This window comes from Arachis hypogaea, chromosome 13 (assembly GCF_003086295.3).
Source record: "Arachis hypogaea cultivar Tifrunner chromosome 13, arahy.Tifrunner.gnm2.J5K5, whole genome shotgun sequence".
Lineage (NCBI taxonomy): Eukaryota > Viridiplantae > Streptophyta > Magnoliopsida > Fabales > Fabaceae > Arachis > Arachis hypogaea.
Window position 1 is genome coordinate 20,714,659 of NC_092048.1, and position 112,045 is coordinate 20,826,703.

General features: G+C 33.7%; 4 protein-coding genes and 1 non-coding gene across 5 annotated transcripts; 2 read left to right on the forward strand and 3 right to left on the reverse strand.

The window, feature by feature from the left end:
* Positions 1 to 20,794: 20,794 nt before the first annotated feature.
* LOC112737610 (uncharacterized) lies at positions 20,795 to 21,508 on the forward strand. The gene has a single exon (XM_025787576.3). The coding sequence runs from the start codon at positions 21,073 to 21,075 to the stop codon at positions 21,352 to 21,354; it is 282 nt and encodes a 93-aa protein (XP_025643361.1). The 5' UTR covers positions 20,795 to 21,072; the 3' UTR covers positions 21,355 to 21,508.
* A 30,740-nt stretch (positions 21,509 to 52,248) lies between these two features.
* LOC112732925 (external alternative NAD(P)H-ubiquinone oxidoreductase B3, mitochondrial-like) lies at positions 52,249 to 58,681 on the reverse strand. The gene is made up of 10 exons (XM_025781752.3): positions 58,590 to 58,681; positions 57,534 to 57,789; positions 56,153 to 56,359; positions 55,700 to 55,950; positions 55,391 to 55,610; positions 55,015 to 55,119; positions 54,676 to 54,936; positions 53,464 to 53,585; positions 53,263 to 53,382; positions 52,249 to 52,583 (listed from the first exon to the last, which is right to left on the reverse strand). Exons 1-10 carry the CDS (start codon positions 58,679 to 58,681, stop codon positions 52,496 to 52,498), a joined length of 1,722 nt encoding a protein of 573 aa, XP_025637537.2. The 3' UTR covers positions 52,249 to 52,495.
* A 4,099-nt stretch (positions 58,682 to 62,780) lies between these two features.
* LOC112737612 (external alternative NAD(P)H-ubiquinone oxidoreductase B1, mitochondrial) lies at positions 62,781 to 67,627 on the reverse strand. Its single transcript, XM_025787578.3, has 10 exons — positions 67,318 to 67,627; positions 66,505 to 66,775; positions 66,130 to 66,333; positions 65,701 to 65,951; positions 64,911 to 65,130; positions 64,610 to 64,714; positions 64,130 to 64,393; positions 63,927 to 64,048; positions 63,212 to 63,331; positions 62,781 to 63,114 (listed from the first exon to the last, which is right to left on the reverse strand). The coding sequence occupies exons 1-10, from the start codon at positions 67,410 to 67,412 to the stop codon at positions 63,027 to 63,029; spliced, it is 1,740 nt and encodes a 579-aa protein (XP_025643363.1). The 5' UTR covers positions 67,413 to 67,627; the 3' UTR covers positions 62,781 to 63,026.
* Positions 67,628 to 82,706: 15,079 nt separating this feature from the next.
* Positions 82,707 to 84,640, forward strand: LOC140177479 (protein FAR1-RELATED SEQUENCE 2-like). The gene is made up of 5 exons (XM_072210591.1): positions 82,707 to 82,739; positions 82,842 to 83,077; positions 83,248 to 83,339; positions 83,787 to 83,906; positions 83,958 to 84,640. Exons 1-5 carry the CDS (start codon positions 82,707 to 82,709, stop codon positions 84,638 to 84,640), a joined length of 1,164 nt encoding a protein of 387 aa, XP_072066692.1.
* A 13,808-nt stretch (positions 84,641 to 98,448) lies between these two features.
* LOC112739438 (small nucleolar RNA R71) lies at positions 98,449 to 98,556 on the reverse strand. Its single transcript, XR_003170374.1, has one exon. It is a non-coding gene; the product is annotated as a small nucleolar RNA R71 (small nucleolar RNA).
* Positions 98,557 to 112,045: the final 13,489 nt, after the last annotated feature.

A 112,045-nucleotide genomic window follows, 5' to 3' on the forward strand; every position in this document is an offset into this window, starting at 1 on the left:
TAAAAAGTAGTAAAAAGAGAAAGAGAAGAGAAGGGGTTACTAGCAACATCTTGGCCATCATAGACACCACGGTGGATAGTACCAAAAGTTTCAGGGGCTATGACACCTTTAATGATGAGGTTAGAAGGGTCAATTTTCCACTATTGCCTCTGCTTCTTGAAAAAGTAATAAAATCAAGATAGAAAACTATACTCATGCCATATTGAACAATCTCCATATGCTGTTATATGTTAATTAGAAAATGGTGATTTCTTCGATACCCAACTAATTTGAGGGTATTACATGCCCTTCTTATATGTTCCAAATAATTGGTGACAAGTGTATTTATTAATTCCAATTAGCAAATTATTTTTTAATTTTAAAAATAAAAAATAATGAATTTAATACATGTATTAAATACTTTATATATACATATCTTAATACAGTGTATATACATTTAACTCTGGTTAAATCAAACCACCATATGTGGTAAACTTTAAATAAATTATTTAAAGAAAAAAAAAAGAAAAAGAATTAGAATTGGGTCGTTGTATATGCTGCTGGAGAAAGAGGGAAGAACATAGAACCCTAATCATTTTCATCTAATTTCGTCTTCTTCTTTTTTCTATATTCACAGAAAAAATTCGTTTTCGTCTTCTTTCCTCTCCTTCGCTCTCAGGATATATCTTCTTTTTCCTCCTTCTAATCTTCGAAAGTCGTCGATCTTGTTGCTGTAACCCAGAACAATCCATCGTTCTTTTTACTGTTCTTCAATTCAAAGTCGCCGATTTTGTTGTTGGAACCCAAAATAATTGATCGTCCTTTTTACCGTTCTTCCATTCAAAGTCATCAACATAACAAATCTCTCTGTCTCTAAACTAGGTACTGCCACACTCTCGGCATTTGCAAATCTCACTCTTTGTTCTCTTTTTTTTTTTCTCTTGTTTCATTCTTTCCATTGATTAAAATGAGTACTATTTGTCTGCGACTAATAATTGGTACAAGTGTGTTTATTCTTTGTTACTGTTTATCATTTACATAATCTATTTTGAAGCCTATTATCTTTGATTTTTTCTCCTTTTTTCCTCCTTAAGTAGCCATAGTATTTCATTAATTTAGAATCACCAAAACAAAGAGTACTTCAGAGAGTACTAGAAAAAAAATTAATAGTAGCAATTCTTAATAATTCTACAACATAGATAAATGTTATACCTCATATAAAATTTCGGGAATTGATGATTATAAGCCCCTGTTTATGAATTCTTAGTTTATACTTGATTATATAGATGTGATGTTCATTTTGAGCGGCTGAACAAATCAATAAAAATGGGTATACAAATTTACTAGAAATAGAGCAGTTAATTTGAAGTATTTTATAATATTTACTTGTATAAAATTTACTTTGAACATACGGGTTTAAATTAGTTATGTAATTGTGATCATTATTGAGTTAAAATTATTGTATATGTGATCTTTTGTAATTACTTGTGATACAAAATTATATCTTTGAGGTTTTTTAGATTTTTATTTAATGATAGTTTCATGATATGCAGGTAATGAAGAAGTTATAAATTTGATTAGTTAAAAATCAGTCACTCCTTCAATTAGTTGTATAAGAAAAGGATGTATTGTTTTGCAATGTTTGAAAAACCAATTGCTATTGAAATTCTCTTTGTAAATAATGTAATTAGGGACTACTTTTTTGTATGTATTTAAAGTGATATATACCTTAAAAACTTGTAAACATACCCTTCTTTGTTGTTGATTTTTATATAGTCTTTAATCAATAGAAATTTCTTTGAATGATAAAAATTGTTGACACATTCTATAAAAAAATCTGTCATAACAAAATCCATTCTTACAAAAGAAAGAAAATTCAATATTTCAAAATATAAATATATAGGATATATTTCAATAGATAGCTACCACAAAAAAGTCGCATTATAAAGTACTAGCACCAAAATGACTTATTTATATTATATATAGTTAACATAATTTATTTAGAACTTTTCTAACTGATGCATTAAGAAGTAACATATACTCTTATTTTTTAACTAAATTCTTGTTCTTTTCCTCAAATTTTTTGTAGTTCTTCTTAGCAGCCTTGATAATGGTATTTTTTTCAGATTGTATGACTTCATGATCAAATCTATAGCAATGCGCATCCTAGTTGCGTCATCAACCTTCAAATGATAAAACCAGTAGTAAGTCACACTTATGTAATTAGAAATTAAACAATTAGAAATTTATCATGTAATGTAACTTACATAAATGTTATAATCATCAATTTAAATGCAGTTCTTCATCCAAGTTGCTACCCAAATACCGCAATCAAAGCTATGTTAAATTTTATATAAAAAAAAAGTACTAGTTAGACAATGTGACAAAATAAAAAAGATTGCTTGACAAACCAAATAAAGAGTTAGAAAATTACGAGTCATTTCTTTGTCTTTCTATTCCGAGAGCTTTCAAAATAGAAAACTCAGACACCTTAGGCCTAATTGTACTCTCAAAAGTCATGTTGAAGCATTCCTTCAAGGTACAAGGCCTAATAAGTGGTTAAGATTGAATTAGTGTTTTTATAAATGGTAAAGATAGTATAAATGAAGATGTAAAATTGATGCTATAAATGTTTGAATACAGAAATGATATACCAATTGCTTAATGCTGAATATTTTACATGCTTTCTTCTTAGGATCTGGGTTGGAATCTAACAAAATTACTTGACACTGATTCATGTTGAAGATAACAAGATACCAATGAAGATTATCTTCATTAACGGCACATAAATCTGTACATATATACAAAAATTAATTGTTTTTTATTTGTGATAGTTAAAAAATATAATTCTATTTATGAAGAGTATTAAAACTTCTATCATGGGAGTGACTTTAATATGAAGTCTCATATAATCATAAGACTTAGTATCCAAAATAAACTTATTATAACAAGATTCAACACTTTACATCTTGATGAAAAAAGTTGTCAAACCAAAGATAATTATTTTATTTATTAAGCATGCATAACAAATAAAGGAACACATTTATTTGGTAGAGATGAAATTGTATCATATGATTTTACCTTTCTAAGGACTTTAACTTTGCCCATGAATGCCTCTTTATAATCCTCTCGAGCTTGACTACCTGGAATAGTTCCCGACAATGCCTTTTGCTATACATTGTGAAGAATATAATTTTGTCAATATTAAATTGCCAAACTAATGTTACATATAAATATTGCACTCAATGGGGATAAAAATTATATATTTCTTTTGGTGCAAAAGATTTCAATTCATTTATATAATATAAGCATTTGGAGCACTTATATTACCTTATACAAGCAAGTGTGACAAATATTGATAATTATTGAAATATTGATTAAAAAAATTTATTATAAGTTACACGTGGCTTACCAAAAAGATCGTGGGCATATACCAATGTCTTGTAGTCTTTTTCTCATCGTTTAGCATATGAGCATATACGTCCAATATCTAAATGCATATTAGACATGGTCACATGGTTAGATAATGATAATAATCATGAGATTGGATTAGTATCCAAAATTAAATCAACTAAAATAACTTATATTTTGGTCAATTCAACCCTTTGGAATTAAGTTTAAAAAAAAATCTTTGGTCATCAAATTTGCATCCTTTTGCTAATATCTCTTGCCTACAATTGATTAAATATAAAAATAATAATCTATCATTGTTCTTCTCATACGATTGTAAGATGACAAAGTATAAAGATAATATTTTTTCAAAATAAATTACCTCTCAAACTCATTATCTTTATTTGTTCCAAATATGTAGGTTACAATCATGATTTCAGTGTCATCTAATTCCATGATAGTTGGCGGTGCAAACAATACTGGTAGCCACTGTTAAGAAAAATAAAAGATAACAAAAATTAAGTCTCCAAATTTAAAATAACTCAAGAATTAGAAAATCTTCAAAAGTGTTTGGACGAATAAAACTTAAGCAATTGACACAAATGGAGCTTCAACCCCAAGATTTCTCGATTGGAGTTTTGTAAACCTGGAATCTTCTGGTTGATATGATAACCACTAGGAGATGCATTACTCAGCAATGATTTGACAATATCAGTTGTTGGAGTATCTGCTACACAAAATTGTTTATCATGTATTTTTTTTTTGGATGACTGGGCTCTAGAAATTTTAGCTCTTCTATTTTTAATTAATTTGTATAATATTAAAAATGAACTAATTCTACTTTATACCTATAAAATCAAGTATAAACTAAGAATTCATAGACAAGGGATTATAATCATCAATTCCCGAAATTTTATATGAGTTATAATATGTATCTATGTTGTAGGATTATTAAGAATTGCTACTATTAATTTTTTTTCTAGTACTCTTTGAAGTACTCTTTGTTTTGGTGATTCTAAATTAATGAAATAGTATTGCTACTGAAGGAGGAAAACAGGAGAAAAAAATCAAAGATAATAGGCTTCAAAATAGATTATGTAAATGATAAACAGTAACAAAGAATAAACACACTTGTACCAATTATTAGTCGCAGATAAATAGTACTAATTTTAATCAATGGAAAGAATGAAACAAGAGAACAAAGAGTGACTTACTTGTAACAATTTACAAATGCCGAGAGTGTGGCAGTATCTAGTTTAGAGACAGAGAGATTTGTTATGTTGGCGACTTTGAATGGAAGAACGGTAAAAAGAACGATCGATTGTTCTGGGTTTCAACAACAAAATCGACGACTTTGAACTGAAGAACAGTAAAAAGAAGATTGTTCTGGGTTACAGCAACAAGACCGACGACTTTCGAAAATTAGGAGGAAAAAGAAGGTATATCCTGAGAGCAAAGGAGAGGGAAGAAGACAAAAACAAATTTTTTCTGTGAATATAGAAAAGGGAAGACGAAATTAGATGAAAATGATTAGGGTTCTATGTTCTTCCCTCTTTCTCCAGCAGCATATACAACGGCCCAATTCTAATTCTTTCTTTTTTTTTCTTTTAAATAATTTATTTAAAGTTTACCACATATGGTGGTTTAATTTAACCAGAGTTAAATGTATGTACAGTGTATTAAGATATGTATATATAAAGTATTTAATATATGTATTAAATTCATTATTTTTTATTTTAAAAATTAAAATTCATTTGCTGATTGGAATTAATGAATACACTTGTCACCAATTAATTAGAACATGTAAAAAGGGTATGTAATACCCTCAAATTAGTTGGGTATCGAAGAAATCACCTTAAAAAATTATGCTCATGCCATGTTCAACTATACCCGTTTATTGTTATATCTTAGTAAGCAATTAGATTCAAGGTTCCTTAATAGTTTGACCAATGGCATTATTCATCATAGCTAGGTTTTAGTAATGGCTATGTGTCGGCACTACATGCTAAACTGCAATGATACTTAGGCCACTACAGTTAGTAATAGACATATTTATTCATCAAATGAGGTAAAATACAACACCAGCAAGTAACTACCAGAAGTAGAATGGAACAGAGCATAACGCAGCAACGAGCTTCAATAAGCACAACGACCATTGATAAAGTTGAACTTCGAAGGGCAAAGAGCTAAAAAGTGAAAGGCCTAGGCGGCTAGGGTTTGGCTTATACAAATCCAGAATAAACCTTAAAATCTAAATAAGAACAAACTCAAAAATAGAACAAAATTAGAATAAACCAGGAACTTAAAGCCATAAACCAAAATCATAAACTAAGAACCCAAAATAAATGTTATTACCTGAGACATCTCCATCTGAAACTAAGACTTGTTGATCAGAGACGAAGACCAACGAGGAGGAGAAGATGAGAACGCAACGAACCAACAATGAAGAGATTAGAGGACATGACATACCAGTAAGGAGGAGACGACGAGACTGGAGTTGGGGACGTTGAGGCTAGAGGTTAGAGAAATTAACTAAGAGTTGTGACAAGGCAGTTAATGAGCGTGAGGTTTGGGATCAAGGATGGTGAGTGGAGAAGAAGAAAGGGAGAGTAGGGCTGCGAAAAGTGATGAACTGAATGAGAAAGGTTTTGCGGGAATGAGAATTCAATTTGGTAGGATGTGGAAAATAAGAAAAGGAGTGAAATAGGAGAAGAGTTTTGGAGTAATAAGATTTTAATTGGGGAGAGTTTTGTAACTCCTGTTATTTGAGATTAAAATTGTCATAAAATAAGAAGTAAAAACACTAGAAAGAAAATATGTCTTTCTTAACTAATTTGCGAGAGTTTTTTAAAACCTCTATTATAAAATTCCTACAAATTTGTATTTTTTTAATGAATATACTGGAGTTAATATTCAAAATGGTACCTGAAATTTGACTTCCGACTCAATTTAGCCCTCAAGATTTTAATTGACTCTAATTGTACCCTGAAATTTTGACTCGTGCCTCAATTTGGCCTTTCCATCACCGGAAAGCTGACCTGGCAATTTTAAATGACACCTAGCATTGTAGCGGTTAGATGACGTGGCCAAATTTTTCAAGGCATCAAATTAACCCCTCACAATGTATGAAAATAAAACCTAGCGCAGCCCCAATTCACCCAAATCGTAGTAGTCGTTCCAAGAGTTGGAAAGGATGTTGGGGAGCAGCAACCAAGGCTCAAGTAGTTCTAGCAGAGCTCGTTCGTATGGTGGCTAGGTGAAGAACGCACACCGTGACAGAGGTGGGAAGGTTCCGTATTAATATAGTTGTGGGTCGGGTCCTATTCTTCGGTGGTCTAGGATGGATTCCAATCCAAAGAGACCGTTTTATGGATAACCTAACTATAATGTGAGTTAGTTGAATTGTTACAAGTTGATTGTGTGTCTTATTTCTTAAATTCTTGTTGGTTTTGTAGTTGTTCTTTGACAAAATGATTTTTGCCAGTATAGAAATTATCAAATGATCAATCGTAGTATAGTCTAAACCGACGCAAAATCCTTCATCAAACAAATCTACAATCTATATCCGAGAGTACTAGTCTCCCGAGTCGTTCTCCCTTGGAATTGCCAAAGTGTGCATCTCATTGATTTAGTAAGCCTTGTTGGAATTCTTTGAAGGGTTTAGCAAAGCTATGAAAAACAAACAATTAATTATCAAAAGACTTGGCTTAGGGTTGGCATTAGAAATCCTATCCTTATAGTCCATTCAATGTTGACAACAATTAGGCCTTGCTTCATTTAGTTATCCCCTAGGTATAGAGGAAGGTCAAATGAAAGTAATCAACTTGAGTCACAAGTCCTAGCTTCACCTTATGGGAGTCTAGCTTTAGTGCACTCCAAGCCAACTAGCAATCCCTAATTCCAAATCAACTATTGATACACTATTCAACTTCTTCCAAAGACCAAACCCTATGCCAAGTGTGAGAATTCTACTCCATAGCTAGTGTTGTCATTTTATCAAACATGTGATGAGCAAGAAGGAAAGGCATAGTAAAATGAGAAGAAAAGTCAAATTGAAAGTATTGCAACACAAAGATCTAACAACAAGTCTCAAAGAGTAGCAATGAAAATCCAAAATAGAGATGAAATCCAAAATTACAAAGTTGAATTCTAGATCTATGAGAATTGATCAATTGCATCTACTACTTGAAATTGGAGAAGAAAATCTATGACATGAACAAAGTGGAATGAGAATTGTAGTAGATCTCACCAAAAAGTCATTGAAAATTCAGAAATTAGAAGAGGATGAACCCTAGTGAAGCTTGGAATCTCCCTCTTCTTCTCCCAAAAAGTGTAACTAACTCTCTCTCCTCTCCAAAAAAGGAAAAATATCTAGATCTAGAAGAAATGAACTAAAAGTGTCCTTAACCCTTGTTCCTTTTGTCTTCTTAAGCTTTTCCCGCCAAGGTGCTTCTCTAAGAGTGGAATCCTCAACTGCCTCCACGCCTAAGTCACGTGACTTCTTTAAAAAATCATATTCGCAAATCGGCGCGCACGCGCAAGGTACGCGCACGCGCCGTTGAGACGTCTTGCAATGTGCGCGGGGGCGTGATGTACGCGTGCGCGCCCATGAAGATCCTGGCTTAGCCGCTTCTCAAGCCGGCTCTTGGCTTCGGCTCCACGTAGCCGTATCCGCGCGGGCACGCCAGGTGCGCGCACGCGCCTATGCGGAAATTCCCAAGGCTTAATCCTCATGCTTCCTTTCTTCGTACCCGTCTTCTTTCTCTCTTTCGGTCCATTCCTACTCTATATCCTGGAACCACTTAACACACAAGTCACGGCATCGAATGGCATCAAGAGAAGATTAGAAATGTATCTATTTTAGTGCAAAACAAGCATGTTTTCATTCATGAGGCAAAACTAGGAAAGGAATGCAAAATCTTGTATTTTCATGTAGAAAGTGTGTGGAATCATTGATAAAACCCCTGAAATCAGCACGAGATCGACCCTCGAATTGGGGTTTGTCATTCTTCCTCTCAATTTTTTTTAGATTTTTGGTATTGTAGACTACTGGTAAGAGATGGTGCAGCTTTTTTAAATGGGCAGATGTTGAAGAAGAAGAAGCCATGGTTAGCAGAAATGAAATTTCAGTTAGTGAAGACTATTGGAAACTTTCTTTGGGATGGAAAATTAGTGCAGTTGAAGCTGAAATTAGAATCTTAAAAATGTGGAAAATTATGTTGTCTATGTTTGTTATTATTTTTGGATTTGTGATTATAGCTTATGGATTAGGTGGGATGAAATATATGTAACTGTGATATCAGTTATGTGAATGAAACATTGTTATGTATGTAATGACAAAATAGAAATGGGGTTTTATGTTCTCTTGAGTAATGATGTATCCTGTGAAAGTTCTTCAAAACTGAGATTATATGAAAGAGGAGGTATAAAATTTGACCAAATAAGTTATTAAAAAACAAAAGATAGTCATTCATTTAGTAATTCATAGTCATTAATCATTGTCAATATCACAGCATTAGCAATAGCAGTCTCTGTAACATACTTTAAATATCCTAGATAACACAGTTTCAAAAAACCCTAAGCCAAAACATATTATCCTTCATAACAGAGTATCAAAATAGAAAAAGAGCATAGTTTGATCAAATACTTTCTACAAAATATGTCCTACACAACTGATAGGCAACATTGCAAATCATTTTGTATTTTGTTGTTGGTGGTTTGAATCCAGGGGTCGGGACGAATTTCATGAACTCTGCCAAGCGTGCAGCTGTCCTAGAACTTGCTCCTTGAATTTGGTCCATCTTGGAAGTTGTTTTCCTCTTAGTTTGCAGCTTGTCAGGCCTTGTCACCTGTTGTGGAGGTGGAGGTGGGTCTGATAGAGGGACCTACTGAAATTATTAACAGAATTAGTGACCAACACAACTCAATAAAAATCAATCAATATATAATCAAATAGTATCAATCAATTGGATCTAACCAACATTTAATCGTGTATGATTAACCAATACAAATCAGTCAACAGTTAATCAAATATTAGAAACCAACCACTACCTATTCTTGATTTTCTGGCTGTGAATAAGTGGATTGGGTGAGTACAATCTCTAAAGCGTGTGCATCATCAATAGCTTGAAGTGGTGCTAATGGAGATCTAACCATATCCTCATCTTCTCTAGTTGTCCACTTGCAAATAGCTCTGACTCTGTAGCTCTCATTCCTTCTAAATTTAATCTCCCTACCCTTCTGAATGGTGAATTCCCTGACAGCATCCATAAAGTCATTCTTGTTATTGAACTTCATTCCAACTTGGAGCGTTAGTTCACCGAATTGGCCACCCTCAAAGAAGATTGGGTGAACATCATCAGCATCATCATCAGTCCACTCCTCATCTGAGTTTGGGGGGTGTTTTTAATTCTTCAGACTTCCAAGAGTCGTTTCCATCAGAGTCATCGTGAATTGGATCATATGCATCATAAGATTCTTGGTTGTTTCCTCTGTTGTCCAACACTTGCAGCCAATCCACTTCTTCATCTGAATTCTCCACAACAAGACTGTCATCTTCCTTCACTATTTTCTCCTTTCTCTTCTTCCAGGCAGCACCTAGAGCATGCTCCAGCTTAAATTCCCTCAACTTTGCTGCAGAAAGACCACCTTCAATATCTGATTCAGTAGAACTATCTTGTGGTCCAGGCTTATATAAGCTGTCTTCTGCAGATTCGTAGGAGTCATGTGAGTCACTATCACTTAGGGGTGTTCATGGTTTGGTTAATCTAAAAACCAAATCAGTTTTTTGGTTAACCAAAAATATAGTCTTGGTTAATTAACCAAATTGGTTTTACATGATAAAACCAGTTATTAACCGGTTAGTAAAATTTAAAATCGATTTTTAACCGATTATTAAAACAAAAATCGATTTTAAAAAAATAATCGGTTTTTATACTAAAAAATTGATTTTTACACTAAAAAAATGGTCTTTACACCAAAAAATTGGTTTTTACACCTAAAAACCATTTTTTACACAAAAATTAATTATTTTACATAAAAAACCCAAATTTTTACCTTTTTTAAATTGATTTTTTAATCTAAAAATTATTTTTTTTTCTTTTTAAATAATACAAGTAACATTTGTAAATAATGAAATCCCTTCCATTGTAAATAATAATTACTTTTCTAAACTTTTGTTGGCAACACTTATCACATACACCAAAAGCAAAGAAGGTATAAGGCACGTTAGGATCAAAACCTTCATTCCCAATGACACTTCAAAAGGCCTCTTCAATGATGGCAATTTTCTCCTAAACCAAAGAAATGATACAAATTCCAACATCATCCCCAAACTATACAAGAAATTCACTATTGATATAATCTCATTGAAGCTAAAAAATGACATTGCAACTGCTATAATTGTTGATACCAATATCCCCATCCAAGGAGCATTGAATTTCTTTGATCTATCACCAAATATTTTTGGTATGAATCCAAATCAGTCCATACCAAGAAGTTAGTATGCAGCACTACTAAGTTGTGCCTCAAACAAACCAACATAAACATAAGCAAGTCTAATCATATATGGAAAAGCAAGTCTAATATCTTTACCACCTAAGTGTTTAGAACATAACTAAAGAAAATATAAACAATCAAGACTTTCTAGTCATCCTCAAGTGCAATTGAACCTAGACCCACTGAACAAGTAATGTCCTCTGATAAAATCGAATCTACAAAAAAAAATTATAATTATAAATTTAAAAAAAATTATAAAGACTAATGGAATAATTTAATAAAACATATAGAAAAATCTTAACATGTATCTAAATATACTAATTCCTGTCAGTCACCCTCATTAGGCATGTTGTAAATTAAATTGACATGTTATATTTCCTCACGAGTCACTCCACTCCAGAAGCAAACGTCAAATTGAACAGTAGAGTTACAACAACAATGAAATAATTATAAAACGTAGAAAGATGACTTTGGCTTGAAAACTATGAAAAGTAATTTAGTTTCATGCAAATCCAACACATTGAAATAATGAAATGCAGAAGCTCGGGCTGAGATCCATGCATAAATCATATAATTCACAAAATCGTATATATTCCTGAGAGATCATACTATATCACAACAAAGAAGAGACAAATCAAATACAGTTTGTTGTTGTTTTTGTTGTTCTAGAAGACAATTAAGGCTATATTCAGCATATAAAAGCACATAAGAACACTAATTACCAGTAAAGGGTAACTCAGGACTAAGAACAGAGAGCTGCTAGTGCAGAAATTAGTTGAGTATCTCTTTTAGATCATATCATGATTTCTGAGGCACAAAAGCAAGTTGAAAAAAAAAGCAAGTAACTAAATGCAAACCACTCTGTGACATTGAATGTATTCCTCAAACAATTGTCCAATTCAATAATTCCAATAAAAAATTCATGTGCAGTAAGACAAAAACTTGCTTCAATCCATCATCACAACAAAATTCAGTTCAGGAATCAGCACACAAGTAACACAAAAGGGCCAAAAAAAAGTAAAAATCTCTATATATTGAAAAATAGGTCATTTATAATAAAATTATTTTTTTTAAAATCCATCACCAAAGATAAACAAGGGAGTAACAAAGTTCTTGCACAAATCCCAGTTTACTCTCACATAAACAGCAATCATGATTCAATAACAACATCAAATTCAGTCACAGTAGAGAGAAAGCATCACACACATATAGAGACATAAAATCCAAAACTAAAAATTGAAGAGTAAGCAGAAAATCTCAGCTCAAATCAAACTGTTGTTATAATCAAAGCACTAATTTTTAAATTAATTAGGTTTCCAAGTAATCAATACACTTCAATTCCACGGAACCAAATTACTGACTGATAAAGAAACTTACAACAGGATCCATTGAAATGAAGAAGTCATAAGTATACTAATGAAGGAAAAAAATAGAGCAAATCCTTGACCCTCTTTCCAGCAATTCTTGCAACGGCAATGATGTTTTCCAAGTCATTCGCTATCAATGTTGATAAACACACCTTCCTATGCAGCCAATGTCAAATCCTCCAAAATCTTCCCATTCCCATTAAAGATACACCTAAGTTATCAACAAATACAAAAAACAATCACATTCAACAAAAAAAGCTCAAACCACAGAAAAACCAATGCAACAAGTCCGAATCGAATCCAAACCTTGTGGGGTCAAATCCAACATGAAGAGCAAGCCTAAGCTCGTTACCACTAACAAGCACAGCACCACAACCCAAGTGCCTCAAATGCTCAAGAATCTTCAAGTTATTGTTTGCCTTAATGGCATAACCAATAACATAGTTCAAACCTTGCAACTCATCCTTATAAGCCTCAACGTTTCTTATAATCTGGGGCTTGCTATACAAGAATGGGAGGTCGAGGTAGAGAGACAAAGTTGCGACTCAAAGTGAAGACTCGAAGAGGTAGAGGTCCGACGAACCACCGGCGAGCTCCGGCGAGAAGCAGAGGAGAAGAATTGTTGACGGCGGCCGGCAGCGTACAGAGGAGAAGCGGCGAAGAGTGAGGTTCCAAGAGATGAAGAGTGATTTTTGAAATTAGGTTTTTCTTTTAATTTGGTTTTGGTTTTGGTTAATTGGTTAAAAATCTTTTTTTTTTTAATTTGGTTTTGGTTAACCAATTTTAAAAAATATGAATATGATTTTTAAAAAATATGAATATGATTTTTAAAATTATTTTATTAAATTGGTTAACAAAAATGTGGTTATAGTTTTTTAACCGGTTAACCACATTTTGGTTAATTTTTGTACATCCTTACTGTCACTGCCATTGTTGTCATCGAGGCTTACATAGACTATCTTACTGCAAGTATCCTGTTTTTGTCCCACTACTTTTTCTTTTAGCCTAGCAGAGGATTTGGTTGCAGTATGAATTGAATTTGATAAAGTGGCTTTAGATTTGGGTACTGAGTTAGATGTTGGATTGGGATTGGGTGCTGATGTGGGTGTTGAATTGGGTTTGGGTCCAGACTTTGGTGTGGACTTAGTTGTATTCGATGTGGACTTGGGCTGAGTTGCTGGTTTGGATGTGGACTTGGGCTTAGGTGCTGGTTTGGGTGTGGGCTTAGGTGTCTCCTTAGGTGCGGGTTTGGGCTTAGGTGTAGGCTTATGTTTCTCTTTAGGTGCTGGCCTAGGCTTAGGTGTGGGTTTAGGTGCTGGTTTTGGTTGGGGTATCTCCTTCAACCCGAGGGGGAGGGGGGAAGCATATTCAGGTGGGGGGCTTGGATGCTGCATTAGAAGGGCCTTCAGTTGTGCTGCTGATGGGTGATTTGATATGGGAAGGAATGGTTGGTGTATCATTCTTTGGGCTAGGTGTGGTCCCTTTGACATCATTCTCTACACCAGTGGCATTGGGTGTTAGCTCTATCAATTCAGGTGCTTCTTCCTCTACCATGGCTTGGGAAACTCCATGCTCATAGTATATGTGCACTCTTCTCCCATTGTTTTTTGCATAGAAGCACATCTCTACCAGCTCTTTGTCATGACTTAGTGCTCGCATTCCACTCTTCATAGGTCTACCAGGAACAAGCCACCAACACTCAACCATGTTATCATAACCTAGGACCTTGTAGTAGTCACTCAATGAAAATACATCTAATACATCCTCATCCAGCCCAGTCAACTCATCAGTGTGATCATTGTCATAAACCAAACTGCCATTTGGTTTGGTGATAAAACTACATCCATGATGATACACAATCGTTATACCTTCATCCATCTACAAATAAGATTCAAAAAGACACAATGGTTAAAAACAACACTAACTTTAATAAATTAAAAATAGTAATTCAGATTTCAGACAATTCAATTGGGGCTTCGTTCCAATATATTGAATAAGTTAATCAATTTTAAGTGTTTTGGCAACCATTAAAAACAAGAGGTGTTAAAACTTGAATTTTAGAGTAGACTATTTTATTAAAGGTGTCTAATTTAAATTCAATATGTCTCATGCAATCCTTAATCATTCCAACACAAATTAATTCTACCAACACAATTTACAACTTGCTGCCAATGGAACTTAAAATGCAGAGTTGAACATTGATACAAATTTATCTTATACAAGTTCCAACTCATCAATTGGCAAGAACAGATCCATATACCAAGGTAAGTATATTGAAATGAATAAAGTAAGAGGGGGTAAGTTATGAAAGCAAACTCAATTTCAGCATAACAAAATAATACGATTCTCATCAAAGAAACATTAATGGAAAGCATATTGCAAAACATGAAATTTTAATTATTTTAACAAAAGAAAAAGAAACAAGTTGTAAGAAAGTAGCACCCTATAAGCTAAAGCCTAGTAATTAACCTTTCATTTTTCTTTTTGGTATATATTAACCTTTCATATTTAGTAGCAAATTAAACAATAAAATCATAAAGGAGAAATATATCAACACAAGGAGAAACTAAATCAACGAATCTAAATATCCAAAAGAAAAAAAAATCAATGAATCTAATATAATTATGTGCAATCAACACACAGTAAAGAAAACAGTGTAAAATCAACAGCAAAATCATTCTGATCCCACTACACCAAATTAGAATATTAAAATAGAAATTAAAATCATGCTTTGACATAAACACAAGCAAAATCAAGATCTTAGCTAAATCATGAGTTCCTTCTAAAATGAACCCATAACAACCAAAAAAACCAAAATCAATCATAATCATCAAAAATAAGAAAAAGAAGAACATCAATTACATAGAAAGAATACCAAACTTCAGAAAATTATTCTCCATTTTTTTCCAGTCACCTTACCAATAATATTTTCATGAATACTAAATGCATCAATTAGAAATCTATAACGAACAATCCACATATTTTTCCACCTTGAATTATCAGAAAATTTAACAATGTCACTGTATATCGAGTAGCATAAAAAAGCAGCTTTAAAGAATAGCAGGCTTTCTTGTTTTGTTATTACCAAGTATTAGAAAACTCATAAGTACTAAACTAAACAGGGAGATAAAATTACCTCAACAAGCGCAACTATGATTACACCACAGGCAACCCAACAAAAGATGGTTGATCCCATAAGCACCTCCAAGTACTGCATAAAACATATTCAAAATCAAAGAAACCATTGAGCATTCATGACCTTTCTTAATCCTAAATGCATAACGATACAATTTATAATCAGACCTTAAATTGTCCAGTTATACTATTAGAGAAACATGAAAGAATAAGATTGTCCTTTTAAATTGGTCAAGGAGTAATACAATTGTTCTAACAATGGTTGCTCTAGTAAATAAATATATGTAATTTCAACCAAAAAATACTGGACAGATAATTAAATTAAAATGGAATATGAATGAGTAAGATTGTCATTTTAAAATAGAATATGAAGAATCAATGACTGCTCAAATAGACAAAGAATTAAAAGATTCAGTTGATCACAGCCATATACATGCAAAAAAATTAAACCCTAGCATACAAGAACTCTACCATCATCAACAACCATAATCAACCACAGTCCCCAAAAGATTCACTGATGAAGTAAAGCAAAAAATAAAAAATAAAAAACAAACCACAACCAACATTTTGCAAAAAACAGAGTATCGTATGTTGAGAGCAACGATTTTGTTACTAACTTGTTTTTGAAGAGATGGTGATTCCCACGTAATTAGTCTTCACAATGGGGGGCGAAACAAGTAAGAAAAGCTTCAAACCTCAGTTATAGCGACAACCATGGTTCTTCTCTGAAGGTACGTATACGAGGGGAGGAGGAGGAAGAAGAATGGTCAATTGGGGTTTCACTTTTCAAGTGGTTAACGTTTGGTTTTTGGTTTAACCCCTTTCTCATGTCATACGACGTCGTTTCTAAATATTTTCGGCACCAAGAGTTAAACGACATCGTTTTGACAGTGCCAGGTGCCATTTAAAATTGTCAGGTCAGCTTTCCAGTGACGAAAAATGATGGAAGGGCCAAATTGAGGCACCAGTCAAAATTTCAGGGTACAATTAGAGTCAATTGAAACCTTGAGAGTTAAATTGAGTCGGGGGTTAAATTTTAGGAGCCATTTTGAGTATTAACTCAGATATACTGTCCTACCAGAAAGGCTTCCTACTTTATATAATGATAATAATTAAAATGGTAGTAGATAAGAAATAGTAATATTAATACTAGAAATTGACATAGATATACTTTAACAAAAGCTTGCAAGGAGTAATAAGAGTTAAAAAAGAAAAAAAAAAGAAAAAATGTAGCTTGCAAGGAGCGAGAAAAGAGAAAAAAAGAGTAACCTGCATCCTGCGAGAAGTTTTACACCACCATATCTACGTATTTCATTCACACTCTGCATATGAGTGCAGTTTACTATTTTAGTTTTCATAACTAAATTTTTTTGTCACATCTTACACCTACTTGATTTCTTTCCCTTTTTTTTTATAAGGCAAAATGTAAAAACCTTAATAGTGGTCTAGATAAAATTAGTAAGCAACACTTTTCTTTTCACTTCTATTGTTTCGACACAAGCACGCAACACTTAGTAAGAAACTCTCACAATTAGCAACCGAAATATTTTATTGTTTTTGCTAATATATATCATGACATATTGTAATTTATAAACCTATTTTTATCTTTTTTTATGTATGTATGATTTTCAATCTATTTATTTTATTTACATATTTTCTCCCAATTATTTTTTATATGCTTTGATGATTTGCATTTGAAACTTATAATGAATAGCATAGTTGCTAGTTATTTTTTGTTATAGTATTTTGTTGTTATTGTGTTTGTCATGAGCTGATAGCCTATTTATGCAATTTCTTTGTAGGTAGAAACCTAAAAGTAGTTGTTCATTTCTTGAATGATGGGGATTTTGAGTAAATTGTAAATTTTTTAACTTTGAGTTGTGCTTTGAGTCCTAGAGGTAACTTTAGATTATTTAACATTAAGCAAATACACAAGTTTACAAAGAAATATTATCCTCGTGATTTTTTTTAGGTATAGAAAAACTATTTTAAAATTTCAATTGTAACATTATGGGGTTGATTTACCAAATCAATTTAAAGGGATTGAAAAACTTTTAAAGTTACTCAGAGATTGACTAGTGAAACTGAAAAGTCAAAATTTTATCATTTGATTGCTAGATTAATATATATTATTTTAACTTTTCCTATATTTATGGAACAACTAAAAAAAATAGCTATAAAAATTGTTAAAATAAGATTTTAAAATTAAAATGGATGATAACACGAATTTTTTTTAAATAAATAAAAATACTCATATATAATCCTTAAATGTTTTTGGAGTTTTTACCATTTTAACACTCTCTCATAAAGACTGCAAAATAGACTAATAATGTTATTGCTACACACTACCTGGGTGAACGTTAACAATTGCACAGCTGCTGACAGTAAAATCGTGAGAGAAAACTATAGCGCACGTGCTGCATGTGAAATTGTCACGAATAATTTGATATATATCAAATCCTTCCAATAACTTTCACCTCCTAATAACTTTCACCTTTTATATATTCTTTCTTCTTTTCCACAAAGACAAATTCACCAAATATCTAGTGAGAATATAGTTGTTGTTAATTATCCGAATGCGATAATAGCACGTAAAGATGATGGTGCATATTTTGAATGTAGTGATTCTATTGTTATATATACTTAGCATTTACATTCATTGGCAGAGTTTAAAATTTTGATTTTGATCAACATGGAAATTCTTAGAATTAAGCACGTTCAAAAAATTGGGCATTGATGCATTTCATTGGACACCATGTGTAATTTTTAGTATAAGGTACTCTGGATAAAGGATGATGATCACGTGCGAGCTATGTTCGATTGCCATGGAAAGATTGTGATTGAACAAGTGATGGATCTTTGCATTGAATTGGTGGACATTGGCGTTAGTTCTTCTTCCTCACGTTTGGTCCTAATAGGTTGTGTGACAAGACCTAGTTAGGCGGGAAGAACTAAATCCCCCATAAGAATTCAGTCTTCTCTCTCAATGGCTGAACTCGCTATTGATTTGTTTTCAAAGAGTCCAAGTCAAACGAGGAGTAGGTCCACTCTGGTTTTGATAGTGATAGCGATGACGATACAGAGTTTGTCCCATAAACTCAACTATCGTCTTTTACTTCCTCATGGCATATATTGCCACCACAGTTATCACTTCCTACTTGAGCCCAAGTTCCAAGCTATTGTTCGACATTGGACCTAGATGATATGCAAGTGGAGATGATGCCTCTTGGTCTAGGAGTATTGGAGACTATAACACAAATGGGAGCGTGGAGCTAAGAGTTTGCCATAGATTCTATAGTAGAGAGTTTGTTCACCTTGCCATAAAAAACTACAACATTCATCGAAGTGTAGAGTAGCAGATGGTCGAATCTGATAATCTAAAGTATCATTATCGATGCAGATATTATGTTGTAGGTTATTAGAACATTAGGTTGCATATCGACAGAATCTTGGTTATTGGAAGGTTCATAAATAATATGGGTTATGCACAAATGCTTGACACCAACAATGTCCCAAGATCAGTTAAATCTCGATAGCAATTTAATCTACAAAGTTATTTTTTTCCATAATAGAAGGTAAATAAACTTTTGCATATATTTTTAGAAAAATTGGTTACAAGTTTATCATGTTATTGTTGTAAAATTCTAAAAATGGTTGACATATTAATCAATTTAAGTAATTCTTTCATTCCGATTAGAGTATTACAAGGGACAACGGAGCAGAGCTACAGGTTTAAGCCGTCGTACAGGAATGTTTGATAGGAAGGTTCGATATTAAAGGAAAAAGCAATTACTCAAATTTATGTTGGGAAGAGCCGTACAACTAGCTTCTGAGGTTGCTAAATGTGATTGAGCAATGTTTGTCTTTTACGGTTTATGATCAAGTTTATGCCACGTTATGAAGGCATTCTTCGAGACTTTGGTCCTATGCAGATTTAATAAGATATTTTGGACATTTTCTCCTTATATTAAAGCCTTCAAGTATTGCAAATCTCTAGTATCTATTGATGGCACATATTTGTATGAGCAATACAGAGTGATTCTATTAATGGTCACTACACAAGACGAAAACTCAAACATTCTTCTCATTATTTTTGCATTGGTTGAGTTAGAGTCAACAAAATCTTGGTCATTCTTTATAAAGAATTTGCAAGAATTAGATCCACATACACACCGCAATAAAAAAAGGAGGATAGTGAATGATATCTTTTAGGGACGTACCATTCTTATTGTATCCGTTATATGGCAGCTAATTTTATGAGTCCATTCAAGTATGAAGAAGGAAAACGAACCCTAATATATTCCTCAAACTAGGGGGTGCATGGCCCGGCCCATCCCGAAGACCCAGCTCGACCCCGAACACTTTAAGGACTAATTTAGTGTGATTTCACCGGGTCTAGGGGCGGGTAAGGATCTCAAAAATAGACTCGGTCATTATTTCGGGTCGGGTCGGGGTTATGGCTCGGGTCACCCGAACTCGACCCGGTCATCATACACAATTAATATTTTGTATTATTAGTGATGAATGATGGCTATTCTTATGTGGAATTTAAGTATTGTAAACCTTAATATTTTGTGTTATTCGTTATTATAAGACTATAAGTTAATGTTTTATGTTTAAAATGCATAAGATTTTAGACTAATGCATAATATTGTGTTATTTGTATTGATTTAAATATTTGGTATTATTAGACAATATTAGTATTGATTATGGTTATGCTTTAATTTTAGAAAATAGTTGGTTCTTGTTATATTTTTCTAAATGAATTTTACCATGTCAAATAATGGCTGGATTCTTGGAAATTTGGATATTTTCACATACTAGCTTATAAGAAGGTATCAAGATAATGTAATGTTAACGGCCCGGTTTTCACCCGATTTTTATCCAGTATAATCGTGCCCGAAAGTGTATATGTTTTATCGGGTCTAAGACCAAGTTCAGGTCTAATAAATAGGCCCAGTATATATTTCGAATTGGATCTGGATCACATCAAACCCGATTTGACCCGGCCCATGCACACCCCTACCGCAAACCAGGAGCAATACTTGGCTTACATGAGAGCGCTAAGGTAGCGTTTGGTGGAGAGACAGAGACCGAAAGTCTGAGACTGAGAGACAGAAATTGAAACAAGAATGAAATTCTAATTTAATTTGCACAAAGGGTAAAATTGGAATTAATTAATTGAAATGAGGATATTTTAGGTATAAAATGTTATTAAAGTTTCAGTCTCCATTTCTAAAAATTTAAGTCTCCTGTGTCCCTACTTTTTGAAGGTACTGAAATACTGAAATTTTAGGGACAGAGACAGAAATTTTAGTACCAGTCTCTGAACCAACAAACATAATACTGAATCTCAATCTCTCAGTTTCTGTCTCAATACCTCAAAACAAACGCTATCTTAAAAATCTCAAATCAGAATTTGCAATGTGGGTAAATTGTAATTCTGCGTTAAATTTAAAAGTCTTCCTAATTTATATATTAAAAAAAAAAAAATCAAACTTCAACGGTGTAAAATACAACTATGTCTCCAATAGCCCACAGCCTTCTCCAAAACCAGCAGCTTTGTGCCTCGGGTTTTCCCGAATCTCCGGCTATTTCCATAACATATAAGGAACCATCCCATTACTCTAATTCTCACTACATCTCACCGTTCTTGAACAATAACAATCTTCACTATACAAACCACAACAATTAATCTCAAAACATGAGTACTTCGATCAGAGCAAGAGCATGGAGCGTGGCAGCTAGTGTTGGAGTTGTGGAGGCCATGAAGGATCAATTAGGTATATGCAGGTGGAACTACGCATTCAGATCTGCACAACAGCACGTCAAGAATCGTGTTGGTTCTTTCTCTCAGACAAAGAAACTCTCTTCTTCTTCTTCCTCGGCTATGGTGGCCACCGCAAAGTTGAGAAAAGAAAAGGCGAAACAATCAGAGGAGTCTCTCAGGACAGTCATGTACTTAAGTTCTTGGGGTCCTAACTAAAGAACCTTCTAGATCTTCTTTCAATTTCATTGTTAGGGTTTACAATTTTGGAGCCATATAATATTCTATAGTATTGAACCGTTTTGGTTTGTCACAGATAGATATATTGATGTAAATTTTGATAAATGAAAAAAGGATTAAGCATTTTCCACAATATTGTGTGTTAATGTGATGTGAACTCTGAAGGGTCAGTATTAGTGTTGCACACAAGGTGTTCGACTAAATGGCTCTATCTATTATTAGCAGTTAGATCAGTTTATTTCTCTTTTATACCACATCTGGATTCAATTCTGTTTGTTCATTCCATGACTTCTATTCCAAATAAAGCAGTCACACAAAATACACAACAAAAGATAAAGACTCTTAGATCTTGTATGTCTTGTTCAATCTTTTAATCTCAAACCCCCAAGTCGTCATTAACACCCAGAGTAGCAACTAGCAAGCCTTCCGGCTCCAATTAGTGTGAAGGTAAAATTTTTACTCAACTTCTAGTTGACAGACTTGGAACTTTAAAGAAAAAGAAGACCCAAAATTTCCAATCCCATTTTGTTTGTAATTCTTAATTACGGATACAGGTAACAAGGTGATAGAGTGCCATCAAGGAATGGGTCGTATAAAGGACAGTTCACTGCCGGGAAGATGCATAGCGTTGGAATTTTCACCGATGCCAACGACAACAGCTGAAAAGATTATGGAGAAATTTATAAGAGATTTAATGGAAGAGATGATAGAAAAAAGTAAACAAAAATATCTTACAAAATTATTTTATATTTTTTAAATTTTTTCTATAAAAACCATTAAGATCTAATATTTTTTTTTGTTTTCCACGGTATCCCCCAACCCGACAGGTCAATGACTAATCTGTCGCGGTACTGAGCTCCATTTAAGGGTTTGCCGCTGGCCAGGTCAAGGACTAATCTGTCGCGGTACTGAGCTCCATTTAAGGGTTTGCCGCTGGCCAATGAGTTGCTGCATGCACAGGGCAGGATTTGAATCCTTGACACTTGCTTAAGCGGACTAGTGAGCTAACCACTAGACCAATCCAACTTGGTTTAAGATCTAATATTTTAATTGGTCTATTGAAGTCATTTCCTTCGCCCAAAGTTGGATCTAGTTAACTGATGGGTTTTTTGGGCTCCCTTCCTATGTGGAGAAAAAGTCCAAATGTTAATATCCAAACTCATGAATAGTTGAAGTGACTGAGGTGAGTTAGGGTTGAGTGAGAGATGTTATTTTGAAAGGAGAACATCAAACATCAGAGAAAAAAAAAGAGAGAAAGTTATTTTCGCACATACACAAAGCTGTCTCTGTAAATTGGTCGCTGCGGATTTGTTAACCGTTTGATCGAGCTCAAATTTGGACAGTGTGTTCTACACATCTGGTTCTTTGATTTCACCATTCGAATCTTCGATTTAATGTCTGTAGCTAGAGATATTGGCCACACACTATAGCTCTGGCTTTGTGATATTTTTATCTTCTTGTTCTTGTTTTGTAAGTTTTGAAGCTTGGATTGTTTGGCTTGTTGTATGCACGTTTTGTGCAATAATTTGTGACTCTCTTGTACTCTATTTTCATCATAGTGAAGCTATATCCTGGTTTTGGTGACTCGTAGTTTTTACTTCTCTCATTGAAAATGTTTTTCACGTTAAAAAATTTTGGTGTATTAGTTTGTTTCTAATTTTTTATTTATGTGATTTTTCTACTGTTATTGAGTATTATTGTGCTGATGTTAATACTTATTATGAATGGATATTATTACTCCTCTAATTCTTGTAAATAGAGAATTATGCGTTTTATTCCTATCGTTAACTTGAATTTAGCATCTGGCCATCAGCTGGGGTGGGGCCTTTGGTGTCTCATTAAAAAAAAGGAAAATGAGGGTTAGAAATCAAATTTTACTTTAGCATTTTTTATACATTTTTTAAATAGTTAGCAAAAATTATTAGGAATTAATTTTTAATTAGTTAATATTATTTAAATTTTAGTATTTAAGTTTTTAATTTAGAATTTAATATTAAAGATATATTTTTAGAGTTTAAAATTTAAAATAAGTAAAATAATTTTTAAAAAGTTAGTTAATGATGATTGAAAACAATTAATCATCTATTTACCTATTATTACTCAAATAGTTATTCAACTCTTTTTTAAAAAACTTATATCAAATGTATAAGGTTTTTCTCTCTATAAGTTTTTTCAAAATATAATATTTGATTATTTTTGTTATTTTTTAAATTATCTAGAGATTTCTTTGTTATTTGTATTTTTTGAATTATTTTTGTGAACAGTACGAACTTTTTCGTATTATTTTAGTCATTTAAAAAAAAACAATTACTAAGCACTTTAAAGTCTCAACTCTTCAATGCAACTTAAGTGGAAAAATAAAGCATAAAATATCAAAATATTCTTAAGAGTTTATGTCACTCACAAAAATAATTTGAAAGATACAATAATTAATAAATAAATTTTTAGAAAATTTAAAAATATAATAAAAATAATAAAAAAGATATATCTTTTATAAGTGACAAACATTTTTATATTTAGAAAATGATTTATACATTTGATTTGATTTTTTCCAAAAATATTTAGATAATTATTAAGAAGGTAAATACAAAAATTAAATTTCATATTTTACAAAAGAATTAAAAAAGAATAGTTGACATAAAATTACCAAATTTTAAATTCCTATTTTTTTTTTTTGGTGACTATTTTAAATTCCTATTTAAATATATTCGTATGCGTATGCCACATTTTTAAATCTTCTGTAATTTATTTTTTGTTCAATTTTTTAAATTATTTGTTAGCAATATGATCTTTTACATAGTATTTTTAATAGTTTACCCAAAAAAAAAAAGTATATTTATTGCCGAAATTAAACAACTTTAAACTTTAGTTTTTCATCTAGATAAGATTGAGTTATTAGGAAGATTTTCAAAATCGAATCAGTTGTCAAACCACTCTAACTTCTTATTTATTGGTTTATAAATTTATTTATGGTTTAATTGAATTATTATAAACTAATCTATAAAATTATAAATAAACACAAAAAGACATAATTATGTTATACTCTAATGTAAATCTTAAAAATACATAGTTAAGAGTATAACATCAACCAAAATTTTATAAAATCATGTAAGTACAACACAAGAGTCAAATAAAAAAAAACAAATAAGATATTTAATTATACATATTAGATTATAACAAAGATAATTAATTATATATATATTAAATTATAACACAATAGTCAAATAATAAAAAAATCAAAATAAGATATTTAATTATATAACAAAAGACATTGACCGATATTAATCAAATTCAATTATATTAACTGACAGATTATAATAAAATAAAATATTTATATATTTAATTTTATAGATTAGATTATAAAGATAAAAAATTTAAGATAACAAGTTATAAAATAATTAAAATCCTTTATGTAATTCTAATAAACTACTTATTGATTTTATGGCTTGTTAGAACTCAAATACTATTATGTATATAGTTTAAATTACGTCTAGTATATATTTTGGTACATATGTCTAAATAGAGACGTCATGTATATATATTTAAAAAAATAGTTCCAAATAAAAGAATTGAAACAAACCAAAAAATATAGTTTTCTATTGATTTTGCTTGGTAGTTCCTAACATTAGGGTTATTTTTTTTAGTCGGTTCGAACCCGTTTTTAGCACCATCATTATTACACAATACTTAGGGTGACAATGAGTATGATAAGATTTGGATCCAACCCTAATTCTATTCGCGAGTTGAAATTTTTATATAAACTCAATTCTATTTTATCTGTTCTCAACCCTAATTCTATCTATTCTTAACTCGCGGGTACCTGACTATACCTGCAGATTACAAAAAAGATGCAATATTATTATATAGTTTGATAATAAATTAAATTAAAACTGATTTTTATGTAAAAAAAATTTAATTATCAATTAATGATCTTTTCTTAGTGGTTAAGGATCTTTTGCATTTAGTAAGAGGTCTTTGGTTCAACATCTACTTGAAACATATTTTTATATAAGTATATAACATATACATATATAGGGTGTAAGTTGGTCGGGTAAAATTGAGACTCAATCTGCATCCTATCATATTCTCTGCGGATCGGGTTGACAACCCTACCCGATAGGATTGGGTCGAGTTGAGTATTCGCAGGTAGGGTATATCACTACAAGAAAAAGCGTATTTATCGACGTAAAAAATCGACGGCTATCTCTCCCGTCGATATTTTTCGACGGCTTGCTGTCGATATTTTTTAAAAAAAAAAATAAAAATAAAATAATAAAATCGACGGCCTATTCGTCGATTTTTTTATGATGCATTAAATTCCTATTAACTATCATCATATTGTCGACGTATCGGAGGGCGAAAATACTTTTATTTTAAAATCGACGAACGTGACGTCTATTTTTATATTTAAAATATCGACAACCTTTCCGTCGATAAATTTAAACAGTTCAAATTGCTTTTTTAAGTAAAATAAATGGTGTAGATTGCTTTTTTCAAATTAAAAGAAAGAAATTATTAAAAATAAAATATTAAAATCGACGATAATGTTGTCTATTATTTTGGCAACTTTTAACCCCTTCCTCCAATCGTCACGTTGCCAACAAGGTAATGGGTGATAATTGTTTTTCTTTAAAATCGACGGATTTGTTGTCTATTTTAATAATTATAATATCGACATATTTTGTCGTCGATAAATTTAAATGATGAAGATCTATCTTTTAAAAAATAAAATAAAAAATATAAATTTATTATATAAAATAGACCAACAAGATAGTGAGTGATAATTGTTTTTCTTTAAAATCGACGGATTTGTTGTCTATTTTAATAATTATAATATCGACATATTTTGCCGTCGATAAATTTAAACGATAAAGATCTGCCTTTTAAAAAATAAAATAAAAAATATAAATTTATTATATAAAATAGACGGTGAATATGTTGATTTTTATTTTAACTAAAATCGACGAACTTACCGTCGATTTTTATCAACAAAAAATTATGCCCACGTTATTACCCGCGTCCTTCGTTTCGATCAATTTCCCAAACATTAACCCCAAACCTCCGGAGACTCAGAGTTCAGAGTGAAGCTGCTGCTGCTTCTTCTTCTCCAACGCTTGAGAGTAGGGACCAGAGACGGAGTCACCGTCACAGAGAGAGGCAGAGAGCAGATCAGTAGAGCTTCTTCTTCTCCGACGATTGAGAAAATCCGCCGTCCTCCGTCGGAGAGCAGAGCAGCTTCTTCTTCTTCTCCTCCTCCGCCGAACCCGCCGCCGCGCCATCCTGTTCATGTAAGTTCCTCTCAGTCTCTCTGATTATTATACTTATTTTTGCGGTTGTTGTATCTACTATCTACTATTTTCATAATGAAATTCTGAATTTGCTTTTGTTAATAACAATCGCATCACTGAAACCTAATTAGCATAATCAATTCATCACATTTCATCAATCGCTTCATCTCTCTGTGCCGTTGTTGCTGCTGCCTTCAATTGACCGTGCTCAATCAAAATCAGTTACTCTCATTCTTTCGTTCTTCAATTGATTTTTTTTTCATCAATAAAAAATTTGCTCAGCATTTGTAGATGATTCACTACTTTTCTCAATGATATATGTGATCAATCCTTTTCATATATTTATTTCTGAAACTTCTCAGCTATTGAAGACATTTCCAAATGCATCGAAGTTTCTCAAGAGTAAGTTTTCACTGATTCTCTACACAGGTTTCCTAAAATGTCTCTGTATTATAAAGAAGCAATCACATTTATTTCTTTTTTGTAGCACTTGTGGCTGGTTTTGAGGTATGCAATTCTCAATTTGGAAGTTATTCAAGCAGCAATCTCTTTGGCCAAACAGGAAGGTCTTCTTGTTTCTTTGGATTTGGCCAGTTTTGAGGTACTAACCACCACAATTTGTTTTTCTTCTTCTTTTATTATTCTCTTCCATGAAAAAATTAATGAAGCTAATTGTTTTCTAATACTTCTTTTCTTTGACAAGATGGTGAGGAAATTTAAGCCACCACTTATGAAGTTATTGGAGTCTGGCAATATAGACCTCTGTTTTGCCAATCAGGATGAAGCAACGGAACTTCAATTGTAATTTTTTCTGCTGGCTTCTTTCCCAATCTCGTTCTCTTTTGCTTTGGTTGGAAAATGTGTAGTTGACTCTGCTGTGAATTGTTTGCTGTTGTGCATTGATTACTTGGAGAACATGACTAACTATACAATCATGGTAGTTTGGTTCACACTGCAAGAATTTGTTCTCAAGCCATTGCCTCCCAATATAGTGCATATCAGGATCTGATTCATGAAGCTTTCTAAAGAAAGCTAGTGTTCTCATTGCTCTTGCAATGGCTGCTGGCACTGGAGGGGTACGATGTTTGCTATATTCAGAGTGCTATGTTTTGCTCATATTATTGTAGATTCTAGATTGGCATGTTGACATGTTGATGACTTTTCTCCTTGCTCACAGGTTGTGGCTGGAGAGCTTGAACTGAATCATGAATGCAGTTTGATGCACTGGTTGCCAGAGGATTTCGAATCTAAATTGCAGGTATTTTAAATGTTTTCCTTTGCTGAGAATATATTACCTATACAAATCATTCTGATTTCTACATTTCCTATGGATTGCACTTGGAATCAAAGAACAAGATTAAAACTGCTAATCGGATATTGGAACTTGGCATATCTAGGTAGTGAGCCTCATCTTATGAAAACTAATTGTTCACTGTTTCATAGTCACGCCGGTTGAATGGTTCACTACCATACTACCATCCTAAAAATCATTCATGATTATTTGACTAAATAGTTGCTGCTATAAGTAATTTGTAACATGTGTGCTGATTTTTTGTGAGAGGATTATTACTTATATTTATATTGGTTTGATTGTGCATACTGTCTGTCCTTATGATTTAATATTACACGTACAAAATTTGAAAGGTGGAAAGTGAGATTGTGGCAGCATTCTTGAGAGGAAAAGAATGCCATTTGTTAGATTTGGACCTTAATGCCGTACTTGGATTCATTGATGATTTCTGCATATGGTAAAGTTGCAAATATCATTTCTCATTAAATTAGCCTTATTGATTCATCTTACAACTAATGATGAAGGTTATAAAATAAGAGAAATTTAAAAATTAAAGCAGAAATAATATATAGTTACAAATCTTGAAATTTGATTGTTTCCTTGTGTACTAAAATTATTATTATTGCAGGGTGATACTTTATTTGAAAGACAGAGTTCTCAATTTGCTCTAGCGGTCTCAGATATAGTTCTTATAAACATGTAAGTTTCCTTTTCAAAAGTTTTCCTGTATAGAAAGAAATTAAGCTTCTTTCCTTTTCGTATTTCTTTCACTTTATTAGAACTGTCAATAGAACTGAATGTTATGTTAAGGTGATTTCATTCTATTTGGATTCAATTCATACACGTTGAATCTTACTTTGCTATTGGATTGTATAAAGAGCTAAAACATGTAGCATAAAGGATTTGCAAATGAAATAACAACTTATTCCTTATTGTTTTCCTACACAGGTGGAAGAAGAAGACAAAGAAATAGATAGCTTTCTCAAAATACATTGTATCTTTCTCAAAATATGTCTTAACAACAACTTATTCTTTATTGTTATCCTACAACTGTATGTTTTAACAACATGTATCTTTCTCAAAATATGTTGTTAATACCAAATGTGTCTTGCACTCTTGTTTCAGGGTGAGAAAAAGAAGACAAAATACAAAAATTGAAAAGTATTGGGACTGGGAATTGGCCAATGAAACAAACCCAATATAGGTGAGCTGGATATCTGCTTTGCATGGTGTTAGGGAGTCAATGGCATGCATTTAACATATTCTTGATGGTGCCTTTTATATTGACTTCATAGCCACTTTTTGTAGATGAGGCAGCCCCAAGGAAGTCGAAAAGGAAGAGTACAATAAATTCTACAGGAAGACTTTTAACAAGTTCTTAGAACCGCTTGCTCATACTCAGTTCACCACCGAGATATTTTGATTTGATGATATTTTAGTAACTTTTGTTAGAACATTTTCTTTAGAGAGCTAATATTATAAACTCTTTACATTCTAGTAACATGAATGAATGACATATTGTATGTTAGGAATGATTTTTATTTATTTATAAATGTGCTTCCCAAAGTGTGTTGTCTTGACAATATTTTAATTGCAGGTAAGAATAATGAAGAAGAAACTTGTCAGACCCAGTAAGTCTATAAATTCTTCAATTCATTCCATACTCTCTCATCATCTCCAAATTAATAATTGAATTTGTAATTTCTTTATTTATTATTTATTATTATATTACAGAAGCTCACATGTTCTGGTAGCTTTACAAGAGTCCTTATAGAGTGAAAGATCCATCAAAATCATGGCCAATTATTCTGTGGTTACAACTTACAAGGAGGACCTGCAATAACTACTTATATGTATGGTTTTAGATTGAAATATTGTGAATAGTAATATATAATTGTTGAAACATTTTAATGAATAGGGTGCTTCACGAGTTGGAATTGGAAACTTTGTATAGGAATTATTTTTTTTATTTCAATATTAAAAAATTATATATTATGTTTAATACTTTATTTATGAGTTATATAATATTTTGTTTATGGATATTAATTTTTTGTTATTGTGAAATTTTAATCAAGAAATTATTTGCTTAACGCGATAAAAACGACGGTAAAAATTACTTTTTTAAACGATAAAAAATGTCATTTTTACTCGGTAAAAATGGCGGTTTAATTAAAAAAATATTTAAAAAACATATAGCTATTAAAATCGACGGTAGCGTTGTCGCTTTTTAAATTTAAAATAGACAAAAAAAACAAAAATATAGACAAAGAATTTGTCGGTATCTAAATAATTAAATCGACGGCAGTTATGTCGATTTTATTGAATCAAATATCGACGAAAACGGCGTCGATTTTATATAATAATATCGACGGCAATATTGTCGATTTTATTGAATCAAATATCGACAAAAAAGGTGTCGATTTTATATAATAATATCGACAGCAACGTTGTCGATTTTAGTAAGAAGGTAAAGTTCTCAACCTCATATTATAGACGGAAATGATGTCGATTTTATTAAATTATTATCGACGGCCAAGAAAGCCGTCGATTTTATTCGAATTTTGAAAAATCGACAAACTTAATAGCGACCATCTCTGCCGTCCATTTTGCCGTCGATTTTTAATATTATCGACGGCTTAGCCGTCGATTTTGCCGTCGATTTTAACAATGTTTCTTGTAGTGCATGTTGCCACCCCTAATAACATTCACACATATATATTATGAGTTTAATTTTCATATTGACGATGATTAATTCATATGTTTATATATTTTTTAAGTTGTGAATTCTAAAATTAATTATTCTTGTTGATGTGGATAAATTGTAGCCTGTCATGCAATAATTTTTTCACATCGACATGTTCATTATAAGAGACATGCCGAATAGCGGCATTTTTTTTGGAAAAAATTACCACAAAATGGTATACCAGCGGTTCGATAAATGTTACAGTTTAGGCATGAATATTTGATTTTGCGGCAGTTTTGAATTACTGTTATATGGCAAACCTTGAATTCGGCAATATTTACCGACGATCATGAACCGCCACTATTTGAGGACCGTTATTTTTTTTTCAAATTGATTTGGGGCCGGTTAGAAACTGCCGCTATCTGATACCGCAGAATTTTTAAATTTATTTCGACTATTATTGCATTTTGCATCACAAATCGCCACTATTTTTAATTTTAATGTACTAGGTATATTTTTTATTTGTCACTTTTTGGAATTTTTTTTAATATTACAAATCTTATTATTTTGTCTCTAAAAATCTAAATTGATGGCGAAATGGCATTAAAAAAATACGAAGCAAATTCATATATTTATATAAATATCAATAAAGTGTATCCCTTACTAAGAGTTGCATAGTCAACTTTAAAAAATTGTATATTTTTTTAAAAAAAAATAGTTAATTCTAAGATCTATTTTTCACTCTGTCTTTCCAAGGAATTCATCTATGCAGCGATATCTGGTGGCAGCTCTCCACCTTGCTTTTGAATTAGACATCTCAGAGTACTCTCCATTACCTGCATCTTTATCTTCGCGATTGCTATTTCTTCCTCAAATGCCTGCATTTTTGTCTTCTCGGCTGCTCCTTCATCCTCTACTGCCTTCTGGTGCGAAATTTAATCTGCAACTTACCGACAAGTGCACCGGGTCATATCAAGCAATAAACTCAGGTGAGTAAGTATTCGATCCCATGAGGATTAATGGACTGAGCAACAATAGTTGAGTGATTAGACTAGTCAGACAAACTAAATTGATTGGTTTCAAATTTAAGTAGCATAAAATAGTAATTCAAAGAGTGCAAGAAAGCAAATAGTGAATGGTTGGTGAAGTTAATATGAGAAAATAGTTAAGGCTTTGGAGATGTTTAAATTTTTGGATTAACAATTCTTATCAACTACTTTAGTCAAGCAAAGATTCAATTCATGCTGTACCCTTCGCCGCCGCCTCCCTTCGGCTTCGCCTGCTGTTCCTGCGTCTTCGGCTTCCCTTCCTCTTCTCGGCTTCAACAACACTTCACCCTGCTCCATTTGCTCCACGACACTTCGTCACCCATCTCCTACACTCTGCTTCCACCAAGAGAGAGGGAGCTTCTGCGGTGCTACGATGATGGCACTTCAGATTTTGTGATGGCGGTTTTGGGCGGAGAAAAGTGGATGATTTGTGGTTCTCTGGTAATTTTAGTAGATTTGAGTTTCATTATAAAATTAAATTTACTACCGAAAGAAACAAGGTTTCAATTGAATTCCATCAATGATGTTGCGTTCTTCAGCAAGAGCTTTTCTGCGTTTCTTTCGGCAGTATACTCAATTAGGTATTCTTTCTAGTCCCAAATCCTTCCGCTTTTCCATTACTCCCTCTTATGCCACTCATATTCATGCCCTTAATTAGGGACAGACCGTATCTCGTAGATTCTATTAGGAATCTCCAGAACCTTAATTTTGCTCTGCATCTGTTTAACAAAATGCTTTCCATGAATCCTTTGCCATGCGTGAATGACTTTAACTTTTTTAATTATTGTGCAGTCACACGATTTTGATGTTATTAGTGTCCTTTCTGCTAACACGATGAATCTCATACAGGTAATTAATATTGCTACAGAATGTTGGTACATTAATTCATACGGATAGATTAGCTGTTATTTGATCCAAGGTTTATGAAGGAATTTATGTATTAAATATCTGAGCATTCTTGTTCACAGAGAAGGAATCATCAGTGACTTTGATGGTGCACATGTACATTGATTGAATACTAGAACTAGTTCTATTTTGATGTGGCATCTTTCTGATCATTGGCTTTTTATTTGACAATTTCTTGTTGACAGATTCAGTCATTTAAAATTCTGCTTTTGATGTGGTATTTTTTTGAACATTGGGTTTGTTATGCTGACAATTTTTTTTGGCAGATTAAAGTCTCATCAAAGCAGCAGAGGTTCTGTAGAGAGAGAAATAATAATTTTTGTACTTGCTTTGATTCCTTTTATATTCATAGTCCATTCTTCCCTTAGTGTATACTTGACATGATAGTGAAATAGTGATAAATTGTGGTTTCTATCCTACCATGGGTTAAAACCTTTATGAAAATCTAAATTTATAATGGTAAAATTTCTCATCATATAATTAGTTCTTCTTATATGATGTTAGTTGTCATTTATTGATTGGTTTGCACTATTTTATAGTTGAGAAAAATTATTTTCATGTATTTTCCTATCCTAAGCCTTGTGTTTCCTTTCTCATTTGTTCTCCCATTTGATAGGTTGATGCTGAGAGAGCCTATCATCGAAATGCCCTTGTCATTCTAGAGAAACTATATACTAAGGTTAGCCCTTGTAGCCTGAACTATAAAAATGAGAGTCAAGATTCAAGAACTATGTATGAAGAGAGATTTTATACTTTTACCAAAACTTACCATTATATATATAGTTTCACTGTCTTTTTATTTAGTAACTTTTGGGAGTGGATGCATGAGTAGATATTGCGAAATATGGTATGACGGTATGACCATCTTTTCCTTACTCCTTGTATTGCTATGCACTAGAGAGATTGTAACTGAAACTGGGTAAAAAAAAAGTACTGATCAGATTAATGATCTCTGTTTCTATAGTTATAATATTGTATATTGAATTAGATAGCTTAATTCTATACAAACAATTTTGTCACTTGTATCGTCTTTCTTAACTTGGATTAGTTTTTCGAATAGTAGCTTCTATGGAGTTTGGTTTGCATATGGCTGAAAAGCATTTGTTGCGGGCTATATTGACAATTAGACATCGACCTTGTATGGCTTCTTTGTTGATCATCAATTGTCTTACTGTGTCCACCATTGTAACTTGCAAAATTTTTTTGTTGCAATGTTGCTGGTCCTGTTTCTTACATAGTACTGCTAGTTTTTCTAGTTCTGTTTTTGAAACTGCCTTTGTTATTGTTGTTTTCTTAATTTTATTACTTGCAAAATTTGAACGTATGTTATTATTTCAACACTGTAAATGATGAAAGTTCACCAGAAAAAAATGGCTAATTTTTATGTTATTATCATCTCTAGTTTCCTTTCCTTGCTAATTCTTAAAAAAACTGCTCTGCTTCATTAGTGCTTCTGATCACTCTTGTTGGTTTCATTAGTGAATTTAGTTTATTATACATATTATTTTTTATTATAAGGCATATTATTAGTGCTTCTGATCACTCTTGCTTATTTAATTTTTATTAGTGCTTCTGATCACTTTTGATTCCAAATTGATGATTGCATTGTTGATTTTATCAGAGGAAGCTGTACAAATTCCCAGAAGAACTACAAGGTCTTTAGCTTCATCTTCTGCACAAATTTCTGCTTCATCTTTAGTTAAGTTTTGTTTGCTTTCTATTTCTTTTTGGTCTTTAGTTTCATCCTATATTATTATTGGTTAACTGGTTTTAATTTTGTTCCTTGGGTTTGAGTTTCTTCTCCATGATGGAATAGGTTCAAATTTGTGACAAGTACCTCCTCTTCACTCTATCTATTAACTAATTTCATGTGTTTTGATTTGAGCTTCATGTTCCTAATCTTTGTGGTGCTTGTTGTTCTGAAGCCATAGCCAAGTTCTCTGTTAAACCAATGTAACCACTTTTGAATGTTGCATCTAGACGTTAAGGAAACAACATTTTTAATTACTTAGAATGGTTAAAATTGAATTTTAATGCTTTCTTTAGGATCCGAAATTGTTTATCTCAGCTGTACGCCAAAGACATCACTCCTGATGATAAGAAAGAGCTTGATGAGGCTTTGCAGCAGGAGGTAAGTTGGTAATTCAATTTTTACACCTTTAGATATGAAATTACAATTTTCGCACTTAAAGTAAATTGGTCATTCATATGCTATCTGATCTTTTACACTAGAACAGGACAAGTACATTTCAACAATGCAAACTAGAAAGCAAATTTGGTGATTTCTTTTTCTTTCTTAATTTGTGTACTTAAAGTACTGAAAATATACTCCTAAGATATTTATTCAATCAAGAGTATAGACAATGGTATCAAGTGCTTCATTTTTTATAATTCTAAGATTTTTTCTTTTTGAAAGAAAGAAAGAGCTCAACACTTATAGTGGAGCTTATTACAATTGAAGAATTTAAAAAAGAAACAAAGACAACTAAAGTAATTCCAAGATTTATTTTTTCACATGGTGAAGCATTTTTATTAATCATCCGTGTTTGAAGTTGTTATGCAGAGAATTATATCTCCGATAAACTTCTTATGTAACTTTTGTTTGTGTAGATTCAAACTGCATTTCGAACGGACGAAATCAGGAGAACTCCTCCACAAGATGAGATGAGAGCAGGAATGGGATACTTCCACCATAAATGAAGAACATAGGGATAAATGAGCGGGTAATCAGAGAGTGACTCTTGAAGTGACAAGGGATATTTGTTTACTAGCTAGAATGATGGCTGCTAATTTGTATTATTCCGAGATAGAAGATCTTATGTTTGAAGTAATTTATTTTTAGAGAAATAATTTGTATTATTCTCAAATAGAAGATTTTATGGCTGCTAATTTATTATGACAACCTAAATCTTGTTTAAGGATAATTTTTATTATTTAAAGAATATTACATAGTATTGTTATGTATTTATTTTTATTTTATAATATTTTACTAATTTAATTAAAAATATAGGATTATATATATAATTATATTATTAAATATTAGGTTTTAGAAAAAAATTATTAATATATATATATATATATATATATATATATATATACAGAAAAAAAAATGAGAGACCTAAGGCTACACTTATATACAGTAGCTATGGTATACAAAAAAAAGGGACCTAAGGCTATACTTATAAGCGGTAGCCATGGTATATAATGTGGCTACGCTTTACAGGTGATGCAGTAGCCCTGAAAAGCGTAGCCTATTCTGGTAAAAATGGAAGCTGAAAAGCGTAGCCTTTAGTCTTGGACAGCATCACTTGAAAAGTGCACCCTATTCCCAAACGCCAAAAGCGTAGCCCTTGGTGCAGAAAAGTGTAGCCCTTGGTGTAGAAAAGCGTAGCCTTTGAGAATAGGTAACGGCCGAATAGGAATCACCCCAAAAAACGTAGCCGTAGCCCAGAAAGCGTAGCCGTAGCCTAAGGCATAATTTTTTTTTCACTTTTGGCTACACTTTTCAAGTGTACCTGAATGGGTGTTTTTCTTGTAGTGTCATGGTAAACTTTAAGTGATTAAATCCTAATCCCTTAGTAATTTAATATCATCTAATTTAATCAACCGTCAATTCCTTGGTCACTTAATTTAAATTAGAAGATTAAGTCTAATTCTAGTTTATGAACCACACAAACCCTAAATACCCAAAAATAAGGGGATTATATGTCACGTATCTCGTTAAATCTAGATAAATTAGAGAATGATGAGAAATTGATTTCAAGTTGTGCAAGTGATTTAACTTTTCCAAGATTCAACAAGAATTCAATTAGAAAAAGAATTATCTTCTAATATACTCTAATTTCTAGGATGAACAATGAAATCAATCCTTAAATTTAAATAAGTGCATTGATTAAGAGTAGAATGATTTAATCCATTAAAATAAACAGAGTTCCTAACCTTAACAGTAGAGGTTTAGTTGCTCATGACTCAGAGAAAAACCTCGAGTAAAAATTGTAAAAGTGCGGAATGAGAAAGAAGAGAAAAGAGAGAGCTTGCAGGTCTGAATCTTGTCTTCTTTTATATCTAATCCTAATTTTTTAAAATTTTTAAAGCTAAAACCTTAAAAACTATATAAGAAAATTAATTAAAAACTAAATTAAGACTTTTGTGGAGAGTTGAGGACACGCTACTAGCGCTAAACGTCGAGTAGTGGTATTTAGCGCCGCTGGATAGAGAACTTTTTCAATGTTTCTGGGTACCTGGCGCTAAACGCCAGGTAGGAGCGTTTAGCGCCACTAGCGCATGATCTTGGCACACTTTACGAAGCATTTGGCACTAAACGTCGCGTCCTGACATTTAGCGCCACCAAACAGAGAGCTTGCATGAACTTCTAGGCTTATGGCGCTAAATGTCGAGCAGTGGCGTTTAGGAGCATCAATTTTTTTCATTTTTTTCTACTCGAATTCTGTCAAACTTATCCGAATTTTTCCTGAAATCATCAAAACAACAGTGCAACTCAAAGTAGCATCCATGATGGTCTAAAACACCAAAATCTCATAAAAACTCCACAAATCCACATCTAAATTACTATGAAAATATAGAAAAGATGCTCACGCATCACCTTCCTTTTTAATTTCTCGGTCGCCAGCTCTGCTTGTAGTTCAAGCAGCACCCTTTGGGTCTCTTCTCTTTGAACTCCATTGCCCGGCTGATGCGAAGTCGTACCAAAGAGTTGACTAGAAGTTGGTTCGAAATTCACACCACGTACTCTACTCGGGTGCTCTTTTCTGAGAGTTTGAGCAAGCGAATCATTCTGAGACAACAGTCTAGAGGATTTATCATATTACTCAATCTCTACAATTCTTTCCTACACACATAGATAAGCAAACATAAGCATTACGAGCTAGAGCACAACCACATAGACTTTCACCACAATTTTATAATTAAAACCAACGAAAAACAACATAATGATTCTCAGCGTATTACTTACACCAATGGTCCGAGCTTCTTCATGGATATAGGAGCCATCACGTCGTTCGTACACTGAGATCCATAACTCTCCTCTACCAACTTTTTTCCCTTGTAGTTCCGACTATAATAACATAGTTTAAAAAGTGAATATATAGACGAAGAGATTGTTCAAAAAATGAATTCAAACGTAAATTACCTCTTTTTCTCTACATCTTGCCAAACTTTTCGAACCGTCAGTGTGAGTGTATAATTGCTTCGATCGATTCACTGTGCTTTTCCTGCACTTCTCCTATCATATCATCAAAAGTAAAAGTTACTAGACACATTTTTTACCAACTCAATGCAATATAAATAGACTTAGTTTATTACGAATTAAAAATACTATACCTGTGTGTCATTACTATTGTGATAATGAAAGAACCATCTCCAATGATCCGCACTAATTCTCGGTAGGCGCTTTTCAATATGTTGTTTAATCATCTTTTCTGAGTCGTAATAGTTATAGTACAATCTGTTCCTCGTTTCCTTCCAGAACCTCCCTATACTTTTTAATATTGCATGTTTGATAATTTTTCTACTATCTTTATTAAAATGAAACATTTTCTGCAACGAAAAATTTAAATTGTTAATAATTATCAAATAAATTTTCTCTACAGTATGTTACGTTAGCATATTGTTAAAAGAAATATTAAAAGAATTAATGTAAATTATAAATATCAAATTTAGAATTAAATTAAATAAATTAAATTTAGATAAATTTAAAATACGAATTCAATTTTAGAGATCAAAATATTAACTCAAATATATCGACAGAATCATTAAAAAAAAAGTGTGCAACAAATGAAGCAGGCAAGAAGAAATATTAAATTATAAAAAATAAACAATGTATTTATTTATTTATTTATTGATATTAATAAACATTATTTTTTCATTAACTAAGTGTTGATTTTTAAATAGAAGAATATTAGACAATTGGTAAAATTTATTATTTTTAATTATTAATTAGTTATTAATATTTAAAAATATAGACTAAAAATATATTACTAAATTATTAAATTAAAAAAATTAAATTAATATTAAAAATAATTGTCAAAATTAATAAATTCTTTCAGTTATATATAAATTTGAATAAATAGTCAAATTAATCTCTAAAAAATTACTCTTTCTTAAATTGGTTTCCAAAATTTTTTTAATCAAATTTGTTCTTTTAAAAATTTTAAATTAGTTATGTTAGTCATTTCGTCACTTTTTTTGTTAATGGTGTCAAAATTTACTAAGTGACACATTAAGTGACACCACAACACACATCTAAAAATTTTAATTAACTATCAAGATAATAAATTTATGAAATTAGATCAAATTAAAACCTAATTAAAGGGAGAATTTGAGGTATTAGAATTCCTCAATTTGGAATTAATCTGATCTAATTTTATAAATTAATTATGTTAATAGTTAATTAGGACTACTAGATGTGTATTGTGATATTACTTAATATATCATATTAACAAATTTTAACACCATTAGCAATGAAATTGACTAAATGACTAACATGACTAATTTAAAATATTTTAAAAACGAATTTAATTAAAAATTCTTTTGAGAATAAATTTAAAATATAATAATCTTTTAAGGACTAATTTAACTATTTACTCATCTAATTCTCTTTTAAATAACAGTTAGTCGGTTATAGAATCTAAATAGTAAATACCATGATCAATATAAATCACTAGAGAATACCAAAAAAATAAAGTAAAAGAGAAAAATTAAATTTTTGCATTATAAATAAAAAATATTAGAAAATTATAAAAATTTATTATTTTTATCTATTAATTAATTATTAATATTTAAAATATAAATTAAAATATATTATTAAATTATTAAACTAAAAATAATATTAAAATAATAAATTTTGATATTTTTTCTTGTAAATCTAAACCCAGTCATCCATGATGCATGTGTTTTGGGATAAGCCCGCCACCTGTTTTAGTACTATGCTATCCTGTTATTCCTGTATTTTGATTTTTGACCTTTCACCCTCTCTCACACATTTCCGGAACTCACTCACCACTCACCAGACCCCAAGTTTATGTAACCTCCATTTTTCACTCAAATTTCCCAAATCCCAACAATCAGCTACCTACTAAGATATAAAATTAATTGGTATAGTTATTAAATGTTAAATATTTTTAATGACAAATGATTAGCTTGGATTTTTATTTATAGTTAATTTTTTAAATAAATTCTTAGTAAAATTATTCAATACAACTTTAGTTTTTTGTTTTGGGGTCAGATAATAGTATAATACAACTTTAGATTTAGAATAAGAACATTGTTAATATTAGAGCATTTCCAAAGTCCAGATAAACAAATGGGACCCACCACAATGGCCCATCACCAAAACCATTTAGGTGTATTCAAACTATTCAATATCCTTTTAGCCTCTAGCCACATTTTTACTCTCTCATAAGGAAAACCACTTGTTTAGTTGCTACAGCCTACAGCCTCTGGTTTTCTCTATAAAAAACACTCACTCCCCAAAACACACTTATCCTATTTCCAAATCCCTAGGTCCACAACACCAAGAGCAACGTTTTTCATAATCGGTGATTCCGAAACAAAAAGCAGTTAGGATGAGTAACTTGATCCGTTTTTGGATGGCCAGAACCGTGGCTGGAACGCAGAGCAACTCTCACTCTCTAAACAGCAAACACAACCAGATGAGGTTCTTGTTCGCCGGAGAATCGCCAGCGCCAGAGCTCGTTCCCATCGGAAACGAGACTAACAGTCTTCGGGTTGGACAAGCTGACGACTCCCTCCGCAAAGTTATGTACTTGAACATTTGGGGTCTGGGCTGAGCTGACTCACTGCTTCACTCGTTCGTAACTCGAATGTTTTTAGGTTTGGTCGTGTAAATTGTAAATTATATACATAGACAATAACTTAGCAGTATCTTGTAATTTTGTAAAAATTGAATGCAAATATAACAGAGTTGTGAAGGATCAAGTGATTCAATAATTGACTTGACTTTATAATTCAGTTTATCATTAACAATAATTTAACCAATTTATTTTTTAGTAAATATCCAACACAAATTTTCTAATCATTCATTATCTGAGATATATAATTTATTTTTCTAATGATGTAATTTTGGAGTATTGAATAGTCGTAAATGTTTTAAAAGATGAGTTGTTTCAGATGATAAATAGGGCAAATTATTTCAACAAATGAATTGGAGGAGAAAATTATTTGGAATTTTTAAAATGAAAAATATTATGTGTATGTCCTATTTCTATGTAAATCGAAATAAATTTACACTCACTCCGCATAAATTGAAATAATATAATTCGATTTATTAGGGAATTATGCAATTCGAATCGACATGATTTGATTTACGCTATGGAAGGCCAATACATATAATTTGAATCTATATGATTCGATTTACATAAAGAGTTACTAAGAAAGCAAGGCATATGATTAAATCGAACTGATTTAATTCGATTTACTTAAGGAGCATGTGCTATATAAATAGAATTAGAGTGTTAAATTGAGGTAAATTCACAATGGCTAGCAAAGAGAGTTATCTAATGATCGGATATAAAATTTACTGACAAAGATCTATTGAGTGTCTTTATTAGAGCTTCTATGAGTCTCGTTGATTTTCAAAATACCGTTCTACAGAAATTGAGTCTGCAAGGAATGAAACAGATAGAGAAATTAAATTGGGTCTTCACTACCCATGTCGCTATGCAGTTGCTTGCTATGCATATTTTCGCTTGAGCTGGGCAATTTATGTCCACGACGTATATCGCCTCAGCACGATGTTTAATGTCTACATGATGGGATTCAATCCCCCGATTCCAAAAGGTTTCTGGCCACTATATGATGGGCCAACATCATCTCTGATCTTAGTAAAAGACGTACATCTAAAGGTCGTTTGAGGAGCACTAGAATTCACACTAGTATGGACGAGGTCGATCCAAATCGACTAAAGCGGTGTGGGCTATGCAGACAGCTTAGTCATATTAGGCGGAGTTGTCCACAGGGAGGAGGAGCCAGGGGTTCTGCCGCAGGCAGTGGAGTTTAGTGTTTTCTGTATTATTTTGCCTTCACTTTTGTATCCTGTATCACTTTCTATTGTATTGCTTTATCGGTTATCCACCGTATTACGCTTTATTGTTGCTTAGAGATGATTGTGGCATTCTATGTTTTGTTATCGAGATGTATGTAGTTGTTGCGTTTATTATCTAGTAGGACGAACTGTCGTTGTTAATATGATGGTATTTTCTTTCTCATAATGGTGTTGCCTTTACTTTTTATTTTTAACGGTGAAATTTCAACAGTCATCAATCAATAACATCCTGAAGTTATATTTTTCTGCGTGTTTCAAGTAAAACATAATGACATAGCATGATAGCATACAAGACATGATAACATAGGATGGTAACTTAATAACATGATAACATAGCGGACTAACATAATTTTGAATACAACAACACAATGACAATCTGGTAGCTAACATAATAACATACAATCAAACAGTCATCTGAACAGTTAAAATAGATGTAACCCTATGAAGCAGCAGCGTGGGCGCTTGATCCTCTGTGCTCTCTGTGCTAAAAGTACCTCCTCATCGTCTTGGGTCAGTCCAGGGGAGGGGGCGGATGGACCTGCACGATCTGGGGCTGCAGCTGGAGTTGCTGAGGGAGGAGTGCCACCCAATGTAAATGTTTCGTCCACAAGACCTGACAGAGGCTCGTTCAGGTCCATATCAAAGGGTGTCTGGTGGCCGGGGGCATCTGAACCACGTCAAGCCGCCTCATCCTCTTGGATAATAACGCTAATCTCCTCCAGGAAGATGGATCCTCCGAACTCACTATCAAGGCCATCGCTAGCTAGCAAATTCGAAAGGAGCTCACTCGTGCTCATGAATGTCTGACTCTCATGCATAGACATATCACAGTAAGGGAAACCAACAAAATAATTGCCAAATTCCCATCACCCCGAACCCCTCCACCATCCACTAACCCTAATGTACCACACCGAAGACCACCCCTACCCCCACCTCCATAAACCCCATCACCTTTACCGACATCAGATCCAAACTCTAAACCACCTCCACCGCCCCACTATCATCGCCTCCGCCACCACTTCCACCACCACTTCCAGGTCCACCCTCATCATCAATTCTACTGCTGTCATCTCCACCATCATCCCCACCATCACCACCGTCATACTCGGCTCTCCTAATATGTCGACTTCTACCTCGACGTCCACCCATCTCTCCCTCTCGACCGCGCCCTCTACCTCGTCGACGACCTCGATGCCTCCCCTCTATGGCGTCAATTGCATCATCGAGCCACCTCCACTCACGATTACTGGCTCGTGTACCAACACGACATCTCCTATCCACTCGAATCTGTCAGGAACATCTTGCACCTGATCCATCTTAGGTACTCGGCCTAGACCTCTCTGCGTCGCCTTGGTCGGGATAGGATCTTCTCTGGGGTTTCCGAGAAAGAGCTCCGGCAATAAGAATCTCCTCCCATACTGATGCCACCACTTCAAGTAAGCCTGTGATGGTCCTGGGTCTGCGACCACATCAAATCGTAGCACATGGTCGGCCTGCCTGGTGTAATGTATGTACCAACTCTGTAGAGTGTCCGGAAACCGTCGGTCCTCGCCTCTGCCATCCTTCAACATTAGAAAATCAATGTCGAGTGCGGGCTGTGGACGATGTTGTACTCCACCAAGCTGTGGTATGGTGACTGAACGTCTCCTGCATCTAAGTGCACTTCACCGTGAACTTGTCGATGCAGTCCGCCGGAGGCAACACACCCAACAACTCTTGGACTAATCCCATACAGGTTCCCCGCCATTAATGAACCGCTGAAAATTCGTCAGGTATCCACTAACGTAATGTCCGTCGATGGGAAGGCCTAAATGGTATGCAACATCTTGAAGCGTAATATACACTCCGTGAATGGCATATGAAAAGTATGAGTCTCAGGCCGCCACCACTGCACAAATGCACTTATTAGCAGCTCATCCAACCTAAACTAGTGGTCGTTGAGCCTCGCAAGGTGGGCTAAGCCGGCCGTCTGCAGGTATGGTATGATCTTGTCCTCCACTCACAATTACTGGCTCGTGTACCAACACGACATCTTCTATCCACTCAAATCTGTCAGGAACATCTGGCACCTGATCCATCTCAGGTACTCAGCCTAGACCTCTCTGCGTCGCCTTGGTCGGGATAGGATCTTCTCTTGGGTCTCCGAGAAAGAGCTCCGGCAATAAGAATCTCCTCCCATACTGATGCCACCACTTCAAGTAAGCCTGTGATGGTCCTGGGTCTGCGACCACATCAAATCGTAGCACATGGTCGGCCTGCCTGGTCTAATGTATGTACCAACTCTGTAGAGTTTCCGGAAACCATCGGTCTCCGCCTCTGTCATCTTTCAACATCAGAAAATCAATGTTGAGTGCTGGATGATGCTGTACTCCACCAAGCTGTGGTATGGTGACTGAACGTCTCCTGCATCAAGGTGTACTTCACCGTGAACTTGTCAATGCAGTTCGCCGGAGGCAACACACCCAACAACTCTTGGACCAATCCCATACAGGTTGCCCACCATCAATGAACTGCTGAAAATCCGTTAGGCATCCGCTAACGTAATGTCCGTCGATGGGAAGGCCTAAATGGTATGCAACATCTTGAAGCATAATATACACTCCGCGAATGGCATATGGAAAGTATGAGTTTCAGGCCGCCACCACTGCACAAATGCACTGACTAGCAGCTCATCCAACATAAACTAGTGGTCATTGAGTCTCGCGAGGTGGGCTAAGCCGGCCGTCTGCAGGTATGGTATGATCCTGTCATCCAAGGGCATATCATGCTGCTTCCTCATGCTGGTGATACATCGATATGGCTGCACCACAATGAAAAAATGTCCTTTAGAACCATCACAAGTAACAAATCAATTCACCAAAAAACCATTAAATAATACAGATCCTTTTCAACAAAATCATATCCGAGTTATATCAAAAATCACCTAAAATGGACAACTCTACTAAAAATAAACTTTAATGTAAATTATGTTGCAACCCTAGACATAGTCAACCTAACGTTCAATAATTTAACTAAATTGCATTCAACCAAATTCGATTACACTAAAGTATAAAGTACAAAATTGAACTAAATTAAATTACATTAATTTAATCTTTAACATTTAGAGATTAAATTACATTAATTTTGAATAAATTAAACTAAATTAAATTAATAAAAATTTTAAATAACCCAAACTAAATTAATTTTAAATAAATTAAAAATAAACTAAATTACTGGTCCGTTAACCTAACGTTTAGGAATTATATTAAATCTAAAAAATTAAACTATTTTACATTTTTGTTAAACTTCTACTGCCTATTTAATCTAACATTAGAAACCTAAATTAGATTAACCTAAACTCCTAAAAAACTTCTAATCTAGTTAATCACTACTCTAACTAATAAGCATTGTTAATCACTATTTCACTGTGCATTTTTACTTTTAAAAATCTAGCAAAACACTAAACCACTACTCCAACTACCATTTGTAGTTTAAAAATCTCAGAAGTGCATATAACAAAATTCTAAGTGACTTAACATCATAAATTATTACCTTTTTTTTTTTTTACAGATATTCAATTTTGGAAACTAACCTCTTCATGGATGGAACCAGTAATATGGGCGATGCCGTCTAACCGATAGATATGATTCAGGTAGTCTTCCGTTTCCACAGTTTCAATCCTATGGCTTTTTTGGCGCAAATTTTCTCTGGAATTCGTTTTTGGGGGGATGTGGTTTGGTGAAATATAATTCAAAATAAGTAGATTCGAATTCTTTATATAGGTATATAAACATTAAATCAAAACTAGTAGATTCGATTTACCACTAGCTTTCATTTAATGTAAATCGAAGTAAGTCCATTTAATTTACTAGTGCTTAATTCGAATCCACTCAATTCGAATTACTAGGGGACAAAAACTGTGTGTAATTCGAAGTCAATGGTTTCAATTTATGATGGATGGATTTCAAAATCAACTAAATCGAATCTAGTCCACTCGATCTATGCATAATCCTAGTAGTTCGAATTTGATTGATTCGATGTACCAGTATAATGGCTAAATCAACTTTAATCAATTTGATTTACATAAAAATATTTATGAGAGTATGCACGTAATATTTTTTTCTTTAGGAGATTCATGTAATTTTGTGATTCAAAAAATTTATTAATGTGTTTTGACCTGCTAAATAATTAAAGTTTATTTTGTCTTTTTTATGATGTAATCATTTTATTATTTATTATATATTTTTTTGGGGATAAGTCATGGTTTTGTACTGATCTTCTCTTGTAGAACTGTATATATATTATGAATTTTGTTACGAATTCGGCCTACGGACTCCACACCCGGAATAGTCTCCAAATTCGGTTATCCAGTTCGACCCATCTCACCCTTCTAGAAGGCCTGGAACCGGCCTGCTAAGAGCTTCTAACCAACAATCAAATTCAAATATCTCCCTTATCTTAACCAAATAAGATAAGATAAAGATAATGACCACCACCTATATAAAGGGAAGCCCCAGACTCCTCATGTACGACATTCACTCTACACACCTTATACCTCTGAGATCTATTCTGACTTGAGCGTTGGAGTGTCTTTGCAGGTACCACTCCCTTTTCTACTCCAGTCGAAAGATCCGACATCCACCCCAACCTACAAATTTCCAATCCATCTCTCAACCCGTATTGACATCATGTACAAATTTTTTATGTAAATATGTACATGGAGCACCGATAATTTTAGCAATCACATTAGAATTTGAAAATTAGAGCATCTTTTCTAGTAAAAATTGTAGGTTTAGTTTATGGTTTTTATTTTCACATATGTCTTTTTCAGGGGAAAAAGAAAAATAACTTGACTATGTTGTGATTGTTGTAAAATAAATAAGGAAGAGTTAATAAAATAAAATATGAATAGAAAAGTACTACTATCAACATTTACTAATATTATTATACTACTATAAAGATAATAATATGTTAATGTTATATTAGTAGTATATGAAAGGAGAAAATAAAGAAGTGCTTTTATTGTAATGTGTATAAGAAAGAGAGAGAGAATATTTGTTTTATTATTGTTTTGTTGCTGTACGTCAATTCTCTCATACCTCACTATTTATAGAGGTAAAGTATTGACATTTTCAAATTCTATTTAATCTCAATTTGTCTTGGGGGCTTCATTTTTCATAGGAAAAATCAGCCGCCCATAATGGTCATCCACATTTTTGAACTTATTACAACACTCCCCCTTGGATGACCATTTAGGATTATTGCCTCATTAAAACCTTACTAAAGGAAAACCCAGTAGGAAAAAAATCTTAGTGAAGGAAAAAGAGTACAATATCCTTTTTGATAGGGACTGCCTCATTAAAAAACCTTGTCAAGAAAAACCCAATGGGAAAAAAACCTGACCAAGGAAAAAAGAGTACAATTTATTTAATATCTCGAAATCGGCGCATCCCAATCTCATGTACCGATCTTTCAAAGAAGGATTTTGGGAGTGACTTTGTAAATAAATTTGCCAAATTGTCACTTGAGCGGATCTGTTGGACATCAATTGTCCCTTGATTTTGAAGATCATGGGTGAAGAAAAATTTGGGAGAAATATGCTTTGTTCTATCACCTTTGATGTATCCGCCTTTAAGTTGAGCAATACATGCTGTATTATCTTCAAACAGGACAATTGGAGCTATCTTATGATCAATCAGTCCACATGATGACAGAATATATTGGATCAAACTCCTGAGCTAAAAACACTCGCGACTAGCTTCATGTATCGCGAGTATTTCAGCATGATTAGAGGAGGTTGCTGCTATCGTCTATTTTGTGGACCTCCATGATATAACTGTACCACCATATGTGAATAGATATCCTGTTTGAGATCTCCCTTTATGTGGATCAGACAAGTAGTCAGCATCTGCATAGCCAACTAGTTGTGACTTGGATCCATAGGGATAAAATAATCCCATATCAACCGTCCCATGAAGATATCAAAAGATTTGTTTGATTCCACTCCAATGTCTTCTGGTTGGAGATGAACTATATCTTGCTAGTAAATTCATGGCAAATGATATATCGGGTCGTGTATTATTGGCAAGATACATTAGCGCTCCAATGGCACTAAGATATGGTACTTCAGGACCAATGATATCTTCATTTTCTTCTTTAGGACGGAATTGATCATTCTCCACATCCAAAGATCTTACGATCATTGGGGTACTTAATGGATGTGACTTATCCATATAAAATCTTTTCAAGATCTTTTCTGTGTATGTTGTTTGATGAATAAAGATCCCATTTTTTATATGCTCGATCTGCAGGCTGAGACAAAATTTAGTCTTTCCAAGATCTTTCATCTCAAACTCTTCTTTTAAAGTTTTTATAATTGTTGAAATCTCTTCAGGAGTCCCAATGATATTTAAATCATCAACGTACACAGCAATTATAATGAATCCAGATGCAGATTTCTTTATGAAAATACATGGATAGATATCATCATTCTTGAATCCATTTTTGGCCAGATACTCAGTAAGACGATTATACCACATTCGTCCAGATTGCTTTAGACCATATAAAGATCTTTTCAATTTAACTGAGTATAATCCCTGTGAATATTCATTGGATGGTTTAGATATCTTTAGTCCTTCAGGGACTTTCATATAGATATCCCGATCTAATGAGCCGTATAAATAGGTTGTTACCACATCCATTAAATGCATATGCAGTTTATGATATGCATATAAACTGACCAACTAACGCAATGTTATCGCATCCACTACAGGGGAATACGTTTCTTCATAATCTATACCGGGCCTTTGTGAAAAATCTTGTGCAACAAGTCGGGCTTTGTAGCGCACAACTTCATTTTTCTCATTTCGTTTTCTCACAAATACCCATCGGTATCCAACAGGTTTTACATCTTCTGGTGTACGGACTACAGGTCCAAAGACTTCACGTATTGCAAGTGAGTCTAATTCAGCCTTCATGGCTTCTTTCCATTTTGGCCAATCATTCCTTTGTCGATATTCTTCGACTGATCTTGGCTCAAGATCCTTACTTTCATGCATGATATTTAATGCCACATTATATGCAAATATTTCATTGACAATTGTCTTATTTCGGTCCCATTTCTCTCCTATAAAGACATAATTTATCAAGATCTCATCATTTTCACAATTTTGAGGTACCTGAACGTCTTCTAGAGTTAAAATTATATCAGAATTTTGGACAACTACAGGTGTCTCTACTATGTCTTTTCCAACAGGAATAATATTTACCTCTTTTCGCTTTCGAGGATTTTAATCTTTGGAACCGGCAGGCCTGCCACGCTTCTGGCGTGAATTTGCTTTAGTGGCTACTTGTCCTACTGGGATATCAATTCGAATTGGGACATTTTCCGCTGGTATATAAGATTTGGTTATCCTCTTTGTATCGGAAAATGCATCAGGCAATTCATTTGCTATTCTTTGCAAATGTATAATCTTTTGAACTTCTAGTCCACATTGCCTGATCGAGGATCTAAATGCATCAACGATGATGCATTCCAATTAAGTTTCTTTTCAGGAAGCTTATTCTCTCCCCCTAATATTGGAAATTTTGATTCATCAAAATGACAATCCGTAAACCGGGCTTTAAATACATCTCCAGTTTGTATCTCAAGATACCTCACTATAGAGGGAGAATCATATCCAACATATATCCCCAATTTTCTTTGGGGTCCCATTTTGATGCGATTAGGTGGTGCAATGGGAACATATATCGCACACCCAAATATTCTTAAATGGGAAACATTTGGCTGCTGGCCAAAAGCTAATTGCATAGAAGAGAACTTATGGTAACTCGTTGACCTCAAACGAATAAGTGCTGCGGCATATAAAATAGCATGCCCCCAAACCGAGGTTGGGAGATTTGTTCTCATAAGCAAGGGTCTAGCAATTAATTGGAGACACTTAGTAAGTGATTCTGCTAACCCATTTTGTGTATGAAACATAAGCTACTGGATGTTCAACACTTATTCCATTAGCCATACAATAAGCATCAAAAGTTTGGGAAGTAAATTCACCAGCATTATCAAGACGAATTGCTTTGATTGGATTTTCTGGATTTAATCGAATAATTTGAGCCAGTAATCTCACAAACGCAGAGGTTGCGAGAAGATAATAAGCACACATGTGACCATCTCGAAGATGCGTCTATTAGGATCATAAAATATCTAAAAGATCCACATGGTGGATGAATATGTCCACATATATCACCTTGAATCCTTTTTAGGAATTCAGGAGACTCAAATCCAATCTTTACTGGTGATGGCCTTAAAATTAACTTTCCCTGAGAACATGTAGCACAACAAAATTCACTAGATTTAAGAATCTTCTGGTTCTTTAGTGAATGTCCATGAGAGTTTTCAATAATTCTCCTCATCATGGTTGTTCCCGGATGACCCAATCTATCATGCCAAGTTATGAATTCATTTGGGTTAGTAAACTTCTGGTTTACAATGGCATGTGATTCAATTGCACTAATCTTGGTATAATACAACCCAGATGAAAGTGAGGGTAATTTTTCTAATATAACTTTCTTATTTGAATCATAAGTTGTAATACATAAATACTCATGATTTCCCTCATTCATTGTCTCAACATGATATCCATTTCGGCGAATATCTTTGAAACTCAACAAGTTCCTCAAGGACTTGGTAGATAATAGTGCATTATTTATTATAAATTTTGTTCCTCCAGAAAACAAAATTATAGCTCTTCCGGAGCCTTCTATCACATTGCCTGAGCCAATAACAGTATTAACATATTCCTCTTTTGGCACAAGATGGGTAAAATATATATCACTTTTGAGAATGGTGTGCGAACTTGCACTATCCGCAAGGCATATATCTTCATTATATATCCTTGCCATTTTCTTCAAAGACAAATGATAATAATAATAAAATGAGTAGAAGTACATGCACAGTAAAATTATTTACATGAATACTTAACAAACACATATACATATCAAACTATTCCATCATTGATCAAATAGCCAATATTTCCTTCAGAATCCTTAAAGAAATTAGATACATCATAATGAGTGGTGGAATTTTCAGCATCATTTGAAACAAAATTTGTTTCCTTTTCTTTGTCATCCTTTTTCAAAGATGTCTGGTAAAGATCAACTAGGTGCCTTGGGGTACGACAGGTACGTGACAAATGGCCCTTTCCACCACAACGGAAACACTTATCCTCTGTTGATTTATTTTGCCCAGAATTTCTTTCTTTATCCCACTTCTGGTGAGATCCTCTCTTTTGAATATAATTCTTTTTCCTTCCATAATTTTTCTTGTTATTAAAACCTTGCCATTTACCTCTTCTGAGGTAATTTGCCGCATTTACTTCAGGAAATGGGGCGGCGCCAGTTGGGCGCGCTTCATGATTTTTCAAGAGCAACTCATTGTTGCGTTCAGCAACAAGAAGGCAAGAAATTAACTCAGAATATTTTTTAAACCCTTTTTCTCGATACTGCTGCTGCAGGAGCACATTCGAGGCATGGAAGGTTGAGAAAGTTTTCTCCAACATATCATGATCAGTTATCTTTTTCCCACATAATTTCATTCGTGAGGTGATTCGAAACATTGCAGAATTATATTCATTTATGGATTTAAAATCCTGCAGACGCAAGTGCGTCCACTCATATTGGGCTTGAGGCAGTATCACCGTTTTTTTATGATTGTACCTTTCTTCAAGGTCTTTCCAAAGATCTGCAGGATCTTTTAATGTGAGATATTCATTTTTCAATCCTTCATCAAGATGACGACGAAGAAAAATCATAACTTTGGCTTTATCCTTCTGGGATGCATTATTTTCAGCCTTAATGGTATCTCCAAGATCCATTGAATCAAGATGAATTTTAGCATCTAGTATCCATGATAAATAATTGTTTCCAAATATATCAAGAGCATCGAATTCAAGATGAGAGAGTTTCGACATAATGAAAATTTGTTACCTGAGTCTTCCTTAAAAAATTTGATTAGAGTCTCGTGCTAATAACGTGTTGTAAAATAAATAAAGAAGAGGTAATAAAATAAAATATGAATAGAAAAGTACTACTATCAATATTTACCAATATTATTATACTACTATAAAGATAATAATATATTAATATTATATTAGTAGTATATGAAAGGAGAAATAATAAAAGTCAATATTATTATACTACTATAAAGATAATAATATATTAATGTTATATTAGTAGTATATGAAAGGAAAAATAAAGAAGTGCTTTTATTGTAATGTATATAAGAAAAAAAGAGAAAATATTTGTTTTATTAATGTTTTGTTGTTGTACGTCAATTTTCTCATACCTCACTATTTATAGAGGTAAAGTATTGACATTTTCAAACTCTATTTAATCTCAATTTGTCTTGAGGCTTTATTTTTTCATAGGAAAAATCAGCCGCCCATAATGTTCATCACATTTTTAAACTTATCACTGTGTGATAAGGATTTGTTATTGCTTCTACCATCTACTTATTGAGTTATGCGGTGACAAATTAATATAATGTAAGCATCAATTGGATGATCTCTTGATCCTACTTGATCAGCTTTTGGTTTGAATTTATCACAAACTTATGGTAATAGCTTGTATTATATAAGAGTAAAACTGAAAAAAAAAAATTAAATAAATCAAGACCGAAAAAGGAAAAAGGTTACCGATCAAAGTACTAGTACATACTATATAATAAGAAACTACTTCTGAATGAGAAAAATAATTAAACACCGTGTTGGTTTTTTTCGAGTTCCTTCTATTGCTCTGTTGTGCCAACAAATCTACATGCATGGTTTTGGATTAGATGTGATAATCTCAGATTCGACTTGAGTCCCTCCCAAATACGAATCTCCTTCCCCAATCAGATACCACCAATGCTCTTGTTCTCCAACTCACTAGTTTGCTGCATATATATGTTTCAGTAAGTATTAGAGGATTAAATCATATACACGACTTCATTTCTTTTACTTGTCATTTGATATATATTGTACCAAATTATAAGAATAACATTCAAACAAAATGCCATGAGTAATACTTTAATTTAAGGTATGTTTAGTATCTCAACCATTTGAATATGGATCCAACTTGGTGAAATTCCACAAAATGGCTCAACAAACGATTTTTTTTTTTTTTTTTTTTTTGTGAATATGGACCTGGCAAATTTCCAACTATAAAGCAGTATTTTTTTCAACACTACACAAGCTCTATCTCCTATGTGTTTTTATCCTATTAAATTGCCAATGATAATTTTAGAAGGAAAAACAAATCACTAATAGTAACTTTTAGAAGCACCTCAGATTTTTTAAAATTGACATGTCATCTTTGTTTTAGAATATATCACCCTGTTATGAGTTATGACCCACATAGAAAATAATTAGTGTAAGCTTAGTTTGTATATTTGATATTTTTTGTTTTTATTTTTATCATTTTTTATTTTTAGAATTTTGTAAATAAAAATTAAAAACAAGAAAAAAATAAAATTTTATTATTTTTATTATTTTTTATCAAATTCTAAAAATAAAAAATAGTAAAATAAACATAGAAAATAAAAATATGACGAAAAATTGTTTAAAATAAATTACCTAGCATATATAGAATACCACAACCATTGAGTGCTATGGCCAATTGAAATCCAATCTCCCGGAAGTTGAGCTGCAGTTTGTTCTCCTCCTAGAGGAGCAAATTGTCCAAAATGCTTGTACCTTGAAGATTGATGAAGTTGTTGATGTCATTATGTGGTTTGATTAAGTAAAATGAAAGGGCGAAGCATCTTGAATTGGTACCTGAAGGGATGAAAGCGATGGCGTCCGGTTCCCCTGAATCTAAGAGGACCTTCCGGATACCGCTCGCATATCTCCATACGGTTGAAACAATCTGCAAGATACGCTCCTTGCTGAGCAGCTACCTATAATTTCTTCAAATTTGTAAGTACCTTTAAATACTAGTATATATTTTGTGGGAACGCAAAAATGAAAGGGCATATAGTTACGAGAATAAAATTGAATTAGTTGGTTCCATTCGGTTAACTGAATATCTGATACTATTCTTTGATTTAATTTAGAATAATGTTCACATTATTATTTTTTTTTTTTACCAAAGATAGGAGACTCGAACCCGCAACCTCTTAATTGAGTATAGGAAGACTATGCTATTTGAACTATTACTCATTGGCAGAATAATGTTCACATTTAAGTTTTTTTGTTAATTAAATTTAATTAAATTAGTCTTTTTTTTTACCAAAAATAGGAGACTCGAACCTGCAACCTCTTAATTAAATTAGTCTAACATAACAAAAATTGGTTATGATTAATATTATTCTAAGTTTTATTGTTTAACTTAATTGTACTTAATTCATACAAAAAATTTAAATGTGTAATATTACTCTTTAATTTAAGATAAAGATTGTTTAGTAATAAATTAAAATTCAAAAAAAAAAAAAAATTAATCGGTTGAACTGATGCAATTTTTTAATGGTTAGTCAATTTAAAATAATAAAAAAATTATTTTAAAAAAATATATATTTTGATAAAATATATTTTTTTTGTCTCAAATATTGATTTTTTTTATAATATCCTTAATATTTAATTTCGTTTAATTTTGTTCTTTACGTTTTGGATTCATCTAATTTTATCACTAATATTTTTTATTTGTATCAAAATTGTCTTTAAAATTTTAATTTTGCCCTTAAAATTTTTCATAAAATTAACGTCCAAAATAATTTTGATACAAATTAAAAATGTTCGAGATAAAATTAAATAAAACTAAATATTAAAAATATTTTTAAAAAAAATTACGAACATTAAAAATAAAAAATATACTTTATTTTATATATAAATATATTATTTTATTATATCCAATTCAGTTTCAATTAAAATTTAATTAAATTTTTAAATTTCTAATTCTGTTAGTTCGAAATTAAGGAGCATTGGGTTTTCAAAACCTTGTATCTTACATAGAAGCTCTTTTGATTTATAAGGGAAGCTCGTAGAATTTACCTGAGCTGTTGGAGGGAGATTTTTCATCTGAGTATCAACATTGGAAAGTGCAGATTTGAAGGATTCAATGTCAACAGTAACTGAGCTGTCTTGAGAAAACTTGAGCAAGGTGGCAATATCTTTCATTTGGTTCTTCTTTAAATAAATCTCCACCTGAGGGTACCTCTCGATTATGTCGTCCACTACGCCTTGAAACTCTTTCAGATCCAACTTCCCGCTGTTCTTCTTGTCTGCCTTGCTGAATATCAATGCTATATCTTCCTGTTCAATTCAACTATCTCAGCTTGGAATAATAATAATAAATCCTTCTCAGCTTAATGCATATAAGGATGCACATACCATAACTTTCCTCTGATTTATAGTGGCACAATCACCTAAAGCATAGATGTTGTCATATCCCTCCACCCTTAGCCATTCATCAGTGGCTAATGCACGTCTATTACTCTATAACACAAACAATTCCAACCAACAAAAACAATTAAATAACCAACACTTTTTTCTTAGTTTAAAAATAGAAAAAGTATAGATAATCATCAACATTTTTGAACAATGTGTGAACAATATGAATTAATAGGATTAAAAGAGTAAATTAATCTTAAATTTAATTAGTAGCATTCAATTAGGATGTAGTGTATTTTTATTTGATTGGTAGTTGTTCATGTTGTTCAAGATGGTTATTGTTTGCCTAGCACTCTGTGAATACGAAGCGACAAACCTGGCCAACTTGTTTCATAAATTCAATTATTTCTGGGCGAGGACCGACGCCGGTGGACCAAACTACCATTCCATGAGGTATGGAAGCAACTTGACCGCTTACTCTGTCTTTGGCCGAGATTTCTCTCTCACTTACTTTGATAACCATAGATCCTAACTTCACATCTATGCCATCCCTTTTGAACTTTGTTTCAGCAAATTCTGTGATTCTCTTGTCAAACCTGCAAAAAATGTCATCTTTCTCTTTTTAAACTCATTATGTGATTGGAACAAAACAACGTAACAAATAGGAAAAGAAAGAAAATGTTACATGTTTAAGATATGATCTCCGGCCTCCAGCAAAGTGATATTGACATAACGTTGTAGAGAAGGATAGAGTTTAGAAAGATCCTCATGAACAAAGTCATGAAGTTCTGCAGCAAACTCTACCCCAGTTGGGCCTCCTCCAACAATCACAAAACTCAGAAGCTTCTTCTTCTCTTCATCAGATATGGATGGAATGCTTGCTTTCTCAAAAAGATCAACCACCTTTTGCCGGATTCTTAGAGCATCATCCACTTCCTTCACATACATTCAAATCCAAAGAATAATTATTAACATAATTTCGATGATTCCAAAATAAAGACACAAAAGACATAACTATAAAGTAATTTTTATACTTCTAACTATAAACCAGAGAGGTAAATCTCTATGTGTTACCTAAAGAGATTGCTTTTGTTGAAAATGTGAAAGGGAAAGAAAGATGTATAATATATATATATACCTTCAAGAAGTAAGCATGTTCCTGAACTCCAGGTGTGTTGAAGGTATTAGAACGTGCTCCCATGGCTATTACAAGGTAATCATAATCAAGGGAAAAATCTTCAATCCCACCCATCTTTTTCTCTGGATCAGCACGGCAGTAAACTTTCTTGTTCTTCGGGTCGATCTTATAGCATTCAGCTTCACTGAATTCAATATTTACACCACTCTGTTGCAAATTAAAGGTGTGTACTAATCACTATTTATCTCATGACTCCATATTCGATCACTAGTTTTCACTTTAATCATGCTATTTTTACTTTACCATGAAGCAACAAAAAGTCGAACATGCACGTTTGAAAATACAAAAATATTAAGTGTATCTATATATTTATATTTATATTTATTTATTATTTAATATGTATTTTATATTTCAACACATATTTTTACTAATAACTGATTTTAGTAATTAATTTTTTATTGAAAATGTTTGATAACTAAAATAAATTAATAAGAAACAACTAAAATTTATTTTATTTTTTATTTATTAATTATTATAATAATTAATAAAAATTAACTAAAACCAGTTTTATCTGATTTTTTTTTAATTTTTTGTCTTCTTACCATAACGGTTTGAACAAATGGTGTACACGAAAAAAGGACATTTTTTGTACTATCTACAAGCAGGGACGGACATAAGGGGGGATAAGGGGAGTGGCGGACTCGGCCCCCAACTTTTTTTAATAGTAATAAGTTATTATGTATAATTTATTTTTTTTAAAAAAAATATTTAGTATTTAATTTAATATAAATAAAAGTTCAATCTAATTTAAATATTAATAATTTTTAATATCTAAAAAATAAGTAACAATATTAAAAAAATCTGAAAAATATATTATTACTAATATTTTTTAATTAAATAAAAATTTTTAAATCTCATAAAGTGAATTCTTTTTCTTCTTGTGGCCGTTTTTTTATTCGTTTGGTATTAATTCTCTCTGTTTCATCTGCTACAATTAAGAGATCTTTTTCAACTATGAATATTGTGAAAAATAACTTAGAAACAAAATAAAAGATGAATTTCTTGCTAATTGTCTTTTAATTATATTGAAAAGAAAATTGTTGAAAATTTTGACACAAATTTTATTATCGGTGAATTTTATGATACAAAAAATCGACCACTTCGTTAGTAAAAAGTATACACATATTTTTTTTACTTTAAAATATATTCTCTATCCGTATATTTTTATAATACATCTTATATTATATAATTTTTTTACATAATTTTTAATATTATATGTATTATTGGCCCCTATAATATCATTTCTGGATCCGTCCCTGTCTACAAGATGCGATTGTTTATCAATTTTTACGCCCCAATAAAACGTACCCAAATAGAGTACCTTTCTTGAGATGTTGCGAATGGGTTCAACAATGCTGCGTGCTTCGACAGTGCCACAAGTGACACTTGGCAACAAAGGGGTGAATGCAAAATAGTTACGAGGTGAAACAACATGGATATCATAAGATGAACTTCTGATGCTCTTAAGAAAACTGGTTCCTGCCCAACCAGTTCCAAGAATCACCACTTTCTTTCTTGGGGCTTCTTTCACATTCTCACTTTGTACCGCTTCACCGTATGCCACTAGGCCTCCACTACTGCAAACCCCCAAAACAAAATAATATAATCATCACAGGAAATAAGAAATGATCATTAATTGCTAGAGTTGATCCATTCTGCTGTTTTGATCTTTTAAGGCATACAAAATTTGTGTTTTATGAAGTTTTGTTACTTATAATCATAATCAAACAATTTTTTAGGGTTAATGTTCAAAATAGTTTGTAAAAAATTACGCACAAGAGTCAACTTGATTTAATTTTTAAAAAATTCAACTACTCAATTTTGTTAGAAAACATATATCCTTCTGTTAACTTTCTCTCAAGAACATGATTTTTTAGAGATTTTCTATTGACTCTAACATAGTTTTTCAAGAACCAATTTAAACATAAACTCGTTTTTTTATCTGTTGTCTTTATATTTTTATTTGAGAGACATATCCAAATACAATCATAATATGTCAAGAACTCATCAAGACTCAAACTTGTTACATTTGGATTTGTCATCACAAATAACTCGAGATGTTTAAAGAAAACAAATTTCTAATTATTTGAACCATAAAAGCATCAAATTCTAAATCAAATAAGGAGTAGTCAAGTCACCAAAAAAACAAAAAAAAAAACAATAAGGAGTAGTCTTCGTTTATTTATTTATCTGTTACAATCACTTTTCGCTTCATGCATTTTTGTATTCGGCATATTTAATTTGTTCAGATACAAATATACAATACTATGGCTACTAAAACATTAAAAAAAAGAGAGAGAAAAAGAAGAAGCATGAGATAGAAAAGGAAAAGAGTACAGAAAGAAACAAAAGTAGAGAATTGAGAAGGTGTGAGGACCTGATAACAGTGCATACAATAGCAGACTTGGACCAACTGGGATACTCATTAAAAACCCTTGATGCTGTGTGATAGAAGGATGACCAACGCATTCTGAATCCCTTGATTAATTTCTCTTCTCTTGTGCCTTTGTGTTTGTTGTGATTGCTTCTATATCTTCATTCCTTGCAAATGAGTGCAACCAAAAACTAGTAACAGATTTTTGAGGTACAGTTTTAAATACTGGGGCACCTGCAGTGGCGGAACTTGAAACAAAATTTTGGGGGGCCACATAGAAGATAATTCTCAAAATACTTTTGATATGGACCCATTTAAGATAAGCTCGTCTAATCTCATCTCTCTGGTTTAGGTGATATTGCCAAATTTAAAGCCATTTTTCAGGGTCTCGTTCTAAAAAATTAAGGTCAAACTCATCAGATGTAACTATTTGAACTTTTGAAGGTTGTATCTCACTTTTTTCGTGATTCATTAAAGTATAAGAACTATCTATAGGTATTGATATTGTAAAAATTATATGTTCTCCTTCTTAAATATTAGGCTTCCTCTTAAAAAATGCATCAATTCTTTGATTTTTTTTATTATTATTTTATATAAAAATTTGAATATATATCATGTAGAATATGTAAAAAAGAAGTTAGAAGGATAAATATTAAAATTTATAATATTTATTAAATTTTTTTGTATCAATTTATACAAATACAATAATATTAATACTTATTGAATATTCTATTATTTTTTATCATATAAAAAATTAAATTAAATAAATAGTAAAATATAAAATAATATTAAATTAAATAAATAAAAATATCTAATTTTTTATATTTGAACTTAAAGGTAGAGAGAGGGTTGCTTATTGAACTTGTTCCTTGCGAGATAAAGCTTTCGAAGTGTGATCGGCTACAAGCTCCGTCAGGGGCTCGGAAGTATTCTCCTCGGAACTGAAGACCTCGGCGTGGAACCTGCAAAAAGGACTCCGACACTCAAGTTAGTGCTCGGTAATATAAACTTCAACAAGCAAAAGTAAAAATAAGGAATTTGTAGGGTTTGGTGCTATGAAGTCGTTTTTCCTAGTAGCTTATGATCACTGTTTTTCACTTGCCCCAGACGAGGTTTGCTCGTCTGTTTAAATAGACCGCGTAGTAAAGGAAGGTGGACGTTTGAGTAGTGTTTGGCTTTTTAGGGTTTGTTACCGGAAATCGATGTATGAGTTTGTTGATGTGAGATTCTTGGCACTTGCGACGTGTTTGACCTGTTCTCGATTGTGAGTTTTGTTAGCCGAGGATATCAGTAAGGTACAGAATTTATTGGGTACTTTAAGTCATAGTAAAGTATTTAAACCAATTGAATTATTTTTTATCTTTTGAAAAAGTACTACTAATTTTTTTATAAAAAGTTTGGGGGGGCCATGGCCCCCCCTTGTCTGAACTAAGCTCCGCCACTGGGCACCTGGTCAAATTGAAAGTGTTAATGCCACGTAGTGTATGATGCATTTTGTTCGGTTACATTGTCAAGTTGAAAGGATTAATTAAGACATACACTTGCCTATTTTATTGTAACATAATTAGGACATTTGCCTATTGTAAGAGATACAGATCTCCAATATATGAGGACTTGGATTGGATCATGTTTGAAATAATAATAATTAAAAAAAAGAAAAGAAAAAAGAAGTGGAACAGTAGTCTATTGAATCGGGTTCTTCATGTTTTAAGAAAACATTACACTTTGTAGGCTTAATTCACGGATCATTCATTTAATAAATCATGCAACAAACAAAATTGTGAATTTGTGATACTATAGACTATATAGTCTATCTTTGACATCAATGTTAGTTTTGTATTCACGTTTTCCTATCTTGGATAGGGTGAGAAATTATATTTAGTTAATTTAAATCACATACTCCATCTAATAATAAAGGAGAATAAATTGACTCAATGTTCATTATAAGTGTGAATATCCAGTTCTATTAGAATATTGGACTCGACAAAATATACACTTTTGGCCAATATTTTATTTTCCTCCATCCTAATTTTAGTCTACTTTAACTTTTCTTCAATTTAAAAAACTAGGGAGACTAAAATTATCATATTATGCTTGACATAAAAGTTAGAAATAATAATAATAATAAAATTTTCAATCAGATATGATATTTTTACAATGCTACATAGTCAATAAATATTATTATTTTTTGTTCGTATTTATTAACTAGTAATAATTTACACCTATATTTATAGACGTTTTGCACACAAGAAACATAAATTTACACATCTATTTACTATTAATTTTACACACAAACAAATACAGTTTGCACTCACATTTTTCAGAGTTTGTACATATGAATTAATAAAATTTATTTGTTAAAAACAATTTAGTGTTTATGCTGGCCAAATAATAACTAAAAATACTAAAAATTACTTATCTCCAATTGTGACTGATGGTAATTAGTGGCTAAGAGAAATGGGGTTGAATCTTAGCCCATTTTTTCTGAGTATTACTTTCTGCCTTTTAGTATAGCTTCAGGAGATATTTCTGTTTTTTGTCTCATAACAAGTTAAGAGACATTTTTTTTTGTCTCGTAACCTGTTAGGAGATATTTTTCAATTTTGTCTCATACGCAACAGAAATAGAAATGGAGTAGAAGAGAAAGAGAGAATCACACCCAGAAGTATCTTGGTTCAGCTGCTAAGTGCAATGCAGCCTACGTCCAATCTCCATTACAATAGTGACAGAATTTCACTATAATCAACAGATTACATACACCAATTCTTCCCTAGAAACTACCCATTCCTATCCGGGAGAAGTCCAAAATCTATCCCCAAAACTGAACTTAACTTAGACAACTACCAAGCTTTCAATTGCAAAGTGCTAACCCAACTTGTAAGGGAATCCCTACAAGATCATGAAACACAACATACAAATGTAAAAAGAAATTCTTAGACATCTATAGCTTTTTCTTTAATTTTGAAATCTCTACCTTTTTTCTCTCACTGGTTTTTTCTTACAAACCTCACTCTATTTGCCTTTTTCACCATGAGACTCAAACAGACAAAACTAAAGAAAAGAATACAAAATAAAACTCATTGAAGGAGAAGAACTCTGTAAACTTTGGGTAGCTATGAGAACTCTGTGCTTTTCTCTCCTTACTTCAACCCTTGGCCGTGCACCCTTATTATAGAAGGGGAAGCTTCCAAGGTTGAAACTGGTTCAACCAAGCCACCAACATCTTTTCCATCACACAAAACCGGTTCGGACAGAGAGAAGAGAGAAGGAAACCGAAAGCAAATCAACATGTATTTACCTCTCTCTCATCTCTTCTCATCAAACTTCATCAATCTGAGCCTTTCATATTGACTTTGTCCCTAAGAAAGAATTCTGACCCTTGATGAACTTTTGATCCTTGACAGCTCCATCTGTTCCATTTTTGCTTCTTCCTCCACGTAACTACAGTAACTACCTTCTGTCTTGGATGAACAAAAGTGGAATCGAGCCATACCACAGAGATCTTCTTCTCTGACCGAGCTTATTGCTTCTATTTTTGATATGAAGATCTTGAATCTTCTTCTTCACATCTTGCCTTTAGTGGCAACAATCTTGCCACAGCCATGCTTTAGATCTTCTTTTCTCAAGGCCATCATCATCCTAATCTCTTTCTTCTTCCTAGCTCCTCTGATAATTTCTCTGATAACTTTTACCTTCTTCTTTCCTGCTGACATGAATGAAGAAGAGAGAGAGGAGAGAGAAGAAAGAAGAAACTTTGGAAGCAATGAATGAAATTAAACCAAATTAAATCCCACTTCCATTCCCCTATGCATAGTAACGTGTGGAACATTTAATGCAATCAAATCAATTTAAATTTTCTCTTTCCTGTTACCAATGCATGCATTCAATTTAATTAAACTTTGAATTTCATAACCCATAGAGAAAGGTAAGCGTGGAAAGCATGCTCCACTACTTTTTTTTTCCTTTCAATTTCGGACCAAGGCTTGTTGGTATCACAACAAAAATTAATTTGGGCTATTCACATGATACTTGGCCCAAATAACATTTGCAAAATAATTCAGCTACAATGTTTAGAATTCTTTTTGTACAAAGACTAAATATTTTCTCAACATATTGGGCTTATGTTACTTTTAGCCCAATAATCAAAATCTGCACACTAGACAAAATCATTAAACAAACAATTGGAAGCAAAAATCAAATAAATAATTTTTCTAATTAATATTTTTAACAATGTTTGATCATCACAATAATTTTAAGTTTTTCAAACTCATCGGTGACAAATTAAGTGGAAGCTGAAGAAGCAATTTTCATCCAAAAGATCATGGCAGTTCTCTAAATGTTACTAATAATTGTGCCTCCAAAAGTTATCACACTATACATGTATAAGAATGAACAGATACACTGCCACAAATTTATTCAGACTTTAATTTGTTAATCCCATTAAACACGACTTGAGTCTCTTCCAAAAATGAATCTTCTAGTCCAATCAGATATGACCAATACTCTTGTGCGCCAGCTCACTTGCTTGCTGTATGTTGTTCAAATAAAACTAGTTAATACATAGCATGATTGAGTTGGTAGCCGATATTTTGTGTACACTTAGCATGGTTGTACTTGAAGATTACCTTGCATATACAGAATACCAGAGCCATTGAGTGCTGTGACCCATGGAAACCCAGTCCCCGGGAAGTTCTGCGGCCGCTTGCTCGCCACCCAACGGTGCGAATTGCCCAAAATGCTTATACCTTTGTGACAACAATCCACCAACATCTCACTGATTAGTTGAGTTTAAAGCAAGGAAATGGCATAAATATCTTAAGTGAGCAAAATGCTAATCTATATATCTTTATTCACCCACTTGGTTATCAATTGTGAATCATGAGTTCATAACTATTTTGTGCGGTTCCTTACTTTTTGGTTAGTTCACTCTTCATATTCCATCATGAAATTACATATCTAACCAGGTTGCATGTTAGATTAGCACAAATAAAATAGACATTTATATATGAATTTTTGCAAACTTATGCATTTGTTTTGCACTGTTTCCAAGTGTCCCTTGCTTTTAACTATGAAGCAAACACTACTCACTACTATATTTCTTTTGTATCTCATTCAGCTTTTTTGTGTTGTATTAGCTAGTGGCAATGTAGGAGTAGAGTACGTGTTAGTAGTTGAATACCGTGTTGAGTACCTTTGTTTTTGTTTTCTTTGTGTTTTCTTAGTTTGTAGTAAGCTCTATTTTATTGTGTTGAACTCTTTTTTTCAAAATATATATATATATATATATATATAGGAACACAAATCAGACAAAACCATAACACAACAGAATATAAGGTGTACCGGAAGGGAAGGAACTTATGACGTCCGGTTCCTCTAAATCGCCGTGGACCTTCAGGATTCTCTTCACATTGATCCATGCGGTTAAAGCATCTAGCTAGATAGGTACCTTGTTGGGCAGCAACCTAAACAAACCAAACCAAACCTTTAAAAAGGAATCTTTGATAACAAGCATTGGGTTACTGGTGTGGTGACATAATGCAAACCTGTGCAGTAGCTGGAAGACTCTTCATCTGTGAATCCGCATGAGAAAGAGCCTGCTTAAACCCTTCTATGTCTATCTCTTTTCTTTCATTCCCTTGTGAATCTAACCACAGAGAGGTGAAATCAAGAAGATGCTTTTTCTTCATAAAAAGTTCAACTTGTGGATATCTTAATAAGATGTCATCCATCACATCTTGGAATTCTTCCAGGGTTAAGGTACCGGAGTTATTTTTGTCTGCAGCCGCAAATATGGCTGAGATATCATCCTAAAAACAAAGGCAATGAGTTAACTATGACATAGATAAACTCAACTGCGATTTATATCTGTCTAAAGAAGGTCTTGTATTTTCCTCCATTCTCATCCAAAAGTTGAAAGGCAAAACTGTATTATAAGTTGGTCAAATGTGTATTAATTTGAAGGAAAATTACAATTGACAATATATGCTTAATATTCAAGAATACACTTAGGATCAAAACGATACCATGATCTTTCGTTGATCTATTGTACAACAATCACCAACAGCATACACATCTTCACATCCTTTTACTCGCAACCATTCGTCGATTGCTAGTACACGTCTTTTACCCTGCACATAGAGCAAGTCTAGCTTATACAGGATACCCGAATAACAGTTGATTATGATTTGAAGGCAAGGTAAAATAAAAAATACCGATATTTCATGCGCATGTAAATAGAATATTCTAGACTATCTTACCCCAAACACAAGTAGTGAAGAAGAAAAGAGGGGCTGTGTTTTAGAAAATCATGGAATGGAGAAGCACCTGACCAACTTGTTCCATAAAGTCCCTTATAACAGGAATAGTTGAAATGCCAGTGGACCAGACAATCAATCCATGCGGCACAGAGCATATCTCTCCTGTTGATTTCACCTTCATTGTAATTTCCTTGTCGCTAACACTGATGACACGACATCCTGTTTGAACCTCTATACCGTCTCTTGAAAATTTCTGCTCAGCAAATGTACTTATTCTTTTATCAAACCTACAGGATCAAAGATCACATTTTGATGAGTCTTGGAAAATACATGCTTTATGAGGTAAGTAATACCAGAAACTTAAGAAAATTATTAATGTTGGCAGAATGCATCAAATGATAGAAGGCTTATGTTGTTGCTTGAGTTATAAGTTTCAAATAGTAAATACAATCTTCCATCAAAGCTAAAGAGGACCAACTACATGTTATAATTAGAAAACGGATGGGCTACGCGATTCATGTGTCAGTTACCGAGATGTAGAAAAGTTACAAGGAATATATCACCAATTCATCATACTAGTCCTTTTTGAATCAAAAGCACTTATCTAAAAGTTTAATTGGTTGATAACCCAAGTGATTTATGATGCCTGATAATGAAGCAGAGGCTAAATACCAATCATAATACCAAAACAAACACTCAAAAGTTATTCCACTATTTTTGTATGCCATGTTAGAAATAAAAAAAAAAGGAAGTGATTTTGGGATGTAATATATAACAGCACAACTAATAAGATAAAGACTACCTAAAAAAATGTGATTTGAGGAAGATAAAGTGTTTCAATTTTATGATTTTCTTACGTATTCAGGATGTGATCTCCTGATTGAATCAATGTTATCTTCACCGAATCCTTAACGGCTGGATATAAGTTCGTCAAATCTTCTTGGACATAATCATGGAGCTCTGCAGCAAATTCTACTCCAGTTGGACCCCCACCAACAACTACAAAATGAAGATTCGACCTTCGCTCTTCTTCAGATAGACTAGGAAGAACAGCCTTCTCAAAGCAATCTGTGATAGACAGCCTGATCCTCTTAGCATCCTCGATATCCTATATATATATATATACACACTTTGGATTAGTCAGAGACAGATTAAGAAAAACAAAAGAACTCTGATAATAACATTTTGTCATCAACAATTTCAAAGATTTACCGAATATTTGAATCAACAATCAGAACTTTTTGGAACCATAAATGATCAGATGTTGCATAAGAAAATATATTTACCTTCAGAAAGTGGCAGTTCTCTTTCACTCCAGGGGTGTTAAAAGTATTTACTTGTGATCCTACTGCTAAAACCAAGAAGTCGTAGTCCAACGAAAATTCGCCCCTTCCCACTAAGTTGTTGATATTGTCTTTACAAAAGACCTTTCTGTTTGCAGCATCAATCTTGACACACTCTGCCTCCCAATATTTTATTTCACCTTTATTCTACAATTTGAAAAAAGAAAGAAAATTTATACAAAAGAAAAAAGAAAAACCACACTAGTCATCGATTAACTACTCAACATACTCTTCATATCATTAGAAGACAATGTCAAGACACATGACAATCTAACATATCAGTAGTAACTCTTAGAGCTATGGTTTTGTTTCCTCCACCTTTTTTATTAAGGTCCGAACTGGCTCTACGATGCTTCGAGCTTCAACTGTTCCACAAGTGACACTGGGTAACAAGGGAGTGAATGCAAAGTAGTTCCGAGGCGAAACAACCTGAACATCGTATCGTGAGGCATCCAGATCCTTAAGGAAACTGGTACCAGCCCATCCTGTTCCAAGAACCACTACTTTCTTTTTTGGGGCTACATGAGCATCAATAATAGGATGTTCGCTTTCTGATCGTGATTCTGAGTATGCCACTACACCTCCACCACTGCAGTTTCCAAGGGCATATAGACTCAATCACACTCAATGAAACTATTGAACACATCACATATGCATAAAAAGAATAATGAAATACATTGATGGATTCATCCACACAAATGACCCTCCAAAATGCTACTACACATACATCCACAATATTGTTGTAAAATAAGTACCATACCATGTCACACTCACAGTGGAAGATCCAATTCTGTGAAATAGATCCTCTTATTTGCAAATTGCACATAGTATTCATCCCACTCTCACCTACAATAATTATTTCTTACATGTGTAGGAGGACAACCCATGGCACAAGAGTGAAGGTCAAAAAGTCAATACTTGGTCAACAGGGCCAGTAGCCTGAACACACATGGAGTAATTTTCTTTCTATGATTCTCAAGATCTCAGATTGGTTCTATCTTCCTAATATGAGACACACAAATAAAGTTCACTAGTCCAAGATTCCCCATTTCTTTGCAATACTCCAACATTAATTTCATCAAAAGCAGAAGAAAGAAAGAAACAGTATTGAAGGGTCAAAGAGAAAGGGACCTGATGCTGAGAGTGCAGAGAAGAAGAAGCTTGGAGGATGAAGGGTAGCCTTTGAGAGCATTGGAGGCCCTCATGAAGAAGGAACCCATCTTCATCTTAGTTTGTTGAGTAGTTGATGAAGATTTTCTTCAATGGAGTCACAGCAGGTAGGTGAATATGAAAGAGTTCAGAATTTGATAGCTCACACCAAAAGCGACTTTCTGATCTCTCAAAGTTCGTTTCTGTTTAGAAAGTTTCTCTCACTTTTCAGATTTGGAAACTGACATAGATTATTCTATGACACGTGTAACAAGGACGTAACCGCTTGGCAATAAAGTTGACTTGCAGAATAATTTTTCGTATTGGAGTTATTATTGTTCCCAGATAGTCTGCGAACAGATTTTTAAAAAATAAATAGTATTAGAAGATTACTAATTTTTGTGTTTTGTAATTATCAATTAATTATTAATAGTGTTTTTAATTATTTTATAATTATTAATTAGTCATTAATAATATTTTTAATGGTACGAGATTACATCCAATAATAAAAAATTACCTATTTTTCTTTTAATGATTAAATATTGACCACAAAACACAAATTATTAATCCTTAAACTTTCTCTAAAATTATATAGAGATAGACACGCGCTACGTTGTTACTCTTTACACATTATTATTTATGCTCTCGGTCGACAATTTTTTTACAAATGTATCTAGTCGTTGAAGAATAAGAAATAAGTAAGAAAGAATGAACAAGTATCTGATCTAAAGAAAGTTAAGATACTATGATTATTTTTAAATATCTATCTACTTAATATACTAAAATTGGATTTTCTCCCAATTAATGAAGGTGAAGTGTTGATTTCTCGTGATTCTATTTTCTCTCTAAAATAAACTTTCTTATTCTCTATTCTAAATTATTTTATACAAAATATCTTTATTATAATTATATTATAATTAATATTTAATGAATAATACATAATTATACTAATTTAAAAACATATCTTTATTATAATTATATCAAATCAATATTTAATACATTATTAAACTACTTATCAATTATCAATTAAAAATACTTTTAATCATTTTAATAATAATAATAATAATAGTAATAATAATAATAATAATAATAATAATAATATATAATAATGATAATTACCCGTGATATCATTTATTGAAAAAATATAACATAAAAAATATCATTTATTTAAAATATCATTTATTGTATATATTTCATAAAAAAAATACTTCACTTTTATTATTGATTAGAAGATAACCTATTTATATTTTGATTAATTTCATTTATTATTATTATTATTATTATTATTATTATTATTATTATTATTATTAATTTACAGAAAGATAAATTAATAACCATATTATTATTTATCAATATATTAATATTGATAATGATTACATACAAATTATTTAATATTTAATATTTTTATATTATTTATTTTTATATATTTTGATATATTTATAAATATTTTTTATTATTTTTATATGCTATATATTTACTCCTACTATTTAAAATTTTTGGATCCGTCATTACTTTTGAGCGTGTTTCTTAATTTATTTTTTATAATTCATTGAATACAATTTATTACAATAAATTAATTATATCAACTAATTGATTTGATTAGATATTTAAATATCACACGATTTATTATAATTCATATCAATCAAAGGATTGTAATTTATTATATCAATTATTTTAATTCATTAATTTATAAGGTACATAATAGCATAGATGATTTGTTACTTATAATGATTAAATACAATAAATACAGATTAATTTAGTTAAAAAAATCATTGTCTCATATGTTTTTCTATTTATTTTTTTAATTTATTAAATTCAATCAATTATAATAAATTAATTATATCAACTAATTAATTTAATAAATTATTTCCTAATTTATTTTTTTGAATTCAATAAATCAAATAAAATCAATTATACTAATTATTTGTATCAACTAACTGATTTGATTAATTCTTAAAAATATTTTTATTTTATTTATTTAAATACATGAATTATAACTGATTAGTTATTTAATTTTATTACGATAAATATCAAATTCTATTTCGAATATAAAAATATAAAATTTTATTCTTTTTATTTTTATTTTACCACTATAAAAGACCATATATGCTAGAAGAAAATATCATTCTTTTACCAATTACTCTTTCATTAGGTAGCTTTTACAATAATTCTTTTTCTTCCTATGAGGCTTCGTCGCAAGAAGTCAACTATCGTGGACACAAACCACCACACCCTCTTCAACTCCCGTGCTCATCATTCAAAGCAATATATGATATGTTATCCATGAAGCATTTATAGACCATGGTGTTATCATGTATGCATAAATAAAAAAAATTCCGTAATTAAGCTTAAGTCATTTACCTGTTTGTGTGGTATATTATAGTGTGAAATTACTTTCAATTTGTGTTGTGCAATGATATTATGGTCTAATTTAAGCTTTTGTTTTAGAACTGTGTTATAATTTTATCTCATCATTTTCTCTTAGATATCAAGTTGATGTATTTTTATTTATTATTATTGAAACGGATGTGATATAAAATTTGTAAAAAAAAAAAAATAAAACTCTCACACTTAGTTTATTTTATTGTAGTCTTTTATCTCTTCTATTTCTTTTTATTTTCTTCTTATTCATTTTATTTTTTTAAATATCATATAATTTATTATAATTTATACCAATTAATTAATTATAATTCATTATATCAGTTAGTTTAATTCATTAATTTATAATATGCATGATAAAATAGATTATTTGTTACTTATACGTTTATTCTTCTAAAATCTAAATATGAATAATTATATTTTTAGTTTTAGTTATGAACAAAATATTATTAATAATAAATGATAATTAACCACTCATACTTTTAATCAAAGTGTTTGGATGATTTTTATATTTATTAATATTAATTGTTGATTATTTTTTTCAATAAATTATATTATAATTTTATGTTAGTTCATAATTGATTAATGATTAATATTTATGAAGCTATGTTATTCTAAATTTTATATTTTATAAATATTTTGTTTAAATGTATTTTAAACATAAAATGTATTATTTTTAATAGAGTAAAGTATCGTTTTTGTCTCCAATGTTTGGGGTAAGTCCTATTTGTAACGTTTAAATTGTCCTATTTGTATCCTTAACATTTATAAAAGTGATTCAATGTTATCCTACTATCAATTATACTAACAAATTAGATTATATTTTTTAATTATTCTCACTTGGATGTATTCATTCTCAATTAGGTCTCATTTGGATGTGTTCGATTTAATATTATATCCACTATTTGTGTTTAGATTCAATTATGTCCCTAGAAAAGTGAATTATGTAAATGTTGTAGGAATTAGTTTCAAGATTTGATGAGCTATTTTTCGAAGTAGATCATCGATTCTATCTCAAACATTTGTATTCTAACTTCAAGAAGAGATTTTTAAAACTCAAACTAAAGCGCTCATGATGTGTAATTGACGACAGGATAACATTGAATCACTTTTACAAACGTTAGGGATACAAATAGGACAATTTAAACGTTAGGGACACAAATAGAATTTACCATAAACGTTGGGGACAAAAACGATACTTTACTCTTTTTAATAATATCATACTTTTACTTTTTTTAATTATTCTAAATGAATATTTTTTCAAATACTAATTAAAGCCATCCTTCCATTTGCTTTTAATAATTTATTATCTAACTATTATATAAAATTAAAATCGTATTAATGAATTTAATATTAAAGTTAATTTGATTTTTTATTTAGAATATTTTTTGATCTTTTTAGTCTAATCAACCAAAACTATTCAATTATAAATAGTCACTTCTATCTTATTTTATATTATTAACTAACTAAAATTACTAAAATTTAATAATACAATTTTATTTTATATTTTTATATTTAGTTCAATCTATCTAAATTATATAATAATTATTTTAATTTTTATATTTTATAATGTAATACTACATACATTAATAGTAAAATAACATAGTAAATTTTCATGTTTTAATATTAAATATAAAATTAATACATACAAAAATTTTTAAGCTTTTAAATCAATACGAATTATTGTAAATAATACTTATTTATGGCATAAACAAAGAAATACAGAATCTTAAGTTTAGCATATAAAAATTTAGGAACATGTTATATGTACAAATGTAATTACATAGTATTTTTTTTTCAATGGTGTAGACCAACAACTCTAATTTTATTTCACGGTCAAATTAAAAAAAAGTCGTAATTTTAAAAGTAGTCAGAAAAAAACAACAAAATTAATAAAAAATAGTTAACTTATATTATTCTATTAATTTATTTAATATATTAAATTATTTTTATTTATATTAAGATTAATTTTAAATATTTTAAAATAAAAAGTATAATTAATTATAATTTGCATCTTAAATTATGTTGAGTACATGATATTCTATTGTGCTGCTAAAAGTAAAAATGAGATAACAAATATAATTTTATCTCTTAATTCAGTATATTTATTTATATTTTATACTTTTTTTACGATTAATTTTGTATGGTGTTGGTATATTAAATAAAAATACCTGTTATAATAACAAAAAATAAAATAAAATTTCAATCAATAATTTTATATTCTTTATTTTTTTTAATTTTATTTTGAATTTTAATTTATTACTAAAAGGTGATGAAATTCTATTGATACTGAAATAAAGTTATAAAAAGGTCCATAGGGTAGAATAAATAAAATAATGTGATACCCACATTACAACATCCAAATGAAACAACCTAAGATCTAAAATGTTTATCTTTCTCTTTTTCACCGTCTATTATATTATCGATTCTATTATATAAAAATCGATTTTTTACATTTAATGATAGAGTCAAAGTAGCATGTTTTTGAGAGTGTTTCTTAATTTATTTTGTTTAACTCATTAAATACAATTAATTATGATGCATTAATTATATCAACTAATTGATTTGATTAGATATTTAAGTATCACACAATTTAAAATTATGTATATTAATTTGATTTTTATGATATATAAATTTAAGGAATAAATTAAAATAATATAACTTATTACTTATTTAATTTGAATACAACAAATACAAAATTAATTTAGTCAAAAGTTTATTATTTTCTAATTTTCTATACATAAAAATGACAAAATAAAATTGTAAAAATAATCTTTTTATCGTTTTTGCTGTTTTAATTTTATTTTCTTTGCTTTTTTTGTGTAATTTTATTTTACATTAACTTTGTGTATTTAATAACAAAATATACTCATATTAATTCTATCATATAATAATATATTTTTCTCCTATGTTAATCAAAGAATTTCAATAGTTATCAACTACATCTAATAAAATGACTGAGAAGTGAGAACTATGACAAGTTAAACCCAGATTCAAAATGCTGAAACGAAGGAAAGAAAACAGTGGATATATGATTAGAGAAAAATATATAATAACGAGAAATATACTAAAACTAGATTTTTTCTCCATCTAATAAAAGTGAGGTGTCAATTTCTCATGAATTCATTTTTCCTCTAAAATGAAATCACTATTTTCTCTTCTAAATTTATTTTAGAAAAATAACTTTAATATAATTATATTAAAATTAACATTTAACGAATAATGCATGATTATACTAATTTGGGAAAATATCTTTATTATAATTATATAAAATCAATATTTAATACATTATCAACTAATAAAAATGAAGTGTCAATTCCTCATAAATTCATTTTCCCTCTAAAATGAAAGCACTATTCTCTCTTCTAAATTTATTTTAGAAAAATATCTTTATTATAATTATATTACAATATTATAATTATATTACAAGTAGCATTTAATGAATAAGGCATAATTATAGTAATTCAGAAAAATAAAATAAAGTCCAGTAATTTCTATTTCGACTGCACACGTATGTAGAATAACTTTTAAGGAGTTACATATAGTAAATACGGTTGATGATTGTAAAACTATATACTAACATTGATATAATATTATTTCAGGTATATGTTTTGCAGGTATAAAAAAAAAGTGTTGAGTTATTTTTTAGTGGGTTTAAATTATTTATTGTTTATTAGAGAATTTTGTGCATTAGAATTCTCTAATAATTTATTATTTATTTTGAGCTGATTTTGATAGTTCTTACTTGACAGTAAAACAACATATAAAAAAATGTTGGTGGGTCTAAGTATTACTAGGTTATTTATGGTCACATTGAGTATATATGTTTGATTTATTGAAAAAAGTAAATTACTAAAACTAATTAATAACTATTTTGGAGTTAATACATTTAATACTAGATTAAGAAAAAAAATAAACAATACATAATATGTTACATTTTTGTTAATCAAATTATTATAATTCAAATTAATCTTAACAAAAAAATTTAAAATTATAATCTTAATCTTATCACGTGCATGGCACAGACTATTATACTTGTATTTAATCTATAATAAAGATGAAATACATATATAATTATCTTGTCTTTTAATGAGGACAAAATACGTATAAAATCATTTAGTTTTTATCTAACCTAAACTAACAAAATATATACTTATCTTTATAATATATATATAGAAAGACATCGAATTATTGTATTTTTATTCATTTAAACTTCATTAATAACAACTCAATCATCAAACTTTAAAATATAAACACATTCAAAAAGATCTATTAAATCTAGACATAATAACCAAGGTATATATCAATAAAAATATTTACTCATATCTGTGTGTGGGACAAAGAAAAAAAAACACAAGCATATTTGTATTAAAAATATCTTATTATAAAGATGTTAGGAATGCATACATAAAGTATATACAACAATAACTAACATCTAGATCACTTATCAAAAACTAACATCTAGATCATTATTTACTAAGTAAGGTGAACTATAAAATATTTTCAATAAAAATGTTGAATTATAGTTCATTTTATTACGTATCTCGTCCTTCATTTAAGATCGAATACATATTTATTACAAGATAGTTATATATATATATATATATATATATATATATATATATATATATATATATATATATATATATATATTGTCCTCATTATAAACGAAATATGTTATAAAATGATTGTAGTGTTTTATTTTATTTATGGACTAAATACGTATTTATTTTTTTTTACCTATTTTAGTTTTACTAAAAATGAGATACGTTGGTCGTTCTATTTAAAAACGAGATAAATAATAAAATATAAAAACGTAAAATTTTTAACGCGGGTCATGTGATGTCTGTAATTTTTATGTTTAATTTATTTATTTAAAAAAATCCCCGTTTGCAAACAGTGACATGAAAATGAAATAAACGAAAGAATAGTTTAAGACAAATAAATTGAAAAAAAAAAGAAAGGTTTAAGACCAAAAGTGTTGGAAAAAAATATTTAATTACTCAGTGTTATGATGAGTAACCGGAGATTAATGGGTTGAATTCGTTAAATTGGCCCAATCGTCTGAGGGAGGAAGCCCTTTAACTAGGTTCGCATCTCGGAGCCTCCGTCCGACTTGTGTACGTGCAAGAATGGGGGGTGGTACCTGCAAAGACACTCCGATACCTAAGTCAGCAAGGGTCTAAGCAAATTTTTTAGAGAGTATTGGAACTTAGGCTATGTTTGGTTGGAAGGAAAGAAATAGAGAGGAAAGAAATAGAAAGGAAAGAAATGAAAGGAAAGAAATTGAGTGGATTTTTATTTTCTTTAGATGTGTTTGGATGAAAGAAAAATAAGAAGGAAAGAAATAGTATAAAAAGATAATTTTACCCTTATGTTATAAAATATATTAAAAAAGTAAAGGGATAATATTGGAAGTAGAGAGAGAAAATTAGTTTTCTCTCCATTTTCTCTCCATTGTTGGAGGGAAAGAAAATTGGTGGGTCCCACTAATATTTTTCTATCTCATTTTCTTTCCTCTCCCATTTCCCCCTCAACCAAACAAAGGAAAATAACTATTTTCCTTCCAATTTCTTTCCCTTCCTTTTCCTTCCTCCCATTTTCACCTCAAACAAACACACCATTAGAGATACCTGAGGGGTGTTAGTGTATTTATAGTGGTGAACCAATAATCACCGTTGGAGTAGTTCCACCTTTTAAGGTGGATAACCATCCCTTTATCTTAGGAAAGTTGGAATATGGCTCTTGGAAGTGGGTCGAGAGATTTTAGGGGCAGTTACTTATTTGAATAAGTGTTATCTGCCAGCTAATCTTCACCTCCGACTTCCTTGGAGCAAGCGTGGTTAAATCCGACTTCTTGAGAGAAGGTCGGTGTTGAATGAGGGTCAATCTTTGGATTGGGCCTTAAGTTGGACCTAAGCCTTAGTGTTGGGCCTTAAGTTAAATCTCAGTATTATGCCTGCACCGTTTCCTATTTTGTTTGAGGATCCATCTACATATAGCTCCCATGTAGTGGATTTTTCCTCTTGGTCCCCTGCATATTCTGCTACGAAGTCGGTGAGGCATTGGGCTTTTATTGCCGTCCGAGTTTCGTATTGTAGGTCGAACTCGGATAGCTCTATTGCCCATTGAACCATTCTACCCGCAATATCCGTCTTCTGGAGGATTTGCTTTATGGGCTGGTTCGTTCGAACTCTTATTATGTGAGCTTGAAAATAAGGCCGTAACCTTCGAGAGACTACTATTAAGGCATACGCAAACTTCTCGAGTTTTTGATACCTTAATTCAGGGCCTTGTAGGACTTTGCTGGTGAAGTATACAGGATGCTGCCCGACATCGTCTTCCCGTATTAAAGCTGATGCCACCGCTTTGTCTGCTACGGACAAATACAAGATGAGTTCTTCCCCAACTTTAGGTCGGGTCAGAATAGGAGGTTGGCTTAAAAACCTTTTGAACTCCTGGAATGCTTCTTCGCACTCAGGGGTCCATTCGAACTGGCATCCTTTTCTTAGTAGAGAGAAGAGTGGTAGGGATCTCAATGCTGATCTCGCCAAGAACCTGGAAAAGGCGGCAAGTCGGCCGTTCAGCTGCTGGACCTCTTTTAAGCAAGTCGGGCTTTTCATTTCTAAGACTGCTTTACACTTGTCGGGATTAGCTTCAATTCCCCTTTGTGTTAGCATGAATCCTAGAAATTTTTCTGCCTCCACCGCAAAGGTGCATTTTGCAGGATTTAGCCTCATCCCGTGCATCCTTATGGTGCTGAAAACTTGCGAAAGGTCAGCCAGGAGGTCGGCCCCATCCTTGGTTTTTACTAGCATGTCGTCTATGTAGACTTCCGTCAATCTCCCAAGGTGAGGTGCAAACACCTTATTCATCAGCCTTTGATATGTGGCTCCAGCGTTTTTCAGTCCAAAAGGCATGACCACATAGCAATAGTTTGCTCTAGGCGTGATGAATGATGTTTTCTCTTGATCCGGCTTGTACATCGGGATTTGATTGTATCCCGAGTATGCATCCATAAACGACAAGTACTGATACCCTGAGCTGGAGTCTACTAGGGTATCAATGCTTGGGAGTGGACATGGGTCTTTGGGACACGCCTTGTTCAGGTCAGTGTAATCGACGCACATCCTCTACTTGCCGTTTTGTTTTTTGACTAGCACCACATTTGCCAGCCACGCCGGATATTTGACCTCTTTGATGAACCTGGCTTCTAGGAGGACTTGCACTTGTTCTTCCACTACTTGAGCTCATTCAGGTTCAAGTTTCCTTCTTTTTTGCTGAACAGGTCGCGAACTGGGGTATACTGATAGTTTATGCGACATGAGTTCGGGATCTATCACTGGCATGTCGGAAGCTTTCCAGGAGAAGAGGTAGGAATTTTCTTGTAGGAGCCTTATAAGCTTTTTCTTCAAATCTTCTTTCAGGTTGGCTCCTATGTTTGTGTTTTTTCCTTCCTCTTCTCCGACCTGTACTTCCTCAATTTTTTCCCCCGGGTTGTGGTCACAATTCTTCCTTGGCTCGGACCCCTCCGAGCTCAATGGTGTGCACCTCCTTGCGTTTTTCTCTCAGGTTCAGGCTTTCATTGTAGCATCTCCTTGCCAATCTCTGGTCTCTCCTGATCGTTGCTATTCCCTCTGGTGTTGGAAATTTCATGTAGAGGTGAGGGGTGGATACCACTGCTCCGAGCCGATTTAGGGTAGTTCTGCCGATTAGGGCATTGTAGGCTGACCCCACGTCGACGACTATGAAGTCGATGCTCAGAGTTTTGGATTTTGCCCCTTTTCCAAAAGTTGTGTGAAAGGGGTATGAATCCTAGTGGTTTTATTGGTGCATCCCTCAGTCCATACAGGGTGTCAGGATAAGCTCTTAACTCCTTTTCATCCAACCCCAGCTTATCAAATGCCGGTTTGAACAGGATGTCGATTGAGCTTCCCTAATCCACCAGGGTTTTTTGAAGATGGACATTGGCAAGGATCATAGTTATCACAACTGGATCATCATGTCCAGGAACGATTCCTTGCCCGTCTTCTTTAGTGAAAGAGATAGTAGGAAGGTCGGGAGCTTCACCCCCGACTTGGTAGACCTCTTTCAGATGTCTCTTACGAGATGACTTTGTGAGGCCACCTCCACCGAATCCCCCCGAGATCATATGTATATGTCTTTCCGGGGTCTGTGGTGGTGGATCTCTTCGGTCCTCATCATCTCGCTTCCTCTTCCCATGATGATCCGACCTTTCAACGAGATATCTGTCCAGCCGACCTTCTCTGGCCAACTTTTCTATCACATTTTTTAGGTCGTAGCACTCGTTCGTTGAGTGACCATATATCTTATGGTACTCGCAGTAGTCACCTCGACTCCCCCCCCCTTTTTTATTTTTGATGGGTCTAGGGGGTGGTAGTCTTTCAGTATGGCAAATTTCCCTGTAGACATCAACCAGGGAAACTCGTAGAGGAGTATAGGAGTGATATCTCCTAAGCCTTTCAGGGCCGATTTCTTCTTTTTTTCTTGGGCTCTCTTTCTTTCTCTTTTGATGAGTGAGAGTGCCCAGGTCGCCAGCTTGGCTCTCGAAGCCTGGCGTTTTTCTCCATGTTGATGTACTTCTCAGCTCTCTCCTGTACATCACTTAGGGAGGTCGGGTGCCTTTTTGATATGGACTGGGAGAAGGGTCCTTCTCGAAGTCCATTTACCAGGCCCATAATCACTGCCTCCGTGGGCAGGTATTGAATCTCCAAGCACGCTTTATTAAACCTTTTCATGTAGTCCCTTAAAGGTTCTCCGACCTCCTGTTTTACTCCCAAGAGGCTCGGTGCATGCTTTACTTTGTCCTTCTGGATGGAGAATCACATCAGGAAATTTCGCGAGAGGTCATCGAAGCTAGTGACCAACCTTGGGGGAAGGTTATCGAACAATTTCATCGCTGCTTTCGACAAGGTGGTCGGGAAAGCCTTGCAGCGAGTAGCATCAGAAGCATCAGTCAGGTACATCCGACTTTTAAAGTTGCTTAAATGATGCTTTGGATCAGTGGTTCCATCATAGAGGTCCATGTCAGGGCTTTTAAAGTTCCTTGGAACTTTTGCCCTCATTATGTCCTCGCTGAATGGGTCTTCTCCCCTAAGGGAGAATCTTCTCGGTCGCTACGGGAGCTTCAATTTTTGAGAGCAGACTCCAGCCTTAAGAGCTTTTCTTCTAGCTCTTTTCGTCGCTCTATCTCGTTTCTCAAGTTTCTCTCTGCCTCTCGCTGTCGTTCCAGCTCTTGCTCCAACTATTCCAGGCGCCCTTGGTGGCCGTGGAACAATCCCATGAAATCAGCTGCGTGGGGTTGTCCTTCCTTTCCTGATTTGCGCCCTTCACAGAAGAGTTTGTTTTGGGATTTTTCAGTCCTGAGGTGCCTTCTTTATGCTGATTGGTCACCCCTTGGCGAGCGTCGACATCCTCATTGTTGTTTCCAACGTCCAGATTCTCTTGCTCAGAATCAGACGCTGTGTGGCCATCTTCGGATGAATTGTCTGCCATTACTGGTTGATCTCTCGGGTCCCCGGCAATGGCGCCAATGTTACGATGGGTAACTGGAGATTAATGGGATGGATTTGTTAGGTTGGCCCAATCGTCTGAGGGAGGAAGCCCTTTGACTAGGTTCGCGTCTGGGAGCCTCCGTCCGACTTGTGTACGTGCGAAAATAGGGGTGGTACCTGCAAAGACACTTCGATGTCTAAGTCAGCAAGGGTCTAAACAAGTTTTTTAGAAAGTATTGGAACTTAGAGATACCTGAGAGGTGTCAGTGTATTTATAGTGGTGAACCAATAACCATCATTAGAGTAGTTCCACCTTTTAAGGTGGATAACCGTCCCTTTATCTTAGGAAAGTTGGAATATGGCTCCTGGAAGTGGGTTGAGAGATTTTAGGGGCAGTTACTTATTTAAATAAGTGTTATCTGCCAGCTAATCTTCACCTCCGACTTCCTTGGAGCAAGTCGTGGTTAAATCCGACTTCTCGAGAGAAGGTCGGTGTCGAATGAGGGCCAATCTTTGAATTGGGCCTTAAGTTGGACCTAGACTTTAGTGTTGGGATATGGTATGAACAATCAGCTTTCAGGTCGTGTGATTGTGTTGAATAGATCTCATGAATGAGAGTGAGTATTATTTTTTCTTTTTCGTAATGTTGATTTTGTCCAAAACAAAAGAGCTGGAGGAGGACCATTTATTCATCTTGTGCTCATTATTGTCTCTTAGCAAGTTTGATATTTCAACAAAAATTGAATTTTCCATTTTATTAGGAAACTAGATTGAGGATGCGGATCTAAATCTTTTGTTATTTCAAAGGTTCTTTTGATAAGTCATATATAAATATTTTTCCATTGAACCTAAAGATACATTTTTTCTTTTTTAAAGTAACTTAAAAGATACATGTTAATCTTAGTAAACAGACTAATATTTTTATCAATAATATTATGTATATATTAAAAATTAATTATCAAATTGGTCTATGATATAAAATATATATTAGAATATAAAATATTTATTAAAATTAAATTAAATAACACATATTTATATACACATAATATTTTTTTATTTTTATTAGTGTCAAATCTTTATATAATAATAATAATAATAATAATAATAATAATAATAATAATAATAATAATAATAATAATAATAATAATAATATGTAAATTCTATATTTACCTTCACTTTCAATGACAAAGAAAAATTAATTATTTTTTTATAATTTTTAGAATAAATCATATAAATAAAATAAACCGATCATAATATTACACAAATATTCTATATCAAATTAGTTATTTTTTTATCCTAATTTAATTTATGTAAATCGTTATAGCTAACAACGAATTAGGGTTTTCAAGTAAATTGTGCGAGACGGTCACGATTTAAGTTACTTGGAGTATATTAAATAGGGAAAAGTTTGGTAATCAAAATTTTTTATCTATAATTAGTTAAATTTTTTTAATTTATTTTATTTACATCACTTAATAACAGTTTTATTTTTTATCCTACTCTCTTATCATTCCACTTATCATATTCTTATCAAATCCACTTATTAATGATATTAATTATAAAATCATATCCCTTTTTATTAGGTATTCTTGTAATCAATACTTAATATTTCTTTTTATAATTTGATTTTTATATATAAAAATACAATAAAGATTAATAATAATAATAATTAAAAACGGTAATTATAATATCAATTACATTAAATAATTGCAATTGATTCTTTGTCCGTTATGGTATTTATTATCAATTATTGGAGATATGAAACATGAAATCTACTCTAATATATACCTTATGTTAATTCAATCATGTTCATTCAAAAATCATAAGAATATTATAAGCACAATAGTGTATAAACTAAGAAAATTTTACAAGAAATCGTCTTTATCATTGCAATTTGTATGACAATTGAATTCGACCTTAATACAGTACCTAGGCAGAAGGTGCTGAAGAATTTGAATAACAGACGGACTCACCCGACGAGATTGTTGTCAGGCAATCAATTTCTGAGAATATGGAAAACTACACTAGCTCTGATGAGGTATAGTAATAACCCGAATTATTTTTTGTGTATTTTTACGCGCATTTATACCTATATTGTACTATTTAGTGAACTGCTAATTTTAGCACTTTAGTTATATGCATAACATTCTTGATCATTATTTGTTTGCTATTTATGTAAAGAAAAATAAAATTTTTTATTATTTTTGTTATTTTTTTTTAATTTTTAAAAATATTTTTATCATGTTGATCTCTAAAATAAGAAGTATTTTTTTTAGTATTTAAATTTTTTTGTTGGTAATTAGTATTTAAATCTTTTGAATTTGCTCACTAATTTTTTTTTGTTAAATAGAAAAAGGAAACAAATAAGACAACAGGAAGAAAAAACTAAGCATTATAGTTTATTGGTCTAAAATCCTGCCAATTATGGCTTTTTTGTTTTTATTCTGTTTATTTTTTTTTGCATACGTGGACGAAAGAAATAATATTTATTTAAATAAATATTTATGTTATTTTTGATATAATTAATCATGCTTTTAATTCCTTCTTCTTATGATTAATTAGTTACTAAATTATGAATTTTTTTTATTTTAATTTGCTTAATAATAATAATTTTTTTAGAAAATTTAAAATAAATAAATATATAAAAATTATTTTATCATGACCAGCCCATTAATCTATAAAAAAAATTATAAAATTTTTATATTATTTTTTTAAAAGATTGGAACATTTTATTTTATTTATGGACAAATTTTTATTAGACAAAAAAAAAATCAAAACAGACATATCATGTTTTTATGTCTATATATAAATTATTATTTCTATTGTTATTATTATTTCAACCACCAGCACAATCATACAATGTTCATTGTATCGAGTATGATACTAATTGTATCCTCATTTATACTTATATTGTACTATTTAGTGAATTGTCAATTTTAACACTTTATTTATATGCATAACATTCGTGTAAACTTCATACTTTATGCAATCAATAAGTTCATATGAATAACATCCATAATTACACGAAGTTAACATCCACGTTAACATATATAATGGCATGAAATTAGCACCTAAAAATTATAATAGTGTGTTTTATTTGTTAACTCGATAGTGAAATTAGCCACTTTTGTATAGTTAACTATTAGGTAGAGTTTCATTTATTTTCTTCTTCTTCTTTTTTTTTTAGGTCATAAACTAAGCTATTGGTGATGAGGAGCTAGAGCCCGAGGAGGGAATGTGCTTCGGCACATTAGAAGATGCGCGTGCATATTATTACCGATATGCGGCTAGGACTGATTTTGTCGTCAAAATAAAACCACCGGTTGGGAGACTAAAAACGGTCAGAGGGTGGTTGTTAATCAGGCTTTGCATTGTAATGGAGATGGATACCGCACATCCCGTGTAAAGGCACCCAAGAGAAGGAAAACGGTGGCCTCAACAAACTGCAAAGCCCGTTACTATTTGGCATTAGATAAGATGACAGGGCAGTGGAGGATTTCTCGAGTAGAGGTATCCCACTCACACCCGCTTAATCCGAAGCTATCTGGAATATTCTCAACAAACCGTCAGAAGAACCTGATACAGCAAAACGACTAAGCTGGTATTAGACAGAGTAAGACGTACCAGGCACTAGCCAATGTTGCCGGTGGCCCTGCCAACCTCACCTTTACAGAGAAGGATGTTAGAAATTACATTAGTCGTTACTTACGCATTTCTGAGGATGAGACGGATCCAAAAGAGTTACTTACGCACTTCTCATGGATGAAGGAGCTCAATTCGAACTTTTTCTTTGAAATAGATGTGGACGAAAACCATAGCCTTAGAAATGTGTTTTGGACCGATGCTCGGTGTAGAGCTGCATGAGAATATTTTGGTGATGTCGTGACATTTGACACTACTTACAAGACTAATAGGTACCAAATTATTATTTTTTTGTTCGACTTAATTAGATTTTTTTTCATCTAAGGCATTTGGATTTTACACCTACTTTACATGTTTTTATATTTCCATTGTTTAGGTATGATATGCCGTTTGGGTCTTTCGTAGGTGTTAACCACCATGGGATGTCTACGCTTCTTGGGTGCGCATTATTGCGGAATGAGGACACTCGTACATTCCAATGGCTTTTTCGTACTTAGTTGAAGTGCATGGGTAATGCCCCATATGTGTTATAACAGATCAATCCCTGCAGATGCGTTCTGCGCTAGAGACCACATTACCAAACACACGCCATAGATGGTGCATATGGCATATCCTAAAGAAGATATCAAACAAGCTAGTAGGTTACCGTTGTTTCGATCAACTCAACACATGCATGAAGAGGATTGTGTTTGAATCCAAATCTAAGGACTCATTTGAGAGAGATTGGCATGATTTTATTGAAGAGTATGACCTCCACAATTCTAGGTGGCTAAATGGTAGTATAATCTTCCGGTTTATTGCTGGCTCTGTGTGCTTTCTTTATAGATGTTATTTTATAGTCAATATGGATGTTGCACTTATGGATTAACTTACGCTATTTTTTTGCATTTTTTTGTTTTTTCTATTCATTGGCAGATATATTTGCTGACCGACATATGTGGGTGCCAGTATTTTTCAAGGACGAATTCTGGGCTGGCATGAGGAGCACACAGCGTAGTGAGAGCATGCATTCAGTTTTCGATAAGTACTTAAACAGTAAGAGCTCTTTGTTGTAATTTGTTCACCAATACCAAAACTGTGTTATAGACAAGGAACAAAAGGAGCTTGAGTGTGACGATGCTGCTGATTTAAAGGGGATTATCCCTTGTGTTTCCAGCTCACTAATAGAGAAGCAGTTCCAGAAAGAATATACAAATTCCATGTTTCGAGACGTTCAGGATCAATTTATAAAAAAGGCCGATTGTGACATCTCCTCAATCAACCATCATGGCACAAGTATAGTTTGTGAAGTTGACCAACAAAAGATGGTGTTTGACATGTTAGTGTATAGCAGATACCAAGTCGTGTATTACTCGCAGTTATCAGAAGTTCAATGTGATTGCTTTATGTTCCAATCGAATGGTATTCTATGCTGCCACAGTCTTGCTGTTCTTCTATATTTTCGTGTAACAGCAGTGTCCTCACAATACATTCTATCCCAATGGAGTAAGAATATTAGTCAGAGACACACATACATCAGGAGTAGCATTGACATAGACCATTCTGATGAAAGCATGACCATTTTTAGGAAATTGTGTTATGATTTTTACAACGTTGCTCAGGAATTTGTGGCTACTCTAGAGGTTGCTGCTATATTGCGTGATGCCATGGACAGTGCTTGGCACAAGCTCAAAGAACACAAGGAATCCGAGCATCAAGCTACACATGTACCAACTGCAATTAACTCACATACACATGATGAGTGTCCCGTTAGCATGGATGAGCTATAGGGCCCACGTCGTATTCCTACGCGAGGTCGTCCAACGTCCACCAGACTTGGGACAGATCTAGAAAAATCTATTAAAAAGAGGACACGCAAACACAAGAACACTCACAATCACAACAAGGTAAATATGAGATCTACCTTTTTTTCATGTCATTTGTTTATTTTAAGTGTGTTGAATGGATGATAACTTATGATGTTATTTTTCAATATGATTTGTGTGTTAAGTGACCTAATGGTAATGCACAACCATCTCCTACCAATGTGTCATCAACCTACAAAGATACGCAACGGGCTTGTTCAGAAATGACAGACAATTTGGCTACGCACTCAGGTTCCTTCATATCACTATTGAATTCATTCTATAATGCTGAACAATTGTGTATGTATACCTAGTGTATTTTTCATAGCATTAATGTCATGTCCATTTATTTATTGTTTTCTCTTTGTTTTGTTTTTAAATTTTTTTCCACAAAAAGCATTTTTGGAGGATTCGAAGTTTAGCAACACTACATATCATAAGCATTAGAGTTTAGCAACTATTTTGTACTTTGCCCATGCTTTAACGTTATTTTACGTTATCATGATTTGGTGGTTTATTAGGTTGGTTTTATATATTTTAATATACTCAACTTTATTTTACCTTGCTACAACTTCATATACCATTATTAAACAAAATATAATAACAGACTTGGGCAACTAATATACAATTTTTTTATTCTTTTACTCCTTTTTATCGTTATTATTTCTTACTAATATTTAAAATAATAAATGTTCAGTTGATAATTTAATAATTATGATAATTTAGTGCATTACATGAAGTTTAAACTTGAATTTTAAAAGTATTCGTACACAATAAGGTCTTTATTTTATTATTTAAAAAATTAGCATCAAAAAGGCATATCCAAGCATGTATTTTGTTTACATCCAATAATATCCTCTAATTTATTAGAATAACAACCACGATCGAGCATTTATTACTTGGGCATAGATATTTTTAGCTGGCTGTTAAGTATGGATAATTTTAAAGTTCAATTAAAAAATTTTTAGTAGATATACGAAAAAAAGTTCAAACTTCAATCAACGTATTTTCGATTTGAGAAAAAATAAGCCAAACACATATAAAAAAAAAACTAAGAATTTAAAAACAATTTTTTTCATACATAATTTTTTACTGTGATATTGAATTCTTGTGTTTTTTTTCCAGTCCAAGTCCAAAAACATTCGCAAGTATTTCATGATAAAATCCAGTAAATCCTGCAACCATATTAACAGTAAATACACAGAGCAACTCTAGTCATAATTAATTATTTGTAGATATATTTATCCTGCTGTCTAGTATAGGTGACCTTTTAAAAAAGATGCATCCGTTTTTGGTTTAAGTCTAATAACATCCATCTGTATTCCATGATAACATCCATTAAATTCTGAAATCAAATGAACAGAAAACACATACAGACCAACTCTAATCCTAATTTATGGCTTATAGTTCTGTTTAGCTTTCTTAGCCCGTTCCGCCCTTCGAACCAGTGATCTTGTCCTTGGATTCGTCCAAGGGTCTTCAATATTTTTCTTCTTTCCCCTATCCTCCACATGACGACATGGCACATTGAGTACACCCTCTACCACACTCCTAGAGATATTGTCTTTGCAAATTAGTATGTCAGTTACAATTTCTTTCCGAATTTGTTGCAGCTGGGCCTATGGTGACAAACAGATGTATATGTGTTTGGTATAAAATACTTTAAAGAAGCAAATATAAATCCAGCCATCATAATTAGAATTCATCTAAAAAAAGTTATTTATCAATTATTAAATACGCAAATAAGCATCGACATATGTTTTGGATTTCACTAACCGTCGTCCTAATAGGCATGTTCAATTCATCCTCTACCAAGCTTTTTGGATCCCACATTTCCATCCATTTAATGACATATACATCACAGTCCCACCTATGCAACGCAAACAACAAAAAGTTGTGCCAACATATTAAAATTTTTGTGTGGGTTGATTTTTTAACCCTTCTTCGTTTTCATCTCTAGACTTACCAATTTGGCTGTTTTTGGAGCCTTGTTGCATAGCAACACTCATAGCCCTCAGCTGGGAATATTATACGTAGGTAATGTATATTAAAATTACTTTATAGATGGTAAAATTTTATATACAAACAAATGTAATGATTAATTATGTCAATGCAGATGCCCAAATAAAAAAATTATACTAGTATACTATTAAAAAGAGGCATGTTAGAGCATTAAAATTTCATACTATAACTGAAAAATCAGTAACTTGCCTTTCCTCGTAAGGACCTTGATCAACATTATCATCTGTTGCATTTACCATTGGCATGTCGGCCAATGTCTCCTCCCCTGTGAGCGTTTCCATACATGTCTTGTTCATACACACTTTATCCCCACTAATGCATTCGTTTTGTGAATCTTGGCTACAATTTCTGTTTAAATAAATTAGAGGTTGAACAACTATAAGTGATAATAAAAAAGGTCACCTAGCACAAATATAATCCGATCAAGTAAATCTAGTACACCTAAATATATAAATGAGTTTAATTCGAAAGTTTACCCATGGCTGCTTCGTGCCGAGTAAAGTACAGAATAGACAATAACATCCGTAATTCCAATCACTTAACATCCATAAGGCCACACGGATAACATCAGGTGTCAGGCATACATAACATCCAAAATAATAAGACAAAAATTAGCTATTCGAAATACTATTTAAAGTAACTAGTATTGGTATTACTTAGATCTTTATTTAATTGGAATAACGCTCATCAAACTGTCATCCATGTTGCATATTAAAACCAAAGCAGCTTAGTTTTTAGCTATGCATATAAGGGAGAGTACACATAGTTTTCAAAGTTATTATTTTATGAAGTGGATGCTAAAACACAAAAAGATGTATTTACATGTGTAAGGTCTATTGCCATGCTTAAGATAAGTAGCTCCAACAGTTTTTTAAAGATAGATCTACAAGTTACAGCATTGATATCACACTTCTAAAATTAGATAAATAATTAATTACTCTATATATGGTAAAACTTTATATACGATTAAAAAGACGCAAAAACTAAAAAATATTTATACTAGAATACTATTAAAAAGACATAGGTTAGAGCAATAAAATTTTATAACAAAATTGAAAAATCATTGAATTACCTTTTTTTTAAAGGATGTTCATCAAATTTAGCAGGTGATGCATGATCAGCCGGTATGTCGGTCTCAGTTTCATCTACCGTGGGAGCTTCTTTACGAGTCTTTCTATTAGACTTTCTTTTTTTCCTAATGCATCCTCTCTTTGATACACGGTTGTGATTTTTCGGTAACCCAGACATCTTTCCAATTAAATTTAGAAGCCCCTACAGTGGACAAAGTATAAGTTTTATTTTCATTAGAGCTTAAAAGAAGTGTTCCGATTAACATATCTTTCACACTTATCACTATTAAAAGATTATATATCTATTATATGCCTCACCGGGTGAGATGTGCTTTCCTCTTCATCCATCTTCTTCAGATCAGCAAGCGACCAGTCTTTGATCCACGGTTCTCTCCCATTATATCTTCCTAAATATCCATTCTTGTTAGCATGGAGATATATAATATGAAAATTATAGTAATTGCTATAAACAAGGTATACTATAGAATAACAAACAACAAATCAAAGGTTAGGGATATACGGCTCACCAGTAATGCGAACATCCATCCATTCACTGTCTTCTTCCCTACATCCTAAAACCTCATAACTCCCTCAATTAGAAAATCATAAATGTACCTCATCCAATATATCTTCCTTGGGTTCGATACATCAATGGCAACCCATATATGTATGTCTGAAATGGTGGCCTTGATGAGAGAACTTTTGCGTGGTCTAGAAATTCGCAGATAAATCCTCGTTGCAAGTATAGTTTCTAAGCCAACAAAAGTCCTTTCATACAAACGTTTGGTTGTCACAAGTAACAAACCCCTTTAAAATTGATAACCGAAGTATTTAAACCTCGGATCATCTTCTCAAGGAATTGCAGGGAGGTATGTTCTTATTATTGGTTATGAGTCTTGTAAATCGGGAGTTTTGAAAGTAAGGAACAGGTAATTTAAATGATAAGAAAAATAAATAAATAATTATAAAATAAATTCTTGGCAAGGTATGAAAATTCGGAAGTCCTATCCTAGTTACCCTTATCGGTGGTGATGAGAATTAAGTTTGATCCCACTTAGTTAACCTTTACTAAAGCAAGGAAAGTCAAGTGGACTAATTAGTCTGATCCTCAAGTCCTAGTCAATCCCTAAGGTTAAGGACTAGAGTTAGTAGAATTCAAGTCAATTAGCAAAGATAACAATTATCAATCACGATGAGTTTGATAACTCAAGAGCCTCCAGTTAATCAATTAAAACCAAGAATATAAAAAGCTAAATAAGAATCATAAATCTGAAATACCTCAATTGCATTAATAAAAGAAAATCAATCCAAACATAAAGAGTTCATAAGCCAAATTGGTAACATGAGTCAGATACGAATAAAAGCATTAGAATAAATAAAAATATAAAAGGAATATTGAACCTGAGAAGAAGTTGAAATCCTAAATCCTAATATAAATCCTAATCCTAATCCTAAGAGAGAAGAGAAAACCTCTCTCTCTAAAAACTACATCTAATCCTAAAATTGTGAATTATGAGCTTATCATTATGAATGAATGGATTCCCCCACTTTATAGCCTCTAATCTGTGTTTTCTGGTCCGAAAACTGGGTCGAAAACAGGTTTCAGAAATCGCTGGGGGCGTTTTCTGCAGTTTCTGCACGTGGCATCTGTCACGCGTCTGCGTAGGTCACGCGGCCGCGTCATCTGGAGTTCTGCTCTTCCACGCGGTCGTGTCAGGCACGCTTCCGCGTCAGTTGTGCTTCGCGCGAGTCACACGTCCGCGTCATGCGCGCATTTGCACGGATGCCAGTTTGCGCAAAGCACGCGTTCGCGTCGTCTACACGGACGCGTCACTTCCAGTTTCTTCAAAAACTCCATTTTGTGCTTTCCTTCCATTTTTGTATGTTTCCTTTCCATCCTTTAAGTCATTCCTGCCTTAGGAGATCTGAAAATACTTAACACACAGATCACGACATCGAATAGTAATAAAGGGTAATTAAAATTAATATGTTTAAAGCATAGGAAACATGTTTTTCACATATATCACATAATAAGGAAGGAAAATTAAAACCATGCAATTTACATGAATAAGTGGGTGAAGGATTGAATAAATCACTTAAATTGAGCACAAAATACATCATAAAATATGGGTTTATCAACCTCCCCACACTTAAACATTAGCATGTCCTTATGCTAAATCCAAGATAAAGAATAAGGTAAGGTGGTAGAATTTTATGCAATGCAATCTATTCTAAATGCAAGCTACCTAAATGAGTCATGCAATTCTAGTTTTTATTCACTTGTATATAAAACTCACATGTAGTTAAATTAATTCATATCCTCAAGGAATCATATATGCATAGCCAAACCTTAGATAGTGTTAAAGCACTTTTAGAATTGAGATGGGGAAAAGTATTTCACAAACTTGCAAGACAATTAACAATTAAGCAGAGATATATGGTGATGAGCTATTGAACCCTCACCGGATTTAGTGTTTACTCTCTAGTCACTCAGTGTTTATTGGGTTAATCACTCAATTCTTTTTCTATCATTGCTTTCTAAAACTTTGTTCTTCATCTAACCAATCAACAATCATGGAATATAGACATACAAAAATCATGAGATCTTTTTCAAGGTTGTAATGGGGTCAAGGTAAAGGTAAGGGTATATGTATAAGGCTAAGTGAGCTAACAAAGTGAATCCTTGATTAGTCTAAGATCTCACCTAACATACATACTTTATATAATTTAAAGTTTCTTAACCTATTTACCCAAAATTTTCCACTTTGTATTACAAGCTCATGCATTAACTTTAAGTTCAAAATTTTGTCCCATGTGCATTGATTCTTTTTATTTTGCATTTGGGGAATTTTTTTGTATCCCCTCATTTAAATAGTGAAAATATTTATTTATTTATTTATTTATTTATTTATTTATTTATTTATTATTATTATTATTATTATTATTATTATTATTATTATTATTATTATTATTATTATTATTATTATTATTATTATTATTATTATTATTTTAATCTATGCACATGGTAATTCAATTGTTTTGATTTCACATGAGCATGTTTCCCAAATTTTTGTTTTTGAAACAACTTATTCTTTTTAAATTCCTACTTTGTTTCTATCATCCCATGTTTCCATAAAATTTCCCACACTTAAATTGTACACAATATCTATCTTAAGCTAACCAAGGATTTAACTTGGGATTTTTATTTTATTTTTCTGTTTAAGGCTAGTAATATGGTTATAGAACAAGAGAGGATTAAAAAGCTCAAGGGGGCTAACAAGGGTGATGTAAAAGGTAGGCTAATTTGGGATAAGTGAGGAAAAATTCAAATGATGGCCTCAATCATCTCTTGGTATGTATCTATATTCTATATTGGACATATAGATTAAAATAAAGTAAAGAACATCAGAATGAAAAAGAAGGGCAAAACACACAGAAATGAAATTTATGATTTGAATGTAACCATACAATTAAGCTCAAAACTCACAGGCTGTGTGTTCTCCAGCTCAAAAATCATATATCAGTTATGTATGTCATGCAAGTAGAAATCAAGAATTCCCATTATTCTCAATGTAAATATTAGGGTGGCCCTTAAAATCTTAGTGTTTCTCCTTGATGAAATGTTGTTAACTAACTAACATGTAATGCTATATATACAAGGTGTGTGGATTGTTTTAATTTACTAAAGTTTCTAGTTTACTCCTTTTATTTTCAATTAAACCAAACTATTATATGCTAAAAAGGGTAAACTATACTAATTAATCCACATATTTTATAACTAATAAGTTCAGAATTGCAAACTAAACTAAATGTCTAAGATATAAACTAAAGTGCAAAATGCGGAAATAAAGTAAAAATACAGCAAAATCACAATGTGCAAGTAATGAAAAATAAAAATAAAAATAAAAATACAAAAAAATAAACAAAATAGGATAAAAAGAGTCTGTAGTGGTTCACCAAAAAAGATAAGCCAGGGATGGCGACCTCTCCACACTTAAAATATAGCATCGTCCTCGATGCTCACTCAAGCTGGGTGTGAAGAAGTGTCATCACCGGAAGGATGGGCTGCTGGTGTCTCTGTGGTGGCCTGAGGATCTGCAGGCTGGATGAGTGTAGGAGGATTTGTCTGCTGCAGTGGAGGCGTTGACTGTAGAGGAATCTCCGGGTCTGCAGCCTGGATCTAGTGTGGCTCCTCAGAATGTGGCGCAGCCTGCTCTGGTCCTGCCTGCTCAGCCTGGGTAGGTGCCTCCTCCTCATGATTATCCTCCTCCACCTCAGATATATCAGAAGGGATGTCAGGCTCGGAGGGGATGTCGCTGCCGGATCGGATCATCAACTTGAGGTGCTCATAGCGTCGCTTGTTGCGACGCTCAGATCTCTCATATCGCCGCTGGTTGCGGCGCTCCATCTGGTCTAGCTGCTGGAATAGGCGGTGCACAAGGTGGTAAATGGGCCCTGAGGCAGGTGGAGGTGCAGTGGTGGTAGCTAGAGCAGCAGTGGATGAAGAAGGGGCAGCTGAAGGTGTAGCGGTCTCATCAGAAGCGGTGAGGAATGGGGTCTGTAATCGAAAGCCTGAAACTTCCTGCTGTGAGGGATAATCTTCTTGCAGTCTGCAGCAGGTGGCTTCTCATCAGCAAGCTCCTAAGGCACGTCAGCTCGACGGCCGAGCTGGGTGATCAGATAAGGGAAGGGAAGAGTGCCCCTGACATGGACCCTGGCCATGTAATACCGGATGAATCGTGGAAGATACAGGTCCTTACCCTCTATCACGCACCAGATGAGGGTGATCATAGCAGCAGGCAGCTCCGTCTCATGAGTGCTCGGCATCACATAGTTGCTCAGAATCTGGTGCTAGAGCCGAGCCTCATCATTCAGATAAATCAGCTTGATTCCCTTAGGCATCGCTGTGTTCTTACCCATGACCCATGGGACAGTCGGATCAAGGGCTATCCTCTGCTTCACAGCATCCCAGTCAAATCTCATAAATCGCATATCCTCCTCAGCCTTTTGGTAACCATCAGGCTGATCTGACTTAGGATGAAGCTGTAGAATATCCTCAATGGCTTCCTCAGTGACCAAAATCTGTTTCCCTCTGAGGTGCACTGTATCCAGGGAAGTCTTGAAATAGTTACAGTAAAATTCTCTGACCCAGGAGGCATTGACCTCTGTCAAGTTTCGTTCCAAGAAGAACCAGCCTCTGTGTTTTATCTGTTCGGAGGTGTACTGCTGTAGTTCTTCTGGGATTTTTAGAGTTCTCTCCAGGTACAGGTTCCTGGAAGTGGCAAACACGGGATACTTCAGCTCACAGTATCTGTTTGTAAATTTTACCGGATCTGTGGCACTGAGGAGCTGGTCAGCCTTTTCCTGCGCGGTAAAGTTCTTTTTCCACCAGGAGTCATCATGCAACATGTCGATGATGGCCATAGAGGATTCGCCTCTTTTCCTTTTGCCAGTGGTTGCTTTGCCTTTTCCCTTGCGCTGAGGGTCAGACATCCTGAAAAGCAGAAATTCCAGGATTTAATTGAAGAACAAAAGCAGAAAAACAAGTAGGCAAATGGGATTGATCAATGTAAGCATAAAGGCAAACAAGCAGTAGAATTATGAAATGACTTAAGTGTATGTACAGTTTGGACTGTATTTGAGTGAAAAATCTGAGGTGAAAAAATCACAATCCAAAATATAATATAAGTAGAATACATGTTAATTAGGAAAAACAATAATCATGCCTTGAGTTAGAAAGTTAAAGTAGGTAGTTAAAAAGCAAAGAGAAAAGTTAGAAAGTTAAAAGTGGGTAATAGGTGTAAAGGAAGTTAGAAAGTGAAAGCAGTGAGTTAGTAAAAGAAAGTTAAAGTAAGTGGCATGATAATCGGTTACCTAGGTAACAAGGAATTCACAAATTTAAAGAACAGTCAACTCATATTCAAGCAAGGATATCGGGTTATTGATGATAATTCATATAGATACAGGAGTAGCTAAAAGTAAAATGAAATCATCAATAATGTAATTTATTAACCAGGGAATCAAAAAGGAATAAAAATGCTATCCCGTGCATTCATGAATTGGTTTAGTGGGAGCTAAGTAGTGCAAAATTTAAAATTGCCAAAACCAATTCATGAATGTAAAAATGGAACAACTTGCAGAAAATTGGGCAGCATTCCGGCTAAAATTGGATGTTCCTGGGTAATACACAGCAAGAAAAATAGTTCATATAAATTCAAATAAAGCTGCAATTAGACACAATTAACATGAACATGAAAGAGCAGTGTAACAGCAGCAAGAAACATGGAAGAACAATGTATGAATAATATGAACATCACAGCCAGATCAAAATTGCAGAATAGGTAAAACAAGTAACAAGAACGGCGCAATTATCAGGCCTAAATCCACTAACCACATCCTAGCTACCTAACCACCTAGAGTCCACTACAACATGCATCTCTAACTATCCTAATTTGAACAAAATCAGAAAAATATGCAATTAACTACGGATGATAGGGAAATCAGTGTTCGGCGGAACCTGTTATGTGTATGAACAGAGGTGAGGGTGGAGAGATGGTGGTGGTGATGCGGCGGCGCTGGGGAGGGGCACGGCGGCGCGGTGGTGGCGGTTCGGTGGCAGGGGCTCGGGTAGGGTTTAATGGTGGAGGGGAACGGTGATGGTGAGATGAAGGGGGCGAGGGTGTTGGCGGCAGTTCTGGGTGGTTGGGGGTGGTGGCCGCGGTGGTGGTGTTCGGTGATGGGGGCGGCAGTGGCGGAGGGGAGTGGAAGAGCTCGGTGGAGGAAGAAGAGAAGGAGAGAGAGGGTGGTTATCAGCGATGGGGTGGGGTGGTGGGGATGGCACGGTGGTCGGCGGTGGTGGCTGGAAGTGTTGGTGGTTGGGTGGTGATGAGCGGATAATTTATACGCTTTTTCGCATTGTTTTTAGTATGTTTTTAGTATATTTTAGTTAGTTTTTATTATGTTTTTATTAGTTTTTAAATAAAAATCACTCTTCTGGACTTTACTATGAGTTTGTGTGTTTTTCTGTGATTTCAGGTATTTTCTGGCTGAAATTGAGGGACCTGAGCAAAAATATGATTCAGAGGCTGAAAAAGGACTGCAGATGCTGTTGGATTCTGACCTCCCTGCACTCAAAGTGTATTTTCTGGAGCTACAGAACCCCAATTGGCGCGCTCTCAATTGAGTTGGAAAGTAGACATCCTGGGCTTTCCAGCAATATATAATAGTCTATACTTTGCCCGAGATTTGATGGCCCAAACAGGCATTCCAAATCAGCTCAAGAATTCTGGCGTTTAACTCCAAAACTGGCACAAAAGCTGGAGTTAAACGCCCAAACTGGCACAAAAGCTGGCGTTTAACTCCAAGAAAAGTCTCTACACGAAAATGCTTCAATGCTCAGCCCAAGCACACACCAAGTGGGCCCGGAAGAAGATTTCTGTATTAATTACTGATTTCTGTAAACCCTAGGCTACTAGTTTTCTATAAATAGGACCTTTTTGCTATTGTATTTTCATCTTTTGATCATCTTTTGATCATCTTTTAATCATCTTGGAATCATGTTTTAATGATTGAACCCTCTTTGGGAGGCTGGCCATTCGGCCATGCCTAGACCTTGTTCTTATGTATTTTCAACGGTAGAGTTTCTACACACCATAGATTAAGGTGTGGAGCTCTGCTGTTCCTCATGAATTAATGCAATTACTACTCTTTTTCTATTCAATTCATGCCTACTTCTTCTCTAAGATATCACTTGTTCTTCAACTTGATGAATGTGATGATCCGTGACACTCATCATCATTCTCACCTATGAACGTGTGCTTGACAACCACCTCCGTTCTACCTTCGATTGAGTGTGTATCTCTTGGATTCCTTAATCAGAATCTTCGTGGTATAAGCTAGAATCCATTGGCGGCCATTCTTGAGAATCCAGAAAGTCTAAACCTTGTCTGTGGTATTCCGAGTAGGATTCAAGGATTGAATGACTGTGACGAGCTTCAAACTTGCGAGTGTTGGGCGTTAGTGACAGATGCAAAAGAATCACTGGATTCTATTCCGACATGATCGAGAACCGACAGATGATTAGCCGTGCTATGACAGAGTGCGTTGAACATTTTCACTGAGAGGACGGGATTGTAGCCATTGACAACGGTGATGCCCAACATACAGCTTGCCAAGGAAAAGAGTATGAATGATTGGAAGAAGGCAATAGGAAAGCAGAGGTTCAAGAGGAACAAAGCATCTTCATACGCTTATTTGAAATCCACCAATGAATTACATAAGTACCTCTATCTTTATTTTATGTTTATTTTCATCACCTTAAACTCCATAACCATTTGAATCTGCCTGACTGAGATTTACAAGATGACCATAGCTTGCTTCAAGCCGACAGTCTTTGTGGGATCGACCCTTACTCACGTAAGGTATTACTTGGACGACCCAGTGCACTTGCTGGTTAGTTGTGTGGAATTGTGACAAAGTGTGATTCACGTTTAAGAGCTCCAAGTCCTTTGGCACCATTGTTGATGATCACAATTTCGTGCACCAAGCTTTTTGGCGCCGTTGCTGGAGATTGTTCGAGTTTGGACAACTGACGGTTCATCTTGTTGCTTATATTAGGTACTTTTCAGAATTTTTAAGAATGAATTCTAGAGTTTCAAGGTGATGTTTTTATCATCACAAAAGCTGATTGATTCCCATCAATTTAGCTGTTGAATGTAATGTCCTGCTGAAGCTTGGCCAAACATGTCTAATCTTTTTAGACTGAAGCTTTAGACTAACATTGCATGATTCCCTGAATTCTTATTAAAAGTTTTGAATCCCTTTATTTTCTTTTCCATATAATTTTCGAAAAAGCACAAAAAAAAATTTATAAAATCATGAAAATCAAAAATATTTTATGTTTCTTGTTGGAGTCTAGTGTCTAATTTTAAATTTGGTGTCAATTGCATGTCTTTATTCTTCTTGCATTTTTCGAATATATGCATTATGTTCTTCATTAATCTTCAAGTTGTTCTTGATGATTTACTTGCTCTGATCTTTAAATTCTCTTGTTTTGTGTATTTTGTTGTTTTTCTTATGCATTCTCAATTTGTTAGAGTCTCTAATACAAAACTTCTAAGTTTGGTGTCTTGCATGCATTGTTTATTTGATCTTAGTTGCATTTTTTTATTTGTTTACCATTACTAAAAATTCAAAAAAATTTCAAAACTATGTCTTTTCAAGTCAATAATACAGAGAATTGAAGATTCAGAACATTCAGCAGAGGAATTACACAGAAAAAGCTGGGCGTTCAAAACGCCCAGTGAAGAAGGAAGACTGGCGTTTAAACGCCAGCCAGGGTACCTGGCTGGGCTTTTAACGCCCAAAAAGGTAGGAATTTGGGCGTTAAACGCCAGAATGGATTCTGGGCGTTTAACGCCAGGATGACACTACAGGGAAGATTTTGTTTTTAATTCAAATCTTTTTCAAATCATATCTTTTCAATCATATATCTTCAAAATAAATTTCTTTCCATCTTTTTTATTTATTACTATTTTCGAAAATCCATGCTAAAATTAATGATTTACTTCAAAATTTTCAAGTTGTTACTTGCCTATTAAGAAAGGATCAAACTTTAAATTTTAGAATTATATCTTCTAATTTCTTGTTAGTCAAGTAATCAACTTTAATTTCAAAAACTTTCTCTTTTCAAGTTGATTTTCAATCATATCTTCTCAATCATATCTTTTCAATCACATCTTTTCAAAATTAATTTTCAATCATATCTTTTTGATTTCTAATTTCAAAATCTCTTTCAAAAATCACTTAATTTCTTTCCTAATCTTAATTTTCGAAAATCTCAATCAAATTTTCAAATTTCTTCTTAATTATTTCAAAATCTTTTTAATTTATTTTCGAAAATTCTTCCCCTCTTTTCACATCCTTCTATTTAAGGGACTAACACTCCTCCTCAAGGTACAATTCGAACTCCCTCCTTCTTTATATGTTCGAATTCTCTTCCATCTACCTCCTCCTTCTATTCTTCTTTTCCTCTAACACCTCAAGGAATCTCTATACTGTGACATAGAGGATTCCCTACTTTCTTGTTCTCTTCTCTTTCATATGAGCAGAAGCAAAGACAAAGGCATACTTGTTCAAGCTGATCCTAAACCTGAAAGGACCTTGAAGAGAAAGCTAAGAGAAGCTAAAGTACAATTCTCTTTAGAGGGCTTAACAGAGCTTTTCAAAGAAGAAGAAACCATGGCAGCCGAAAACAACAATGCCAACAATGCAAGGAAGGTGCTTGGTGACTTTACTGCACCTACTTCCGACTTCTATGGGAGAAGCATCTCAATCCCTGCCATTGGAGCAAACAACTTTGAGCTTAAGCCTCAATTAGTTTCTCTAATGCAACAGAATTGCAAGTTTCATGGACTTCCATTGGAAGATCCTCATCAGTTCTTGGCTGAATTCTTGCAAATCTGTGACACTATCAAGACCAATGGTGTTGACCCTGAAGTCTACAGACTTATGCTTTTTTCTTTTGCTGTAAGAGACAGAGCTAGGACATGGTTGGATTCACAACCTAAAGAAAGCCTGAACTCTTGGGAAAAGCTAGTTAATGCCTTCTTGGAAAAATTCTTTCCACCTCAAAAATTGAGTAAGCTTAGAGTGGAAGTCCAAACTTTCAGACAAAAGGAAGGTGAATCCCTCTATGAAGCTTGGAAAAGATACAAGCAATTGATCAGAAAGTGTCCTTCTGACATGCTTTCTGAATGGAGCATCATAGGTATCTTCTATGATGGTCTGTCTGAACTATCTAAGATGTCATTTGATAACTCTGCTGGAGGATCTCTTCATCCAAAGAAGACGCCTGCAAAAGCTCAGGAACTCATTGAAATGGTTGCAAATAACCAATTCATGTACACTTCTGAAAGGAATCCTGTGAATAATGGGACAACTCAGAAGAAAGGAGTTCTTGAGATTGATACTCTGAATGCAATATTGGCTCAGAATAAAATACTGACCCAACAAGTCAATATAATTTCTCAGAGTCTGTCTGAAATGCAAGTAGCAACAGGCAGTACTAAGGAAGCTTCCTCTGAAGAAGAAGCTTATGATCCTGAGAACCCAGCAATGGAAGAGGTGAATTACATAGGAGAACCCTATGAAAACACCTATAATCCTTCATGGAGAAATCATCCAAATCTCTCATGGAAGGATCAACAGAGAACTCAACAAGGTTTCAATAACAATAATGGTGGAAGAAACAGGTTTAGCAATAGCAAGCCTTTTCCATCATCTTCTCAGCAACAAACAGAGAATTCTAAGTAGAGCCACTTTGACTTAGCAACCATTGTCTCTGATATAATCAAAACCACTCAAAGTTTCATGACTGAAACAAGGTCCCCCATTAGAAATTTGGAGGCACAAGTGGGACAGCTGAGTAAGAAAATTACTGAACTCCCTCCTAGTACTCTCCCAAGCAATACAGAGGAGAATCCGAAAAGAGAGTGCAAGGCCATAAACACGTCTCACATGGCCGAACCTGGAGAGGAGGAAGAGGCAATGATCTCCACTGAGGAAGACCTCAATGGACGTCCACTGACCTCCATGGAGTTCCCTGATGAGGAACCATGGGAATCTGAGGCTCACACTGAGACCATAGAGATTCCATTAAATTTACTTTTGCCATTCATGAGCTCTGATGAGTATTCTTCCTCTGAAGAGGATGAAGATGTCACTGAAGAGCAAGTTGCTAAGTACCTTGGAGCAATCATGAAGCTAAATGCCAAGTTGTTTGGTAATGAGACTTAGGAGGATGAACCTCCATTGCTCATCAAAGAACTGGATGACTTGACTAGGCAGAGATTACCTCTGAAGAGACAAGATCCTGGAAAGTTCTCAATACCTTGTACCATAGGCACCATGACCTTTGAGAAGGCTCTATGTGACCTAGGGTCAAGCATAAACTTCATGCCTCTCTCTGTAATGGAGAAGCTAGGGATCATTGAAGTACAAGCTGTAAGAATCTCACTGGAAATGGCAGACAATTCAAAGAAATAGGCTTATGGACTTGTAGAGGATGTCTTGGTAAAGGTTGAAGGCCATTACATCCCTGCTGATTTCATAATCCTAGAGACTGGGAAGTGTATGGATGAATCCATCATCTTTGGCAGATCCTTCCTAGCCACAGCAAAAGCTGTGATTGATGTTGACAGAGGAGAATTGATCATTCAAGTGAATGAAGATTCCCTTGTGTTTAAAGCTCAAGGATATCCCTCTGTCACCATGGAGAGGAAGCATGAAGAGCTTCTCTCAATACAGAGTCAAACAGAGCCCCCACAGTCAAACTCTAAGTTTGGTTTTGGGAGGCCACAACCAAACCTTAAGTTTGGTGTTGAACCCCCACATTCAAACTCTAAGTTTGGTGTTGGGAGGTTCCAACATTGCTCTGAACATCTGTGAGGCTCCATGAGAGCCCACTGTCAAGCTATTGACATTAAAGAAGCGCTTGTTGGGAGGCAACCCAATATTTAATTATCTATGTTAAATTTCTATTCTGTTATTTTATGTTTTCTGTAGGTTGATGATCATGTGAAGTCACAAAAACAATTGAAAAAGCAAAAATAGAATGAAAAATAGAATAAAAAATAGAACACCCTGGAGGAGAACTTACTGGCGTTTAAACGCTAGTAAGGGTAGCAGAATGGGCGTTAAACGCCCAGTCTGGCGCCATTCTGGGCGTTTAACGCCAGAAATGGGCACCAGACTGGCGTTTAACGCCAGGAATGGGCAAAAAGCTGGCGTTAGACGCCAGAAATGGGCAGCAGCCTGGCGTTTAATGCCAGGATTGGCAGAAAGGGGCATTTTGCACGCCAATTGGTGCAGGGATAAAATATCCTTGACACCTCAGGATCTGTGGACCCCACAGGATCCCCACTTACCCCACCTCTCTCTCTCTTCTTCACCCATTCACCACTCACATCCATCCTTCAAAAACCCCACCTACCTCACCATACCCCCCTCTCCACTCCTATATAAACCCATCTTCACTCCTTCATTTTCACATAACCTAAACACCACTTCTCCCCCTTGCCCGAAACACAAAGCCCCCTCCATCTCCTCTATTTCTTCTTCTTCTACTCTCTTCTTTCTTCTTTTGCTCGAGGACGAGCAAACCTTCTAAGTTTGGTGTGGTAAAAGCTAAAGCTTTTTTATTTTCCATAACCATTCATGGCACCAAAGGCCGGAGAAACCTCTAGAAAGAGGAAAGGGAAGGCAAAAGCTTCCACCTCCGAGTCATGGGAGATGGAGAGATTCCTCTTAAGGGTGCATCAAGACCACTTCTATGAAGTTGTGGCTAAGAAGAAAGTGATCCCCGAGGTCCCTTTCAAGCTCAAAAAGAATGAGTATCCAGAGATCTGACATGAGATCCGAAGAAGAGGTTGGGAAGTTCTCACCAACCCCATTCAACAAATCAGGATCTTAATGGTTCAAGAGTTCTATGCCAATGCATGGATCACCAAGAACCATGATCAAAGTGTGAACCCAGACCCTAAGAATTGGCTTACAATGGTTCGGGGGAATTACTTAGATTTTAGTTCGGAAAATGTAAGGTTGGCATTCAACTTGTCTATGATGCAAGGAGATGCACACCCCTACACTAGAAGGGTCAACTTTGATCAAAGGTTGGACCAAGTCCTCATGGATATTTGTGAAGAGGGCGCCCAATGGAAGAGAGATTCAAGAGGGAAGCCGGTTCAACTAAGAAGGCATGACCTCAAGCCCGTGGCTAGGAGATGGTTAGAGTTCATCCAATGCTCAATCATTCCCACTAGCAACCGGTCTGAAGCTACTATAGACCGGGCTATCATGATCCATAGCATCATGATTGGAGAGGAAGTAGAAGTTCATGAGGTTATATCCCAAGAACTCTACAAGGTGGCGGACAAGTCCTCTACTTTGGCAAGGTTAGCCTTCCCTCATCTCATTTGTCATCTTTGCAATTCGGTTGGAATTGACATAGAGGGAGACATTCTCATTGATGAGGATAAGCCTATCACTAAGAAAAAGATGGAGCAAATAAGAGAACCTCACCAAGAGCATGAGGAAATTCCTCATCATGAAATCCCTAAGATGCCTCAAGGGATGCATTTTCCTCCATAAAACTATTGGGAGCAAATCAACACCTCCCTAGGAGAATTAAGTTCTAACATGGGACAACTAAGGGTGGAGCACCAAGAGCATTCCATCCTCCTCCATAAAATTAGAGAAGACCAAAGAACCATGAGAGAGGAACAACAAAGGCAAGGAAGAGACATTGAGGAACTCAAGCACTCCATAAGATCTTCAAGAGGAAGAACAAGCCGCCATCACTAAGGTGTACCCGTTCTTTAATTTCCTTGTTCTTTACTTTATTACATAATCATTAGTATCTATGCCTTAAAGCTATGAAAATGAATCCATCACCTTTCTTAAATGAAAAATGTTTTTAATTGAAAAAGAAAAAGAAGTGCATGAATTTCAAATTTTAAAACAGTTTAATTATTTTGATGTGGTGGCAATACTATTGTTTTTCTGAATGAATGCTTGAACAGTGCATATTTTTGAATTTGATTGTTTATGAATGTTAAAATTGTTGGCTCTTGAAAGAATGATAGAAAAAGGAGAAATGTTATCTGATGATCTGAAAAATCATAAAATTGATTCTTGAAGCAAGAAAAAGCAGTGAAAAGCTTGCGAAAAAAAAAGAGAGGCAAAAAAAAAAGAGAAAAGAAAGAAAAAGAAAAGCAAGCAGAAAAAGCCAATACCCCTTTTAACCAAAAGGCAAGGGTGATAAAAAGGATCCAAGGCTTTGAGCATCAGTGGATAGGAGGGCCCACAGGAATAAAATCCTGGCCTAAGCGGCTAAACCAAGCTGTCCCTAACCATGTGCTTGTGGCGTGAAGGTGTCAAGTGAAAACTTGAGACTGAGCGGTTAAATTCGAGGTCCAAAGCAAAAAGAAGAGTGTGCTTAAGAACCCTGGACACCTCTAATTGGGGACTCTAGCAAAGCTGAGTCACAATTTGAAAAGGTTCACCCAGTTATGTGTCTGTGGCATTTATGTATCCGGTGGTAATACTGGAAAACAAAGTGCTTAGGGCCACGGCCAAGACTCATAAAGTAGCTGTGTTCAAGAATCAACATACTTAACTAGGAGAATCAATAACACTATCTGGATTCTGAGTTCCTATAGAAGCCAATCATTCTGAACTTCAAAGGATAAAGTGAGATGCCAAAACTGTTCAGAAGCAAAAAGCTAAAAGCCCCGCTCATCTAATTAATACTGATCTTCATAGATATTTTTGGAATTCATTGTATATTCTCTTCTTTTTATCCTATTTGATTTTCAGTTGCTTGGGAACAAGCAACAATTTAAGTTTGGTGTTGTGATGAGCGGATAATTTATACGCTTTTTGGCATTATTTTTAGTATGTTTTTAGTATATTTTAGTTAGTTTTTATTAGTTTTTAAATAAAAATTAATCTTCTGGACTTTACTATGAGTTTGTGTATTTTTCTGTGATTTCAGGTATTTTCTGGCTGAAATTGAGGGACCTGAGCAAAAATCTGATTCAGAGGCTGAAAAAGGACTACAGATGCTGTTGGATTCTGACCTCCCTACACTCAAAGTGGATTTTCTGGAGCTATAGAAGCCCAATTGGCACGCTCTCAATTGCGTTGGAAACTAGACATCCTGAGCTTTCCAGAAATATATAATAGTCCATACTTTGTCCGAGATTTGATGGCCCAAACAGGCGTTCCAAGTCAGCTCAAGAATTCTAATGTTTAACTCCAAAACTGGCACAAAAGCTGGAGTTAAACGCCCAAACTGGCACAAAAGCTGGCGTTTAACTCCAAAAAAAGTCTCTACACGAAAATGCTTTAATGCTCAGCCCAAGCACATACCAAGTGGGTCCGGAAGAAGATTTCTACATTAATTACTGATTTCTGTAAACCCTAGGCTACTAGTTTTCTATAAATAGGACCTTTTTGCTATTGTATTTTCATCTTTTGATCATCTTTTGATCATCTTTTGATCATCTTGGAATCATGTTTTGATGATTGAACCCTCCTTTGGAGGCTGGCCATTCGGCCATGCCTAGACCTTGTTCTTATGTATTTTCAACGGTGGAGTTTCTACACACCATAGATTAAGGTGTGGAGCTCTGCTGTTCCTCATGAATTAATGCAATTACTACTCTCTTTCTATTCAATTCACGCCTACTTCTTCTCTAAGATATCACTTGTTCTTCAACTTGATGAATGTGATGATCCGTGACACTCATCATCATTCTCACCTATGAACGTGTGCCTGACAACCACCTCCGTTCTACCTTCGATTGAGTGTGTATCTCTTGGATTCCTTAATCAGAATCTTCGTGGTATAAGCTAGAATCCATTGGCGGCCATTCTTGAGAATCTAAAAAGTCTAAACCTTGTCTGTGGTATTTCGAGTAGGATTCAAGGATTGAATGACTGTGACGAGCTTCAAACTCGCGAGTGTTGGGCGTTAGTGACAGACGCAAAAGAATCACTGGATTCTATTCCGACATGATCGAAAACCGACAGATGATTAGCCGTGCTGTGACAGAGTGCGTTGAACATTTTCACTGAGAGGACGGGATTGTAGCCATTGACAACGGTGATTCCCAACATACAGCTTGCCATGGAAAGGAGTATGAATGATTGGAAGAAGGCAATAGGAAAGCAGAGGTTCAAGAGGAACAAAGCATCTTCATACGCTTATCTGAAATCCACCAATGAATTACATAAGTACCTCTATCTTTATTTTATGTTTATTTTCATCACCTTAAACTCCATAACCATTTGAATCTACCTGACTGAGATTTACAAGATGACCATAGCTTGCTTCAAGCCGACAGTCTCCGTGGGATCGACCCTTACTCACGTAAGGTATTACTTGGACGATCCAGTGCACTTGCTGGTTAGTTGTGCGGAATTATGACAAAGTGTGATTCACGTTTAAGAGCTCCAAGTCCTTTGGTGCCATTGTTGATGATCACAATTTCATGCACCAGGTGGCAGAGGAGGGAGGGGTTGCAGAGAAGAGAAGGAGAAGGGGGTATGGGCGACGCGATGGGGTTAGGGTTCGCGTGACTTGGGGTTAGTGGATTCGAATCCACGCGAATGCGTGGGGCACGCGATCGTGTGACTAGGGTGAAATAGGTTCGACGCGGTTGCGTGATTGACGCAATCGCGTGGGTTGGGTAAAAGATGGGTGACGCGGACGCGTGAGGCACGCGACCGCGTTGCTGAAAATTGTGCTAAACACACACTTCCAGCGTCGTTTCAGCGCAACTCTCTATCTCCATTAAGGGGCCATAGTATCCACGCGACGTGGACGTGTCGCTCACGCTTTCGCGTGGGATGAGTGTTTTGCAAGTGACGCATTCGCGTCAGGGACGCGAACGCGTGGGCCGTGTGTGCTAAACGCACAACAGCTGCACGATTCCAGCCCAACTTTCTAGGCATTGGATCTTTACGCCGATTTCCTTCTCATGCCCACGCGTGGCTTGCGCGCTCGCGTGGGGGTTTTTCTTTTTTTTTTATGCAGTATGCAATGCTAATGCAAATGCTACGAAAAATATCCAGGTTCAATAAAATAAAAATAAAATAAAAACAACAAAATGAAATAAAATTGAAACAGGAACGATCATACCATGGTGGGTTGTCTCCCACCTAGCATTTTTAGTTAAAGTCCTTAAGTTGGATATTTGATGAGCTTCCTGTTATGGTGGCTTGTGCTTAAATTCATCCAGAAATCTCCACCAATGTTTGGAATTCCAACAGCCTCCGTAGTCCCAAACTAGGCATGTAAAGCTTTTGAGCAGCTGTAAACATATTCTCAGGCTCCCGGGGTGTTGAATGTCAGAGTAGATTCTAGGATCCCAAACTTTGCTTTTAAATCCGCCTTTGTCTTGATCTATATTCTTCCATCCGGGCAGTATAGAAAATGTATTCTCATCAAGATGACCAAACATCTTCCGAGACCCATTCAATTGAACTTGATACCAATCCATGCACTTCGAATTGAAGCGTGGAACCTTATTGAATCTTGCACACCAGCTCTGAGTACGAGCCATTTTCCTCTTACTCTTAAAGCCGCAGAGAGCTCTAAGCTGGCCATCTGTTTCAAGCAAACCGTATTCAAGTGGAAAAGTAAAGATAAAGGTTAAGGGTTGTACCCACTTGAAGCTTGTATTAGGTGGTAATGGCCTTGGGATAGGTGTTTCCAGTGGTTCTGTAAGCTCTACTCCCTTATATTCTTCTGTGAATTCCTCCACTTCTTTGCAAAATTCTTCAACTGCAACTGCGTCCTGATCAAAGTCTTCTATGTCTTCCTCGTCACTCAAGTCATACGTTGGAGGTTGAGAGAAATCTACCTCGACGTCATCTTCGTATTCACTTGGATAAGGTTCTTCAGGCTCAAGGGGTTCAGTTGCAGGTGCAAGTTCATGACTAGGAGAGCTTAATTCATGATCATCACTGCCTATGGAATCAAATTTTTGGTCTGTTCTGTCCAATTTTTCACAAGGTATATGCTTCGGAAGTTTTGCACTATCCTCCCTGGCGTCAAATTCGGACTTCTCGGCGGAATCTTTTACAGTTCTTGATTCCCATGGAGGTTCAGCATCTCCTAAATCTTCAACCACTTCTTCTTCTACAACTATTATGGCTTCCTCCACTTGTTCCAATACAAAGCCATGCTCCTCATTATCCACCGAAGTTTCTAGTGTCTCCTTCATGCTACGCTCTTCATTTGATTCTCCACATGTAGCCATGGGAGTACTTTGAGTGCTCAGATGCCAGGAAGCTATTATATTTACTACCTCGGTTAAGGCAGTAGTGAGTTCCAGTACGTCCCTTTGCATCTTCGCTTGCCCTTGAAGAAGAACACGAAGGTTTTCATCTATTGGAGATTGGGGTGGATGAGGGTTCATTGGTTGGGAGAGAAGGCTCATAATACGGAGGTGGTTCTTCTTGGGAGTAATTGGATTGGAATTGTAGAGTTGAAGGGTGGTAGTTGGCTTGTGAGTGTCGTGGTTCAAAGCTGTATGGAGGAGGTGGTTCATAGGTGTATGGTGGGGCTTGTCGGTAATTACAAGGGGGTCCACCATAACTGTTGTCTCGACATGCATTGGTAAATGGTTGTTGTCCATGGTAGTTTGGAAGGTTTTTTTGCCTAAAGGGTTGATCAGATCCTCGTGGCTCCATCTATCTTTGATTGTTCCGACCTTGATGCATGTTCCTGTTATAACTTCCATTCCTTATGACAGCATTAGAACCAAACTCAAAGCGATGGGGGTGAGAATTCATAGTAAATAATATAAATTAAAAATAAAAACAGGAAAACAAGTAAAAGAAAATATTTACAATAACCAATAATAAGGCACACGTTTGCAATTCCCCGGCAATGGCGCCATTTTGATGAGAGAACTTTTGCGTGGTCTAGAAATTCGCAGATAAATCCTCGTTGCAAGTATAGTTTCTAAGCCAACAAAAGTTCTTTCATACAAACGTTTGGTTGTCACAAGTAACAAACCCCTTTAAAATTGATAACCGAAGTATTTAAACCTCGGGTCATCTTCTCAAGGAATTGCAGGGAGGTATGTTCTTATTATTGGTTATGAGTCTTGTAAATCGGGGGTTTTGAAAGTAAGGAACAGGTAATTTAAATGATAAGAAAAATAAATAAATAATTATAAAATAAACTCTTGGCAAGGTATGAAAATTCGGAAGTCCTATCCTAGTTATCCTTATCGGTGGTGATGAGAATTAAGTTTGATCCCACTTAGTTAACCTTTACTAAAGCAAGGAAAGTCAAGTGGACTAATTAGTCTGATTCTCAAGTCCTAGTCAATCCTTAAGGTTAAGGACTAGAGTTAGTAGAATTCAAGTCAATTAGCAAAGATAACAATTATCAATCACGATGAGTTTGATAACTCAAGAGCCTCCAGTTAATCAATTAAAGCCAAGAATATAAAAAGCTAAATAAGAATCATAAATCTGAAATACCTCAATTGCATTAATAAAAGAAAATCAATCCAAACATAAAGAGTTCATAAGCCAAATTGGTAACATGAGTCAGATACGAATAAAAGCATTAGAATAAATAAAAATATAAAAGGAATATTGAACCTGAGAAGAAGTTGAAATCCTAAATCCTAATTCTAATCCTAAGAGAGAGGAGAGAACCTCTCTCTCTAAAAACTACATCTAATCCTAAAATTGTGAATTATGAGCTTATCATTATGAATGAATGGATTCCCCCACTTTATGGCCTCTAATATGTGTTTTCTGGGCCGAAAACTGGGTCGAAAACAGGTTTCAGAAATCGCTGGGGGCGTTTTCTGCAGTTTCTGCACGTGGCGTCTGTCACGCATCCACGTAGGTCACGCGGCCGCGTCATCTGGAGTTCTGCTCTTCCACGCGGTCGCGTCAGGCACGCTTCCACATCAGTTGTACTTCGCGCGAGTCACACGTCCGCGTCATGCGCACGTTCGCGCGTATGCCAGTTTGCACAAAGCACGCGTTCGCGTCGTCTACGCAGACACGTCACTTCCAGTTTCTCCATTTTGTGCTTTCCTTCCATTTTTGTATGTTTTCTTTCCATCCTTTAAGTCATTCCTGCCTTAGGAGATCTGAAAATACTTAACACACAGATCACGGCATCGAATAGTAATAAAGGGTAATTAAAATTAATATGTTTAAAGCATAGGAAACATGTTTTTCACATATATCACATAATAAGGAAGGGAAAGTAAAACCATGCAATTTACATGAATAAGTGGGTGAAGGATTGAATAAATCACTTAAATTGAGCACAAAATACATCATAAAATATGGGTTTATCAGGCCTTCGGCGAGGGAAAGAACAAACGCTTCGCTATTAACATGATGAACTGTCTCCGGAAGTTGATTCTATCGACATCATACTGCATCGAGCATGTGATAACATCCCTTTTTAAATCTGCTTGTGTCTTTCCTGTGAAGCTGTTAAAAAGTCGGTGCTCTGCTGGTGTTTCTGAAATTTTGAAACTATTCCCTGCCAAACACAAAATGAGTCAATGCAGTCCAAATCTTTAATGGCTAATTTTACCGAAAACATATACTCAACAAGATTATTATCAATAATTTTTTTTCCTTTTCTCCCTAGTTTATTTGGGAGATTGCTTACCATGGTTCGGTAGTCCAAAACACCGCGCAATGGATTGAACCGATATGGGATTTTTCTTATTCCGACGATCAAAGACTTCTCATCCCGACTATATGATGATGCTAATGCCACCATCATATCTTGGTTGACAGCCCATTCAGGCACATATTGCAGCCAGCCAAATCCCATGTTCTGCACCTCCATTATTTTCTCTCTGCCCGCGTCTAAACCTAATTGCTTCATAACTGAAGCCACGCAACATGGCGAGCACCTAGATACCAGTGGTTTCTACACAAACATTCATAATCAGCACAAAGTGACAACGAAGGAGAATGTCAGTTTTAACATTTACTATTAAAACACAATATCCCGAGTTTATAATTAATTCACCGCTAACCGTTCAACGTACCTTTTTTGGTCCACTAGTTTTTTTTTTTTTTTTGCGGTCCTCTTTTGGGAGTGTTATTCTTATGTGTCTCTTTTTTGCTCCTGATACGAGCCATGCCTACTTCTTGTTTTTTGAACACTTGTTCACAAGCAACTGCTATATATACTTAAATAACCCACTTAAATTAATCATAACATACCAACATGTTTATCAATAGCATAGATACGCTAATAACTTTGCTTAGTATAACATCTATGATTGAAACATATCTTGCTCTATCATTAAACTATCACAATGGCCCCTCAAAATACCATTTATATGTCCAACTTTTTGAGAGTTTACTGTTAATTTCTAGAAAATTTTAAATTCGATACCCACCTGAACTAACAACTTTGCTTGCAAATAACTTTAAACAAAACTATGATATCAAGAGATTACATATGAAATTATGATCCTCCCTCATATCCCATTCTCTATTCCTACCGTGATTTTTGTGCTAACCACACTAGTTAGGTTAGTTCAATACAAAAATCATGATTATTTACTATGTATCCATCATTCTCATAAACATTTCACTAAAGTAACTAATCAAAATTGAGTGAATTAACTTGTTTAACTATATACCATTATTTAAATAGTCATATATGTATATATGTATCTATGTTCAGTTCTTAGCAGACACCAATTATGTAGAAATGTGTACTAATCTATTCCAACGCAACCTTTTATAAAGATAAAGCAATTCACACTAAAAAAATATCAAGGCATAACATCTCTATTGCATCCGTATCTAGAAGGATTATTTTTACATGAATAAAAATAGAAATATGAAAAAAAATAATTTGCTACTAACCTTAAGTACTCCTAATGTACTCCCACTATAGTTAACTACCATAATCAGTCAACTATTAAAAAATACATAATCTAAGTGACAGACATGAAAAAAATACTTTATTCATATTATTTTCTGTCTCATAGTAGAATTGACAAAGAGAAAAAAATGAAAGGTACCTAAAGCAGTTAGAATGAAAGCAATTTCATTCTTGCTCTACTCCTTCGCCTCAACTTTATCATTTAGAGACACAATCGCGACTTTTCCAGTGGAGACTTTCGAAGTATGAAGGCAACCTGAACAAAATGGCTACTTTACATTTGTCACACTGTTAATAACTTGAAAGAAAGCACAATACCAAACACGCAAAATAGCAAATCAATCCACGGTTGAACAGATAAAAAATTAGTGGAACCGTAACACCCAGAAAAATCATGAATGCTTATCAAAACGAAAAAAAACTCTTTTTTGATGCCTTCCCTTCATCTCCACCCTCAAAATGCCATCTTTGCAAGTTTTTCCCTTTTTCCAAACCCATCAACATGAGATAAAGACCAAAACTTTCATCGTTAACATCGAATCCAACCGCATGCAACAACTGATAATGGAGCCCTAATATGCCAATTAATCGAAACATGAAACTATATAACATACCTATAGGAGTTAGAGACAAGGCTATGCGATGCTCGGCTTTTCCAGTAGAGACCTTCGAAGTATGGAGGCAACTTGAACGAAATGGCTGCTTCATATTTGTCACATTATTAATAACTTGAAAGAAAGCACAACACCAAGCACGCAAAATAGCAATTCAAACCACGGTTGAACAGATAAAAAATCAGGGGAACCGTAATCATGGCTGCTTATGAAAACGAAAAAAAAAAACCCTTTTTTGATGCCTTCCCTGCATCTCCACCCCCAAAATGCCATCTTTGCAAGCTTTTTCCTTTTTCCAAACCCATCAATGTGAGATAAAGACCAAAACTTTCATCGTTAACATTGAATCCAGCCATATGCAACAACAGATAATGGAGCCCCAATATGCCAATGAATCGAAACATGAAACTAGATAACATACCTATAGGAGTCGAAGACAAGGCTATGCGATGCTCTGATGACGAAGCTGCTGGGTTTCCTCCTCTATGCGTCTTTTTGTTTTTCTCGGTTGTGGGCTTATGGATCGAATAAAATGGGGAAAAAAGTCTTGATCTTTCACTCGGGTTAATTTCGTAGTGTTTTCGTATGTTAATCCACTAGATAGAAATTGCATTTTAATTGATATAAATGTAGATAAGAGATTTTAGGGATTTGATTTAGAGGAAACTGAAATTAATTTTGGGAATGAAATTAATTACTCTAGGCATGGAGAAGAAGGTTGAGTGATAAGTATGTTATTGATAAGCAGGTGTACTCCACTCGCTTATCATGAAACTGGCATTTATTCTGTACTATATCTACATTATACACTATTTTTTGGCTACCTAGCACTACTCTAATAAATAAATCATTTGTTGCAACCATTCAGCTTTGATAAAAACATAGGAGGCTACGATGATTTAACTTGGTTAAAGGAGACCGAGTGAACATTTTTACCAAACTGCAAATAGAATTAGAATTCCACTAGGAAGACAATGAAGAATCTTGACAATGTGTATAATGGGTTTTAAATTTAGCCCAATACAAAGAAGAAAAAGAAATCTAAATAGTTATTTCAAAAAATTAACCATCCAAACCCTAATTTACCAATAGAATTTATCCAAACACCCTCTCCCCCAACGCCTGCTACCCCATCCTCATTAATCATCCCACTTCTCCCACG

Excerpts from the sequence above, each read along its gene's own strand:
- LOC112737610 (XM_025787576.3), top strand. The coding sequence starts at position 21,073 with ATGAGTACTTCGATCAGAGCAAGAGCATGGAGCGTGGCAGCTAGTGTT.
- LOC112732925 (XM_025781752.3), bottom strand. The coding sequence starts at position 58,681 with ATGCGTTGGTCATCCTTCTATCACACAGCATCAAGGGTTTTTAATGAG. Across the intron at positions 53,586-54,675 it reads ATCTCCCTCCAACAGCTCAG|GTAGCTGCTCAGCAAGGAGC; the intron begins GTAAATTCTACG and ends AAGAAATTATAG. Across the intron at positions 53,383-53,463 it reads CATCGCTTTCATCCCTTCAG|GTACAAGCATTTTGGACAAT; the intron begins GTACCAATTCAA and ends TCAATCTTCAAG.
- LOC112737612 (XM_025787578.3), bottom strand. The coding sequence starts at position 67,412 with ATGAAGATGGGTTCCTTCTTCATGAGGGCCTCCAATGCTCTCAAAGGC. Across the intron at positions 65,952-66,129 it reads AGAACTGCCACTTTCTGAAG|GATATCGAGGATGCTAAGAG; the intron begins GTAAATATATTT and ends ATATATATATAG. Across the intron at positions 64,394-64,609 it reads TAGATCAACGAAAGATCATG|GATGATATCTCAGCCATATT; the intron begins GTATCGTTTTGA and ends CTTTGTTTTTAG.
- LOC140177479 (XM_072210591.1), top strand. The coding sequence starts at position 82,707 with ATGACAGGGCAGTGGAGGATTTCTCGAGTAGAG. Across the intron at positions 83,078-83,247 it reads GTGTTTTGGACCGATGCTCG|GTATGATATGCCGTTTGGGT; the intron begins GTGTAGAGCTGC and ends TCCATTGTTTAG. Across the intron at positions 83,907-83,957 it reads TTTCGATAAGTACTTAAACA|ACAAGGAACAAAAGGAGCTT; the intron begins GTAAGAGCTCTT and ends ACTGTGTTATAG.